Source organism: Vigna umbellata, chromosome 10, assembly GCF_029865625.1.
Source record: "Vigna umbellata cultivar VRB3 chromosome 10, Vumbellata_1.0, whole genome shotgun sequence".
Taxonomy (NCBI): domain Eukaryota; kingdom Viridiplantae; phylum Streptophyta; class Magnoliopsida; order Fabales; family Fabaceae; genus Vigna; species Vigna umbellata.
This window is the reverse complement of record NC_142174.1, coordinates 4,457,333-4,579,228: the sequence shown is the minus strand read 5'-3', so window position 1 is coordinate 4,579,228 and position 121,896 is coordinate 4,457,333. Positions and strand designations below refer to the sequence as shown.

General features: G+C 36.0%; 6 protein-coding genes, 1 long non-coding RNA gene, 1 other non-coding gene and 3 pseudogenes across 9 annotated transcripts; 3 read left to right on the top strand and 8 right to left on the bottom strand.

Moving 5' to 3' along the window:
• Positions 1–292: 292 nt before the first annotated feature.
• Positions 293–1,637, bottom strand: LOC124825297 (putative starch synthase 4, chloroplastic/amyloplastic). Its single transcript, XM_088100103.1, has 4 exons — positions 1,595–1,637; positions 1,321–1,515; positions 1,170–1,241; positions 293–535 (listed from the first exon to the last, which is right to left on the bottom strand). The coding sequence occupies exons 2-4, from the start codon at positions 1,360–1,362 to the stop codon at positions 293–295; spliced, it is 357 nt and encodes a 118-aa protein (XP_087956229.1). The 5' UTR covers positions 1,363–1,515; positions 1,595–1,637.
• Positions 1,638–1,645: 8 nt separating this feature from the next.
• On the bottom strand, positions 1,646–2,138 carry LOC148191711 (uncharacterized). Its single transcript, XR_015782516.1, has 3 exons — positions 2,021–2,138; positions 1,852–1,927; positions 1,646–1,779 (listed from the first exon to the last, which is right to left on the bottom strand). It is a non-coding gene; the product is annotated as an uncharacterized LOC148191711 (long non-coding RNA).
• Positions 2,139–14,092: 11,954 nt separating this feature from the next.
• On the bottom strand, positions 14,093–39,291 carry LOC148191710 (TMV resistance protein N-like; annotated as a pseudogene).
• LOC124846539 (uncharacterized) lies at positions 22,672–27,450 on the bottom strand. 2 transcript variants are annotated; one of them, XM_088100356.1, is made up of 4 exons: positions 24,774–27,450; positions 24,515–24,664; positions 24,320–24,414; positions 22,672–24,184 (listed from the first exon to the last, which is right to left on the bottom strand). In XM_088100356.1, the coding sequence occupies exons 1-4, from the start codon at positions 27,433–27,435 to the stop codon at positions 24,167–24,169; spliced, it is 2,925 nt and encodes a 974-aa protein (XP_087956482.1). In that variant the 5' UTR covers positions 27,436–27,450; the 3' UTR covers positions 22,672–24,166. The 2 variants fall into 2 exon arrangements, with proteins under 2 accessions (XP_087956482.1, XP_087956481.1); XM_088100355.1 differs by having other exon boundaries at positions 24,320–24,664.
• LOC124844900 (uncharacterized) lies at positions 34,808–37,608 on the top strand. Its single transcript, XM_047321919.2, has one exon. It carries the CDS (start codon positions 35,464–35,466, stop codon positions 37,150–37,152), a length of 1,689 nt encoding a protein of 562 aa, XP_047177875.1. The 5' UTR covers positions 34,808–35,463; the 3' UTR covers positions 37,153–37,608.
• A 17,645-nt stretch (positions 39,292–56,936) lies between the features above and the next one.
• On the top strand, positions 56,937–62,295 carry LOC148191708 (uncharacterized; annotated as a pseudogene).
• LOC148191709 (small nucleolar RNA R71) lies at positions 57,511–57,613 on the bottom strand. Its single transcript, XR_015782744.1, has one exon. It is a non-coding gene; the product is annotated as a small nucleolar RNA R71 (small nucleolar RNA).
• A 686-nt stretch (positions 62,296–62,981) lies between the features above and the next one.
• On the top strand, positions 62,982–66,592 carry LOC148191707 (uncharacterized). Its single transcript, XM_088100661.1, has 2 exons — positions 62,982–65,547; positions 66,456–66,592. Exons 1-2 carry the CDS (start codon positions 62,982–62,984, stop codon positions 66,590–66,592), a joined length of 2,703 nt encoding a protein of 900 aa, XP_087956787.1.
• A 20,066-nt stretch (positions 66,593–86,658) lies between these two features.
• LOC148191706 (uncharacterized) lies at positions 86,659–87,897 on the bottom strand. The gene has a single exon (XM_088100227.1). It carries the CDS (start codon positions 87,895–87,897, stop codon positions 86,659–86,661), a length of 1,239 nt encoding a protein of 412 aa, XP_087956353.1.
• A 4,709-nt stretch (positions 87,898–92,606) lies between these two features.
• LOC148191705 (uncharacterized) lies at positions 92,607–94,864 on the bottom strand (annotated as a pseudogene).
• An 839-nt stretch (positions 94,865–95,703) lies between these two features.
• Positions 95,704–102,169, bottom strand: LOC148191704 (uncharacterized). The gene is made up of 4 exons (XM_088100226.1): positions 99,068–102,169; positions 98,052–98,664; positions 97,047–97,276; positions 95,704–96,893 (listed from the first exon to the last, which is right to left on the bottom strand). The coding sequence occupies exons 1-4, from the start codon at positions 102,167–102,169 to the stop codon at positions 96,693–96,695; spliced, it is 4,146 nt and encodes a 1,381-aa protein (XP_087956352.1). The 3' UTR covers positions 95,704–96,692.
• Between the last annotated feature and the right edge of the window lie 19,727 nt (positions 102,170–121,896).

Here is a 121,896-nt window from a genome sequence, read left to right as displayed (position 1 = left end):
CAACAGTGGGCATTTACCGAAGGGCAAAAGCCTTCGGTAAATTGCAGAGCAGGTTTCAGAGAAATGGCATTTCCTGTGCAACCCAGACCTGTATATCAAATTTCAATTACAAGTTCGGAGCTCTAGTACCAACTTGAAAGAAGATTGTTATTCAAATTGATTAATTTTAAACAGTACAGCGGTCTCTATAAATAGAGAACTTAACCCTACAGTAATAATTACAAAGAGATCTCTATAATCTTCTAAAAACCTATAACAACTTCTAGTACCTTCCAGTAAAACATTTAATATTCTACCAACTACCATTTAATATTCTACCAATTACCAATGGCCTCCTAATATCTGCAAATGAAAGACCTAGTTTCCTTCTCAAGGCTTGCTTATTCTCTACTTTCCCGTGTAGATCAGTTGCATTGTACTGGACTGGAAGAAATTCATCAGTGGCAGGATTCCATGCATCAGTATCAATACCATTAAGAATGCCAATGAACTTTCTGGAGTGGGAAGAGAGTGTTGAATGGAGACCATGTCCTCCCTGCATTTTTATTGGAACAACTTTTTTAAGACTGAAAAATTAGGAAGAGCACTAGTTTAAAGTTAAATAACGTTGAGAATGAATTGTATGTCTCTCTATCGTTTTCTTAATATATAGAAAAACAGAAAAATCCTCGTAAAATTAAATGCAAATAATTTCCAAACCATGCCAATTTGCAAATTGGATCAGCTAACTAAGTTCCCTTCTGTTAGACAGGTAATAATAACAAATTCCAAATGATGATACAAAGACATAGGCTAGAATCCTACATTATTATTAGTAGCATAGCCCTTTTTATTCTTGTTGAGAACAAAATTTACAGAAAGCTTAAGTTGTTAGGTGGAGCACACCTGCACTTGAAAGCTACTTGGGCTTGAAAAATGAACAAAATAAATTCTCCCCAAATCAAATTCTAAAGTTGATTTGAGACGCAGAAGTTGCAAAATCAAATTCTAAAGACTCAATATGTCATGGTCAAGAACCAACTCCCTTGAAAAACATTACGTGGAGACATCTATATGTTTGTGCCAACATGTGTTGTTGCCTTATTATTTATATTAATTAATTAAAGACAAAAGATATTTTGGTAGAACTAGAAAATACATACTGCACTAGAACAAGAAATAAACCATACCTCTGCAGTTCTCACTTCTTGGGCATAAGTAGGTGAAACTGTTGTCACAATGTTTGAGAAAACAATCCCACCCTGATCATGAAAGGAAAATCTCTATTACCTATATTTATTGAAGATATATAATATGATCAGTAATATTTTATGACCTTACCTTGACAGAATTAACTCTATCCCGTGCTGAGTTGTCCTGCATTTTATCTGATTGGTTTAGATTCTGGCTAACAAGACCACATGAGTCTAACTCTGAAGCTGCTGCAGTCCCCTGATACTCAAAGTTGTGGCATGTAAAGCATATCCTAGCTGAATTTAATCCTTTATGTACAAATATCTCCCAGTACAGAGGAGCCTAGCAAAGAAACAGATATGCCATACTATTAGTAACTGAAAGAGCAAAAATATGCTAGAAAGAACTATACAGCTCATACAATAAATGCTGTCTGCCAATCATGGCAATGAATGATATTTGGCTTCTTGCGAGCTTGCAGAAGAAACTCAAGAGCAGCACGGCTAAAAAATGAAAATCGTCTGAAATCATCATGCTCGCCATAAAATTTTCCTCTCCAAAAGAACTTAGAAGGATGCTGGGGCTCAATAAAATAAACAGGAAGACCTGCACAGTCAAAGTGAAGTTACTGAACCAGTAAAAGACAATCAATTAAAACGAAAATATCTAATAAAATACCTACAACACTGCCAACCCAGATTTTACTTTTGTATAATTGGTGATCAAAGTATGATTCTATCTCCACGCTCAAAGCCTGAATGAATAATCACATTATTTCAAGTAGTGCAGGATACCAACTACCAAGACTATCAACACGTTCAATTATTTTCTTAATGAAATGGCATACCCGTAAGTTGCAGACACGATCATATTGCTTACAATCATATTTGGGAAGCACAATTTCAACAAGGTGTCCTTTCTTTTGCAGTGCAGGTCTACACAAATCATACATATGACTTACCAACACATGACAGTATATGACAATAGTTCACTTATAAAGCAAATTAACTACATAATATAAAATTAAATAAATAGCAAGTCAGTAGTTTACAGTGAATAAGCAATACACACCATATCAACATCAATGGTCGCTACACTATTCCAGCTAACACTATTCCAGTAACAAAAATGCTTGTTTGCACGGACTGAACAACAAATCCATACATGTTATTCTAATTCTATCAAAAACTAAATTCATTATGTTACACACCAGTTTCAATAGTGTTAACGCACATGCTAATCATAAAATCCAAACTGTTACACACCAGTTACAGTGCCACAAAAACAAAAAATGCTTCAGAATCATGAAACAAATGCTACAATATCAATTAAGAATCAAGTCTCTCAAACAACAAGTGGATCACAAAATTAAAGCATTGATACATCGATTACTATTTTAATTTCAACTGAAGAAGGGATCTTCACTCAATGAAGGAAAGACTAAAAATACGTACTGCTTGAGTATCAAAATAGAGCACGCTCGTTTTGAAGGCCAAACTGCAAGTGGCCAAAGACCTAGCCGACGCGGAGATTCCGACGATGCTGAGAACAAGGCCGCGACAGCGGCGCATCCCACGGCAGAGAGGCTGGACGAAGTCGAGCCAGCCGGAGGCGGAGAGCGCGTGGCGGGAGGAGGTGCGTGCGGCGGAGGAGGCCGAGGAAGAGCCCCATGACGGTGTCTGCGATCTCCTCGGTGCGCGAGGTGTCGACGTGGACGAGGCGAAGGCCGAGGTCAGCGGCAAGGGCGGAGTCGACGGCGCGGTCGGCAGAGTCGACGGTGCGGTCGGCGGAGCCGGACGATGAGGTGGTAGGAACGGAGGCGGCTCTGGGTGGCGCGGGAGGTAGGCGAGGGAGTGCGGGAGAGTTTTAAGGAAGACAAAATTTGGGAGAATGGGAGAGAAAAATCTCAAATTCTAATTTCATAAGTCGAACCTTACACCGACGGCCACATTTTTTCGGTAAAATCACTATACCAATACCGAAGGTTAAAGTCCTTCGGTAAAATCAACTTTATCGAAGGCCAAAAGGCCGTCGGAAATATACCTTCGGTAATTAATCATTTTCTTGTAGTGTTTCTGCACTTGTAATTGTGAATTGAGATTTTGATTTTGAAAATTGCAATTGGGGCTTCGATTTTACACATGATTTTGCACAAACCATAACCATTTTCTTTTACCTAATAACTTCATTTTTTTAACATTTCCATGTACCTTGCCACATGTCGCAACCGGAATCGCGACGAGACGACGATCCAAAAAAAAGGGTTTTAGAAAAAGGGATTTGGAGTCGCCACCATATTTTATTCTAGAAAACTACGAAAAAACCATAAAATGATAAGACACTGTCCACGAAAACTAGATTCTAGGTTCGGGAGTCAGTTACGCGTAGGGAAGGTATCAACACCCTACAACGCCTGTCCGAAGGCAATACCTTTAATTAGATGCACGAAAATGATGTGGTTTACAAAATGTTTAACTATCCCCTAAAATAAAACTCTAAAGAAATAAAATATATTTTTTAGATTTTTGGGGCCCGATAAGGATTGACCTTGCTCCTACGTATTCTCATTCAAAATGAGAAATCAGGGTTACGTAAGAAACTGTGTGAGAAGTTTGTTTAGAAATTGTTTGAAAATTTGTTTTGAAATGATTTTTGGATTTTTGGGAAGTGAACCTGACAAGGACTAGCCTTACTCCTACGTATCTCCACTCTTCATGGAGAATCAAGGATCACGTAGTTCTGGCTAAAAGATTGTTTGTTTGCTTGAAAGTGTTGAGGTTTTTAGCTTTTGAAGATTATATATATATTTTTTATATTTTCGAGAAAAAGAAGGTAATGAGTACTAGGCCGACGCGGACGGTCACATGAGTACTCATACCTTTAGAATGATATTTAAATATTTTTAATTATTTTTTAAAAGAGAAATAACGATATTAAGCACTAGGACGATGCGAACGATCACACGAGTACTCATACCATTATCTACTTATTTAGGAAGACTTGAGAGTATTGAGTGCTAGGCTGATGCGGACGATCGCACGAGCACTCATACCATTATTTAATTTTTTAGATTGAAGATATTAAGTACTAGGCTGATGCGAACGATTACACAAGTACTCATACCTTTAGAAACATATTTTGTTATTTTTATTAAAAGAAAGAGAAAAAGTTTTTAGCACAAGAACGACGCGAGCGGTTAAACGTGTGCTTAACCTTTAAAACATACTTTTGTTATGTTTTTTTATAAGAAAGATAAAAGGTTTCTAGCACAAGGACGACGCGAGCAGTCACACATGTGCTTAACCTTTAAAACGTATTTTTGTAATTTTTATTTAAGAAAGAGAAAAGGTTTCTAGCACAAGGACGACGCGAGCGGCCACACGTGTGTTTAACCTTTAAAACGATATTTAAATATTTTTTGATTATTATTTTTTTTAAAAGAGAAAGAACGATATTAAGCACTAGGACGATGCGAACGATCACACGAGTACTCATACCGTTATTGACTTATTTAGGAAACCTAAGGATATTGAGTGCTAGGCTCATGCGGTTGATCGCACGAGCACTTACCAGTATTTAAATTTTTTTTAATATTGACGGTATTAAGTACTACACATATGCAGAGGATCGCATGAGTACTCGTACCATTATTTAATTTTTAGATCAAGAGTATTAAGTACTAATGTGAACGATCGCACAAGTACTCATACCATTATTTAATTTTTAAATATTTTATTTGATTTTTTTTTATTATTATTTTTTTTATTTTTGCAATTTTATACTATTAAAATAATATTTCCATAACCGTTTAAAATAGAATAAAATTTGCGAAAACAGTAACTATACAATAAGTTTTAATGTAAAATAAAAAGTTATATTTATCTAAGTATTTAAAATAAAACAATAACGTAATAATAATATTCACATAAAGAAAAAATAAAATAGAAAATAAATTAAAACTATATTCAATTTAAAAGATATTAAGAGTTTAGAAAAATCATTAAACTATTTTTTATATTTTTATAATTTATCCCTTTTTTATACTTTTTTCATTTTTTTTCTTTTGTTCGATGAACTTTTATTGAATATTTTTCATTAGAAAAGTTAATGTATATTGAAGTGTCGCAACTAAAATTAAACATACAAACCCACTGAATAAAAATGAACACAAAACGCAAGCAGTAAAAGAAACCTAATAATCAAGCAAATACCAAAACAAAAGCATGAAAATAAATCAAGCACAAAAACAAACCAATAAGAATAGGGGTGCAGGAATATAAACTAGGGGTCCGGAGAAAAAATGAGGCTCTTTTGTTTTGGGCCAAAACCCTCTTCTCCAACTTTGTATCTGTCACGGGTGTAAGGATGAAATTTGGGGTGCGATTCGGTATTTGCTTGTCAGGCCCAAAGCCTCTTTTCGTTCCCACATCAGAAACCACTAGGGTCTCTTTCCCATCCAGAAGCAGAGGAAGCTTGGGGCCCCTTCTTCATCATCTGCGGTAGCCATCTGCCCTCGCCAAAAACAGCCTGCCGCGCGTCCTCGTGGCCAGCCGGGAAAGTTGCCGGCGACGTCGCCCGTGCTGAAAGCACCGCCACCCATCGCGGCGTTCTTCCCTGTGTGCGCGTGCCGTAAACTCCGACACCGCGAAGCATGGACGGCGACACCGCTGCTCGCACCTCCGCCACTCTCCGCTGCCAGGGTCATCGCCGGTCACGCGCCAGGTTCTCCTTCCCTGCTCCTCCTCACGCGGGATAGAGAAGTACTCTCGCCTCTCCGCGCCGTGCCTCTTCCGAATCCGCCGTCGAGAGCCATCCCCACCTCGCATCCTCGCTGCCACGACGCCATCGAAGACGGTCGTCGCGAGTTGTGGCGCGAAGCGCCACCAGCACCACTACTCACCGTCGGATGGGTTGTCAGACGTGACGGCGAGTCCTCTCCTTCCCTTCTTCTCTTTGTGCGTAAGGCTGTTTGAATGATACCGGCCCCCGCTTGAGCGAATCTGATCATTGCAAGCTGCAAATCGCAAGCCAGAGCGTTTTCGCTGCCTCCACGACGTCGTTCCTGCATTCTCCATCGAAGCCGCAAAAGTCCATTTCCACCACTGCTATTGAAAATAAACCTGTTGTTGCTGCTCTTCCGTGGTTGTAGTCTTTATCTGATAAAGATGATGATGATGACGTTCGTGGGTACAACTTTGTTTGTTGTTGGCCTGTTTACCCCCCTTACAGGCCTTAACAGAGGATAGAGGGTTCGGCTAGTGAAAGGTGGAAAGTGGAAGCAAACCATTTGATATTTGGGGTTCCATGCCAGAGTGGATGAGAGACTCTTGGAGCTCCTATGCTATTGCTCGGCGTCTCGAGTGGCTGCTGCAACTGGAGGTGAAGTTGGTGCTGGTAGTGAAGGTCTCCAGGAAAAAATGCGCCTCAGCTCCTGATGATGCCCCTATGAAGCAAGTTTTTTTCTTTCTCATGATCCTCTCGAAAAAAATTTCCCCCGATCTGTGTTTTTTTGTGTGTTCCTCCACTGACCATTCCCTTTGTACTTTTTGTGCAGAAATCCCTGTACCCATTCCGTATGTCCCGAATGCCACCACCCCCGCTCGTAGTCCTTACCTACAGAAAAAACGGTTTTCTGCCCCTTCCCCCTCCAACACACGTACACACTGCATCACCAAACAAAAGCACTTTTTTTCTTTTTAGTTATATTAATTATATTAAAACAAAATAAAATATGAAGAGATAAAACTAAGAAACAAAAATTTAAAAATATAAAGTGAACAAATAAAATAAAATAATATATATATATATATATATAAAAGATATAATAAATCAAAATAATAATAAAAAAAAGGAAATAAAAAAATAAAAATAAAAACGAAAATAAATAAAAAAGTAAATAGTAAAACATAGGAGAAAATACAACGGTAAAGCCAAAAAATTTAATTTGGACGAAATTTGGTATTGACACCATACCATCAATACTGTACACATAATTCAATTTTCATCACGGAGACAATTGTACTGTTATGTTTTTAACGTCCCAAGTGAAAAAGACCATTTTAAACCATTTTTAATAAAATATGAGGTGTTATTGAACTTTTTTAAAAGGTAAAACACAATTAATTTTAACGCAATTAATTTTATTATTATTTCTTTATTCAATTTCAAACCCATCAAAGCCCTAAATAATACTTTTCATCCTAGTTTTACATATTTCTTATTTTCTCTCCTATTTACTTTTTTTTTATATTTAAGATTCTAATTTTGTCTTATATGACAAGAGAAAATGTTTTATGGAATTTGGGAAATTATGTGAGAATGAAGATACAAATAATATCTAAAAAAAAAATTAGGAAAACAAAGCATTTTAAATAGAATATTCCTATCCTTTGTTTGAACTACCCTATTTAATGTATTTATTGTGAAAAGACATATAGTATATAAAACTCCGAATTAATATTTTAGGGGAAAACTTATTAGACTATGACAAGTATTATATGTACTGTTTACCGATCAAAACTAGAATTTCACGTATATGATATATATTGACATTGATTCAAACAGATTTTAAATTTCAAATTTGTTGACCTTCTATCGCCTTAGAGTTTACATTTTTGCATATTAGGGTTTCAAAACTCTTTAAACTTAATTTATGCTCTTCTTATTATTTTAGTATATTCCATTTTGCTGTAGTTGTGTTCAATGATGTCCTCCTTAAAGATGGTTCAACAATGAATTTTCTATTTGCATTGCACAAGTATATATTTTCTTATTCAAATTGATCCAATGATACTTAATTTCAGTCACTCACAATGTTTTAAGATTTTGTAATTGTGTTTATCAATTTATTGTTATTTGTTTTCTTTCAGGAAGCTAGAATCACATACTCACAATGCTGTAAGATTTTTCTAATTGCATTTATATTTTTTTTTTTACTGAAGATGTATATTGAAAGTGTGTTTATATCTTCTTTTAACTTAAAAAGTAAATTTATCTTTGATTTCTTCCAGGAAAGTTAGAATCATAAGCTCTCACGATGCTCTAAGATTTTGTAATTGTGTTTATATCCTTTTTACTGTAATTGTATATTGTAATTATACTTATATATGTTTTTGCTGAAAATGTTTATTGTGCTTTGTTTTCTTCCAAAAAAGTTAAAATAACATTTCTCAATGTTATAAGATTTTGTATATTTTTTTATATTGAAAATGTATATTATAATTGTGTTGATATCTTTCATTTTTTTTAACTGAAAATGTATCTTGTACTCGTATTTTGAGTTTATATTTTTTTTAATGAAAATGTATATTTCCAAGGAATACTCATGCTCAGAATAGCTAGGTTGTTCTCATTTTTTCAGATGTTATCATTGGAGAATTTTAGATTTTATAGTTTCTTTAAAAAATTGTTGAGGTGTGTCTTTCTTGAAGAAGGAGATCACACTAAATGTATATTATGCGCTTTCCTCTTCGAGGAGGTAGAAAGCGATATATGTCTCTCCCATAGGATTCTAGTTGAGTATAATGTTTGTTGTGAGCAGTATCAGAGTTTTTACTTATAAGTCTTTGAGGAACAAGAGGATAGGTCTGATGCTGCATTGGAGGACGACTCGAATCGTCCTAGTTTGGTAAACAAGTTTGATATAGTGGAGCACAGGAGATGACATTTAGTTGTGGAGATTCACTAGTGCAGTAAAGGAAAATGACACCGGTTATTTTCGTCTATACGTAATGGTTCACGAACCAAGGTATATACAGGCAAGGAAAAAAGGACGATTCTGAACCGAGGCAGTATGTGGGTGTCTTTTGCCTCAGTTGGTTTCGAATCGAGGCGGTATATGTTTTTTTTTTTTTCAAAAAATGAGGACCTTTGCCTATTCAAAATCTTTTTTTTTCTTTTTATATCTGGGATAACGGAGGCGGCGACGAAACGACCGAAGGGGGCGACAAACGGCCGAAGGTGGTGACAAATGGTCAAAGGCGGCGACAAATGGCCAAAGGCGGCGACGAACGACGAATAGTCGTTGGCGACCAACAGCTTCACCTATGAGAGAGAATGGTTGTGCAAGGAAGAAAAAGGAACAATAAGATAAAAAAATTTATGATGGCGACCAATGGTATAGGAAGTGGCGGTAGCCAGTGGTAGAGGAAACGATGATGGCCAGTGGTAGAGGAAACGACAGCAACCAGTGATGAAGGCAACGACGACGGAGCAATAAGCTGTTCGCACGAGATGGGAAGCTGCATTTCCCGTTCTCTAGAGGAAGAAGAAGAAGAAAGAGTGAAAATGGGCTTATTGTTTTGCGCTTCTAGAATTTAACTTTCGAAGAGGCTATTATCTCGGTTATAAAAACAACCGATGCGTAAACCTTCCAGAAACAATTCCAAATAAAATTGTAAATGAAAAATTTGAAAATATCTACTAACTATAGGCCTTAATTCACGATTAAACCGAGACATAAAGGGCTTATGACGTCGGTTAAAATGGAACCGAGGCAGTAGAAGTTGAAAAAATGAATTTGAAACGTTCAAAATCAGTTTCTTGCAAGACATACTGCCTCGGTTGGACAGAGAACCGAGGTAGTAGGCATTTCAAAAAATCTGTTAGGGTTTTTGCCTCGGTTGGTAGAGAACTGAGAGAGTAGGCCTATTTCGAAAAAACTGTTAGAGTTTTTTGCCTCGGTTGTTCAGAGAACCAACGTAGTAGGCCTATTTCAAAAAAACTGTTAAGGTTTTTTTGCGTCGATTGATCAGAGAACCGAGGTAGTAGGCCTATTTCGAAGAAACTGTCAAGTGAAAAGTCTGATTTGCATTGGGTCAACATGGTTTTTTTACCTCGGTTGACTTAATGATTGAGATAAATATGATGTACTGATGTTTTGATGTTTATTCTATTAGCTCACTCTTGCTTGTTTGTGTTTGTGCGATGATCGTATAACTCTTATTATTATACGAGAGCATATGATCTTACAGATATTCATGTGGAGGAGTAAATCGACAAGATTTAAAGAGTTGTTTGGGAGATTTTTAGTTATTTTAAATGATTTTTTTCATCTTATGTCAAGTTTAGTTCATTACTTGGAAATTTTAGACTTTTTATGTTTTTATTTCATTGAAGTTTAATAAATTAAGATTTGTATTCCACCAATTTTCGAAATGTTATTCGATTTTAAATTTCCTCAATTAAGAACCGTTTATACCTTACTCATAACATCCTAAAATCAAGGTGTTACATAGACAAAATAAAATTATTACTAAATTATTCAAAGCAAAAGCTTCTAAAAGTTAATGCATTTTTTGAAACGTGAGAGGAATGACCAATGATAATTTTTTAATATGATGAAAAATTTACCTTTTTCCTAGTATATGAAGTTCAAAGTATGGAATGATTTTCGTGAAAGAAATGATGAGTTTTTTTTCTTCATAATAGGTATTTGTTTTGGTTATGTGTGCGATGTAATTTTATCATAGACTTAATGTGGTGTCCCCATTTTTTCTTTTTTTCTTTTTAATAAAATCTTCATATAATGTCAATGATGCCTAAGATGAACTTATGAACTTATTTGGAATAGATAAGCATTACAAGAAAATCATTAAATAACAATCAATTTTAAATACAAAAATAATTAGTCGCTATATTGACTAATTTAGATATCATTTTATAGACTAAAAACTATTGGTATATAAAATGATTTCTTTTATAAATACAAAATTATAATCAATGAATTAGAGTTTACATTGCTCTCTAACATTGGTTACCAAAATTTTAACTACTTTATTAAAATATAATTTTCTTTAAGTGGAAAAAAGATAATATAAAAATATCATAGCTTTACTTAATTCTTTTATACATTTTGTAACATCTCATAAATACAGTAATAAACCATACTAATAGAATATTCACATTAATTAATATATCAATTCAGTCTTACACTAAAGCTAAAGTAAGCACGTTCGTGGCCGAACGACCTTACATAAACTAATACAAATATTTAAGATGTTCAATCTAAGCATACCTGACCGAACGACTTACAAAATATAAATACCGAACGGTCAAATTAAGCAAAAAGGGAAGGGTCGTTCTAAGACAGCACTCTAATATAACTAACTAAACAATTAACCGAACGTACTACTGTTCGGCCTTCACTTCAACATCAACGAGGTTCTCTTCCTCCAAAATCCCTTCCTTAAGCGTCTCTTCCAGCAACGCCTCTCCATCTGCTCACATCCACACGGATGATCATTGCAAAGACAAGGACGGACGTACAAAACAAGACAACACAAGGAAACACGCAGGGTAAGCTTATTGAATTTAATTCAAGTAATAACATGCATTTCATAACACATCAAACATATCAAATATACTCCAACATATAATTCAATCAATTCTTTAATCCAATCAATTCCTGATACTAGACTGACTGTCCGGACCGTATGAATTATGTGTAGCTACGACGTTCGTGCACCCGGGTGGTGTAGTAACTGGCATTTCTCATCAGCTGCCACCCGAGGTTAGTCCCTTCCATCCAAAGTACCTCTAAGGACTAGGACCTCCTGCCATTCCCACACATGAACTACCATCCTCTACGTGAGGACGAGTCCCCACGGAATATCAGGATGAATCGCCAACTAAGCTTTGTCCACATTCATACTTTACAAATCTCAACTTTCATCCAAGAGTCGTTCCTCCCTGGAACGCTCGTTCAAAATCCACAACCATCATTTCATCTTTTATACTGTTCATTCTTTATAACCTTTCAATTTAATATCATTTTCATCTCCCGTTCCAATTACATAAAATGACGAGCGTTCAGCCCTCTTTATAACGAGGACGAACGTTAAAAACGAGACCAAGAGTTCCTCGTTTCAGAACAGAATAAAACCGACACATAATATTTGACGAACGTCATTTACCACTTGAATAAGTTAAATGAACTGACTCTAAGAAGATCCGATCAATACTCAAAGAATAATTTAGGTACAAAGGCTCTAGGTCGAATCCAAATAGATAGAGACACCTCAAGACGATTAAATGACCATACCGAGAACAATTCAATTTTTGAAACCGACTGCCAATCAATGACCGAACGCGATACACGAATTTACTGAAATTTGGACGAACGCTATTTCCACCCATTTGGTAATTAAAGGCAAGAATGAGCGTTCGGTATAAGACCGAGCGCCACTCATAACGAACGCTTTGGGTCGAAACCCATCGCGGATTTGTACTCATAATAGAAATAGAAGTAAAGGTAATACGAGATGGTGAAGATAGGATTTTGAAATGACTAAGAGTCCAAAGGTATGTTTATAAGCTTCTCAACTCCTCACATAATACTCAGGGCATCTACGTTCGGCCGAACGCTCAAACGTAGCACTAATACAAGAGGACGTTCGTCCTCAACTAGAATTCTTTCCGAATGAAAGAATTCACTTTCAGAGAAGTTTACTAACAACACCGAACGATCAAGGACCGTTCAATGACGCACATACGTTATCATAGGGAAGTTCATATTTAAAGATTCATTTACATTTACTCATTTTCAGCATATACATTTCATAATTTCAAATTACTCATATCATAGTACATCTCATAATCATCATACTTCAGTTCATACTTGTGATCAAATATCAAAAATCAACTAACACAGATCATGCTTTATGCGACACACAGCACGTCCATTCAGCACAAATAAAACATGCGAATTAAATTGAATAAGCTTCCCTTACCTGGATCAGTGGTGAACGTCCTAAGAGTATGATTTTGTTTCGTCCCACTACAACTTTCTACCCTCAACGTTTTTCTTAATTCCTCCGACTAAGTCTAACCATAAAAATAAAGAATAATTTAGATTGTACCCCTGCATGCAACCAAAACTGGGTTTTGCATGTAACCCAGAAACGAACGACTAAGGTCGAGAAACTTACCAGTTTCAGAATCTGGATCTGTTCGGTCCAAATCGAAGCTTACGACGCCGGGAATACGTCTACGGTCTCTGAATGATGAACGGAGAAGAGAAAGGGTGAGTTTCAGTAGAGAGAAGGGAGAGTTTTCTAGAGAGAAGGAGGAGAAAATGGATATTCAGAGTTTGGAAGGAAGACGGTGCATGCAGAAGAGTGTGGCAGGTTTTTCAGAAATCATTTTTGTTTGCCCCACGTCCAAACGGTCGTGCGCTCTTCTGCTGACACCTGCACTCCACTTACTGACTTCCGAATGTTCCATTTTGACACTTGGCAATTTGTGCATCAGAGTTTGAGTGTATTTTTAATGCACCTGAGCAAGGGTCGTGGGTTGCATTTAATGAGCCTAACAAGTGGCTTGGATGCATTTAATAGGTTCTGATACATTTCATCAGTTCTTTTATTATATTTAAATTTTTGTTTCATTATTTATTATAAAATAAAGTGGAAATTTTCTTTATCTAATTCGAAGTACGTAATATATTCTAAAATTTTTCTCCACTTGAGATCATCATCGAAGAACTACGAAGTTATAAAAGATTTTCCCATGCAGGTGGACTTGATTTTGTTTTCTAAATAACTTGTATATTTTTCTTTTAGTTGTGTTTATGATAGATTGAGTTTTTCTTTAATTTTATTTGTTATAGCTTATAAATTGATTTTGAATTTTAGGATCTCTTATTGTTAACTTGTTTATGTATTTCCATATTGTTTATACCTTTCCCAAAATGACGTGGATGTTGAAAAATAATTTTGTTGGGAATTGTGTTTGCTATAATTAGAGAACTATAAATTGTTATGTAGGGAGAGAAATCACCGAAACAAGGTAAATATTTTTTATTTTGAAATTAAAATAGTTGTTTCTGACATCATAACCCACCTTAAAAGCAGGTGAATACTACAGAAAGAAGACAAACAAGGACACCAGTATTTATTCCATAACTAAAGAAATAAAAGAGTCACATTACAAGTTTCTCTATAAATCTAATGGGAGAATTTTTCTTTGGCGCAGGCTCTCTTTCCAAGTCTTCTGATTCACCATAGACAAAATAGACTAATGTATTCTTGACCACCAATCCATCACCAAAACTTACAAAAATTTCCACCTTGTTTCCACATCCTAAATTTGGTATTATGCCATGCCAATCTTCTTCATTAAAGGAAATTACTGTACCATGGTTGTGATCTGGAATGTACACTTTGTGTAATTAACAATTAAGACAGTAACAAATTCAGGTTCAATGATTTTAGGGGTTGATAAATAAACAACACACAAAGTCATTCCCTTAATGTCACTATCTTGACGCACAGCGAAAGAAACAGAATGTCCCTCACCCATATGGCATAACCAATAAGGATCATTGTTAGCTGGGAGAGAACATCACAAGACTCCTGTTCCGTAAGATAAAAAACTTAATCATTTCTCAATTGATTATTAAAATAAAAAACTTTTAGATGAGGTTTGTGTGGCAATAGAAGCGAATGGTGGTAAAATTTATTATTGTATAGTTTCAGTCAGACACTTCAATAGGATTCTTTTATGTTATCTTAATTAATAGATAAAATGATAAGGCAAAGAACAAAAGGAAAAGCAAGAGAAGAACCTTATATATCTTATAGTTGTCAGTATTGAGGAATTCATGGTATCTTCCGACATCAATTAAAGAAAGCCTGAAGTGATGCTTAGAAATTCCTGATGGTTCTGTAGTATTTACAAAATATTCAGTCAGAATATTTTTTACTTGAACACATAGTTGAAACTGTGTCACATTGCACTAAAACACTTCGAAGACTTCTAAGGGTGCTAAGAAATGGCGCAATATCATCCCAACTATTATCCTCCATATTCATGCAAAACGAATGAATATAAAATATGAGATTCATTGTTGGCCACATCCAAGACCGAATGATAGAAGGAAAAAAATTACGTGACAATCCCTCAAATCGATGTAGGTTTATATATCCAATGTGTTTTGAGCTTACAATTGAAAAAGACACTTGTTTCACAGTTGTTTTTTCAGCAATTAGAGTTATCAAGGATTCCATCTGCACTATATCGTTTTCCATTAGGTCAATCTTTGAACAACCAGACAGAACGAGAGTTTTTAAAGATTTCAACTCATATATCTCTTTCGGGAGATTGCTTAGACTTGTACAATTCTTCAAATTTAGCAGTAAAAGATTGCAGCAACATCCAATAGATTGGTCTATTTTGTGCAATCTTGGACAACATTTCAGAATGAGTTGTTCAAGACTTGGTAGTCCGGTAAAGTCAGGGGTTGTTGTTAAATACTTGGAGTGACTGAGGTTAAGCACTTTTAGAGACTTCAAAACCTACACCAAGAAAGATTTTTGGACAAACATTGGAGACGAAATATAATTAAATACGACTAATTAGTAATTTACTTTAATTAAGCTTTGTGTTTTAATAAAAAATGGCTCGTAAAAAAACCTGGGGTGCTTTCCAGACGATTCGAAGAAGACTGTGTTTTAAATCAATCGCTATTGCATCATTCAAAAGAAATTTGCTACGAAAGTATTCCAAAGGAAACCCATGCAAACTGATCCATCTCAGCTTCTGTAGAAGGTATTCAGAATTTACAGCTATTTCTACTTGATCCAGTTTCTGAGGCAACCACTTCATGGCTTTTGTCCCCTGTGATGAAAAGAGCAAAGAAAAACAAATGTATTGCACAGGACTAAACAAACACTTTCAAAAGAAGTTTCAAAGCACATATAAAGAATGTTCTTACTGTGTTCTCTATCAATCCATATTCTGCATCGTTATCAAACAACAACTGACTGTTCATTTGGGGTTTCATTCTTGAAATTTCACGAATAATTCTTATTCCCATTTCTTGTACCAAAGGATGCATTCCAAATTTGTTGTTCTTCTTAACTTTTAAGAGGCTATGCTCTGTCAAAACTCTTATTCCAGTATTAGTGTCTATTCTGTTACGAGAAAAGAAAGGATATAAATTGTATTTCTTATTCCAAAATCAGGAGAGAGTACAATTTACATATATATAATTGTTTGAAACAATATATAAACGGAATATAAATATAAAAGTAGAATATAAATATATGAATATAAATGCACAGATGTGAACGGAAAATAAATTAAATCCAATATCCCCTCAAGCTGCAACATATATATCCTTAATGCTCAGCTTGGACAACAAAGATTGAAATTGTGCTGGATGCAAAGCTTTAGTATGAATGTCTGCAAGTTGTGTTGAAGTAGAAATGGACAGGAGCTTAATTACACCAGCTTGAACTTTAGCTCTTATGAGATGACAATCAATTTCAATATGCTTTGTCCTTTCATGCATGGCTGGATTCTGTGCAATTTGTATAGCAGATTGATTGTCACAAAACAGAGGAATTGGTTGTGGTAGAAGCTGTTTCAAATCATGGAGCAAATACAGAAGCCATTGAATTTCACATGTTGTGGAAGCTAAAGCTCTATATTCTGCTTCGGTTGATGATCTAGATATAGTACCTTGCTTTTTGGATTTCCAGCTCATTAATCATGCACCATAGAACACATTAAAACCAGTCACAAACCTTCTAGTGTCAGGGCAAGCAGCCCAATCAGAATCACTAAAAGCCTTGAGAGCATGTTCTGTGTTGGAGGGAAAGAATAATCCTTGTCCTGGATTATTCTTCATATATCACAGGATTCTTATTGTTGTTGTATAGTGATCTTCCAAAGGATTGGAAAGAAATTGACTGAGAGTACTAACAGCGAAATATAAATTTGGTCTTGTGTTGGTTAGATATAGTAACCTGCCAAGAAGTCTTCTATAGGCCTACACATATGAATAGGGTTTCCCTTCTGTCTTGGAAAATTTTATGCCTGACTGTATGGGAGTAGAAATAGGTTGACACCCCAACAATTCTGCATCTTCTAGTAACTCTAGAGCATACTTCCTTTGTGGCAAACTAATGCCCTGTTGAGATCTTGCAATTTCTAAGCCCAGAAAATACTTGAGTTGGCCTAAGTCTTTAATCTTGAACTTTGTATTCAATAGCGCCTTCACAGTTTGAATTTCCTGGATGTCATCACCTGCCAAAACTATATCATCTACATAAACAAGTAAGATGGTAATATGAGCATAATCACTTTTGACAAAAAGTGAATAATCTGATTTTGATTGTATGTAAAGAGGCATTAGTTACATCTAGTTGATGTACATACCAATGTTTGGAAGCTGCTAAAGCCAGAACCAATCTTACTGTTGTGAGTTTGAAAACAAGTGAAAAAGTCTCAAAGTAATCTAAACCTTGTTGTTATGTGTAGCCATTGGCTACTAACCTTGCCTTGTATCGTTCAATACTCCCATCAGCATGCCTCTTTATTTTGTATATACCCATTTACATCTGGTAGGTTGGTTTCCATTAGGTAGATCAGTCAAAACCCAAGTTTTGGTATTTTCTAAAGCTGCAATTTCTTGATCCATGGCATTTCTCCAACAATCATGTTTGATGGCTTGGTTATAGGTTTTAGGTTCACTAACTTGGGAAAGATTAAGGACATATGATTTATGAAGAGATGATAATGCATCATATGATAGATATGAAGAGATAGGATATAAGGTACCTGTGGATGACTGAGCGACGGAAGAAGTAGATAACATGTTGCAATGATAGTCTTGCAGATAAGATGGTGTATGTTTTGGCCTGATTGATTTCCTTTGTGGAGTAGCAGTGACAAGTTCAATAGAAACAGGCTGAGAAAAGAAAATAACAGGGTCGGAAACAATAGAAGGACGAGATGTAAGTGGTAAAGAGGGTTGATCAATAACTTCTGAGAAAAGAGGTGATGGAAGTGAAATAATTTTGGTGAAAAAATCCAAGGAATTTTGTGTATCAATAGGTGAGTGCTTGTCACTAATAAGAAAAGGAAATATATTTTCATAAAATACTACATTCCTTGATAGAAAAATTTTCCTAGAGTTGAAATCTAACAAAAGGTAGCCTTTCACTCCTGTTTTAAAACCCAGTAAAACACATTTTTTTGCACAAGGTTGAAATTTTGTTCTATGAGTTTGAAGAGTTGAAGCATAGCAAAGTGAGCCAAAAACTCGTAAGTAAGTAATGTCAGGTTTAACATTGTGTAACAACTGAGATGGAGAAAAATATGCCAAAACTTTGGAAGGTAAAATATTAATGAGTTGCACAACATAACGAATAACAAAAGACCAGAAAATTATGGGCAAATGAGACCTTTAGCGTGTTAAGTCAACTTATATAACTGATTGGTTGTGGTTTAATAACTTGAAAGAGTGTTGGTCACATTTTTGTTGGACTTTTGTACTAGGTCATTCTCTACGGGTTGGTCATCAATGGACCTTTAGCGTGTTGTATCGGTCATTCTGTTGACTTTAACGTGTAGTATTGGTTATTATCTTGACTTTAAATTTTCTTTTCCCATCTTAATTATTTTCTAGATTTTCCCATTTTTAAATTCATAAAAGACGTGAGAAGTTATAAAACGTTCAACAATTTAATTAATTTCTAATTCACTTATTTATATATAACAACTTTAACCGTAAAAATTACTTACGATAAGACCATAGCGTGAGGTGAAAGCTTTATTCTACATCTGAGATGCATCTTATACACAGCAGTTATTTTTTTCACCTCTATTCTTATTCTTGTTGCGGTTAAATGTTTTTCTCCTAACTTTATCCTCAACTTCTATTCTTATGTTTTCGTCCCTGTACTTCTGAAAATGTTGTTTTTAGACATGTCGAGATGGTCATATAAATATTCTTTCAAGCATTACTCTTTGCTGAAATGTCCTAATGAGTGTCCCTACAAGAAGAAAATTCCACACTACGCGTTGTGCTGGTGAAAATAATAAATGTGCAATTAATTAATTTTATATTTGAGAAATGTTAATCTATAAATTGTTGATGGATTTTTTTATCTTAATGGATCTAATTTAGGTTAATATGATCTATATGTCGTAATAACTTATTAAGATTTGATTTTGTGGTTATCAGTCTAATATTGTTATAACGCAATTAATTTTATTATTATCTCTTCAGTTTATTCAATTTCAAGGCCATCTAAGCCCTAGACAATACACTTTTCATTCCACTTTTATATATTTCTTATTTTTTCTTCTATTTATTTATTTTTATTTAAGGTTCTAATTTTGACTTATATGACCAGAGAAAATGTTTTATGGAATTTGGGAAATTATTTGAGAATGAAGATGCAAATGATATCTAAAAAACATATAAGGACAAGAAAGCATTTTAAATAGAATACTTCTATCCTTTGTTTGAACTACTCTATTTGATGTATTTATTGTGGCAAAAAGACATCTAGTATAGAAGACTCCGAGTTAATATTTTAGGGGAGAACCTATTAGAATATGGCAAGTATTATATTTACCCATCAAAACTAGAATTTCACATATATGATATATAGGACTGGGTAAAAATAACTAATTTATTTTTATTAAAATTTAAATATACTACTTGTCAATACCAAATTTCGTCCGAATTGATCTTTGGCTTTATCGTATTCTATTGTCTTATATTCTATTATTTACTTGTTTTTATTTACATTGTCATTTTCATTTCTTTTCTTTTATTTTATTCTTATTTTCCTTTTAGTATTCTATTTTTATTTTTATTTTTATTTTATTTTACTTTTCCTTTCATAATTTCCATTTTTAAACTTTGTTTTTACTTTTTATTTTTAGTTTTGTTCTAATATAATTAATATGGTTAAATTGAATTAACATAGTTTTAAAAAAAATGAAAAGGAAAAGGTTTGGAACGTTCCATTTTGTCTTTAGTGAATAAATAAATAAATGTTTTGTCGAGGAGTACAACGTGTACGTGTGTTGGAGGGGGAAGGGGCAGAAAACGGTTTTATGCAAGACTACAGAGTAGAGGAGGGAGCACCACGCATACTGACACACGCTCCCGTTTGCTCCTCTCATCCGTAACCACCCCAACCATTTTTTCTTTTTCACTGACCATCCTCCATTACCTCAGGGGGAACATCAATCCTCATCCCTTCAAACCTCCAACACCCATCATCCATATTCACCCACTGCCACAAGCCATATTGACACCCACGACCAGCACCTATCATCTTCATCCCTTTCTTCTTCATTTTCATCTCCAACACCTGAGATCAGTCATACCTCCCTGCCATCACTTCACAGGCATCTTTGTTTATCCACTTAAACCTGCAAGAAGAAAATCACAAAACCAGAAACGACCCCAACCACATTTCCCCTTTGATTCCGAATTCACTGCACATACTAGTATTTTTTCCATCATTCACTCTCACTGAAGAGAGGGCTCTCTTCATTCCCATGCTCTCCCTATTCCTATTCCTCCATTCTCTGTCAATGCCCACGACTCATATCCATCCATCAACCACTAAGAATCCCAATCGAAAACTCATATCCATGAAGATCTGTTCTTTGTCGCCAAAGGATGGCAGATCTGGTTCGCGTGGGCTGCGGATGCGAACGTCAGAGAGAGTGTTGCGGACGCGAACGTCGCAGGATTTGCGATGGGGTTCGAAGGAGGTAGAGAAAGGTTCGATTTTGGAGGCGGAAAAGGACTTTGTCCGGCGTAGCTCCGTGAAGGCGGGTGGGCGGAAGAGGGCTTTAAGGGCAGCGACGGTGGTGGATGGAGGTTTGCGGGCAGTGGCGGGTTTTGTTGTTGTTGTTCAGGTCGAGTAGGGTGAGGCGTTCGTAGAGGCATGAGGGACATAAGCCGGTGAAGGCTTCGTCGAGGTGGTGGGGGAAGGAGGTGGAGGGGCGATGGGCCTGCGACGGTTGGGGTGGCAGGGACACTCTTATTTTCTATTTTTCTACTGCTTTTTCTTCTTGATGGTTGTTTGTCTTTTATGTGTGCTAGAGATCTTGAAGAAGTTGAATTATTGACATCAATTGTTGTGTTATCAAATGTTTGTGAATGATATGATATCAGGTGCTGGTTTTGTGAGAGGCTTGATTAGAAAACCAACAAAGGAAACTAACCAGTTGTTTTATATGGATGTCTTCAATTTGAGTTCCACAGAGAAAAGATATGGCTTGGTGCAATGTTCTAGAGATCTCACAAACGAAGGGTGCAAACAATGTTTGGAGACAATATTAGGTTTAGTGTTACAGGGTCACAAATCTTGTGGCTCGTGAAACATCTTCTGAACTTGAAGCAGAATCTCTGGCTCTTAAAAAACCAATTAAATACTCTTTGATATGGAGTGCTGATTCACTACATGATGGAAGTGCTTATTTTTGGTTGCCAAATCCTTCATTGCAATACAAAGCCATGAGCCTAATGGTTACTAATAAACTAGACGAACCTGAAGTTGAAAAAGTTAGATGCATGCAAGCCAATGTGACAGAAACTTGATAGAAACTTGTGAGACCTCTGACGAAAGGTTGATGAAAAAAAAAACTTCTAGTGCCTCGGTTCAACTCCAAACCGAGGCATAAAACCCAAAAATAATAAAAAAGGAACATCCCTTATTGCCTCGGGTTCATAACCGAGGCAAAAAGTGATAGATTTTTTGCCTCGTCGGTATATACTTCGGTTGTGGAACTACTGCAGATAGTTGAAAATAACCGCTACTGTTTCTCTTTACTGTACTAGTGGATATCTTATCTTTAACTTTTATCTTTAGTTAGTTTACTATTCTTTATTTGTATTTTAGCCTTAGTCCATATTTCTTCTATTGTAAATACAATACCTTATGTGTATATTCAACACAAAGAAGAATAATCTCATACATAGTTTTTACTATATAAAACATTTATTAATATTATAAATTTCGTTTTATATTCTACAAATTCACTTTTTACTATTTTCAACTTGAAAATAAAGTTTTGAAACAAAAAGTAAAAACTAATAAACTAATTATTTTAAAATATACCACTAATGTATTTATATTGTCATTACTTAAATCTATAAATATATATTAGACTTACATTGATTATATGAGTCTAACAACAAACACTAGATAAATATAACAAAATATATTATATAACAATATACACATTGGACGAGATTGTTGATGTATTGATTAAAAAAGAATATCAATACACATTAGACGAGTCATTCATATATTTATTAGACAACTCTAGCACTATATGCATTAGTATGTGCTTTAACACACAAATTAGACGAGTCTATTAATAAACATTAGACAAGTTTGTTCATTTATTGCTTAGATGAATCTTGCAATAGATGAGTTTGTTCATACATTGATTAAATAAGTATAACAAAAAACATTACACAGGTCAAGCAATACACATTAAAAGAGTATGCCCATATACTAATTAGATGAGTCTAGCAAAAAAAGTTAGATGAGTATAACCAAAAAAATTAGATGAGTATAGCAAAAAAAATTAGATGAGTCATTCCATACATTGATTAGATGAGTCTATGAATACACATTAGACTAGTATACTAATGAGAAGAGTCTTGTAACACACATGAAATGAGTTTTTCCATACACTAATTGCATCAATCTAATAATATACATTAGACGAGTTTATTCATACACATCTAAAATGAATTTATTAATACACATTAAACAATTTTACCAATTATATGATTTGACAAGTCTTGCAATATACATTACACAAGTTTGTCCATATAAATAGACGAGTCTAACAATACACATTAGATGAATGTGTCCATATATTGATTACATGAGTCTAACAACACATATTGAACGAGTTTGTCAATCTATTGACTAAATGAGTTTAACAACTCACATTAAATAAGTCTATTCATATACTAATTTATATTCTTAACAAATCAACTCTACATATTTTTTCATATCCTTTATACATTTAAAGAGTATATTGTATTTTTGGACATGTTTATGTTTTTTATTTTTACAAAGTCTACAATTTATATTTTTATACACATTAACTTTTAAATGGGTCAATTATTTTTAAGGTTGATTCTATTCAAAACTTAATTATAAACTTTAAAATATTAATTAATTTTGTCCTCAATCTCTAAATCTCTTTTAATAAACACACAAACCAACATCAGCTGCCCATGCGTAGGCAGAGGTTTCAAACTATAATTATTAAAGAAAAATACATTATTTTCACTTTAAACATTAAAGGTAACCGTGACAAACATTGTAGGTGTTCATATTTTTTCTACACTTAATTAACTTCTAAACTGTTTCTGTGGGGAGTTTTGGGACCGAGAGACTAACCTGTTGACGTGTCTGGGCCGCTCGCTCGCTTCCAAACTCCTGCTATTGGCCGATCGGTGTTGGCGCAAACCGATCGGTCTCCTTCTTGACGTGGGAGGATGTACCTGCAAAAGGTACTCCGACGCTCAAGTTAGGCGTGTGATTTTGAGGAGCCTCGGCTCTTGGTTGAATGTTTAGTGAATGATTTTCACTATTGAGTATTTGAGAGTAGCGTAGAGTGAGTAATGCGTAAGTGGAACGTACCTGGCCTTTGGCCCTGGCTTTATATTTATAATTTACCTCATGGATCATAAGCTGATATAAGCCCAATAAAATATAAACAGAATAAGATATAAACAGATTATCTGAATATCTGGTTGGTTGTTTGTAACCGCTCGGTTAATATTTTATACCTATACATAAACCAAATTTAGTTTTGAAGATGGTTCTTTTACAAGTTTTTCTAAAATTATTCTTAATATATAAACTATTGTAGTTCCTGTGTTTTTTAATGATTTTCAGTATCCGGTAATGAACTTAGTTACTATAGATATTTATCGATTATCAATCAGGACAATAATAATTAGCTACCAAAACAACTTGATATCCATTATATAATAAAAAAGTAACCTATAACAACCTAACATTTAAGACTACATAAACGTATATATAATAAACCTACTATAACAAGGAAACTCACTTGATTTAAACCCACATTTCCCAAGTGACATCGGTACTAAAACATCATTAGCAAGTGATATTCATTGGATAATGTGCTCAATCTTCAATATTATCAACACCTTGACTCAAGAAGAAGATTGAAGGATCATTTCTCAACACAGAGCCTGGACCTAAGAAGTTCAATTTTTGGTCAGAACACATTGATTTTTAATAAAAATCCAAATACATAAGGCAATTTTAAAAAGGAAAACTTGATGTAATTGTGCAATAATTACTAAAGCATTCTAAAAAAAAAAAAAACTAACCAAAAAAGGCATTTTGAATTCGATGAAGCTCCCTGCTGACATCCACCCCATCCATTCTTTCTTTTGGTGATTCCACGGCACAGGCAAGTCCAATCCTAAAAAGTGAAACTAAGCACTTCTCAACATTTGGATTAAGATTGCAATGATTTTCCTCAATCGGAATAAGTAGCGGATCCAAAATTTGAAAAAGTTTACTGGGAAATGAATTTGCAACAAAGTTACAAATATTTTGACCATCTTCAAACATTTCATCAGTAGGTCTTCTCCCAGTAAGCATTTCCAGCAAAAGAATTCCAAAGCTGTACATGTCTCCAGAAGTTGACACTTCAGCACCCACTCCATACTCTAACATTATACAAAGCTATCGTTACACAATACTACGAAATAACAAATTCACAGCACAAAATTGTGATTATTCAAAGTAACTTAACGATTCAAAAACAGAAGAAAATACCTGGCGGAGCATAGCCAACAGTCCCCTTTATTGCAAGTGTACTTGATTCTTTGGAGGTAATACCTTGGATTGTTGAGAGAAGTCTTGCTATGCCAAAATCACTTACATGAGCAATCATGTCATCATCAAGAAGGACATTGCTTGGCTTTAAATCACAATGAATGATCGACTGCTCACATTCATGATGAAGATATTGTAATGCAGAAGCTACGTCAATCATGATACTTAATTTTTGTTTAAGGCTCAATGTTCTTGGATGCTCAACACTTGTTGTGGTAGGATGCAACCATTGCTCCAGGCTTCCATTTCTCATGTACTCAAAGATCAAAGCTTTGAATTCTTGACCTTTATAATCTGTGCTGGAACAACATGTCAAAATCTGAACAAGATTTCGATGCTTGATATTTTTTAGTGCATTACATTCTGCCACGAAGCTCTTGTGAGCTCCTTTTCTTTGCAGGTTTAGAACCTTTACGGCAACAACTCTGTCTTCGAGCTCAAGAGTTCCTTTGTAGACAGAACTGAAATTCCCACTCCCTATCAAGTTTGTCTCTGAGAACCCATCAGTTCCATTGTACAAGCTTTGGTAGGAAACTTTAGCCAATTGGTGAATTGTTGATGAATTGAGGACAGGTTTCTTTCCCTTTTTCCTCGAACAATAGATAGTTAAGGCAGATAATAGTACAATGAGGAAAACAACTACACTTAATATCATTACTATCAATCTGAACTTGCGGTGTTTTGCACGTTTCTTAATTTTAAGAGGGCACGGTGGCAGATGCAATTCAGAAATACCTCCACAAAGCTTACTGTTTCCACTCACCACCAATGCACTTACATTTCGAAAGACACCTTCAGTGGGTACCTCACCTTCCAATATGTTAAAAGATACATTCAAATACTGTAAGAAAGAAAGGTTTTGCAGGAAATTTGGAATTGATCCAGAGAAATGGTTTTGTGACAGGTCCAAAAATATAATGCTTTTAAGTGATGCCAAAGAAGATGGTATGATTCCTTGTAAAGAATTCCCTTGCAAATAGAGGTACTCTAACATTACGCATTTTCCAACACCAAGAGGAATGTGACCGGATATATGATTGTTTGACATATCTAGAAAGTTAATATTGCGTATATTTCCCACTTCATCTGGTATACTACCACTCAATGAGTTACTTGACAAATCCAATATGAATAGAGAGGTAAGATTGAAAAGCTCTAGTGGTATGGTGCCTGTGAGATTGTTCTCTGAAAGATCTAGCAGTTGACAATTTCCCATACTTGGAGGAATACTCCCTTCAAATCGATTTGCTCGAAGATTCAAATAAAACAATTGACTCAAGTTTCCAATGAAGGGTTCTATATTTCCTGACAACTTGTTTCCCTGTAATCCTAACACTCGAAGCATTTTAAACTTTCCAAAAGTTGTTGGGATAATCCCATCAATCTGGTTATCGTACATTGTCAAGAGAGTTAAGCCAATTAAATTTCCTATTGCCTCAGGGATTTCTCCAGATATCTCATTGTATCCGAGATATAGTTGACTTAGTCGGATCGACAAATTTCCCAAAGAATTTGACAATTGACCTCCAAAACTATTGTAAGATAGAGCTAACATTTCCAACTTAGTACAATTTACCAATGATTTTAAAAACTCCAAATCATTAGTTGAATTGAAACCTAAATTGTTTTGAGCCAAACTTAGGTAATAAAGATCGTGTAGTTTTCCAAGACTTGGAATTCTTCCCACAAAATGGTTTCTAGAGAGATCAAGGAATGAAAGGCTGGATGCATTTTCAATGGAAGGTGGGATTGGACCTGAAAATTGGTTGTTAGCAAGAAAAAGTACATGGAGATTCTGGAGGGTGTGGAACATGTTGGGTGGAAGAGAGTTGCGAAATTGATTTTCTTCAACTCCGATTGCAGTAAGAGATGACATATTATAAAGACAGGAGGGAAATGATCCACTCAGTTTGTTAATACCTAAAGCTACAATCATCAAGCTCTTGAGATAGCATATTTCTTGTGGAATATCTCCCTCTAAATTGTTAAAACCAAGTGATAGATATGTTATTGAAGAAAGATTCCCAATGGAAGATGGAATTTCTCCTGTTAACTGGTTTTGACCAAAGTTCAAAAACTGAATGTTCCGGAGCAATCCGATTTGAGTAGGTATTTTTCCTTTCAGATTGTTTCCATACAAATATAAACTTTTGAGCTGAGTACAATGCGTCAAATTCAAAGGAATTTCTCCGACCAATGTGTTATTTTCAACTCTGAATTTCTGCAATTGGGACAATCTCCCCACTTCTAGTGGGATATTGCCATAGAAACTGTTGTTCCCAAGTTCAAATGTTCTCATGTAAGAGAGATTACCTATGTGAGGAGAAATATACCCTTTCAACCTGTGCCCTTGCAAATTCAGCTCAGTAACCCTTCGAAGTGTGGGATTGCATGTGATTCCATACCAATTACAGAAGTGAGTAGAAGTATTCCAAGAAAACAAGATCCCATTTGGGTCACTCAATATTGATTCTTTGATTTTGATAAGGGCCATATGATCGATCTCACTTTCTGAAGCAAAAACATTGTGTTTGGAGTTGCATGTAAAGTAGAAAAGCAGGGGAACATATATAAACGAAAACATCATAGAAAAAGGCTTCATTTCTTTGTGAGCAAATTATGGAGACTCTTCAGTGATGGTAATTCTCTTCTTTGATACATTTACTTATAGAGGATAGTAAAAAAGAAGCTGTTGCTGTTGAAGTCAGCTAATAACTAATAGTAAAATGATAAGTGGGTACTTTGTTATTTTTAAAGCTGTCGGGTAATCCCGTCTGATCCAGCCTGGTCCATTATGGGTGGCTCACAACTCAACCCGGCTCACTTATTAGCGAACTGAAAAGTTTTGAATCCAACTGATCCACTACGGATTGATGAGTTAAACGGGTTAGCTCACTGACTCATTTAATTATAAGTTCTTTTTAAAATAAAAAAGTTATAATTTTTTAATTGAAATTTAAATAAAAGTCACACTAAAATTATGTTAAACTTCATCTATAATTAAAAAAAAATAGCATACAATGCAATCGTAATCTAAAAACATGTACAAAAGGCGAACAAATAAGTTTTTAATATTGATAATTTTTGTATCATTTTTCCATTTATAATATTAGAGTTTTGAATAGATAAATCTATAATATTTTTTTCTCTTGAAACATCTTCTTTATCACCATCTAGAACATAATAAAAAACGTTAACTAATAATATTGAAACACAAAATAATAAATAATTAAATTAAATTAGGTGGATTAGTAAGCCAACCCGGCTCACCACGGATTCAACATGGTGAACCGGATTCTAAGTGAGTTGAATTCAAAACTAGTCCGCATAAAAAAATTACATTATTTTTAAACTCAACTGGCTCAAACCCGTTGTGAGCCATGTTGGCTCGCGGATTACAATCTATTTTGACAGCACTAGTTATTTTGCAACCCCTATTACATACTAAATAATGCTTGGAAAACATTTTAAACGGAGTTAATTTTTTTTTCTAGCATAAAGGGTAATGTGGGAAGTTTATTTATGAAAGTGTATCTCATGTGCTCATTTCCTTGTGTGTATCTCGTGTGTTCATTTTCTGCATTCAAGGTGGTTTATCGCATGTGGTATATCCCAGTGTTGGAATTGATGGTTTTGATGTCCTTCCTCTGGTGGTAGTGTACTGTGGGTTCGTTTAAGCTGATAGTGAGGTTCACCAAAATGAAAACCCGTATATATTTATCAAAACCCAATGAACCCCTCAGATAAAGAGACAGTTACAAGGTTAACCCGCCAATGTTATAACACATTCATTAATCTAACATTAGGGTTAGAAACTAGTTTCTTCTATATTCATTAATTTTATATTAGGGTTACAAATCAATGTATGAAAACCTGGTGAATCATGTTTTGATCCATTTTTTCATAATAACATAGATTATTATGAAACCTAAAGATTAATTTAACCATGATTTGGTTTAGGGTTAACTAAGTATATAAATGACCCTTTAATAGGCTAATGGTTGCCATTTTCTTCAGCTCATAATTTATCCTACACTCCGAATTAAGCGAGAATACTTTTAGATGATTCACTGATCGTTCTCCATCTTTAGCATCTACGAAAAAAGCACTGTGAATCTTTCTTTATATTATTCTTGTAGATTATAAGGAACAAATGCAATGTGTAATAGAATAGATGCAAATCTGATAAAAGAAAACAATATTACTGAGAATGCTAATTGCTGAATTTTATTATGTAAATGCAATTTAATTCAAATTGATTTAGAAATATCAGCCTAAGAGATAGCTTTTCATGATTCTAGTCACTACACTGATAATTCAGCTAAAAAATAGATAAGAGGTAATCCATTAAAGCTAATGAAAATATCAACTAAGTAAATTAGTGTTAACTTTTGAAAAGAAAAACAGAGAAAATATTAAAAAGTGAATAAAAAAAGGAGATAGGATTATAAAAGATTGAAAAGTGATATAAAATATCAAAGGCATAGAGGGACAATGGAAAAGATAAAAAAACAAAAAGAAAAGGAGGGGGGCAGAAAAAAAAAGATAGAAAAAGCATAAAGTGATAGAGGAGAAAGGAAAGATAAACACAGAAAAGGGAAAGAGGAGAGAAACTTAAGTAATAAGGGTGTTAAGATGAAGAAGACAAAATATAACGAAGAAAACGAGAGAAATACATAAAAGAAAAGAAGATAGAAGGGTATTCTCTTTGTTTCCTTTTGCACCTTTTGATATCATTTTGGTGTTGGTGTTCTGTATTTAGCATATGCTGACCACCATTGAAGACAAATCATTTAACTATGAACAATTTATGTGAAAACCAAACTAATACTTAGCATGATATTTACAACATCTTTTTTATTTCTAATAAGTATGCATTCTGAGTGATGTGGTATAGCAGAAAGTACGTCTCGGTTGTGAAAGTCGTAATTTGTTAAAATTTTGTTTTTCACCTGTGTTTGGATTAAAGGATAGATTTTAGAAGTGTGGAAATAAGTGGATTCGAAAGAAAATGATTTCATTTTATTTTTATAATTTATATAAAAATTATTGTTTAGAATAATTCAAGTGGGTCAAAGTTTAAGAACAAATTTAACAAATATAGAAATACTCATTATCTTAAGTTTAGGTTAAAACTGGTATATAATGTTTTAGGTTAATTAGACTAATATCACATATATTATAATCTCTTTCTAATAATTCTTCAAATATATTTATTATATGGCACTATCAAATTTTGTTGATTTTAATATAATAACTTTTAAAATTATTGATTCTTGGATTTATTATGTTATGTTTTGAATTATTTTGGTAATTAATTTTTTTATTCGTGTAATATAATGATAACAAATAATTCCATTCCTATTAAACGTTATAAATTTGGTTTTCATTTTTAGTTTTTTGACTTTCCTGATAAAATTTACGTGTACATAAGAATTTAAAAAGTTCTTAATTTTCATGTTGAATGTTGGTTTTACTTGATAATTAAATTTTTTATTTATATAGTAATTTTAAATTATTTATCATCATGTATAGTCTTAAATTTATTCAATAATTAAAATTCACATCTATATAAAATTTTGAAAATCATTATAAAAAAAATTGATATTCTATGGAAGTCTTTTTTATTTAATTTGCGGGGTATTTTTAACCTTCCAAAATTAGAGTCATCATAAACTATTTGTGGAGGTTTTAAGGTTTATTGTGACTTCTAATATCATATTTATATTTTAGAGATTTTTCTGTGAAAGATTTGAACCTCTTCTATTAATGATTATTTTTGGAGAGTTTGATACCTCCTTTATTTATAATTATCTACTTATATTTATAATTTCTTAATTTCTTAAAATTTTTTTTTTATAGTAAGAAATAAATATAATATATAGAATTATAAAGTACACAAAAATTAATCAAAATATGCGAATATTTTAATAAAAACATCTTAGTTTTTACACTAGCTATAACCAACCAAGAAAGTATGCGAATATATCTTAGTTTTTGTGACAATTCTCATTTTTAATCCATATATTAAATGAACCTTTTATGTAAACAAAACATTTTAAATTACCATAACATATGTCAATTTTACAATCGGTAATAAAGTCTAAAATGTTAATAAGCATGTTATGTTGTCTGCAAAAATTGTACGTTTCTAAGAGATTATATTTCTGAAATATCAAGTGAATATAAATTTATAATAATTAAGTTTAAATATTTTAACAAAATTAAAATACTTCGTTAGATCATGACTATAATTAAAAAGAAATCTAGTTAACAACTAAAAATTGAAAAGTTACTAGCGACAGCTGTAATGAAACTTTAAAATGTAAACTGAAAAAAGTTTATATATTTAAATTATGCATAAAAGAAATAAAATAGATGTAAACAATTGAACAGTGCAGACAAGATAACTAAATAATTGAGTATGTAGACACAAATACCAATAATATTAAAGCTCAGTCGAATAGGAAATTTACATCACTCTCTATTTAAAATCTTAAAATAATATCTTAAAATAATGAGTTATCGAGTCTTTCATCTTTATATAATATTCTATTTTTTTTTATTTCTATCAAATGTGTGACTTAAACTCGTACTTGATTCCTAATAAAGGGTTGAGTTGGAGTTGAAAATTCTGGTGAAAGAACTGAGTTGGAGCTAGATATCCGTTCAAGTTGAAGATGGAGATCCATGGTGGAAGGATGGAGCTAGAGCTATAGATATGTGATAGAAAGGCCAAGTTGTTGCTGGTGGTAGTTGTGCATGTTGTGAAGCTAAGTGTATGTGATGGTTTTGATCATGCGCTCTCACATTTCACTTAGAATGAAATCTCTTTTTTGTAACATTCTCGTATTACCTTTTCAACTCACAAATGCCGCTTGACGTCATTTGAATGTAAATTTACCTAAGCGTGTCAAACTAACATTTCTTATTTAATCGAAAACAGAGATTACCTATCAGTTAGCAAAGCAAAACACACAAGAAAATATCGATCAATAGATGCTTTTATTTCATAATGAAATTAAAAGAATTTCTTTAAGAAACATTATTTGCTTAAAGGAAAAAGAAAGGACAAAAGTAACAGCAAGAAAAACACTCAGGTAAAGCCGAGGAATCACAATCAGTAATGAGAAACGGGTAAAATAAACACGAACTTCTTAAGCATAAGCTATACCGTAAAGGAAAATAGAAAATATGGGAAAAGATAAATAGTAATGAAGGACACTAGGATTAATTCCATAACTAAAGTGATCACAATGTTATCAAACAAGATAAATTACTTTGCATAAGTCACCTTATAATTTTCTTTATGAATCTAACGAGAGAATGTTTCTTTGGCGCAGAGACTCTTTTTCCATGTTTTTTGATTCACCATAGATCAAATAGACAGTTTGTGTTCTTGACCACGAATCCAGGATCGATACTCACAAAAATCTCGACCTTATCTCCACATTTTAAATTTGACATTATGCCATGCCAATCTTCATCTTTAAAGGAAATTACTGTGCCATGGTTGTGTATTTGGAATGTACACTTTGTGTAATTAACAATTAAGACACTTTTAAGACATTCATTTGCCGTGATTTTATAAGGGTTCGATAAATAAAGAATACACAAACAAAGTCATTCCCTTCATGTCACGATCCTGAGGTATAGTGAAAGAAACAGAATGACCCTCACCCGTGAGCCAACCAATAAGGATCATTGTTAGCTACGGGAGACACATCAGAAGACTTTGCCAAAACCTGTACCATGACATAAAAAGCTTAGTCATTTATCTGATTTGGCCATTGAAATTGTCTTTTGCAATCCTTATTTGTTACTGAAAATTACAAAATGAAATATATGAGTAAAACTTACCAGTGGGAATTAATTTACACAGATCTAGTTAATAATTTTGTTTTGTATATATATCACCACCATCATGTCGTTAGGGATTTAGAATGCATTTTTGTTTTCATCTCTTTCAATTTATATTTCTACAACCATTGGGAATAAAATAATCATGAAGCTACTAAACCAAGTAAGTGGAAATCAATTTCGTAGTTCTTAGTATAAGCATAATCACTTAGTGGAATAATAAACTCTAGATAGTTTTGAACGAGGTTGTGTGGCTATAGAAGAGAGTATGGTGCTAAAAGTTTAGAATTGTAGTTTCTATTAGATGCTTCAATAGGTTTATCAATGAATGGCTAAAATTAGGGTGAAGATGATAAACGAAGTAAAAGCTAGAGAAGAACCTCAACTATGTTATCGTTGGCTGCTTTGAAGAATTCATGGTATGCTCCAACACCAATAAAAGAAGAACTGAAGTGCTGGTTTGAAATTCCTGATTCTGTAATATTTGCAAAATGTTCGACCAAAATATTTTTTACTTGCTTAGATAGTTGAAACTCGGTGTCACATTGTACCAAAACACTTCGAAGAATTGAAAGGCTGCTAAGCAATGGCGCAATATCATCCCAACAATTATTGATTTCCATGCACAACGAATGAATATAAGATACGGCATTCATTGTTGGCGACATCCAGGACCGAATGATGGAAAAGAAAATATTATGTGGCAATCTCTCAAGTCCATGTAGGGATATATATCCAATGCTTTTTGAGCTTACAATTGAAAAAGGCACTTCTTTCACAGCTGTGTTTTCAGCAATTAGAGTTATCATGGGATTCCATCTGCACTATATCATTTTGCATTAAGTCAATCTTTGAACAACCAGAGAGAATGAGAGTTCTTAAAGATTTCAACTCATATATTCCTGTGGGGAGATTGCTTAGATTTGTACAGTCCTTCAAATTTAGCAGTAAAAGATAGCGGAGACTTCCGATAGATCGGTTTACTTTGCGCAATCCAGGACAATCTTTGAGAATGAGTTGTTCAAGACTTGGTATCATTGTATGAAATTTTCCTGCTCAATTTATCGTTGTTCGTTCATATGCTCTTTCTTGAATTTAGTATCATTGTATGAAAATATAATGTTATTTGAATGTCTTTGATTACTGAAAAATAACTTTGAACATAAACGTAGATAGAGCACTTAAGTGATTTGGGATCTAGGGATAGACTCAATAACTTGATATTCTTAATATCGGACTTAATGCAAATTGTATATTAAATTGACTAAGGGATTAGGACTAGTATGCCTTGATGTGAATGTTTGAATGAAGTAATGAAATATTTAACAGAGTTTTATATTCATAGGATTCATGAAACCCAATTCCAACGAGGTTTCTTTTAAATATAAATTCTTTGCACACCGATAAAATACTAAAAATAGTTTCTTGTGTTTTGTGCATTTTGATGTCTAATTGAGTTATAAAAGAAAAAATTGTCATGTGTTGCACAAGTCCTTGGGAGACGATACTTTGAATTTCCTCTATATTACTTGGAACAATTTGGTATACTTGCCAAAAAGTTATCATAAATCAATCGCTATTGTATCATGCACAAAAAATTCGCTAGGAAGGTATTGTGACGGAAACCCATGCTCAATGATCCATCTCAGTTCCTGTGAAAGGTATTCAGAATTTGCAGACATTTCTATTTTATTCAGTTCCGGAAGAAACCACTTATTGGCTTTTGTCCCCTGTGATGAAAAGAGCAAAGAAAAATAAATGGAATGAAAGGAGGAGAAAGCAAACACTTTCAAAAGAAGTTTCAAACCACATGTAAAGAATGTTCTTACATATCTTTCATAGTTATCCAACAACATGTATTCAAGGTATTCAGAAACAGACACTTCTACATTCCCTTGCGGAAGAAACCACTTATAGGCTTTTGTCCCCTGTGATGAAAAGAGCAAAGAAGAATAAATGTAATGCAAAGGAGGAGAAAGCAAACACTTCCAAAAGAAGTTTCAAACCACATGTAAAGAATGTTCTTACAAATCTTTCATACTTATCAAACCACAGTCGCGTGTTCTTCCCATGTTCTTTTATTGTATTGTCAAGAATAATTGTTATTCCCACTTTTTGTAGCAAATGATGCATTCCCAATTTGTTGTTCTTGTTAACTTTTATGAGGTTACGCTCCATGAGAAGTCTTATTCCAATATCAGTATCTACCGCACAGCCATTTAGGATCTTCGTAGCATACGCTTGTTGGGTAAACTGAAATGGACCCACCATGAGCAGCCCACGTTTTGCATCATAAAAAAAGAAAGATTAAGAATTGGAAAGTTGAGCTTCATGGGTCTTCCATTCAGTAAATGGTTTCTCCACTAACCCCATCATTTCCACTACCCGTGTATCCTTGTGCCCACCATTCTGCCACTATGTTTTTCTCTTTTTTTGGACTTTTATGTTTTGCTATCTTATAAAATGAGAAGGTGTGAAGGTATGAGAGAACAGAGAATAAGAAAGATAGAGAGGGGTGTGTTGTAGTAGAGTGAATGCACGGAAGTGCAGTAGAGAGAAAATAAAATTGTGTGTAGTGTGAGGTTGTCAGTGAGGAAGTGTTGTAGTGAGAAATTCTTGTATGTGTATCCATATATTTTCAACTTTTAAATAAGGAAGTATGTTTCTAGATTTCTACAAAATGGTATCAGAGCTACTTTCTCTGAGTACCGAGTGATAAACATCGTGAGTGAATTTGAGTGTCTTGAAAAAAAAAAAAAAAAAAAAAGAGATGGCAAAAGTTGTTAATGGAATGACTGTACCACAATTGTCGGAAAATGCCAATTATGATAATTGGTGTGTACAAATGAAGGTGTTGCTAAGATCCCAAGACGTTTGGGATATGGTGAAAATTGGGTACGAAGAACCTGGGGAAAGCGAAAACTTGACAGTAGCACAAATCGCTGCGTTGAAGAAATCACGTATGAAAGATGGATCGGCGTTGTATTTCCTATTCAATGCGGTGGACGAATCGGGATTCGAAAAAATAGTGAACGCAATGACAGCAAAGGAAGCTTGGGAAATTCTGGAGGTTGCATACAAAGGAGATACTCGTGTGAGGCAGGTCCGAGTACAAGCTCTTAGAAGAGAGTTTGAACATCTGGAGATGGAAGAAAATGAAGGAGTTACTCAGTTTATAACTCGAGTGCAAAAGGTGGCCAATCAACTCGGAATGAACGGAGAAGAAATGCCGCCAAACCGAGTTGCAGAAAAAATATTGAGATCTCTAACCGATGATTTTGAGAGTATCGTGGTCACCATCGAAGAAACAAAAGATTTAACAACTCTCACAGTGGATGAGTTGGCTGGGTCATTAAAGGCCCATGAACTGAGAAAGAAGAAGAAGAAGACGCACCCTTCCGATCAAGCACTCCAGATACAATTTGAATCGAATAGAACTCGGAATACTCAGAGTCGAGGTCGTGGATCCAGAGGACGAGGAAGATATGACAGAGGTAATGTTGAGGATGATAGTGAAGAGCAAACCGGTCAGCAAAATTGGCATGACCGAGGACAAGGAAATGATCGAGGAGGTCGATTAAATTATGGAGTAGAGTGTTTTAGGTGTGGCAAGCACGGTCACTATGCAAATGAGTGCAAAACGATCAAGTGCTTCAATTGTGGTAAATCCGGTCACATAGAAAGATATTGTCGGGTTGAGAAGAAAAAGGAGGAGACCAATCTCCTAACTGAAGAAGCTGGAGAAGAGATTGGAATTCTGTTGATGACAAGGAGTGATGACGCAGCGCTACCGAGGAGGAGCCCGGACGTTGCATTGAGGAGTTGGAGATCGGATGCAGAGTTGCATCTAGATTATGAAGAGTCATGGAGACCAGACAGCCCAGAAAGGTATTTGGTCAATTTGTATAGCTCGGAGAAGCATACAGAAGGTGTTTTGGAGAACTCAGTTGAGTTATTTGAGAGCTCGGATGATGAGGTGGAGAGTCCGAAAAGCCCATCAGAGCAGGAGAGAAGCTCGGATTATGTTTCCGTCGAAAAATTTCAAGAGGTTCTTGCAGAACTGGATCGAGAGCGTCAAGCACGTTTTGCAGCAGAAAATTCGATGTCAGAATTGCAGGTGTCGTTGAACCAATTGAAGATGTTGAATCAGGAAGCTATAAAGAAGGATGATGAGTTTGACTGTCTTGGAGATGATATTTTTCATGAGAATGATGAGATGCTGAAGGAACCGGAAGAAATTAAAAAAAAAGACGTATTGCAATTAAAGATTGGGAATTCAAGCCACATGATTGTCACAGGTAAAGAGAAGATTTTGAAGAAAGGTAAACATGAAAATGAAGATGTTGAGATGAACTTGATTACTAAGAAGATGATCCTAAAGAATCAGGAGGACCCGACTATTGATAAAAGCAACAAGTTTTGTGTAGGATACATGAAGCAGAAACGTGATAAAGGATAGAAGGTCATTTAAGTTTACGGGGGAATTTTGTTGGGTAAACTGAAATGGACCCACAATGAGCAGCCCACGTTTTGCATCATAAAAAAAGAAAGATTAAGAATTGGAAAGTTGAGCTTCATGGGTCTTCCATTCAGTAAATGGTTTCTCCACTAACCCCATCATTTCCACTACCCGTGTATCCTTGTGCCCACCATTCTGCCACTATGTTTTTCTCTTTTTTTGGACTTTTATGTTTTGCTATCTTATAAAATGAGAAGGTGTGAAGGTATGAGAGAACAGAGAATAAGAAAGATAGAGAGGGGTGTGTTGTAGTAGAGTGAATGCACGGAAGTGCAGTAGAGAGAAAATAAAATTGTGTGTAGTGTGAGGTTGTCAGTGAGGAAGTGTTGTAGTGAGAAATTCTTGTATGTGTATCCATATATTTTCAACTTTTAAATAAGGAAGTATGTTTCTAGATTTCTACAACGCTTTGTCCTTACCAACAAAGAAACAGCATATATCAAGGAATAAATCTTTTTCGATTTGATTGAATAAACCGTCGAAGCCTATTTTCAGTTTCTGTTCAACATAGTCAGAGGAAATTTTCATTAATTGAAACAGTACACTATGCCATTCTTCTTCCGTCCTTTCAAACAAAGTACTTCCAATGACTTCAAGAACTAGAGGTAATCCTCCACTATACTAACTACTCTTCTTGCAAGGTCTTTGTATTCTTCTTTTGGTTTTGCTTCTCTGAATGCGTGCCAACTAATAAGCTCAAGGGACTCCTCTGCGTTCATTAGCTCTACCCGATAGAAACAATTAACTTTATCTTTCATCAGGCTTTCATATCTTGTTGTAAGGATTATGACAGTTCCTTCATCGAAACTTTTACGGCAACAGGTCTAAGAATATTAAGTAAGTAGCATTGTCAAGTACAATGAGCATCCTTTTTCCAGAAAGTCTTTCCCTAATCATAGTTCTTCCAATATCAACGCTAGGTATCTCCATTTTTGTTTTTAGGATCTCTAAAAAAAGTTGTTTTCGTAAACGAAGATACTCTCTTGTTCCGCCAACTTGTCCTTCAATGAAACTTTTCTCTGTGAATGTGCCATGAATTTGATTGTAAATGGCTTTGGCAAGAGTGCTTTTACCAGATCCTTCTTTTCCGCATATCCCTAATATACAAACTTCTTTGGATTTGCTTTTGATAATTCGAATCACATCTTCCGCGCGGGAATGTAGTCCAACAGGAAATTTAGTAGCAGACAAGACTGGTAAATTAAGAAGACTCTTAACAATTTTGTCCACTAGTTCAGCATCACTCCTTTCTTTTGTAGGAATGGATGAGACCATCAACTGTTAGAAGAAGAGAATGCGCGTGAAGATTAATACAGAACCTTTCTTTTTTCAGTCACGAAGGCGCGTCAAGACCGTTACAAAGCTTTTTTACTTAACCGATTTAAGGATTAAACTAACACCCACTTTCAACTATATAAACAAAATAATACACTAATAATTATAATATTTTATAATAATTAAATTATGTACTCTTAAAATTACGTATTATCTTTACTATTTTTTTTTCTAAAACCATTACATCGTGTCTCTTTTTATAATATATTATCCACATACCCGTTTTTTAAGTTTTAAAACCAGAAGAATTGCTTTCTCTTTTCACATTACATATATCTCTAAAATGTATATTTAGAAAAAGGATCATTGTAATTTTATATGTTGACTTTGAATTCTAGTTTGCTGGTATAGTATGTCAAAACTCATGGAAAACATCAACTTTGTGTTTGTTTATGCTTCAATATTGTTCATTATGTTGTGATTGCAGGGTGTTTATCCTGTACCAGTTAAAAATGGAAAAACAGTTGATATAGTTGTTGGGAGAAAACTTTAAAGGCTAGAAGGAAGTGTTTAAGATTGGGAGAGGTTGGAAGATTTTGAGAGAAGATGAAAGACTTGTATTGAGTGCTTCTAAACTTTTTTTGGCTTGTATTGAAATGATACAATCATCTCCTATTTATACTAATGGCACCTCCTTAACCAATGGTTAGGATCTTGCCACCACAACATTCATCTAAGGGTTATAATTTATTCTCTGGAACTTTCTAAAACATTCCTATAATTCTAAACTTATCTAGAGACATCTTATGGATAAGCATCTCTAGATATTTTTGTGGAACATTCTAGAATCCTTCTAGATAGGATTTTCTAGAATGTTATTTGGGCTTTTACTAATATTGGGCTTTTATCTTTTAGGCCCAACATACAAAATCAATTTATATTCCAACACCCCCTCTTAAACTTGATTTTGTACTCCAAGCAAACTTCTCAACTTCATGAAGACTTCTTTCTTCAGCGGTTTGGTGAAGATATCTGCTACCTGATCATGTGCCTTCACATATTCCATTTGCACATCCTTGTTGCTGATGCATTCTCTAATGTAATGGTAACGGGTGTGGATGTGCTTACTTCGATCATGGAAGACTGGGTTTTTTGCTAATGCTATTGCCGACTTGTTGTCTACGAAAATCTTTGTTGGCTCCACTTGTGGCAAGCTTAACTCCTTCAATAGGTTGCGTAGCATGGCAAACACATGAAGTTGCAGCTACATACTCTGCTTCACATGTAGACAAAGTGACAATAGGCTGCTTCTTGGACATCCAAGTAAAGGCTGTGTCTCCCATGTAGAACACAAATCCACTTGTGCTCTTTCGGTCATCCATATCTCCACTCCAATCGCTATCACTATATCCAACAAGTTTGTAATCGTTAGAAATGGAGTAATATAGGCCATAGCTTGTCGTACCTTGGATATATCGAAGAATCCTCTTCGCAGACTTGAAGTGAGTAGTTGTTGGAGCTTCCATGTACCGACTCACGACTCCAACGGCATAGAGAATGTCTGGTCTTGTACAAGTTAAATAGCGCAAACTTCCAACAAGACTTTTATAGAGGGTTGGATCCACTTTTTCTCCCTCTTCATCCTTACTCAACTTTATGCCGCATTCCATAGGAGTACCAACTGGATTAGCATCATCCATCTTGAACTTCTTGAGGAGGTCTTTGGCATAACTTTCTTGAGTAATAAAAATCCCTTTGTTTCCTTGTTTTACTTCAATTCCAAGATAATATGCCATAAGCCCCATGTCGGTCATTTCAAATTCCATTGTCATATCCTTCTTGAATTCCTCAAACATGCTTGGATTGTTCCCTGTAAAAATCAAGTCATCGACATACAAGCATACAATCAAAATATCTTTACCTTGAGCTTTGATATAGAGTGCATGCTCATATGGACACTTGATGAAATTTGCTGCTTTGAAGTACTTGTCAATCCGAACATTCCAAGCTCTCGGGGCTTGTTTCAACCCATAAAGAGCCTTCTTTAATTTCAAGACTTTATCTTCTTCACCTTTGACTTCATATCCTTGTGGCTGCTCAATGTAGACTTCTTCTTCAAGAACTCCATTTAAGAAGGCGGATTTAACATCCATTTGATGTATCTTCCAATTGTTTTGAGCTGCTAATGATATAATAAGTCTTACAGTTTCTAGTCGAGCAACTGGAGCAAATACCTCGTCATAGTCGATGCCAGCCCTTTGACTGTAGCCCTTCGCCACCAATCTTGCTTTGTATCTCTGAACTTCTCCTTTGGAGTCTTTCTTTGCTTTGTAGACCCACTTGACACCAATTGCTTTGTGCCCTTTTGGAAGCGAGGCTAGCTCCCAAGTATCATTCTTCTTTATTGCCTCGATCTCTTCATCCATTGCTTTTCTCCAACTCTTCTTTTCAATTGCTTCTTGGAAGTTCATGGGCTCACAGTCTGCAAATAGACAGAATAAGGTAACATTGTCTAGATTTTCAGTTACCTCATAAATTTCTTGGAGACTTCGAAAACGTGGCATTCTTTCACTTGAGCTTTCATCATCTTGAATGGTTGTATTTGGTGAAGTGGGTGGAGTAGCAGGTGCCTCTTGCAGTTGTTGTTGTTGTTGTTGTTGTTCCACATCATCTTCTTCAATGCACGGGAAGAAGGTATGATCTTCACAGTTTGTCGACCAATCCCATTCTCCTTTTTCGTCAAACACTACATTCCGGCTGATGATTGTTTTCCTTGAATCAGGATTGTAGAGTTTGTACCCTTTGGAGTTGGCGTCATAACCAATGAAGATGTATTTTTCACTTTTGTCATCAAGCTTACTTCGTTTCTCATCTGGCACATGCACATGAGCTAAGCTTCCAAAGACTCTAAGATGAGAAATACCTGGCTTTCTTCCGCTCCATGCTTCTTGTGGTGTTTTTCCACTAACACTTCTTGTTGGAGAGCGGTTGGTCAGATAGACTGCACATGCAACAGCTTCAGCCCAAAACTCCTTTGGAAGTTTCTTGCTTTTAAGCATGCTCCTTGCCATCTCCAGGATTGTTCTATTCTTCCTTTCAGCCACTCCATTTTGTTGAGGGGATCTTGGCACTGTCAACTGTCGTCTGATTCCATTGTCTTCACAATACTTTTGAAACTCTTTTGATGTGAACTCTCCTCCACGATCGGATCTCAAAGCTTTGATCAGAAGGCCACTTTCCTTCTCAACATGGGCTTTAAACTTCTTGAAGTTCTCAAACACTTCTGATTTTTCTTTTAAGAAATATACCCATGTTTTTCTTGAAAAATCATCAATGAAGAGAAGGAAATAATTGCTCTTACCGAGTGATCTTGGCTTGATTGGTCCGCACACATCTGTGTGTATGAGTTCTAATGGCTTTTGAGCTCTTGAGTCTGACTCATTTGGGAAACTCAACCGAAATTGTTTTCCAAGTAGACATCCTTCACAAACTTGGTTGGGGTGAGTAATATGAGGCAGTCCTCTCACCATTGCTTTCTTGAAGAGCAACTCTAATCCTTTAAAATTAAGATGGCCAAATCGAAGATGCCAAAGCCATGATTGGTCTTTGTAGCACATCTTGAGACATTGTGGGCCATCACTTTGAATGTTGAGCACAAACATTCTATTTCTTGTCATTGGCACCTTTGCAATGAATCTACTTGTATTATCTCTTATCGAAAGGTTATTATTCTTAAGTTGAATATCATAACCTTTCTCTAAGAGTTGTCCTAAGCTCAAGATGTTGCTCTTCATGCTTGGCACATAATATACGTTGGAAATAAATTGATGTTCTCCATTCTTTAGTCGGATGAGGACATTACCTTTTCCTTTCACCGCCACCTTTGATTCATCTCCAAAAGCCACGTTTCCTTTTACTGATTCATCAAGCTCCACGAACATGCTTCTTTTCCCACACATATGGTTACTTGCTCCACTGTCAAGGTACCACTGATTATCCTCGCCTCTATCTTGGCCCTTGTAAGCCAATAGCAAGGTACCATCTTCTTGACACCTTTCTTCAGCATAATTGACTTTCTCTTCGACTTTATTTTTGTTAGGGGCTCTACATTCAGAAGCATAATGTCCAAACTTATCACAATTGTAACACTTGATTCGTGTCTTGTCATACCTTGAATTCAGATTTCCTCTCCCACGACCTCTGTTAGAGCTTTCTCCTCTTTGGTTATTGTTGTTAGGCCTTCGTCCTTGTCCACGTCCATATGCACGCCCTCGTCCTTGTTCTTGACTATAACTTCGCCTTGATTGGTTGTGTGTATTTTCTTCTTTTCTTGAATCAACGTGTGCCTTGAGGACTTGCTCCGTGATCTCTTCCTTCTTCTTTTTCTTTTCTTCATAAGCTTGCAACGAACCAAGAAGTTGCTCTATTGACATGGCATCCAAGTCTTTTGTTTCTTCGGTAATAGTGACAATATGTTCGAACTTTGGATCTAATGATCTAAGAATTTTCTCCATAATTCTTACATCATCTAGCTTCTCACCATTTCTTTTTAGGTTATTAGTAACCGTTAAAACTCTTGAAAAGTAATCAGAGACTAGTTCACCTTCCTTCATATGCAAAGCTTCAAACTCTTCTCTCAAAGTTTGAAGACGTACCTTTTTGACTTGATCTGCTCCCTTGTAAGAGATCTTAAGCTTCTCCCATGCTTCCTTGGCTGACTTGACTCCAGAAATCTTCTCAAAAGTATCTTCATCTAATCCTTGATAGATTAGACAGAGAGCTTTCTTGTCTCTCTTCCTTGAGTCTCTCAAGTTATCCTTTTGAGCTTGAGAAAGACTCTCTAGATTCTCTGGCTCAATGTGGCCCTTCTCGACCACCTCCCAGACATCATGTGCACCAAGGAGAGCTATCATCCTTAAGCTCCAATTGTCATAGTTGCTCTTAGTGAGCATTGGGACTTGAAAGGGAACTCCAGTATTTGCCATTTCTATGAAGATCTTATGGCTCTGATACCACTTTGTTGGGAGAAAACTTTAAAGGCTAGAAGGAAGTGTTTAAGATTGGGAGAGGTTGGAAGATTTTGAGAGAAGATGAAAGACTTGTATTGAGTGCTTCTAAACTTTTTTTGGCTTGTATTGAAATGATACAATCATCTCCTATTTATACTAATGGCACCTCCTTAACCAATGGTTAGGATCTTGCCACCACAACATTCATCTAAGGGTTATAATTTATTCTCTGGAACTTTCTAAAACATTCCTATAATTCTAAACTTATCTAGAGACATCTTATGGATAAGCATCTCTAGATATTTTTGTGGAACATTCTAGAATCCTTCTAGATAGGATTTTCTAGAATGTTATTTGGGCTTTTACTAATATTGGGCTTTTATCTTTTAGGCCCAACATACAAAATCAATTTATATTCCAACAATAGTTTATCCTGTACCAGCTAAAAATTAAGGTGTAGTTTTACCTTGCAAAATTGGAATTGTTTTTTATAAATAATTTTTTTTATTATTAAATTATTATAGTTTGGTTGTATTAGGATTAGACATTCAATACATTTGTGTGCGTGTTATTGGTAGTTTAGTCTTGGCTGCCAAAGGGTTTAAATAAGATTTATTCAGCTATTTTTCCATCTATCCATTCAATATACCCGGAAATCCCAATAAATTCCGCACAACAAACAATTTATGCAAATCATTTTATACATTAAATATATTTAAAACATTTCATTGTACATAAACCTACATACATTAAACTCTCTTACATAAACCTATTATTACAATTACAAAATTCTTATTATACCTAACTACTTAATGACTAGCTTAACCTGCAATTATAAGTGACTAAAACTTCCTACAGCAGGTCATATTTCACGTAAAAGGTCATATTCCACATAAACTACTCCACCTAGTTCAATTTCTTTTCTCTGTTTAGTAAGTACCAAAAGTTGTATTCTTCATCACCTTCTATTGTAGGTTGTTGCAGCTGTTTGGTTTTGACCATTAGAGTTCCTAATTTGCTGTAGCAGGTTATAGCTAATATCCAACCCTTCTCCTCCAATTACAATGTAGCAATGCAATAGCTAGTGCAGTTCAGAATGAGTGCAAACTTATAGCTTCTCTGTCTAGCCTTTTCTAAGTTCAAAAAGTCATTGGTTTCCTGGTTTAGACACCTTCTCATTCACTTGGAGCTGTTGAAGATATAATTTAGATTTAAATTATTGTTGCACTTAATTAGGAATAAGTTTTAAATATTTAAAGTTGTTTTCTGTTTTTATATTGTTTCCTATTTAAGTATAAGCATTTAATATTGCTTAGAAAAATTTACCTCATTTGAGAAGAAACAGAAAAAAAAAATGGAAGTAACGTATTTTATTCCCTGTGAATTGTTTAACATGTATCAGGTGTTTTTAATTCTGGGAATATCTATCTTCATCTCCATACTATTTCCAATCTCTAAATTCCCAATTTCACCATGGTCAATCCTTCTTCCACCTCCTCACCATCTAACACCTCTACCCCATCTTCCAATATTATCATTCATCAAGATAATTCTTCTTTTCCAATCACTGTTATTCTTGATGACTCAAACTACCCCCTTTGGTCCCAGTTAATGGACATGCGTATTGGTGCTCGAAACAAATCGGGGTATCTCACTGGGGCCACTGTGAAACCCTCCATTGATGACCCAACCTATGATAATTGGGTTACTGAGAATAAACGGGTGAAAAGTTGGCTTATTGATTCCATGAGCCTCCCGTTGATGCAGCGGTTTATCCGCCTTGAATCTACCCATCAAATTTGGGATGCAGCTCTCCACACATTCTACGATGGATTCGATGAAACTTGCCTCTTCGAACTGAACCAACAATCTTTCTCCACCAAACAACATGGTCGTCCCCTCTCTACTTATTATAACGAACTACTCTCCATATTTCAAGAAATTGATCATCATATGTCTTCTTCTGAAACCACCGTGAATGACGTAGTCAAGATGCATTCTTCCATGGCTCGTCTGCGCGTTCACATATTTATTAGCGGCTTGGATTTTGATTTTGACCAAGTTCGTGGAGAGATTCTCCGTAAAGACCCAAAATTGGATCTTGAGAGCACATATGCCTATGTCCGTCGTGAACATCAACAACGTATCACTATGGGTCGTCCTGCTCCTACCTCGGATTCCTCAACTCTACTATCTCAAGTTCCTCATTCTTCCCCTGCCAATTATCCTCCTAAACACCGTAATGATAGTTCCTCTACGAAACCCTTGTTATGTTCTCATTGTGGTGATTCTGGTCACTCCAAGAATCGTTGCTACGAAATCATCGGCTATCCAACGTGGTGGGACTCCACCAAACGTCCTCGCAGAAAAATCTCCTCCAATGCCCTCCATTCTTCTTCTGATGGTGACTCCTCTCCCTCTCCTCAAGCTAATGTTGTGTATGAAGGTATTCTAGGTAAAACTCTTGCTTTCTCTGCTCACTCTAGGAATTCTACTTGGATAATTGATACTGGCGCATCAGATCATATGATTCATGATGCTTCTATATTAAAACATTGTTTTCCATGCAGTAAGTCCACCATAACCACTGCTAATGATGGTTCTGCCTCCATTACTGGTCAGGGTACCATTACTCTATCAAAAATTCTCACTCTTCATTCCGTTCTTGTCGTTCTTTCTCTTGATTTCAATCTTTTATCTGTTAGTCAACTTACATCACAACTTAACTGCAGTGTGATTTTTTGGCCCACATTTTGTGTTTTTCAGGACGTCCAGACCAAGGTGATTCTTGGCTATGGTGTTAGACGTGGTAATCTTTACTTCTTATATGTCTCTGAGGGTGGTACTGACTTGCATTGCAGAGCATCTGCTACTAACACTCTAGATTCTTCTTATTCTGCTGCTTGGCTTTGGCATAAAAGACTCGGACACCTTTCTTTTGGTTATCTTCAAAAATTATTTCCCCATTTATTTTCAAATTGTCATTCCTCTCAATTTCAATGTTCTACTTGTGAAATGGCTAAAAGCCATCACATTCCCTTTTACCCCAATATGAATAAAAGTTCTATTCCCTTTCAAGTCATTCATTCTGACATTTGGGGCCCTGCTAAAGTCCCTTCGTTTTCTCATTCTTATTATTATGTCTCCTTTATTGATGAGTGTACTCGAATGATGTGGGTCTCTTTGCTTAAACATAAAAATGACGTCTTCCCTGTTTTTCAGAAATTTCACCGTATGGTTCAAACACAATTTAATACTTCCATACAAATTTTTCAATCTGATAATGGCCTCGAATATAAGAATGGATCCTTTTATGAATTCTTCACCTCTAACGGAATAAAACATCAAACTTCTTGTACATATACACCTCAACAAAATGGACTAGCTGAGAGAAAAAACAAACAATTGTTGGAGGTTGTACGGGCTTCATTATTTGGCATGAATGTCCCTTCCCATTATTGGGGTGAGACTGTCCTTTCTGTGGCCTATCTTATAAATCACACTCCTTCTAGTGTTTTAGGTTTTCTCACCCCTCAAAAGAAGCTTGAAACTTTCTTTTCTATTCCACATGTCATGAATCTTGAACCTCGAGTTTTTGGTTGCACTGCCTATGTTCATGTTCCAAAAAAAATTACGCGGTAAGCTTGATCCTTGTGCTAAAAAATGTATCTTTGTCGGCTATTCTGACGTCCAAAAAGGATATCGTTGCTTTGACCCTTAAACTCAAAAAATGCATGTAACACTTGAAGTATCCTTTAGGGAGTCTGAACCTTTCTATTTAGGGGGAGTCACCTCTTCTTCTTCTCAGGGGGAGATTCATCATATTGGAGAAGAAGAATTATGCTTACCTTTACCTGTGACTCCTACTCCAACATCTCCTCTTATTATGGACAATCCACCAAATCAAAATCCTTCTCCTGAAGTCTCCACCGGTCTTCCAGGTACAGATCTTCTCAATGCAAGTCATTCTTCACAAAATGAGGCACCAAGTCTACCTTACATACCAGAATCACCTGATGTGGACAGTTTTGAAACACATCCCGAACCTACTACTGAGATAACTTCTGTCCCTATTGTAAACTCTTCCATCCCAACTTCTTCTAACACTCACAATATACAAATCAGAAGATCAGAACGACAAAATAAAAAGTCATGGACCCACATTTTTGGACAGCATAAAAATTTATTTCGTACTTTGAAATAATAAGAATGAACAACTTGGCTTAGAGGAACTAAAAAAAAATCATTTCCATACATATCATATTCTGACCTTTCACGTAATGCTAGGCCATCCCAAGTCACAAATGTTCCAAAATTTTAGAAATTTAAACCAAGTGCGGTAGCATTAAGAGCTCACTTTCACATAAAGTCTAAAAAAAAGCCCACCCTAAATTTCTTGGACCAAATGATTGAAATCAGAAGATTAAATGGAATATACTTGTTTGATATCCAAATAAGAGAGAAGGATAGGTCTGAATCAAGGTAGAAAACCATTCATCCGTCTAAGTCTCGTATTGAATAAAAACAAAAAAATAAAATACTATATATAAAGATTAAAGACCCAACCATTGAAAAATTAGTTTTGTAACATAAGTTAAAAAATTAGGACAAAGCTACCTCACTTAATTTAACTTCTTTTATTGTATTCTTTTTTGTGTTTTTTAAAAAACCTTTTATCTTATCTTTTTTATTTTTAGAGTTTTTTTAAACAAATTTTATTTACCAGAAATTGTGTTCACAATTTCTTAATGCAATTTAATATAAATTGATTCAGAAATAACAGTTTAAGAGATAGCTTTTCATAATTCTAGCCACTACACTTCTATCTCAGCTGAAAAATAGAAAATAGGTAATCCACTAAAGTTAATGAAATAAATTTGACTAATTCAAATTGAAACAAATATGAAAGACTACTAAAAATATGCAACATCCAAAGGCACGTTCTCAACATTCCTGCTGACCTTGGTGGTTGCAAATTCATTGCTTCTTCCTTGACCTTAAGAATTCAAACCTACTGACTGTAAACCAAATTTGTGTAGCTATTTTCTTTAACTTCTCTTAAAACAACTCCAGATTAAAAAGCTTGATCTTCCATGAAACAGGATTATGTTCAATTGAAATTGGTGTTTGGTTATCAACAATAACTTATGTGTTTTTAACTTGATGCAAATTCCATTATATTAAAATATTCCTCAACCAAACAAGAACTTGAATTACATTTACAACTGCAATAAACTCAGCTTGTGTAGTTAATTGAACTACAACCTTTTACTTCTTTGAAATACAACTGCAATAAACTCATCATATATGTATAAATAAATAAAGGATGGTATGTTTTACAACATAAAACTTCGTTACGATTTTATCCTTAAAAAAAACACATAAAAAAATAAAAGAAAGAAGTATTTAACTTGGAAACCTCTTGAATAATGTATACTATCGGATTAAGTGTAATAAAAACACAAGTGAACCTTATCAGAACTTATCTATATATGTTTTAATAAGATATTATATTATCTCCTTTGATTTATTGGAATCTTTATTATTTTGCATTTATCTATGACGTTACATTGATATAACAAGACATGACATTACATTGATCTTTTTTCTTACATATCACATAAATATTTTAATCTTAAATGTGCTATTATAATATTACTATAGTTACTCATCATAATTGATATATTATCCATTAAAACTAACCCTTTGTTACTCATCAAAATTGATATATTATCCATTAAAACTAACCCTTTCTTCACTTGAATGAATTTGGAGGAGGGTGATTGAGTGGATTTGAAGATAAATTTTTTTGTTGTTTATTTGAGTGAATTTGGAGGTAAATGAGAGTGAATTTGGAAGCAACGTTTGTGAGAATTAGTGTAAGATTTGATTGATTTGACAGATTAAAAAAATTCACTTTCAAATCCATTTTCACTTACCTCCAAATTCACTCAAATAAACAACAACAAAATTTATTTTTAAATCCTTTCAAATCCACTCAATTACTCTCTCTCAAATCCATTCAAGTAAACAAAGCCTAAGTGACTATTATAATGAGGAAAGGGAAAAAGGTATCCCATAAGTTAAAAATTCTTACATTCCTTAATATCAACACTAAGAATTATTATACACGCTCCTTCCTTAATAGTCTAGTTATCTTTTATAAAGTACCAAAAGGGACATTGCTTGAAGTCTAATAATTAAGCTTTATAATGGTATATTGGAGGATTTAAGTTGGAACATGTGGTATACCTATATGCATCTAAACTTTGGGGTTTAGAGTTTGTGTACATATATGTACATGCCAAATATTCTATTATTATCTTATGAATAGATTATTTTCTTGTATATTTATAAAATCTATTAATTTAACTTACTATATTGTATATATATCTAATATCACCACTCAATTTTCTTTTTGGATAATTAATTTTTTTTTTGAAAAAATACAACTAAGTAAAACAGTATTAATTTAAAAAATATATAGAAAATATTAAAAAACAATTTAAAAGAGATGAGATTAGAAAAGATGGAAAAGAAACAAAGGGAAAAAGATAAAAAGTAGACAGAGGGACAGTGTAAAAGATAAAAAAGAAAAGAAAAGGAGGGTCGGCTATAAAAAGATAGAAAAGGCAGAGATAGCAACTGAAAATGTAAAAGAGGGAGATAAAGAAGGGAAAAAAAGAGGAAGAAATAGGAGGGAAACTAGTTGGGGAACAAAAAAGAAAAGTAAAAACATTTTGCACTTTTTGCTGTCATTTTGTATTTAGCACGGTGACGTCCATTGCAGGGAAATCATTTAACAATGAAAGACTTCTGATAATAGCGTGATATAATATTACAAGTTAGAACATATCTTGTTATTTCAAATTTGAAGGTTTTCATTGTTTTGTGATATGGGTAATAATATTTTTTATTATCATACATATTAAAATATGGCCCAACTTTGAGCACTGTGTGGCCCAATTGTGGCAAAAGTCCATGAGAAGACTTAATGTCTCTCTTGCACGAGCGTGTTGACGAAGAAACATCCTTCGTTCAGACAGCTGAGTGAGAGACAGAGCCTAGGGCTCTTCCGGTCGCTAAGGAGAAAGGTGGAATGGTGTGCTACAGTGCACGGACGTTCGGGAAGAGACGCAACCGGCACAAAGGGCTTCCTCGGAGGTAAGAAAATGCTCTTGTCTTATTCACTGTAATAAATCTGTTTGTGTGTTACATATTACAACTGAAAATAAAATGGAGAACTCTATTTATAGAGTTCTTTGGGGAAAGGGGAAAACAACGGGAAAGTAAAACTGAAATAATCGATTACTGTCTTTAGACAGTAATCTCAATAGCCTCCCCTCAAGCTGGATGGTGTATGCTCACCAATCCAAGCTTGGGAACGATGGATCTGAACCGCACGCGATGGGGAAATTTTGTGAAGACATCTGCCAGCTGTTCATCCGACCGAACGGGGAGAAGACGTAGGAGATTGGCCTGTAGTTTTTCACGAACAACATGACAGTCAAGCTCTATGTGCTTGGTTCTTTCGTGAAAGCTCTGGTTATGAGCTATGTGTCGCGCTGATTTGTTGTCACAGTATAGGGCAGGAGTTCCAGTTTCCCGTACTTGAAGGTCTTGTAGGAGATAGTGAAGCCACTGTATTTCACATACAGTGGCTGCTAGGGCACGATATTCCGCCTCGGTGGAAGATCTGGAAACCGTGCTTTGCTTTTTGGACTTCCACGAAATGAGGGATGATCCAAGGAAAACACAAAACCCTGTAGTGGACCTTCGAGTAGTTGGACACGTTGCCCAATCTGAGTCGCTAAAAGCTTTTATATGAGTTTGAGAATCAGCCCCAAAGAACAAGCCTCCGAGGGCTTAGATTTGATGTACCTGAGAACATGTTGGACAGCTCGATAGTGATGGTTAGTGGGAGATTTCATAAACTGACTCAACAAATTAATGGAAAAACACAAGTCAGGTCTGGTATTGGTGAGATATAGTAACTTCCCTATCAATCGTCGGTAGGGGCCAGGGTCATCTAAGTAGTTGTCTGCTTTATACAGTGTGCTTGTATCACTTAAAAAGGGAGTAGAAGATGGTTTGCATCCCAGCATTCCTGTCTCCTTAAGGATGTCCAACGCATATTTTCTTTGACATAGATGTATACCTTTCTTGGATCTGGCCACCTCCAAGCCTAGGAAGTATTTGAGTTCTCCTAGGTTCTTTATTTGAAACTTGTTGTGCAACAAAGTCTTTATGCTGTTGATTTCAGTCATGGAGTTTCCAGCCAATATGATGTCATCTACATAGACAAGTAAGGCAGTGAAATCTGTAGAAGTGCCTTTGATAAAAAGAGAGTGATCAGATTTTAATTGAGTGTAGTTGACAGAAATGAGAAAGGAGGATAGTTTGTCGAACCATTGCCGACTAGCTTGTTTCAGTCCATATAGGGACTTAGTAAGCCTACAAACCTGACCCTCTTTATGGGTATTAAGACCAGGGGGTGGTTCCATATAAACTTCTTCATTTAAGTCTCCATGAAGGAAAGCATTGTCCACGTCAAGTTGATGGAGAAACCAATTATTTGAGGCTGCAAGGGCTATAAGGAGTCTAACAGTGATGAGTTTAGCAACAGGAGAGAAAGTGTCTAGATAGTCTATCCCTTCTTGTTGTGTGTATCCTTTTGCCACCAGACGTGCCTTGTATCTTTCTACAGTACCATCAGCATTGTACTTGGTTTTGTATACCAATCGACATCCAATGGGTTTCTTGCCTGGAGGCAGCTGTGTTAAGTACCAGGTGTTATTGTCTTGCAAGGCCTTGATTTCCCTTTGCATAGCCTCTTCCCATACGCACATACCTTTGGCTTCACTATATGACCGAGGCTCATCATTGGCAGTAATGGCCATAGTATACTTTAAGTGTTTTGCTGTCAAAGATTCACAAGACAGTAGATTAGACATGGGATAAGGGGTTTTGAAAGTATTTTTCACAGACAAGGATTGATTGACCTGATGCACATAGTCATTGAGATATTCAGGGGTTTTTCTAACCCTATTAGATCTCCTGCAGTTATGATTCTCTTCATCATGAGCAGCATGGTCACTGTTATTGTTTTCAGTGACATTCTGTTGTGTCTCTATTTGCTCAGTGGTATCCAGCTCCGGATATCTAGCATCACCAATAAGGTCATGAGTGCCCAGGAGGTCGTTAAGAGAGGGGACTCCACCTTCTTCTTTGTCAGCAACATCTCAGCTGTTACATTGATCTTTGTAGGGAAAAATGTCTTCATAGAAGACAACATTTCTGCTTATAAAAAGCTCTTTAGTGTTTATATCAAGAACAACATAACCCTTGACCCCACTTTTGTAGCCAAGGAAAACACCTTTTCTAGCTCTTGGGTCAAGCTTATTTCTGCTGTTTTCAAGAGTAGAAGCAAAGCACAAACACCCAAAAACTTTGAGATTCAAATAGGTAGGAGGGACATCATAAAGAAGATCATAGGGAGTTTTGTTATTAAGAATGGGAGAAGACAACCTATTTATCAGGTAAACAGCATGACTAACTGCATAGGACCAATAGGCACTAGGCATATTAGATTGAAAAAGAAGACTACGAGTCACATTAAGAATGTGTTGGTGTTTTCTCTCCACCACAGAGTTCTGTTCAGGGGTCTCAACACAACTCTTTTGGTGATCAATGCCATATAAATTATACAAATTAGCACAGTTAAATTCTGGACCATTGTCTGATCTAACAACTTTGACCATTTTATCAAACTGATTTTTAATCTTGACAATAAAATTCTGTAATAAATCCCTTGTCTGACCTTTATTGTTCATTAAGAAAACCCAAGTATGCCTACTGTAGTCATCTACTACAGTGAGAAAATACTTATGGCCATGGACAGAAGAAGTGGAAAGAGGGCCCCATATGTTACAGTGAATAATCTGGAAACAGTCAGTAGTCAAAGAATTACTTTTAGGAAAAGGTAGTTTATGTTGTTTAGCATAGTGGCAAGAATCACAAACAATATCAGGACCCATTTGTACATAAGGGAAGTTTGCACATATCTGTTTCATAGTATTGTGTCCAGGGTGGCCTAACCTATAGTGCCACAAATTTACTCCAACATGTTCATAAGAGAAAGCAGATTTAAAAATGTAATTCTGATCAGGATTAGGAAAGGCTTGTAGATAGTAGAGTCCTTTGGACGGTTTAGCATACCCAATCATCTTCAATGTAGAATTCTCCCTTATCTGACAATCCTCAAAAGAAAAGGTTAGATTGCAATTTGAGTCTCTGATGAGACTTTGGACAGAAATCAGATTGAAACAAAAATCTGGGATATACAGAACATTAAAAATAACTAAAACTTTAGAAAATTGTACAGTCCCTGCATGTTTGGCAGTAATAACAGTGTTGTTGGGCAATCTGATAGAGATAGGTTTAATTTTGTAAAAAGTAACAAAGTTCTTCTTGTCATGGGTCACATGATCTGTGGCCCCTGTGTCAAGAATCCAAGAAGAAATACCTTGTTTAACCTCTGTGGTGTCTCTCTGCACTTGGTTAACTTTGTGAGTGGGTTCATCAACCTTCTCTATCATTTTGAGGAGCTTCTGCATTTGTTCAGGGGTAAAGGAATTGAGGGCAGCGTTGGTGCTGACCTGGTGTGCAGATTGAACACCCTCTAGGCTAGAACTGTTTTGACAAACGTTGGCAGAGCTCCAATCTCCTTTCCTGTCCGGATTGCTGTCAGGTTTCTTGTACCAAGGGGGGTAACCGTGTTTGGAATAGCACTCATCAACAGTATGATTCATTTTATTGCAATAGGAGCACTGTTTTCCATAGTTAGGGTTCCTTCCTCTTCCCCTTCCTTGACCACGTTGCCCATTACCACGTCCTTGGTTTTTCCAGTTATTGTTTCTTTCAGCAGTGCTGGCCAAAACTTTGATTTCAGCAGTTTGGCTCTGACTGACAGTAGCCAAATCTTGTCTCTCTTACCTTTCTTGTTGCATGATTAAGGAGAAAACTCTATTGATGTTAGGGAGAGGATCCATCAAAAGGATTTGGGTTCTTACAGTATTGTAGGTGTCATTCAGTCCTTTCAAGAAGCATATTACATGTTCTATTTCTCTGTACTTCAGAGAAATCTTTGAAAGTTCACAGCTGTAGGGAATGTCACAGGTACAAGTGGGTATAGGTCTAAGGGACTCTAATTCTTCCCATAGAATTTTTAAATCTGTGAAGAATTGGCTAACACCTCTCTCTCCCTGTTTAATTGAGTGGATGTCTTGGAGAAGATCAGAAATTTTGAAATAGTCACCTTTAGAGAATCTTTCTTTCAACTCTTCCCATAGCTCCTTGGCTTCTTCTACGTATATTACGCTTTCTGCAATTTCTGGAGAGAGAGTCTTTATCATCCAAGAAAGAACCATCATATTACATCTCTCCCAAGCATCAAACAGAACTTCACTTCTTTGAGGTTTCTTGATTGACCCATCTATAAACTTGATTTTATTCTTGGAAAGGAGAGCCCTCCTCATGCTTCTGCTCCAAGAAGAGTAATTGTTGTCATTTAGAACTTGAGAGATGAGAGTGAGTCCTGGATTCTCCCAAGGATGCAAGTAGAAAGGGCTTGTAGGATTAGCAGATTGATCTATGTGCTCCATAGTGATAGGTGAAAAGTTTACTTGTTTTTGTTGCTTATATTGTGGGACTTTTGAGTAAGTTTTAGTGTTAATTCTCATGAAAAGTGTATAATTGTTGATATAAGTATAATTTTGATTGTTTAAATGTTTTTGATGCTTTTGTTGTTTATTTTGATGAAAAATAAGGATTGGATATCATAAAAGACTTGGACCAGGCTTAAAGGACGTTGTTTTGCCGAAAGTTTCGCGCCCGGGCGTGAGAAAAAGGACTCTGGGCGCGATTTTACCGAGAAGGTCGCGCCCGGGCGTGAGAAAAAGGGCGCCTGGGCGCCAATTTACAGAGAGGTTCGCGCCCGGGCGCGAGATAAAAAGGGGCGCCTGGGCGCCACATAGAAGAAAGAGGACGCTCGTCCAGAGTGAGGACGCTCGTCCAACGTTCGTCCAGTGTGCAGAGGACGCTCGTCCAGCATGCAGAGGACGCTCGTCCAAAACGCAGAAGGGGACGCTCGTCCCGCTCGTCCAGAGCGGCAGATGACGCTCGCCCAGCAGAGTGAGGCCGCTCGTACAGGGACGCTCGTCCAGAAGGGGACGCTCGTCGGGGACGCTCGTCCAGAATAGGAGAGGACGCTCGTTCGTCCAGCAGAAGCACTTTGACGCTCGTCCATAAAATGACCAAGAGAGGACGGTCGTCCAGAGGTTGGACGCTCGTCCAGGAAATTGGACGTTCGTCCAGAAGTTGGACTCGTCCAGAAAATTGGACGTTCGTCCAGAATTGGGACGCTCGTCCAGAAATTGGACACGCGTCCCTGGCCCACTCAATTATTGAACTCTTCTATTTTAAAAAGCTGATTCAGAGTTGGAGAGGGGATCTGGACGGGGGGAGAAAAACCTGACGCTGCTGCAGCTGCTCCAAGGGGCTTCCATGGTGGAAAATTTCCAATTTCCACCATCCAATCCATCATTTCTCTATTCTATGATGTATATGTGTAGTTAAAACTCCATTTCACTGGGGTTGAAAGTAAATTTCTGAAACTCTTTGTAATTTCTCTATTAATGCATGATCTTGTATGAATTTTGTGTTCTATCTTTATTTTTCATGCTTTTGATGGAAATCTGAGCTATTTGAACGGTTAAATCATTGGAAAATGTATGAGACCGCGGACCTAGGATAGAACTGCTAAAGGATTTCGAGTCCTAGACATAGGAGGGAATTTTTAGTCATCTGTGGCATTGTGTTTAAGGCAAATCTGATAATTGAATTAGCTAAGGAATTAGCAATTTAGTTTGAATGATTAAGAACTGTCTCTGAGGAATCAGGACTGCATGCGCCTAGGATGTCGATGCTTAATTTTGAGGAATTGTGTTAGTAGAAAATTACCGGAGTGATGAACTTGAATTTCAACCCCAGTGAACTTTAAGTAGACTGTTTTTACCACTTTATTTTCATCTGCATGCTAAAATTCATCTGTGTTACTAAATTACGTTTATTAATCGCTAAATTAGTAAACTTTAACAATTAGTGAAACATAACAAATCTCTTGGGAAACGATATTCGGACTTACTGATTTATTACTTGAACGATCCGGTACGCTTGCCGAGGTCTCAACAAGTTTTTGGCGCCGTTGCCGGGGATTTGTTTTTGTTTTCGTTGGTTGTTTGTTGTTTATCTAGTTTAGTTGATTTTAGTTATCTGTTGTTTAAGTGTGTATTGTGATTATATTTGAATTCTTGTACATAGTTGTTATCATCTGTAGAGATTGTGTATTTTTGGATTGTTTTCTTTTATTTTGTGTTTTGTATGAGAAGCAGAGAACAGGTTGAAAATCTACTTTTCGATCCGGAAATTGAAAGAACTGCTCGAAGGAACAATAGCAGAAGGAGGAGACAAAGTAGAGAATCCAGAGAATCATCTGCTATCTCTGAAGAAATTCTGGACTTTTCATCTGTTCAAGAAAAAGAAGAAATGGAAGATAATCGCACTGGAGAAGGTTCTGGGCAAGGAAGACGTACCCTTGCAGATTATAATACTTTCTCAGGACCTTTGCACTTCAATAGTATTGCAAGACCAGTGGTGAATGCTGCTAACATGGAGATGAAGCCAGCTCTTATTCATCTGGTGCAGAATAATCAGTTTCATGGATTATCTCACGAGAATCCATACACTCACTTGGCTACTTTCATGGAGATCTGTAATACAGTGAGGATTCACCAGGTTCCAGATGAAGCAATCCGACTCAGCTTATTTCCATTCTCATTGGCTGGTAATGCAAAAATGTGGCTGAATTCTTTTCCAGAGAATAGTCTGACAGTCTGGGATGATGTGGTTGCCAAATTCCTGAACAAGTTCTTCCCTTAGTCCAAAGTCAATAAGGGAAAGCAGGAGATCTCTTCTTTCCAACAGGATGCTGATGAAACTCTAGGTCAAGCATGGGATAGATTCAAAGGCCTACTGAGAAAAACCCCTACTCATGGATTTGAAGAGCCTACAATGTTAAATCTGTTTCTTGGAGGGCTGAAATCCCAAACAAAGTTAATGTTAGATGCATCAGCTGGAGGTAGTATCAGATGGAAGACGCCTGAAGAAGCACATGAACTGATTGAAAACATGGCTGCAAATGATAATGAAGTTCAGAGTGAGAGAGCTCAATTTCAACAAAAAGGTGTTCTTCAACTTCAAACTCAAGATGCTTTACTAGCTCAGAATAAGATTATGACTCAGCAACTTGAGACATTAATGAAGAAGTTATCTCAGCTACCTAAAGAACTGCAAAATGTTTCTCAATTTCAACATCAGATGGTTCAGAGTTGTCAATTGTGCGGAGGAGATCATAATAATGGTCAATGTGTAGTGCAAAGCATGTCTCATGAAGAAGTACACTATATGGGAAATCAAGGTCTTCAGCCAAACTATGATCAACGTCAAAGTTTTAATCAAGGATGGAGACCTCATCCTAGTATGGGACAAGCTGTTCCTTTCAATAGACCACCTCCACAGAACTTTCAGCAACAACCTTCTCTGACAGAAAGAACTTCAAAACTGGAAGAAACTCTTCAGCAGTTTATGCAGGTATCAATTTCCAACCATAAAAGCACAGAAGCCTCACTTAGGAATTTGCAGATTCAGGTGGGTCAATTAGCTAAAAAGTTGGAAGAAAAACCAGAGAAAGACTTTGGGGCAAACACTGAAGTAAATCCAAAGGAAGAATGCAATCTTATTACTACAAGGTCAGGAAGAATTCTGAAAGAAAGAGAGTTTAAAAAAAATGAGTGAAGAAAAAGATGAGATGAGTAAACAGGGAGATAAAGAAGAAGAGAAAGAGGATAGAAAAAGTGAAAAAGTGAGAGAGGGAGAGAAAAAGAAAGAACAGATGTATGAGAAGCCTCTTCCATATCCAAAGGTTCTATCTAGAAACGAGAAGGAAAAACAGTTCAGGAGTTTCATTGATATTTTCAAGAAGTTGGAAATCAAGATGCCCTTCTCAGAAGCACTGAAACAAATACCTGCTTATTCGAAATTCATGAAAGATGTGCTCACGAAGAAGAAAAAGTATATCGAGGAAGAAACTATAGAAGTACAAGGCCAGTGCAGTGCTATCATTCAGAAGTTGCTTCCACCAAAGTTTAAAGATCCAGGTAGTTTTACAATTCCATGTACCATTGGTAAACTGGCGGTTGGAAAGGCTCTAATTGATCTGGGAGCCAGCATAAATCTGATGCCCCTTTCTATGTTTGAGAAAATTGGGGATCTGGAGATGAAATCTACACGCATGACTCTACAATTGGCAGATCGATCAATCAAGTATCCTTATGGAGTGGTAGAGGATGTGCTCATAAAGGTAGACAAATTGATATTCCCTGCAGATTTTGTCATCATGGAAATGGAGGAAGACAAAGAAGTACCTCTCATTCTGGGACGACCATTCATGAAGACAGCAAAAGTTGTCATTAATATGGATGATGGAACGCTGAAACTGAAAGACAAAGATGAGGAGGTAATTTTTAATGCATTTGATGATGTGCAGCAGTGTAATGAAGAAAAGGCAATTCCTGAAGCTGCAAATGAAATCATGTGTGTAAGTGATAAATCAGATGACCACCAGTTGTTGATGCAAAGCAAGGAACCCAGATTAGGAGAGCCAATTATACTGAAAGATAAGTTGTGGGTTTTCAAAAGCAAAACCAAAGACGGAAGATTTGAAGTTGAAGCTCCTTACTCCAGGGTAACCAGAAAGATATCTAGAAAATAGTGGAAGGGTTGTTGGTGGAACAGAGGAAAGAAGCTCACCAAAATCAAAAATCCACCATGAGCTTAACAGGTGTCGAGCTAAAGACGTTAAACAAGCGCTTACTGGGAGGCAACCCAGCTTTCTAACTCTATCTATTTATGTTTTCAGTTCTTTTGGTTGTGTGGATTGAATCTGAATATGTCTGGTTGTGTGGATTGATTTATGTTTCTGATTTGATTTGATTGCGAATTATGTGTTTGAAGTTTGAATTTGAATTTGGAATTCTGTCCATGATAACTGGCATGATTGTGAGATTGTTATTGCAGAATCTGAGTTTTAGAACTTGTGTTATGATTATATATGATTTGTTCTTGAATCTGATTGATTGTGACCCAGAAGTTGAATATCTGAGTGTACTGAGAAAGCTTTGAGAGCAAGTGAGAAGTTGTTATTGCTATGAATTTGGTTTTTGCATAATTCTTATTAACACAGATGCATTCTGGTTTAGAAATAAGAAAGGCAGTTGTTGTTGAAATTAGCTACTTGGCCAGATGACTACCCATATGTGAATATTCATCCATTGTTATCCTGTTTGAACCTTATATATTTGTTGTGAACCCTGAGCTTCTTACAGAACAATCTACCTTATCCAACACTCTAGGAGAAGAGAACAAGAAACATATTTGTCAAGATGATAGGTAGAAATTAAGTTTGGGGGAAATCATAATCAGTTGAGTCTTAAACTGATGAAAAACAATTGAAAAAAAAAAGTATCAAAGTTAGAGAAAAATTCAAAAAAAAAAAAAAATGTGTTATGTGATGAATGAAGAGGTAGTTGATGAATAAAGTTTCAATGTTGTTATGTTCTTGTTCTCTTCTTCATTAGTGTTGTTTTGTTTCCCTGTAAAACCATGTTTCTTCTAGCCAAGCCAAGTTATAACCTGAGAAAGTCCTTTTGATTTAAATCAGAATGTTTGAAGTGTATATGAGATGACTTGCAAAAGTTGATGAAGTAGTTGATGACAATCTGAGTATGAATTGGAGTTGTAAACACTTGCAGGTTGAGATAATCACAGATTGAGCATTATGGTTTTATTTTTTTTTTTGGTTGTCTTATCATTTTGGATTCAAGAACTTGTCAATATAGAAGTTATAACATTTGATCTGAATATTTGGAGGTGTAGGTACAATCTTTACTCTTGTGACAGAGGTTATGCGATGGAATACTAACTGCTTTGTTGGGTTTGCTTGTGTTGTTATTGTCTATTTTCATGAGGACACGAAAATATATAAGTTTGGGGGAGTTTGATAGGTGAAAAGTTTACTTGTTTTTGTTGCTTATATTGTGGGACTTTTGAGTAAGTTTTAGTGTTAATTCTCATGAAAAGTGTATAATTGTTGATATAAGTATAATTTTGATTGTTTAAATGTTTTTGATGCTTTTGTTGTTTATTTTGATGAAAAATAAGGATTGGATATCATAAAAGACTTGGACCAGGCTTAAAGGACGTTGTTTTGCCGAAAGTTTCGCGCCCGGGCGTGAGAAAAAGGGCGCCTGGGCGCCAATTTACAGAGAGGTTCGCGCCCGGGCGCGAGATAAAAAGGGGCGCCTGGGCGCCACATAGAAGAAAGAGGACGCTCGTCCAGAGTGAGGACGCTCGTCCAACGTTCGTCCAGTGTGCAGAGGACGCTCGTCCAGCATGCAGAGGACGCTCGTCCAAAACGCAGAAGGGGACGCTCGTCCCGCTCGTCCAGAGCGGCAGATGACGCTCGCCCAGTGATAATGCTAAATTTTACCATTATTTAAGCATCATTTTAGTAGCAAAATCAACTCCTTTCCAACTTGTAACTTGTTTAATCCTCTTCTTTTGTCATGTTTTATAAATAATTGTGTTTTTGGCTACTTTGATGTACTTTCATCAATAATCCCTTATTTTGTAGCTAAAAACGAGCTTGGAAGAGTCTCCAACCATATATAGAGATGAACCAAAGTGAGCACATGCAGAAACGGCCGTCCAGCGAACGAACGCTCGCTCAGAGAGCAGAAACGAACGTTCGTCCTGCGAAGGAGAACGAACGCTCGTCCAAGCCAGGCGCTGTGGACGCTCGTCCAAGCCAGGACGCTCGTCCAGCCATGCAAGGCCGCTCGTCCTAGGACGCTCGTCCCAGAAGCGGGCGCTCGTCCAAGAGAGGAGGACGTTTGTCCAAGAGAGGAGGACGTTCGTCCAGAGAAGAGGACGCTCGTCCAGAAGAGAGGACGTTCGTCCCAGGCAGAAGTGGACGCTCGTCCAAGAAACGAGAGGACGCTCGTCCACACAGAAGAGGACGCTCGTCCATGCAGAAGAGGACGTTCGTCCAGCGAGCAGAAGAGGACGCTCGGCAGCGAGAAGTGGACGTTCGTCCACTTTCAGCTTTCAGAGAGTTTCACGCCCGGGCGTGAGAAAAGGGGCGCCCGGGCGCGACTTTTCGCGAGTTTTGAAGATTTTCCAGAGAGTTTCACGCCCGGGCGTGAGAAAAGGGGCGCCCGGGCGTGACTTTTCAGTGAGTCTCGCGCCCGGGCGCGATTTTCGCTGATGTGTCAAAATGCCTATTTATTCATGGGGTCTGGATGCATTTGGGGATCTTTGGCTGCCCAAACACGATTTCTCTCAATTGGAGCTCTTGGAGGCGAGCTAGGAGCTGTGGAAACAGTCCTTCTTCAACCTTGGGTCTTCCTCTTTCTTCCATTTCCACCATTGTTGTAAGCTTGAGCTCTCCATTCATGGAGAGCTAGTTTCATTATTGTTGGGGGATTGATGTAGCCACTGAAATCTTATGTAAACCACTATGTTTTGAATGAATTTATGCCTCTTTCATTGATTGTTAGTGTTTAATTCCTTTTCTTAATGCTTGTTGTGAAATTGCTACCCATTACATGATTTTAGGGTTTGCTTGATATTGGAAAATGTTGGGTAAATCTGGACTTGGATTAAACACCTAAAGGAAATAGTATCTAGGAATAGAGCTAGGACCTTTGGTTGTCTTAAGATCTCAATTCTTAATGCAGATATAATTGTTAGGTTTTCCAAGGGATTGGAGCCTAATAAGGAAGTCTAGGCTCTCTCTACCAAGGAATTGGGTTTGAGTAATTTAGTAGATTGACATTGGCATATTAATGAAGATGAAGTGATTTTCTATGCATAAGAGTGAAGTAGGTGAAATCATACCCCCAACAATACCATTCCATATCATTTCTAATCTTTCCATTTCCAAGTGTTTGAGTATCTAAGATCACTTTTATCAATTATGTTTCATGTTTACTTTAATTGCACAAAAACACAAATTATGAAGCATTCTTTAGTCTAAGTTAGTTGGAAATTATACGATTGTTTGGTGACACGAGTCTCTTGGGAAACGATACCCGGTCTTACCGGTTTTATTACTTAGAACGATTTGGTACACTTGCCAAAGAGTTAACAAGTTTTTGGCGCCGTTGCCGGGGACTCGGTGTTAATACTATACTTTTGTGTGTTTCTAACCAACTTAGGCTTTATTCTTATATTCCTTTTACTGTGAATAATTTTTGTTTTCTTTTATTTTTGGATAACTTGGTGCTCTAGTACTGTTGTCTCTAGTGTATGCAGGGCATAATCCGTACTAGGAGCACAGCTTCATCTGAACCTCTCCTTTTAGACCCCGAAGTTGAGAAAACTGCCCGTAGAAACAATAGTAGAAGGAGAAGACAAAACAGGGCTGCTAGAGAAACTTCTCTCATTCAAGAGATTCCTGAGCAACCATTCATACCTGTTTTTGATCAGGAAGGAGAAGATATGGCCGCCAATCCAAATGGTCATGGTGATGGCCAAGCTAGACGCACCTTGGAGGACTATTCTACATTCTCAGGGCCTCTTCACTTCAACAGCATTGCTAGGCCAAGAGTTAATGCTACCAACATGGAGATGAAGCCTGCTCTCATCCATTTGGTGCAGAATAATCAGTTCCATGGCCTTTCTCATGAGAATCCGTACAATCATTTGGCCACCTTCCTAGAGATATGTAATACTGTGAAGATTCAGGATGTTCCTGATGAAGCTATAAGGCTGAGCCTGTTTCCATTCTCGTTGGGAGGAAACGCCAAGGTGTGGTTGAATTCTTTTCCTGAGAATAGCTTCACGGCATGGGAGGACGTGGTTGCCAAGTTCCTCAACAAATACTTCCCACAGTCAAAAGTAAATAAAGGAAAGCAGGAAATCTCATCTTTTCAGCAAGATGGTAGTGAAACTTTGAGTCAAGCATGGGATAGGTTCAAGGGCTTACTACGAAAGACGCCCACTCATGGGTTTGATGAGCCTACCGTCCTGAATATGTTTTTGGGGGGCCTTAAATCCCAAACCAAATTAATGTTGGATGCCTCAGCTGGAGGAAACATCAGATGGAAGACACCTGAAGAAGCACATGAGCTGATAGAGAATATGGCTTCTAATGACAATGAAGTACAAAATGAAAGGGCTCAACTCCAACAAAAAGGTGTTTTTCAACTACAATCTCAGGACGCCTTGTTAGCTCAAAACAAAATAATGACCCAACAACTCGAAGCTCTCATGAACAAGCTCTCTCAACTTCCTAAAGAGCTCCAGAATGTTTCGCAAGCTCAACATCAAGGTTGTGAGCTATGTGGTGGAGATCATATAAATGGTCAGTGTGCCATGCAAGCCAATTTCCAAGAGGTGAATTATATGGGTAATCAAGACCGCCAAGGTAACTATAACCAAGGATGGAGACCTCACCCAAGCATGGGCCAAGGACAAGTTGGGCCATCAAACATACCACCTCAACAACAATATCAACCACATCCCTCCATATCTGACAGGACCTCAAAGTTAGAGGACACTCTTCAACAGTTTATGCAAGTGTCCATCTCCAACCACAAGAGCACTGAAGCTTCCATTAGAAATCTGGAGATACAAGTGGGTCAACTTGCTAAGAGGCTCGAGGAAAAACCTGAAAAGAATTTTGTGGCCAACAATGAAGTTAACCCTAAGGAGGAATGTAATGTCATTACAACAAGAAGTGGAAAAGAGGTTGGGGTTGATTACAAGAAACAACTGCCAAATAAAGAAAACAGAAGAAATGAAGATGAGATTCAAGCACACAAGGAAATAGATCAAGAGATTGTTGGGAGAAAAGAAGAAAATAAAGGAAAAGAAAAAGAGAAAAAGCAAAAAGAGAAAGAAATAGTGAAACACCTCCCTTACCCAAAAATCCCATTTACTAAAGGGAAGGAGAAACAGTTGGCTCGGTTCAAGCAAATATTTGATCAACTTGAGATCACCATGCCATTGATCGAAGCACTGCAACAAATTCCTGCTTATGCGAAGTACATGAAGCAAATCCTCAGCAAGAAGAAATATTTAGATGAGGAAACAATTGAAGTACAGGGAAATTGCAGTGCCATCATGCAGAAGACTCTTCCTCCAAAATTTAAAGATCCGGGGAGTTTCACCATCCCGTGCACCATTGGAAACCATGATATAGGGAAGGCTCTCGTTGACTTGGGGGCTAGTATCAATCTGATGCCCCTATCTATGCTTAAGAAGATTGGTGGTCTTGAAGTCAAGCCTACAAAAATGATGCTGCAGCTGGCGGACAGATCCATCAAGTATCCGTATGGTGTCGTGGAAGATGTGGTGGTCAAAATAGATAAACTCCAATTCCCGGTGGATTTTGTAGTTATGGACATGGAAGAAGATGCAGAGATACAGCTCATACTTGGAAGACCTTTCATGAAGACAGCAAAGGTTGTCATTCATGTGGAAGAAGGAACAGTGAAATTAAAGGACCAAGATGAGGAAGTAACTTTCAACGTCTTTGGAGTTGAGCAGCAAAATCATGAAAAAGAGACTAGTATTGAAGCCACTGATGAAATTTTATCAATTACTAATCTAACAGAGCAAGCTGCCAAGTTGGTCAAGAAGAGCCTCAGCTGTTTATCCCCAAGAGTAAAGGGAGAGGAAGAAGAAAAGGAAGAAGAACTAGTTCACCAAAACTCTGTGAAAGCAAGCGATGAGCCCAAACATGGCAAACCAGTGAAATTCAAGAATAGGTTATGGGTCATCAAGAACATCAAGATAAATGGAGTACTTGAGATCGAGGCTCCATATTCTAGGAGAGTCAAGTTGGTGACTAGGAAATTACTGAGAGGATGTTGGTGTCATGACAAGAAGAGGCACTGCAACATCAAGAATCAAACTTGAGCTTAATGATGTCAAGCTAATGACGTTAAACAAGCGCTTTTGGGAGGCAACCCAATTTTCTTTTCCTTTTTACTTTGTTTGTGTGGTTTTTATGTTGTGTGCATTAGTAGCTTATGTTTTGTATGTTTGTGTAGTTTTGCATTGTTGTGATTTTTGAGTTTTGTTGTTGTTTTTGTGGTTTGTATAAGTGTATTAGGTTAGTTTTAGCTTGTTTGGTGTGTGAGTGCATTGAATGAAGGTCTAGAACCAAAAATCACATGGTGAGTGGCCAATTTCGCAGAAATCTGCATTATGCAGAAAACTGATATGGCGCCCAAGCGCCCCCTGTTGAGGGGCGCCCGGGCGCGAGCTGCACGAGGGCCTCCTGCATCAAACTGACCGAGTGGCGCCCAAGAGCCCCCTGCTGAGGGGCGCCCGAGCGCGAGCTGCACCAGGGGCGCCCAACACCAAAAATTCTGGTTCTGCACTTTTTGTTTTTTTCTTGATTTATGATGAGTTTCCCATTCTTTTGCACTCTTTCACACACTTCTTTTGATGTGTTGTTACCCCTTTTTGTGTAATTGTACCTTTGGGAAGCTTAATTCTAAGACTTCCCTCTTTGTTCTTGTACTTTTGTCTTTGTTTGTTTTGGATTTCTTTGTCTTGTTTCTTTGCTTTCTTGTGCATCTTTCTTTTAGTTTGTTTTATGGATTCTTCTCTTCAGTTGTTGACTATGGGATACTAATTTTGCTTTGAGCTTTCTTGTTACAGGATAAAATCTTCCTTAGGAATTAAAGAGTTTAAAACCACAAGTGGCCAACCTTTGAGGCATGCGTGAGTTGAGCACCATATGAAATGAAGATTTTGCTGCTTGTGTAGCATGGCCTGGGGGCCAGGCCCCTACTGATGGGGGAGGTGGAGCAGTTGCGGAGTATAAGCTACTGTGGAGGAAGATGTTGCAGATGAAAGTGAAGCTAGTGTCCTACACTGCTGGAGCTGCAAAGAGTCCATTTTAATTCGGTTTTTCAGTTTTAATTTCCAGTTCTTATTTGCTTTCAGTTTTTGAATTTGGATTTCTTTTTGACTTGCCTAGTGGATAGTTCTTGTGCAATTGGTTTGGTGATTTGAGTGAATCATTTGTTATGCTTGAATTGAATACAAATCTGTTGTGCTGGCTCTTTATCCATGAGAATTGTTTTGAAAATCTGATTGAGATTATGTGGTTGAGCTTGTTGAACAGAGATTGTGGTTGCTTGTATCTGTTTAGATAGATGCTTGGTTTTAATTGTGATCAATATTCTTGGCATGATGTTTATCAAATTTTGGAACCTTGAGTAAACCTGTGAGATGTTGTGCCTCAGAGTTTATTGATGAATGTTATTACTTTGGAAGCACAGTTGATTTTGCCTAAGTTTCTCTATTTGAACTATTTGCTTGCTTGTTACAAATGATCAAGGCCATCTTGTTCTTCCACCTCTTCTACATTTTGAGCCTAAAAGCCAATGTATAACCTTTGAACCTTAAAGAAACTTTCTCACTCCTAAAACCTTAAACCTATTGAAAAATCCTTAACCTCCTTACCTTGAGTTGAGATGAACATATATGTTAGAATGAGGAGAATGGTCTAAGTTTGGGGGAGTTCTTGTCAAAAGGAGAGCATTGAGAAAAACAATAAGTTGAGTAAAAAGAAAGAAAAAGAAAGGAGAAGAAGAAAAACAAGAAAAATGAATTCAATGAAAAAAAGAGTTGGGAAATAAGTTGAGAGTGGTTTATTCAATTTTGGAGCAAAAGAGAGACTATGATACATCTTGAATCAAATTGTTTGATCTCTTGGCTCAAGGTACTTTGTTGTCCAGAAAAACCAATTTTTCTTCTTAGCCCAGCCACAATACGAGCTTCAAAAAGTCCTTGTGATGTAACTTGCTTGTTAATGTGTTTGATATTGTTGAAACAAACGGCAAAGTTGATTTGTGTAACATTGTGATATTTTAGAGTAAGACACACATCCTTATACACCATTGTGCTTGAGTGAAACACTTTCCTTGGTGAGGATAGGTTCCATGCACTCATTGAAAACATCTTGCCATGTTTGTTGATCTATTATTTGCATCTATCTTGTGATTTTTAATTTGTGAGCACCATGATTGAAGTTTAGCTTGCTAAGACTATATTGTCTCTTGAATGTGATTTATAAGTTGAGCAAGCATGATTGATTGTGTTTATTTGATTGAAACTATGCTTGAGTTGCTAGACCATTGTGATTGAATTGTTTGCTAGGTGAAGTACTTTTGCTTGAGGACAAGCAAAGTTGTAAGTTTGGGGGTATTTTGATAATGCTAAATTTTACCATTATTTAAGCATCATTTTAGTAGCAAAATCAACTCCTTTCCAACTTGTAACTTGTTTAATCCTCTTCTTTTGTCATGTTTTATAAATAATTGTGTTTTTGGCTACTTTGATGTACTTTCATCAATAATCCCTTATTTTGTAGCTAAAAACGAGCTTGGAAGAGTCTCCAACCATATATAGAGATGAACCAAAGTGAGCACATGCAGAAACGGCCGTCCAGCGAACGAACGCTCGCTCAGAGAGCAGAAACGAACGTTCGTCCTGCGAAGGAGAACGAACGCTCGTCCAAGCCAGGCGCTGTGGACGCTCGTCCAAGCCAGGACGCTCGTCCAGCCATGCAAGGCCGCTCGTCCTAGGACGCTCGTCCCAGAAGCGGGCGCTCGTCCAAGAGAGGAGGACGTTTGTCCAAGAGAGGAGGACGTTCGTCCAGAGAAGAGGACGCTCGTCCAGAAGAGAGGACGTTCGTCCCAGGCAGAAGTGGACGCTCGTCCAAGAAACGAGAGGACGCTCGTCCACACAGAAGAGGACGCTCGTCCATGCAGAAGAGGACGTTCGTCCAGCGAGCAGAAGAGGACGCTCGGCAGCGAGAAGTGGACGTTCGTCCACTTTCAGCTTTCAGAGAGTTTCACGCCCGGGCGTGAGAAAAGGGGCGCCCGGGCGCGACTTTTCGCGAGTTTTGAAGATTTTCCAGAGAGTTTCACGCCCGGGCGTGAGAAAAGGGGCGCCCGGGCGTGACTTTTCAGTGAGTCTCGCGCCCGGGCGCGAAACAGAGGGGCGCCGGGCGCGACTTTCGCTGATGTGTCAAAATGCCTATTTATTCATGGGGTCTGGATGCATTTGGGGATCTTTGGCTGCCCAAACACGATTTCTCTCAATTGGAGCTCTTGGAGGCGAGCTAGGAGCTGTGGAAACAGTCCTTCTTCAACCTTGGGTCTTCCTCTTTCTTCCATTTCCACCATTGTTGTAAGCTTGAGCTCTCCATTCATGGAGAGCTAGTTTCATTATTGTTGGGGGATTGATGTAGCCACTGAAATCTTATGTAAACCACTATGTTTTGAATGAATTTATGCCTCTTTCATTGATTGTTAGTGTTTAATTCCTTTTCTTAATGCTTGTTGTGAAATTGCTACCCATTACATGATTTTAGGGTTTGCTTGATATTGGAAAATGTTGGGTAAATCTGGACTTGGATTAAACACCTAAAGGAAATAGTATCTAGGAATAGAGCTAGGACCTTTGGTTGTCTTAAGATCTCAATTCTTAATGCAGATATAATTGTTAGGTTTTCCAAGGGATTGGAGCCTAATAAGGAAGTCTAGGCTCTCTCTACCAAGGAATTGGGTTTGAGTAATTTAGTAGATTGACATTGGCATATTAATGAAGATGAAGTGATTTTCTATGCATAAGAGTGAAGTAGGTGAAATCATACCCCCAACAATACCATTCCATATCATTTCTAATCTTTCCATTTCCAAGTGTTTGAGTATCTAAGATCACTTTTATCAATTATGTTTCATGTTTACTTTAATTGCACAAAAACACAAATTATGAAGCATTCTTTAGTCTAAGTTAGTTGGAAATTATACGATTGTTTGGTGACACGAGTCTCTTGGGAAACGATACCCGGTCTTACCGGTTTTATTACTTAGAACGATTTGGTACACTTGCCAAAGAGTTAACACCCAGCAGAGTGAGGCCGCTCGTACAGGGACGCTCGTCCAGAAGGGGACGCTCGTCGGGGACGCTCGTCCAGAATAGGAGAGGACGCTCGTTCGTCCAGCAGAAGCACTTTGACGCTCGTCCATAAAATGACCAAGAGAGGACGGTCGTCCAGAGGTTGGACGCTCGTCCAGGAAATTGGACGTTCGTCCAGAAGTTGGACTCGTCCAGAAAATTGGACGTTCGTCCAGAATTGGGACGCTCGTCCAGAAATTGGACACGCGTCCCTGGCCCACTCAATTATTGAACTCTTCTATTTTAAAAAGCTGATTCAGAGTTGGAGAGGGGATCTGGACGGGGGGAGAAAAACCTGACGCTGCTGCAGCTGCTCCAACGGGCTTCCATGGTGGAAAATTTCCAATTTCCACCATCCAATCCATCATTTCTCTATTCTATGATGTATATGTGTAGTTAAAACTCCATTTCACTGGGGTTGAAAGTAAATTTCTGAAACTCTTTGTAATTTCTCTATTAATGCATGATCTTGTATGAATTTTGTGTTCTATCTTTATTTTTCATGCTTTTGATGGAAATCTGAGCTATTTGAACGGTTAAATCATTGGAAAATGTATGAGACCGCGGACCTAGGATAGAACTGCTAAAGGATTTCGAGTCCTAGACATAGGAGGGAATTTTTAGTCATCTGTGGCATTGTGTTTAAGGCAAATCTGATAATTGAATTAGCTAAGGAATTAGCAATTTAGTTTGAATGATTAAGAACTGTCTCTGAGGAATCAGGACTGCATGCGCCTAGGATGTCGATGCTTAATTTTGAGGAATTGTGTTAGTAGAAAATTACCGGAGTGATGAACTTGAATTTCAACCCTAGTGAACTTTAAGTAGACTGTTTTTACCACTTTATTTTCATCTGCATGCTAAAATTCATCTGTGTTACTAAATTACGTTTATTAATCGCTAAATTAGTAAACTTTAACAATTAGTGAAACATAACAAATCTCTTGGGAAACTATATTCGGACTTACTGATTTATTACTTGAACGATCCGGTACGCTTGCCGAGGTCTCAACACATAGCAGTAGAAAAAGATTAAAGGGAACAAGAATCAGTCCAAGAAATGATGCAAGACTTGGAAACAGGGGCAGCGGAAGCAGAGCAGATTTAAAATCTGCTCTGATACCATATTAAAATATGGCCCAACATAACTTTGAGCACTGTGTGGCCCAATTGTGGCAAAAGCCCATGAGAAGACTTAATGTCTCTCTTGCACGAGCGTGTTGACGAAGAAACATCCTTCGTTCAGACAGCTGAGTGAGAGACAGAGCCTAGGGCTCTTCCGGTCGCTAAGGAGAAAGGTGGAATGGTGTGCTACAGTGCACGGACGTTCGGGAAGAGACGGAACCGGCACAAAGGGCTTCCTCGGAGGTAAGAAAATGCTCTTGTCTTATTCACTGTAATAAATCTGTTTGTGTGTTACATATTACAACTGAAAATAAAATGGAGAACTCTATTTATAGAGTTCTTTGGGGAAAGGGGAAAACAACGGGAAAGTAAAACTGAAATAATCGATTACTGTCTTTAGACAGTAATCTCAATAATACAACATGATAGTTGAAGTTTTGATGATCCAATTTCATGTTTCATTTTCCTAAAACATGAATGACAAGTTTTTTTTAGTTTATAGCCCAAAAATGTATAAGAAATGCATATTCAGACAGATGTTGTAGCACAAAGTATGTGAGGTTATGGAAGTGGCCATTTGTTACAATAATTTTTTAATAAACTTGTCATATATGGTTTTTTTTCTTATAAAAAGAAAATATCTTTATATATAATCTTGAAAATTATTAATTATTATGTTGAATTTCAAATTCAGTTTACAATTAATTTTTTTTATTTATATAATAATTTTAAAAATATCAATGACTATCATATATTCATTTGATAATTAAAGTTTATATATATAATTTTGAAAATTATTTTATTGTTATGTTAAATTTCAATTTTTTTTAATAATTAAAATTTCATTTATGTAATATTTTGATAACTAAATTCCATTCACATAAATTTGAGCAATTTTATTATCATTTTATGTTTTGAACTTTTTTATAACAATTTTGTCTATATAATAATCTTGAAAGTTTTACCATGTTAAATCTTGATCTCACTTGGTAATTAAAATTATCATTTATTAAATAATTTTAAATTTATTGATTATCATATTTAGTTTTAAACTTATTTATAATTGAAAATTTTATCTACACCAAATATTGAAAATTATGAAATTTATCTGATGAGATAACTTTCATCTAAGTAATAATTTTGAAAGTTATAACTTGTTATATTAAGTCTCAGTATTACTGATAATAATTAAAGTTTTTATAATAATTTAAAAATTAATTAATTAACATATCGAACTTACTTCATAGTTAAAATTTTCAATATTAAAATACTCATGAAAACTAATAAAAAAATATCAACCAACAAAATCATTTTACAAAAAGAACTATGAAACTTTCATCTTTTTATTGTCAATTAAAATATATGTAGACAACGTCCATCCAAGTCGGACCTAAATTAATAATTTCATTAATTCTTTCTTCGTGATACAACAAATTTCAAATTTAATTAAAGATAAATATGTAAGAGAAACATCGAGTGCTATAATATCTGTATGTAATTGACTTGTGAATTGTAACATCCCAAAATACAGTAATCACTATAATTCAGAATTACTTACAATTAATAATATAAACAGTGCAGTCTTTGCATTAAAACAGGATTAAAAGCCTAACGGCATCAGTACAGAGAACGCGTATGAACGCATACAATGAAACCAAGAGTGAACGCTCTTAAATAAATAAACTAACGTACGCCAAAATACAAGCAGAGATGATTAAGACGAACGACCTTACAAAATAGGTGGCCGAACGTTATAACTATACTAACATGTACAGCCTAAAACAAAAGAGCACTCTAAGGCTCTGCCTTTACTTCAACTTCAACCAGATTGGAGTCATCCAAATTTTCTTCTTCCAGCATTGCTTCAAGGGATGCACCACCATCTGCTCACATCCACAACGGATGATCATTGCAATTGACAAGACGGACGTACATATACAAGAGACAACACAATGGAAATGCAAGGGTAAGCTTATAATATTTAATTTATACAATCGACACATATAATTCCATTTCAAAACACACATACAGCATGTGATTCATCAAACAATAAACATAGAAAGACATATAATAAGACAGACCGTCCGGACTGTATGAACCATGTAGTTACAAGCGTCCTTGCACCCGAGTGGTGTAGTAACTGATTAACTCTCCCAGCTGCCACTCGAGGTTAACCCTATCTGTCCGAAGTACTCAATGGACTAGGGCCTCCTGCCATTCCCACGCATGAATACCCCCTTCTACTTGAAGAGGCGTATCACGGAATATCAGGATGGACCGCGAGGCTTAACTTATCCAGGTTCATACTTTACCATTCAATATTTCACATTCAGCACATCTGAGACGTTCCTCCTTGGAACGCTCGTTAAAATCCATTTCCAATAATTCTTTCAAAGTATCATTCGCCCATAATAACAAGTTCTCTTTATTCACATTCTCATTCTCTGTTCCATTCTCATATATTAACAACAGGCATCCTTTAATCAAATAAGAACGAACTTATTACAGTGTATTTGACTTCACGTTTCTGAACAAAAGAAACGAACTATAGTCCACTTACGGACGTTAAGAATACTTAAATGGTTTAAATGGGATTGAGTTTAGAAAATCAGAGTAATACTTAGAAAATATTGAGTACAAAGACTTTAGGTTGAATCAAGAGAATAAATATCTTACAGAATAACTTAGATAAATAACCAGAGAATTTAAAGTACAGAAAACAACTCTTACTGTAATGAACGAACGTTCAGAAATTTACTTTGGACGAACGTCAATTACGTTCGCTCAGAATTCAATAATAAGGACGAGCGTTCAGTTTGAAACCGAACCCTGCTTTGGACGAACGCTAGGTCAATGACCGAGCACAAATCAGAACGAACGCTGGATATAAACCGAGCGCTATTTAGGACGAACGCTTCGGTATAAGACCGAACGCCAATTTGGACGAACGTTTAGTATAAAGACGAACGCTCTGTAGAACGAACGTTCGACATAAGGCCGAACTACATTAAGGACGAACGCTCGACATGAGGCCGAACGACATTGAGGACGAACGTTCGACTTAAGGCCGAACGTCACGTATTTATAAAGTTTCAAATATTTATCTAAACTGAGCTAAACCGAACGCTCATTCACTAAATTGGGGACGCTCGTTCTCGAGCAGAATTCATTCCAAATGAATGAATTCCAAACTAAGTTATTTTAATGAAAACCGAACGGTCTATGACCATACAGTGACGAGCGTCATTTATCAAAGGGGAAGGTTAAAATTCCAGATTTCTCAAGCTTAACAGAATTTTCCAGATTTCATTTTTCAAACTTTATAACTTTCATTCCAGATTTAATTCACCTTCAACATCGTTATCATACAGTTTTCAATATCCAAATCATTCCAAATATATCATAAACATACTCCATTCATGCATCATCAAATCAACATGCATTTAAATCACAATCAACAACATATATAATACATATGACAGTGTTCGTTCATAGCAGATAAATCAAACCAGGAATCATATCAGAAAATCTCCATAGCAGCTCAAACTTCATGCAGTTCATACATGCACAATAACAGTGATCAACCCTATAGCTCAAACATCATATTTTTAATACATGCAAATCCAGATTTCACAACAATACAAGTATAAATTAAATATATAAGCTTCCCTTACCCGGATTGGAATTCAAACTTGTCCTAGATACACAATGGCTTGTCCAACTACGCTTTTTCTTGCGTTCTTGACTTCTTCCAAAATTACAATCTAACCACAGGTTACAGAATACTCAGAATACAAGCTTGCATGCAACTAAAACCCTATTGTTCCAGAAACCTAAGGACGAACTACGAAAGGGACTTACCAGTTTCAGTCCTTGAAGCTGTTCGGTCCAGTGGATAGCTCTTAGTGCAGTGGACGTTCCTATGGTGCTGAAAACGTGATTGGAGAAGAAACGTAAGGATTACAGTAGAGAGAAGTTTAGGGTTTTTAGAGAGAAGTTGGAGAAGATGAAAGGGTGAGTTTCAGAGGTTGAAGATGAGTTCGTGCAAGTGAGAGAGAGAGTTTTCGAAAAGTCTGGTTTTGTTAAACCAACGTTCAATTGAAAGAACGTGTCACAGGTTGCCACATGCACACCAAACTCTGATTTGGAAGATTCCAACGTGACAAGTGGCGTGTGTGCATGCAGAGTTTAGTGCGTTTTAATGTTTCAGAGAAATGATGGGCGTGGTTCTTCGTGCACGTCAGAGGGGAATGGGATCAGTTTGGGAGTGGGTTTTAATGGCTGGAAAATGAGGTGGCAAGCATTAAGGGTAAGGTGTCAGGATTAATTTGGGCTAATTATTAAGGGTTTCACATGAATCTAAGTTTGGCTTTTAAAATTAAATCTTTTATTTTAAGTTTTTTTTTCTTAATAATATATGATGACAAATCTCCAATTTCTTTAATAAAGTTTGACATGGTAACATCAATTATATATATATATATATATATATATATATATATATATATATATATATATCAAGAAATTAAAATAAGAAAATTAAAACAACAAATGTCATAACAAAACAATATATAATATTACACAACCTATTCCATTTACAACACGGGGACATTCTCATTTACCTTTTTGTGCATTCAAGATTGCAAATAGGAAATCATAACAATGCTACAAAAGTGTTTCGTTTTCTTTGTTCATCGCAGATAATATTTCCCATATGTCACCCTTTGTGTATTAGAATGTAAGAGTGTGGTATGCAATCGTCACTTAATTATTGAGAATTTCATTTCGATTCTCAATGGCAACCACTTGACACTGAGCCATGCTAGATATTTTCTCAAAATGAACATTACTGGATCCCATTATGTCTATGAAGACATCGAGCCTAGTCGTCAACTTATGAAATTGTGAGTCCATATGTGCCTTCCGCTTTGAACCACGTGAAGATGGCATACTTGTGGATGGGACAAAAGGCACAAACTAAGTTTCCCTTGGACTATACTCGTCCATAGGTGGAGGAGATGATGGAGTTAGGTTAATAAACCCTTGAAACACGGGTTTTTGTTAACACTTTGACAAACATACCAAATCATTCAAGTAATAAATCGGTGCGACCACATATCGTTTTTCAAGAAACTCGTATAATACCAAACAATCGTATAATTGTTAACTAATATGGACTAAAGAATGATTCCATGAATTGAGTTTTGAGTGCAATTAAAGTAAATATGATGCATAAATGGTAAAAGTGAACTTTAGTAGCTAGAAACAATTCGAAGTGAAAAGACTAGAAATGATGTGAATTGGTATTGTTGGGGTAAAATATCACCTACTTCACTCTTATGCATGTAAAATTACATCTTATTCATTATATGCTAATGTCAATAATTTACTCAAACTCAATCCCTTGGTAGAGAGAGCCTATACTTTCTTATTGGATTTCAATCCCTTGATAACCCTAACAAGTATTTCCGCTTTAAGAATTGAGATATAAGACAACCAAATGTCTAAGTTTTATCTCTAGATACAATTTCCTTTAGACAATTTGTTCCAGATCTAGATTCACACATATTTCCCAATATCAAGAAAACCAATAATCAAGCTATGAGTAGCTAATTCATAACAAGCATTAAGAGAATGAACAAAATAATAGCGATCAAAGAAAGAAGCATCAATATATTAAGAACAATTGCAAATTACAAAAAAGTTCAATGGTTACATCAATCCCCCAACAAGAATGAAACTAGCTCTCAATTATCAAGGAGAGCACAAGCTTACAAATGGTGGAAGTGGAAGAAGAGGAAGACCCAAGGAACAAGGAAAAGTGTTCGCATAACTCCTAACCAGCCTTCAGGTGCTTTAGAAGAGAGATCTTGTGTCCAGCTACCCAAAGATCTAGATCTCTTTGCATTTTTGGGTTAAATAAACCAAATTTACCACATCAACAAGGGTGGCGCTCAACAGTGGGGTTCTGGCGCTCAGTGCCCTACTCCTTGGAATGCATCGCTCAGTACTGGCCTCTCTAGATTCAACATTAGGGGGTGGCACTCAATGTTGGAGTTCTAACGCTTAACACGAGCTTCTCCAGAATGCACCGGTTAGCACTGGCCTCTCTAGTCTTCATCAAATTCCCTAAGTTATGCAGATTTGCTTGTATCTTTGAATCCAGAGTTCTTCAATATTGCTGACGATCTTTAGAGCATCCATATAACTATCAAAAGAGGGAAATTTTATCATATTTTTCACAAGTGTAACCAACAATATGAATAATAACAAAAACAATATAAAGAGAGGATTTTAAGTAAGAACTAAGCTAAGGGAGAGCTGAATTTTCCACTAAAAATGTACTTAAATAATGGTAAGAATTAGTATCATCAAACTCTCCCAAACTTATAACTTTCCTTGTTCTCAAGCAAAAGGTAACTTGGTCTAGACAAGATAGCTCAACTATAATGGTTTAACAACTCAAGAACACAACTTCACTCAAGAGTATTAAATCGATCATGTTTACTCATTAGCAAAACCCACTCAAGAGATAATGTGGCTTTCACAAATCAAGCTTCTATTATGGTGCTTATGCATTATAGATCACACGATAGATGAAAAAGGTTTAATAAGGGATCAACAAAAATGGCAAAATGCTTTCATGAAATACATGGAACCATTCCTCACTAAAGAAGTGTTTCACTCAAGACTTTACTGTGTAAGGATGTGTTTCGTTCGCTCTACTACAAAAGACTTTGCCTTTCGTTTTAGCTAAAATAAACACATTCATAAGCAAACATTTTTTTTAGTAGTGCCTTTAACATTGAGGTATACACATCTTGTGAATGACTCTGATACCATATTAAAAAGTAAATTTTAAACCTATCTCAACTCTACAAAATCGACTTGTAAGGTAAGGTTTAAACCCACACACACACACACATATATGTATATATATTCTAAATTGGCCTTAACTCTTGATGGCAAATACCCTAGTCATGGCACTTTCAAGAAAGTGGAAGCCATCCATGAAGATAACATCAACTCTACCTTGTGGGCCACCCTTGGAGCCATCATGGAGCATGGATTGAAGAGTAGTGTAGGATATCTAGGCCATTGTATTCGGCAATGTAGTGTAGGTTTGTTTAAGGCCTGTATTAAGACTTAAGTAGCATAGGATTTTCCTTAAGTTAGACATCCAAACCAAGTGGAAAGTGTGTGCCATGTGTCATGCTTCTATTGGAGAGAATTTGATTTTTAGAAGTGGCCACATGACACCTAGGGGTGGAGAGGATTTCTTTTTGGTAGTGGAAACAAGTACCTCCACCATTGGAGATAATTTTCTTTTAGTAGTGGCCACATGACACTCTAGGAATGAAGATGATTTTTTGTGAGTGGCCACATGTCCACCCATCATTGGAGAGGATTTGTGGACACTTGTCCACTCCTTAGAAGACCTTTTTTTGGCCAATTAGAGCAAAGGTGGGTGATCATGCTTTTAGGGTTAGAAGCAGACACTCATGACCTATAAATAAAGGTGTCTCCACCCTTTTATATTATCTTGGACTAATGTAATGTTATGCTGCCAAACTATGGCCATACACTTCCTAGATCAAGACTAGAGCAAGCCTAGAGGCCTCTAGTCACTGATAGGTGAAAAGTTTACTTGTTTTTGTTGCTTATATTGTGGGGCTTTTGAGTAAGTTTTAGTGTTAATTCTCATGAAAAGTGTATAATTGTTGATATAAGTATAATTTTGATTGTTTAAATGTTTTTTATGTTTTTGTTGTTTATTTTGATGTAAAATAAGGATTGGATATCATAAAAGACTTGGACGAGGCTCAATCGAGCTGTTCTGCCGAGTGTTTCACGCCCAGGCACGAGAAAAAGGAGCCCAAGCACGAATTTACAGAGAGCTTCACGCCCGGGCGCGAGAAAAGGGCGCCCGGGCGCGCATTTCCAGAAAGTTTCGCGCCCGGGCGCGGAAAAACAGGGCGCCCGGGCGCCAATTTACAGAGAGGTTCGCGCCCGGGCGCGAGATAAAAAGGGGCGCCTGGGCGCCACATAGAATAGGAGAGGACGCTCGTCCGTCCAGGGTCGTTCGTCCTGGGCCGCTCGTCCAGAAGTTGGGACGCTCGTTCAGATAGTGGACGCTCGTCCAGTCGTCCAAGACGTTCGCCAAAGTGCACGCTCGCCCAATGTACACGCTCGTCCAAGTTGACGCTCGTTCAACTCGCGGCCGCTCGTCCAGAAAATTGGACGTTCGTCCAGCGCACCCAACGCTCGTCCAGGGTCGTTCGTCCTGGGCCGCTCGTCCAGAATTTGGACGTTCGTCCAGAATTGGGACGCTCGTCCAGAAATTGGACACGCGTCCCTGGCCCACTCAATTATTGAACTCTTCTATTTTAAAAAGCTGATTCAGAGTTGGAGATGGAGATCTGGACGGGGGGAGAAAAACCTGACGCTGCTGCAGCTGCTCCAAGGGGCGTCCATGGTGGAAAATTTCCAATTTCCACCATCCAATCCATCATTTCTCTATTCTATGATGTATATGTGTAGTTAAAACTCCATTTCACTGGGGTTGAAAGTAAATTTCTGAAACTCTTTGTAATTTCTCTATTAATGCATGATCTTGTATGAATTTTGTGTTCTATCTTTATTTTTCATGCTTTTGATGGAAATCTGAGCTATTTGAACGGTTAAATCATTGGAAAATGTATGAGACCGCGGACCTAGGATAGAACTGCTAAAGGATTTCGAGTCCTAGACATAGGAGGGAATTTTTAGTCATCTGTGGCATTGTGTTTAAGGCAAATTTGATAATTGAATTAGCTAAGGAATTAGCAATTTAGTTTGAATGATTAAGAACTGTCTCTGAGGAATCAGGACTGCATGCGCCTAGGATGTCGATGCTTAATTTTGAGGAATTGTGTTAGTAGAAAATTACCGGAGTGATGAACTTGAATTTCAACCCCAGTGAACTTTAAGTAGACTGTTTTTACCACTGTATTTTCATCTGCATGCTAAAATTCATCTGTGTTACTAAATTACGTTTATTAATCACTAAATTAGTAAACTTTAACAATTAGTGAAACATAACAAATCTCTTGGGAAACGATATTCGGACTTACTGATTTATTACTTGAACGATCCGGTACGCTTGCCGAGGTCTCAACAGTCACCTTCCTCCTTGAAAATAAAATGCCATTATAGAAGTCATTTAGAGGGTCCCTAACGTCAAATAAGGTATAAACGTCGGCTCCCCTAGGATCAAACGTCAAATGACCTGCATACAGAACTAAAAAGTCATTGTTTTATTTCCTTTAAACGTCGACTACAGGCCACCGACGTCTAACTCAAATTAGATGTCGACTCCCCCTTCCACGGACATAGGAGGAGCCGACGTCTAATGCACATTAGACGTCAGATCTCCTTCTCCGAACGTCAATAAGCTACGAAAATACCTCAAAAGTAGCGCCAAAATGGAGTTTTTAGCAATTAGACGTCGGTGGTGGGAGGGGGCCGACGCAAATGCCCTTTTAAACCCCAAAAAATCAGAACGCGAGCCTCACTTTCTTTCACATTTTCGTTTGGGTTTTCGTTTTGTTTGTGTTCGTCATTGCTCCTGCTATGTTTGATTGATTTCCTTCCAATTAATTTATTTTACAACTTTGGTTTGCACCGATTAAATTTCATTTGCACCAATTAAAGTTTGCACCGATTAATTTTGACTTATGATGCAGTTTTGTGCAGGAGTTGATGGATCTCGACGGCGACATTGAGTGCCCAATTCCCATTTCTTGAAACTCATAGTAAATACAATTTTGTAATGTGCTGGAATCGTTTTCTGTATTTTAAGTGTGGCAATATTTTAAAAACAAATTATTTATTTATTTTTTTAAAAAAATGGACGTCGGTTTAGGAGGGGTCCGACGTCAAAATTGACGTCCGGGAAAGGGATTCGACGTTAAAATTGTTCTTCCAATAAGATGTCGGATTTGGATTGAACGTTGAATGTCGAAAATAATAGACGTTAAAAGTCTTTTTTGCAGTAGTGATCCATCCAAAGAAACACTCCTTTATTCACATTTCCTAGTTTTGGTCCAACCTAAGGAGTTTGCTATCAACTCAATCAGTGTGAAACTTTCAACGTACATAAAACAAAGCAAAGGATGAGAATAGAAAAATATCTTTATTTTATTTTCCAATTTTTTGTACGACTCTCATGCGTGACTAAATTTCTTCTTGGATTAAATGTAATTTATTCAAACTCAAAATGTATTAAGATGATATTTATACATACATAGTAATCTCATTTATATGGGTATCGATATTTTTGTTCGATTCTTTAAGCTTCATTCTATTCGATCAATTACTTTATAACACATCTAATATAATATTGGATAATCTTGTAATGACCTTTTTTGCTTCCAATCATTTGGACATATAGAATGTATAATTATGCAACATGGTAACTTTGTTCATAGTTATGACTATATTATTGGACTTTATTAAGTGAAAACTCAAGTCTAGTAATGATTTAGATGATGATGTTTGAAGATGTTTTGAAACTTTGTAACTTTCAGTGTATGTTGGTGAGTATTTCACGTAATGTATTCACAAGGTTTCTAATATTATTCTGCATAAAAACATATACTAAAATTAACTAAAAGAAAATTGTTTTATAAGATTAAAAAGATTAAAAAAAAACGTTTTATGACTTTGGTAATTATATGTAATGGATTAAATTATTTACAGAAATTTTACCAAATCGATTATCAACTTAGTTAATCAATTAAATTAAAATTATATTTAAATATTTTCAACATTCTTAGATAATATCTAACTAAAATTTTGTATAATCTATTAACTTTTTTTTATAATAAATAAAAATAATATTCAATCAATTAAAACATGTCATAATCTATTAAAAATAATATCGTAACTAATTTATAATTTGAGTGAGAATAATCTCCGTATTCTTATTGGATAGTTTGACCAATGAAACCTCTATCTTAAAAATAACCCTAACTACATACAATTTTGGTCTATTTTATTTTTAGTTGATATTGAAATTTTGATTTCTTTATATTCAATGGTAATGATATGCCTTTCCATATCTTAAAAATTATAAAAAACAACAAAATGATAATAATTAATCATAGACAACAATAGAAGAAATGAAAATTAATCTATTAATTTTGATATCACAAATGCATTAAAAATATAAAATAAACAGTAATGATGGTTTATTTGGTTTTACTTGAGAGAACATAAATAGCTTAGGAAAATATGGAGAGACCAAAATTTCAACACAACCAACATTTATCAATATCTCGAATGTTCAAGATTTTCCGCCACTTAATGTTTAAGATCCTCCAAACGCGAAATCAAAATATTTTTTTGAGTTTTTCAACATCATCCAACCAATCCTTATTGAATCCACAATTACGCAGTTCTTTTAACAATTCAACAAATTCAGATAGCTTCGGTGATCTCAGCAAGTTTCTCTGAAAAGGAAGGAAAAGGTAACCACCATGCGTGTCATTTAAAAGAAAAACAATAAAAACACATTCAAGTGATAACATTCATGTCACTCTCTTAGAACAATATGAAGATAATTAACAAAACGTACAAGAGATCTTCTAATAACCTGGAGAAGCTTCTTGAATGTCTCCAACACCAACATCTTCAAGTTCTATATTCACTACTGAAAATGGTACAGGTACTTGAGCTTCACCATGTTCCTACATAGAATCAATTCAATTCGTTACAACATCAGCTTCAAGGCCTACGCTATCTCTTTATATTTTATGAATAGAAAACATGCAACACTAGTTTTTAGCATGAGGAAGTTATATATATATATATATATATATATATATATATATATATATATATATATATATATTTCACTACATCCAAAAGTAACTGATAAGTGAAGTAATGAACTAACTGATTCTGAATCAGTTGACAACGCTATTGTCTCTGCATGTGGTGATATGTTTCCTTCTTCACATGTTCTCTTTATTCCCTACATAAAATAAACACGATATTAAAATACTTGTTCACATGATGTTTTCTTTGTAAGTGGAAAGAGTTTCGGTTAAGCATTTTGTTTGACATAGAATCCTCTTGATCATTTTTGTGTAGTATTTTTTTTATTACATGTGTAATAATGTGAGATTAATTATTTTAAGGAGGGTTGATAGAAGGACTTTTGTTTTATCCTCGTGGTTGTTGACCGTTCAACAAAGAAAAGTAATCATTAACTCCAACATTAATTAAGGGCAAACTAAGAAAACCTACACTAACATAATGGTTATTTGTAAATTTCAATTTAAATTCAATATTTGATTCCATGTCATTTGCATTTAGATATGTTAATGGAGATAGATTGATTTCTGTTGACCTTTGATGCAGTCAACTCACTCCCTGATGCTACTTCAGTTTTAGAATCTTCATCTAGATTATCCGGCATCTCCAGTAATATGTTCTTTACATGGTGATATGTCAGTTCTGACCCTGTAATAAAGATTTGCATAAAATAAAGAAATTAGAATGAAATGAAAATAAAGAAAACATAGAAAAATTAAAAAAATATGAGGGTAGTATATATTTTCTTTATCATTTTTTTAACTATCACTAAAAGAAATTTTTTAAATATCAATCAATTTTAAAAACAAGAAATAATTGGTCACAATGACTAATTTAGATATTAATTTATAAATTAAAAATTATTAATTTCTAAAATAATTATTATTATGATTAAAAAATTATAATTAATAATCAATTAGATTATAAATTAGTCATTAACATTAAATTTTAAGATTTTGCTAATTTTTTATATTACAATTTGCTCAAATGGTATGGTAGGTAAAGAAAATAAATAGAAAAACGAGAGTCACACAATGTTAACTCTTTGGCAAGTGTACCAAATCGTTCAAAGTAATAAAACCGGTAAGACCGGATATCGTTTCCCAAGAGACTCGTGTAATACCTTAAAACCGTATAATAAGTTAACTAACTTAGACTAAGAATACAACATTTTGGTATGATTCAAGTGTAATAAAATTCCAATTCAAATATATGTGATAAAATGAACGTCTTAGAGGCTAAAAGATTGAAAATGGATAATGGATAATGAAACAATATGGATGAGATGTTGGAGAATGATTGTAATTACTACACTATCATGCAAATGCACATCACTACTTCATCAATTAATTGCGTTTGTCAACCTTTCAAATATACTTAGACCCAATTCCTTGGTAGAAAAAGCCTAGACTCACTTCTTTCAATCCCAATTCCTTGGTAACCTAGAAAGTTCATCTGCATTATGATTAAAGGTTTAAGACAACTAAAGCATCAAGCTCCATTCCTAGATACAATCTCCTTTAGGTGTTAATTCCAGTTCAAGACCCACACAATACTTTCCAATATCAAGCAAATCTTAGAATCATGTTATGGTTGATCAAGTCACAACAAGCTTTAAGAGAAGGAAATTAAACACTCACAATCAATTGAAAGAAGCTTAAATTCATTAAACTCAAGTGCATTTACATGAAAGTTTCGTAACTACATCATTCCCCAACAAAATGAAATTAGTTCTCCATAGTCATGGAGAACTTGAGCTTACAATGGAGAAAAGTGAAAGAATGGGGATCCAAGGAGGAAGGATGGAGAGTTTCCACTGCCCAAAACCAGCTCCCTTAGGTCCGAAAATGGTGTTCCAAGCTTCAGCCGCCAAGGAGATCCCCAACTTCAGGTTCAGAATGCTTTAAATAGAACTAGGGTTCCAGGTCAGCAGAGGTCGCGCTCGGGCGCCCCATTTCTCGCGCCCGGGCGTGAAACTCTCTGGAAAGTGATTCAAAGCTTACGAAAGGTCGCGCCCGGGCGCCCCATTTCTCGCGCCCGGGCGTGAAACTCTCTGGAAAGTGATTCAAAGCTTACGAAAGGTCGCGCCCGGGCGCCCCATTTCTCGCGCCCGGGCGTGAAACTCTCTGGAAATTGATTCAATGCTTGTGAAAAGTCGCGCCCGGGCGCCCCATTTCTCACGCCCGGGCGTGAAACTCTCTGGACTTGGACGAAGCGTCCCATGCGCGTCCTCTTCGGGACGAGCGTTCACTTCTCCTGGGCGAGCGTCTTCTTTTCTCCCTCTGGACGAGCGTCCTCTTGTATGTCCACAGGACGAGCGTCCTCTCTGCTAACTGGGACGAGCGTCCTCTTGTATGTCTGCAGGACGAGCGTCCGCTCGTCCGTCCACTCTTGGACAAGCGTCCACTTATTCTGGCGAGCGTTCTGTGCGTGTGGGCGAGCGTCCTCTGAGAGTCTGGACGAGCGTCCTCAGTGCTGTCAACTCGCGCCTGGGCGCCCCTCTGTCGCGCTCGGGCGCGTTATGCCTTCTTTACTTCTTTAGTCTCCTGCTTTTGAATCTTTTCCTTGGTTCCCAAGTATTTCTCCAATACACACAATTTGCCTACAAATTTGAGGAATTAATGATGAAAACTTAAATGTAAAGCTTAAGCTAGACATATTCACAAACTTAGATAAAAAGAGAGGATTAAACATGTTTCAAGCTTCAAAAGGGTAGATTTGGTACGAAAATTGGTTCAAAGATAATGGTAAAATTTACCATTATCACAACCCCAAACTTGAAATCTTGCTTGTCCTCAAGCAGAAAAAAGAATGAAATGGCTTGAACAAACAACTCAAATTTAATGTTTCAACACTCCAGAAGAATAAAATTCAATCTTGCTTGCTCATCATGTTGACTTGATTTTTGTCACAAGAAGTGAAGCTTTCACTGATGGTACTCACAAAATTACATAAGAAAACTGCTATGTTCTATGAGGGACCAACACACATGGCAATAGTATTTTCTTAACTAACATGGAACCCTTCCTCTGAAAAGAAACTGTTTCACTCACTTTCACAGGTGTATGGGAATGTGTGTCTCTCACTCAAACATCACAATATCACACAATTGAACTTTGCCTTTCATTTCCCTTACAATGAACACACTTACCTATAAATTTGAAGTACAAGAACATTCAAGGCTTTACAAGGGTTAGGTTAAGAAGGAGCTTTGGTTTTTCTAGGCAAAACTAATACTAAGAGAGCATTCATTTTAGCACAAGATAACAAAGTCTTGCATACTTCCACCAATTGTAAGCAAATCTTACTTCTTTTTCCCTTTTTGTAGTACTTTAAATATTTTTTTTTTTTTTTTTTTTTTTTTTTTTTACGTCATTTTTCTCATGTCACCTCAGATACCCCAAACTTGAATGCTTTTCCTGTATCCCACTTGAATGCTCATCTTAGCTTAAGGTAGAGGGATTACAAATTTTTCGGATTGCTTTTTAAGGTTCATGGATGGGCTACATAAGGTTACAAAAGGCTTTGGGTTCAAGAACTTAAGACAACAAAGGGAGAACAAGACAACCTTGATCATGTGTATTGAACAAGTAAATGATCCACTTCAGAGAAAATCAGGCAAAACTCAATTGTGCTTCTAAAGTGATATCATTCAACAATAATTCTGGAGCACAATATCTCACTAGGTTACTCAGGGTTCCAAATTTGTTTTCAAACACAATGCCACGCATATTAATCACAAGAAAAACAGAGCATGAAATTCAATCAATCGAGAGTAACCACACTATGTAACTTCACAACTCAATCCAGATTTCTCAAAGTCTAACAGAGTAAGAGCAAACATAAACGATTTCTAGTAAAGTAGTTCAAAACATTTTCATCAACTCATTCATTCAGCCAAGTTCAAAAACCAAAAGTTCAAAAGGTACGAGTACTGAAAAAAAAATTAACTACGGAAGTTAAAGCATGAAAGAAATGAAAGAAATGATTGTTGCCCCTTCTTTGTCTCATCTCCTCAAGAATCACTCTCTGTTTCCTCTTCAGTGGCTTCCTCCTCCTCATCTTCTTCTCCTTCAGATTGATCTTCTTCCATAGCTTGAGCTCCAGAGGATGTTCCACCCCCTCCGCTGTGTTGGGTCTGGTCCCCAGGCCAAGCTACTCTGGCAGCATACTCCTCTGAAGTCATGAAACCTGGGTGAGAGGAGGCGTAGACATGACGCATCATGTCTGCGTGAGCAAGGCCCATCCTGTAGATTGCTTCAAGCTTTTCTTTGATCTCAGCCATCTGGAAGGGATCTTGTGAGCGAACTTGTTCAGGCTGTGCAGTTGGGTCTGGACGATTTCTCCTATGTGGTCTTTGTGGGTGGGGTGGAGGGATATGTTGACCCTCTTCATCAATCGAACAGTATTGTAGGAAATATGAGCGGTCGATTGTTTTCCGAGGTCTTTCAAATGGAGGATTTGATGTGTCAACCCCAGCAAGCGCACATAAGTGTGTGATCAGAGATGGGTGCCCAAGTGGAGTATTGTTCAGTGGAGTATTGGCACAATCATTGATCTCAGTTGCTATGACTTGACCCACATTAACTGGTTGGCCCTGCAAAATGAAGAAAAGGAGGACAGCCCTACACAAATTAAGGTCAGACATGTGAGAGCAGGGAGATATATTGGCATGGATAAATGCCACCCAGTATTTGCAGAGAGGTGTGAGAAAGGAACGCTTGATATGCAGTGGCTGTCCTTGTCTATTCCTATGGAAATGACCCCTTGGTAAGCATAAAGTCCTCTCAACCTCTCTGAAGTCAACTCCCTCAAAGTCATTGTTGGAGGCTTCAGAATATTGACATTGAGTGTTGCCCCCTGTCCACTGAATGTTCAGGAAGGAGTTGATTGCATCTGCATTGAATGGTACTTGCTTCCCTCTCACATAGCTCATGAACGGTTCAGCTTCATCTGAATAGATCCGGGCATTTGCATAGAACTCCCGGACAAGTGCAATATTAGCTGGGGCAGGGAAGGTGGTGAGGATGCTCCAGTGCCGACGCTCCACCTCTGCCCCAAATTGTGGTGCCTCCGGATGTATTTCTTCAACAACTCGTTCCATAAGCAGCCTTTTGTTCTGTGATGCCTCAAAATTTTGCTGATGTTCTTCGGAGAGGAATGTAGGTTGAGACATCTTGTTCTTCCCTGCCCGCCCCTTTTTGGTAGAAGCAGCTGTGGTTTTGATTCTTTTAGATCCTGAGGCAGATGCCATTTCTGCACAAACATGCAAGTGTTGTGATTTTAACTATGAGCAACACATAATCAAAGTGAACTGTATTGTTTGTGCAAAAGAATGTTCATTCCAGATGTAAAATCATACTCAAACAGTTAGGGTAAGCAATCACAACCAATCACAAAGAAATCGAAAGACTAGAATTGAAAAACATAAGAAAAACTGAACCCAGGCCAATTTCTGGCCGAACCAGTCGCGCCCGGGCGCGACCCTGGGGGCGCCCGGGCGTGACTTCTGCAGAATAATTCTGCAGAATTTTCCTTCTTGGTGCCCTATTTTTGTGGTTTTTAAGGTTTCAGACATCAATCCAGCACACAAACCATTGAATTGAACAACAAAGACAAAGTCAAAACAGTCAAAAACACGGATGAAACAGAGAAAATGGAAAAACATTTGAATATCAAAGCATGGGCCACATTCTTGGCCGAGCCACTCGCGCCCGGGCGTGACCTGCTAGGGGCGCCTGGGCGCGAGTTTCTGCAGAGTGCAGAACTCAATGGCATTGGGTTTTTCCAGTTTTTCAATCATCAATCAAGCATTCAAGCGGTTCAATTGTACAATCCTAGTTTACTTCAAACAACAATCAACAAATTAAAGCAAAGGATTTTCAAAACAAGCAAAAGAAAGCAAAACCTACTTGATTTGGAGAATTGAATTTGAATTTGAATTTGAATTTGGGGACCTTGAGAGAGTTGAGACCTTGACCGTGATTACCCAAAGAAAACAGATTTTTGGTGATGAGAATGAGTGGGTGTGATGCGTAAGTGATAGAGTTGAGTGGGTGGGTTGAGTTTGGAATAGGTGTACCAAGTGAGAGAGTTCACAATGGTGAATGGGATGCTTGTTGAGTGATGTAGTTTGTGTGGCTTAGATGGAAGGGTATGGTGGTTGTGGAGGTTTTGAGAGAGTATGCACGAGAGAGAAAGGGAGAGAAGGCTGGAAATTAGGGTTTGAAAGTGGGAGAAGGGAAGAAAAGAAAAGAAAATCTGACCAATTTTAACTTAAAAGGCAGGTGGGTTGGGCCTGCGAAACGCGCGCCTGGGCGCCCCTCGTGTGGAGGGCGCCCGAGCGCGCCCAGCACACTGCTGTCTCGCGCCTGGGCGCGTCTGGTCAGGGGGCTTGGGCGTGAATTCTGCAGAATTTCAGCAGCTGCAGAATGGCTCAACTCACAGTACCATTTTCTGATTTTTGCATTCTCTAGCTCTCAAAGCACCCCAGAACACCTTATTTTTATCAAACACGTTTGCTTAAATCTCCAATAGGGAAAAATCACTTGAAGAATCAATTTGAAGGTGTTCAATTTCACAAATTTTCAACATTCTCCAAAACAAGCTAAAACAATTCCATACACAACAGAATCACACAATAAACATCTCAAGCTACACAACACACTAACAAGTTCTAAAACACAAACAAACAATCAACATCACACACAAATAACAAAATAACACTGAAAGAAGGTTAGAAAGCTGGGTTGCCTCCCAGTAAGCGCTTGTTTAACGTCGTTAGCTTGACACACTGATGCTCATGGATCTGAGAGGTGAATGATTGTTGTGAGACGCTGAATCTCACCGCCTAGGTACTGTTTCAGCCTCTGTCCATTTACCACCCAACTTTTGTTTGGATCATCTGCTGCAGGGTTAACCAACTCAATAGCCCCATGGGGCTTTACCTCCTTTATGATGAACGGTCCAGACCACTTTGATTTCAGTTTGCCTTGAAGAATCTTGAATCTGGAATTAAAGAGTAAAACTTGTTGGCCAGGTTGAAACTCTCTCTTTAAGAGCTTTTTGTCATGATACAACTTAACCTTCTCTTTGTAATTCTTGGAGTTATCATAAGCTGTCAATCTCATTTCCTCCAACTCCTGTAATTGTAACTTCCTCTTCTCTGCAGACAAGGTAGAATCAAAGTTCAAGAATTTCAGGGCCCAATAAGCTTTGTGCTCCATCTCCACCGGTAAATGACAAGATTTGCCATAGACTAGTTGAAAGGGAGTCATCCCAACAGGTGTTTTCATTGCAGTCCTGTAGGCCCACAGAGCATCATCCAGTTTTAATGACCAATCCTTCCTGGAAGAAGAAACAGTTTTCTCTAGAATCCTTTTGATTTCTCTGTTTGATACTTCCGCTTGCCCATTGGTTTGAGGATGATATGGGGAAGCAACTTTATGCTTCACCTCATAGTTTTTTAGTACCTTTTCAAGCTGATAATTGCAGAAATGTGATCCTCCGTCGCTGATAAGAATTCTTGGCACCCCAAATCTTGAAAATATGTTTTTCCTCAAGAATTTAATCACAGTGGTTGCATCATTCTTTTGACATGCTACTGCTTCCACCCATTTGCTAACATAGTCTACTGCAACCAGAATATACTCATTAGTATAAGATGAAGGTAGGGGACCGACAAAATCAATACCCCAGCAATCAAAAACCTCAACTTCCAGGATGCTTTGTAGTGGCATTTCATGCCTCCTTGAGATAGTGCCCACTCTTTGACATTTATCACAACGCTTGGCTTGGGCATAAGCATCCTTGAATATAGTAGGCCAGTAAAATCCAGATTGGAGGACTTTGGCAGCTGTTCTTTCACCATTGAAGTGTCCTCCATAGGGTGAATTATGGCAATGCCACAAGATTCCTGCTGATTCTTCTTCAGTAACACACCGCCTCAAGAGATTGTCAGCTCCTAGTTTGAATAAATAGGGGTCATCCCAAACAAACTGCTTAGCATCATTTAAGAATTTCTTCTTTTGTTGCCATGAAAGATCATCTGGAAGGATTCCCGCAGCTTTGAAATTAGCTATGTCAGCAAACCAGGGCCTTTGTTGGACCATCATCAAGTTCTCATCATAAAACTCTTCACGGATTTCTCTTTCTTTAGTTGTAACTTCATTATTGACAAGTCTTGAGAGATGATCAGCAATGACATTTTCACTTCCTTTCTTATCTCTGATCTCCAAATCAAATTCTTGCAACATAAGAACCCATCTTATCAATCTTGGTTTGGAATCAGGCTTGGTAAGCAAATACTTGATAGCAGCATGATCAGTGTAAATAATCACCTTTGAACCTATGAGATAGGGTCTGAATTTCTCTAATGCATACACTATGGCAAGAAATTCCTTTTCCGTGGTTGCATACTTTAGTTGAGCTCCATTCAAGACCTTGCTTGCATAGTAGATTGTGTGGAACACTTTCTCTCTTCTCTGTCCAAGCACTGCACCAATAGCATAGTCACTAGCATCACACATCAATTCAAAGTCTTTGTTCCAATCAGGAGATATGATCACCGGAGCAGAAGTTAGCTTGGATTTCAATGCTTCAAATGCCTTCAAGCATTCCTCATTCAGTTCAAATGGTGTATCTTTTACAAGGAGATTGCTTAAGGGCTTAGCAATCTTGGAGAAATCTTGAATGAATCTTCTATAAAAGCCAGCATGCCCAAGAAAGCTTCGAATTCCTTTCACATTAGTTGGTGGTGGAAGCTTTTCAATGACTTCCACTTTAGCTATGTCCACTTCAATTCCTTTGGAAGAAATTTTACGCCCCAGAACAATCCCTTCTGTTACCATGAAGTGACATTTCTCCCAGTTAAGAATGAGGTTGGTTTGGATGCATCTCTTCAATACCGTTTCTAAATTTGCCAGACATAAGTCAAATGAGCTTCCAAACACTGAGAAGTCGTCCATGAAGACTTCTATACATTTCTCCACAAGATCGGAGAATATAGCTTGCATGCATCTTTGAAAGGTGGCAGGGGCATTGCAAAGCCCAAAAGGCATCTTTCTATAAGCGAATATACCGAAGGGGCACGTGAATGCGGTCTTTTCTTGATCTTTTGGATCTACAGCTATTTGATTATATCCAGAATAACCGTCCAAAAAGCAGTAGAAAGCTTGCCCTGCTAATCTCTCCAGCATTTGATCCATAAAGGGGAGTGGAAAATGGTCTTTTCTTGTGGCCTTATTCAACTTCCGGTAGTCAATGCACATTCTCCAACCAGTGACAGTTCGTGTAGGTATAAGCTCATTTTTCTCATTACATATAACTGTCATGCCTCCCTTCTTCGGGACCACTTGCACAGGACTTACCCATGTGCTATCAGAGATAGGATAAATGATCCCTGCCTCAAGAAGCTTGAGAACCTCTTTTCTCACCTCCTCTTTCATGACTGGATTTAGCCTTCTTTGAGGTTGAGTTGCTGGTTTAAAATCATCTTCCATAAAAATACGGTGCATGCAATAGGTTGGACTTATTCCCTTTAAATCAGAGATAGACCATCCTACAGCTCCTTTGTTTCTTTTCAACACTTCGATCAACTTTTTCTCTTCAGCAGATGATAAGGAGCTGCTGATAATAACAGGCTTGTTGTTACCCTCATCTAGAAAAACATACTTTAAGTGAGAGGGTAAAATTTTTAGTTCAAGCTTCTTCTCTTCCATCATGACATCAGTCTTTATATCTTCGATCTGTACTTCATTAGATGGGATCTCCTTCAGCACATCCAAATCTGTCAAACGTTCTTCAATCATTTTCTCTTCTTCTTCATTGAGAGATTCACGTGCATTTATGAGTGTTTTTATCAGCGGGGACGACACATGTATCTCCCTTTCTACCGTTACACAGGCTTCGTCAAGCACATCAACTTGAAAGCAAGCTCCCTCATCAGTGGGATGAGACATTGCTTCAAAAACATTGAAATTCACCTCTTCATCTTCCACCCTCACCTTGAGCTTACCATCATCAACATCGATGAGAACTCTTGCTGTCTTCATGAATGGCCTTCCAAGGATGAGTGGTACCTCCACATCCGCCTCCATTTCCATGATAACGAAATCCACTGGAAACACAAATTTATCTACTCGTACAAGAACATCCTCCACTACACCAAGTGGATACTTGATGGATCTGTCTGCCAATTGTAGGCTCATCCGAGTAGGTTTGAGTTCAAGCTCTCCAATTTTCTCAAATAAAGAGAAAGGCATCAAATTGATGCTTGCACCCAAATCGATTAATGCTTTTCCAATAGCTAGCTTACCTATAGTGCAGGGAATGGTGAAGCTACCAGGATCCTTGAATTTAGGAGGGAGGAGCTTCTGGATAATGGCACTACAGTTACCTTGAACTTCAATGGTCTCTTCCTCAATGTATTTCCTCTTTTTAGTGAGGAGTTCCTTCATGAATTTTGCATAGGCCGGCATTTGTTGTAGTGCTTCTGAGAATGGTATTTTTATCTCCAATTGCTTGAAGATCTCCATGAACCGTCCAAACTGCTTTTCTTTATCCTTTCTTGTGTATATTTGTGGGTAGGGAAGGGGCCTCTCAACTTCTTTTTCTTTTCTTTTTCTTCTCTCCTCCTCTTCTTCTTTTTCTTTCTCTCCACTAACACTATTCTCATTTTCTTTTCTCTCATTCTCTTCTTCTTTTCTATTCTCACTCTTCGTCTCATTTTCATCTTTTCTTTCATCACTCTCTTCTGAGTTCTTTTTCTCTCCACTCACTAATAACTTACCACTTCTTGTAGTGATTGCCTTGCACTCCTCCTTTGGGTTGGTTTCAGTATTAGCTCCAAAACTCTTATCAGGTTTTTCTTCTAGCTTCTTGGCCAGTTGGCCAACTTGTATCTCCAAATTCCTTATGGATGCTTCCGTGCTTTTGTGGTTGGAGATGGATACTTGCATGAATTGTTGAAGAGTGTCCTCCAATTTAGAGGTCCTGTCTGATAAAGAGGGGTGTGGTTGGTATTGTTGTTGAGGTGGTCTGTTTGAAGGTCCAGCTTGTCCTTGGCCCATGCTTGGGTGCGGTCTCCATCCTTGATTAAAGTGATTGTTACGGTTTTGATTACCCATATAGTTCACGTCTTCTTGGGTATTGACCTGCATAGCACAATGACCATTAGCATGTTCTCCACCACACAATTCACACCCTTGATGTTGGGCTTGTGAAACATTCTGGAGTTCTTTTGGCAATTGAGAGAGTTTGTTCATGAGCGCTTCAAGCTGTTGGGTCATTATCTTGTTTTGGGCTAGTAGAGCATCCTGAGATTGTAGTTGAAACACGCCTTTTTGCTGAGCCCTTTCATTCTGCAATTCACTGTCATTTGCAGCCATGTTTTCTATTAGCTCATGGGCTTCTTCCGGTGTCTTCCAACGGATATTTCCTCCAGCTGAGGCATCTAACATCAATTTGGTTTGGGATCTCAATCCTCCCAAAAACATGTTGAGAACGGTAGGCTCATCAAACCCATGAGTGGGTGTCTTTCTCAGTAGCCCTTTGAATCTGTCCCAGGCTTGACTCAGAGTCTCATTGACATCCTGCTGAAAAGATGAAATCTCCTGTTTCCCTTTGTTAACCTTGGACTGTGGAAAGAATTTGTTGAGGAATTTTGCCACAACATCCTCCCAAGTAGTGAAACTATTTTCAGGGAAAGAGTTTAGCCACATCTTCGCATTGCCTCCCAAGGAGAATGGAAATAAGCTGAGCCTTATTGCCTCATCTGGCACTTGATGGATCTTTACAGTGTTGCAAATTTCCAAGAAAGTTGCCAAATGATTATAAGGATTCTCGTGTGATAGACCATTGAATTGATTACTCTGCACCAGATGGATGAGAGCAGGCTTCATTTCCATGTTCACAGCATTTACCCGTGGCCGAGCAATACTATTAAAGTGGAGCGGTCCTGCAAAAGTAGAGTAGTCTTCCAAGGTGCGCCTTGCTTGTCTATCACCATTGCCATTCATATCGTCACCCATATCCCCCATTTCCTGATGAGCTGTGGAAGAGTTTGGTTGCTCAGAGATTACAGGTGCGGGAGAAATGTTTCTCGAAGTTCTGTTTTCTCTCCTTCTTTGGCTATTGTTTCTTCTTGCTGTCTTTTCAACTTCAGGATCCAATAGAAGAGGTTCAAGTGATGGTGTGCTTCTAGTACGAATTTTTCTCTGCATTCACTAGAAACAACAACACTAGAGCACAAGATTAACTTTAAGATCACTAAACAAATTTATTCACAGTATAAAGAATAAAAAGAATAAAGCCTAAGTTGGTTAAGAATTACACAACAGTAAAGTACTAACACCGAGTCCCCGGCAGCGGCGCCAAAAACTTGTTAACTCTTTGGCAAGTGTACCAAATCGTTCAAAGTAATAAAACCGGTAAGACCGGATATCGTTTCCCAAGAGACTCGTGTAATACCTTAAAACCGTATAATAAGTTAACTAACTTAGACTAAGAATACAACATCTTGGTATGATTCAAGTGTAATAAAATTCCAATTCAAATATATGTGATAAAATGAACGTCTTAGAGGCTAAAAGATTGAAAATGGATAATGGATAATGAAACAATATGGATGAGATGTTGGAGAATGATTGTAATTACTACACTATCATGCAAATGCACATCACTACTTCATCAATTAATTGCGTTTGTCAACCTTTCAAATATACTTAGACCCAATTCCTTGGTAGAAAAAGCCTAGACTCACTTCTTTCAATCCCAATTCCTTGGTAACCTAGAAAGTTCATCTGCATTATGATTAAAGGTTTAAGACAACTAAAGCATCAAGCTCCATTCCTAGATACAATCTCCTTTAGGTGTTAATTCCAGTTCAAGACCCACACAATACTTTCCAATATCAAGCAAATCTTAGAATCATGTTATGGTTGATCAAGTCACAACAAGCTTTAAGAGAAGGAAATTAAACACTCACAATCAATTGAAAGAAGCTTAAATTCATTAAACTCAAGTGCATTTACATGAAAGTTTCGTAACTACATCATTCCCCAACAAAATGAAATTAGTTCTCCATAGTCATGGAGAACTTGAGCTTACAATGGAGAAAAGTGAAAGAATGGGGATCCAAGGAGGAAGGATGGAGAGTTTCCACTGCCCAAAACCAGCTCCCTTAGGTCCGAAAATGGTGTTCCAAGCTTCAGCCGCCAAGGAGATCCCCAACTTCAGGTTCAGAATGCTTTAAATAGAACTAGGGTTCCAGGTCAGCAGAGGTCGCGCTCGGGCGCCCCATTTCTCGCGCCCGGGCGTGAAACTCTCTGGAAAGTGATTCAAAGCTTACGAAAGGTCGCGCTCGGGCGCCCCATTTCTCGCGCCCGGGCGTGAAACTCTCTGGAAAGTGATTCAAAGCTTACGAAAGGTCGCGCCCGGGCGCCCCATTTCTCGCGCCCGGGCGTGAAACTCTCTGGAAAGTGATTCAAAGCTTACGAAAAGTCGCGCCCGGGCGCCCCATTTCTCACGCCCGGGCGTGAAACTCTCTGGACTTGGACGAAGCGTCCCATGCGCGTCCTCTTCGGGACGAGCGTTCACTTCTCCTGGGCGAGCGTCTTCTTTTCTCCCTCTGGACGAGCGTCCTCTTGTATGTCCACAGGACGAGCGTCCTCTCTGCTAACTGGGACGAGCGTCCTCTTGTATGTCTGCAGGACGAGCGTCCGCTCGTCCGTCCACTCTTGGACAAGCGTCCACTTATTCTGGCGAGCGTTCTGTGCGTGTGGGCGAGCGTCCTCTGAGAGTCTGGACGAGCGTCCTCAGTGCTGTCAACTCGCGCCTGGGCGCCCCTCTGTCGCGCTCGGGCGCGTTATGCCTTCTTTACTTCTTTAGTCTCCTGCTTTTGAATCTTTTCCTTGGTTCCCAAGTATTTCTCCAATACACACAATTTGCCTACAAATTTGAGGAATTAATGATGAAAACTTAAATGTAAAGCTTAAGCTAGACATATTCACAAACTTAGATAAAAAGAGAGGATTAAACATGTTTCAAGCTTCAAAAGGGTAGATTTGGTACGAAAATTGGTTCAAAGATAATGGTAAAATTTACCATTATCACACAACCTGTAGTATTAATATTTTGAGAAACCACTGAGTTAGATGTCCTCTGAAAGTCTCCATCATAAACATCTTTGGTTGTAGCAAGCTCCATGTTAATATTTGAAGAAGGTATCGTCATTTGTTCTTCTTCATTTTCCTGCATAGATTCAGTGAAACTATCATCTTGTAGGTCGTTAATGCTCATAAAGTCAAATTAGCAATATCCCATTACTACTATGTGTTTTATTGGCCCTGTTACTATAATAAAACAAAAAATTGAAGTCATCAAATACAAAAAAGAAAAACTTACTGGTGAATGTGTTTTGTACGTAGGAGTTTCTATTGGTGATATTATGGATGGTATCCGAAAACCAAGAGTTTTTCCAAGAACTTTGTCTTCATCTTCTGATGTTTCTTTGCTTTGGTTCTCTACTTCCTCCAACTCACTTGATCCAACGTCATTTTGACGTTGGTTGTCTTCGTCAATCTTAGTCAGGAATAATTCAAGATTTTGAGAGATAAAAACAAACTTAAAAATAAGTTTTTTTTTATTTACTGATAAAATAATTTGTTAAAATATATCATAATTTTATTTAAAATTTAATTATTGAGTTTTTTAAGACCTTTATTTTTATTCTGTTAAGGTCTAAATTAATTAATAATAAAAAACACGTTATACGTTTTTTTCTGGAAGCTTAAAGCAATTAATAGTAAAAAGGGTTTTTTGAGGTCTTATTATTTTGAGGTTTAAACAAGGACTTTACCTGTTTAAGTATTGGGCTGTCTCTAATCTTAGCATAATTCCATTTGCTTGTTATCGATGTTACTTCAACTTGAGTTGCAACTTCATAGCCTACTGACATTCGTTTGCCAATCTCTCCAAAAAGGTAAAGATCACAAAGAATATCACTTAATCTTTTTTCCCGATCTTCTTTAAAATATCCTACAGGAAAGGTTAACACCCTCTTCAAACAAGTAACAAACAAGAATACAAAAGTGTGTATTCTAATGAATCATAACATAAAGTTAAAACTTTAAACATATATGTTTTTTAAAAAAATAATGATTAAAATTCTTCAATGTTATATTTCTAAAGTATATAGTTTGTTATAATGAATAGACTAACAACGTTTACACTCTTAATAACATAGTTTTTAAATATTCTAAATGGAGCATCTGTGTATGTACGTTTCGTTTTTCACATTCTCAGTTCAATAGACCAATCTAGTTTTAAAAGTGTTGAATTGATTTTTTTTTAATATTCCAAGCTTGTGATATTATTATGCAAAACGAACGCGTAATGTGTAAAAAATATAGTATTTAGTACCTTTGGCAGAAGCAAGAATATCTCCCATACTTGGAAGGGATGAAGAGAAGGAAAATTTTGGACCATTCTTCACCCAACTATGCTTTACAGTGAGAAATTCAATCTTCTGGCGAAGGCTTGGAAGTTCAGCAAATACTGCAGTTTTCAGATTTGGAATCTCAACCTTTTCATCACTGTTCCCTTCGAATACTTCCTCTAGCATACTTGCTTTTACGATTACCAGAACTTCTAACTTTGTTAGCGTTTTGGAAATTGAAATGGGAAAGACACTTTTCAATTTGTTGCATTCTTCTATGACAAGTGCTTTCAGCCTAGGAAAAAATGGCTTTCTGTGATTCTTTGTATCCTCCCCAATTACCTGTTTTAATTCATTGCATCCAAATATGGTAATTGCATGCAGATATGGTAAACATTCCAACATAGAAGCACAAAATAGTACTTCAACTTTTTCACATTTATCAATTATTAACTCTGTAACGTTTTGTAGAGTCAGAAAAATGTTGGAGCCCACAGACATCTGAGGTGTATTATTGAATGCAACTTTTGTCAAAATGACAGTCATTTCTTGCGCAATCACATCATTTCCATTGGAGTCATTTAACTGCAAGTCATTCACCATATATATTCACAAAATATGTCATGCTTCCCCTTAATCTATATATACAGTAAATAAATAGAAAAATGAAATATTAACATTAATTTTTTAACGAAGTTTCAGAGAGTCATGAGAATTAATTGTAATTTTATAAAAAATATTTAACATATTATGGGTCTTAATGAAATATTTAATTGTAATTGTAATTTTAACATATTAATCTTTGGAAAATATCAAATTAATTGTAATTTACTTTTAAAAAAATGTTTTCAATTTTAAACACAAATGAAATATTAATAGAGTGTCAACCCAAAATAAAATTGTTATATGGTTATAATTACTATATAAAATGATAAACCTATGCATAAAAATGAAGGAAATATGTATGCTTAAATAGGTGAGAAGTTACCATTGAGTTAGAAGAGTCTTGCAATTGATCTGTGGAATCCAAAGAAATTTTGGTAGTTTTCCGTTTGTTTCTATATTTATGGATCCAATGTAAAATCTCACATTTCATTGGATTTGATTCTTTTTGTTCTTTTGACTCACCTTTGGAAGATGACCTCTTTACTGATGGACACATGAAAATGTCTAAAAAATTAGGCAAGTATTCAAGAACAAGTCGTTTCAAAGTAGTGAATAGGAGATCCTTTAATTCTTGATGTGATTCTTCCTCTTCATGCTTATCTTGGAATGGGCAAAATATGTATTTTAGTCCTTCACAATACACTACATAAATAGATTCAAGTTTTGGAACATTTCGAGGATCAAACACAGGAAGTATAGAATGTAACAGGGGACACTGTCCAACATGAAGAGTGGTTAAATTTGGAAATATTGAAACAATACTCTTGTTATCATTATGAGCATCAATTATGTCTTCTCTTGAATCTTTCCATTTGCTTTCATCTTTCACTATACTTTTCAGTTGTCGACATCTGGTTATCAATAAGTTCTCCAACAACACTAGGGTTTGTGTGGTCGACAACTCAAACAAAGATGTCAACATGGGACAGTCCGATATAGACAAGTGATTAAGATTGTAGAGGGATATGTTGCTCTTAAACAATGTGCCTTCAAAATGTATGCAATCAGATAGGATGATTTTTTCTAAATTTTTCAGAAATTCAAAGGGAAGGGGTCCACTGCATATTTCTTTCAAATTTTCCATACTTTTAAGTTTAAGTACAACCAACTTGGATAAGGCATTTTGCACACGAGAGTCATTATTGTCAATTAGGCATGCGAGTTGTGAAATATCTTTCAAAGCAATCTCAACTAGATTATTCATACCTTCTTCATCATCCGGAAAAATAATGTCAGGTATCAGGCTTTTCCATACTCCTTCAAGTCCATTTAAACATAGAACTTCTGCTTTTTGGACTAGATTCTTGAATGTCTCTTTAGAAAAAACTTCATCAGCCATGAACATATTCAAGGAATTTCTTACAAAAAATTCCTTCGACATGAAGAAGCAAGAAAAGTCTAATATACAAAACCTTTGATAGTTAGGAAGTTGTACTTTATGAGAAGTTTTTGAAATGCCATTATGAATGAAATACAACTCTTCTAATAAAATGCAACTTTCAATCACTTCAAATGAATTGTTCCGTTTGAACATACAATCATTCAATTTCAACAATTGAAGTTTTCCCAATTTTGCAATCTCTCTCGGCAATTCAAGGAACCAACATTTCACTAACTCGAGAGTCTCAAGGCCTTGTAGTTTTCCAAGAATAGAGATGTCACCTAAGATGAAATTTTCAAGGAGTAAAGATCGAAGATTGGTTAGCAATTGAATTGATTGTGGTAATGACATCGTTGATTCTTCATAAGTATCTTTTGATAAATACAAAACTCGAATTCTTGATACATTTTCAAAGAATGGATCTGGGACTTTGACATAATAATCTTCCATTTCATTCAGATAGATAATTAGAATATCAAGTTTTGATCCATCAAACTTCAAGGAAAATAGATCTTTGCTCATACCTTCGCACAACAAATATTTAATATTCTTCCCCTTTTCAACCATTGTCATTGCATTCTTGTTAGATGTATTCACTGCCACAATCTCCTTGTTAGCTATCGATAAAGCCATTTCACGAACCAAATCATGCATTTTTACACTTTCAAATTCTTCACTCAGTAATAAACATGAATCTATGAGTTTGTATTTTGCTACAATAACTTCATTACGATATGCATCGTAATTGTAATCAACATCAATTTGCTCGACGAGACCTGCTCCTATGGTAAGCCTGACTAAAAGTTCTTCAGGTATTTCTTCATCTTCTCGAAACAAGGAACATAGAAGGAACAAATTCTTAGCTGTTTTATTCTTCATATTATCATAGCTATACTTTAGACATGTATAAACTACACTCCAATTTTCATCATCACCAGGTATGTGCATGGACTTTTGTAAGGATTTTAAGGCTAAATCCCATTCTTTTTTACGTGTTTGGCCCTTTAAACTACGAGCAATAACAACAATTGCAATTGGCAATCCTTTACATTCTTTGGAAATTTTGCGACCTATATCAAGAATACTTTTAGAGGATTTATCAATTAAAGCAGCATGCTTTTGGAACAATATCCATCCCTCTTCCTCTGGTAAGATATCAAGTTGAATTATCTTCTCACATTCCATTTTGTTGCATATTCTTATGTCGCGAGTGGTCACGAGAATTCTACAATTGTTGTGGTTGTCCTTAAATGGAATACCTATTTCTTCAAAACTGATATCTCCCCACACATCATCTAGGATTACAAGAATTTTGTCACCATTGGTTAATCTATCCTTCAACTTTCTAGGCCTCTCTGATTCGGTACAATCCTTCAATGACAGTCCTAATGGTCCTGCAATATCATCTTGAATCTTTTTTATATCAGGGGTATTAGATATTGTAGTATCAATTACTTGATTAAAACATTTTGACTTCTTAAGCTCCTTACCCACCTCTTTTGCTAATGTTGTTTTACCTGTTCCCCCCATCCCTTGCAATCCAATCATATAGTTGTCAGCATTCAAGGCATTAAAAAGTTCTTCAAATTTCAACTTTCTACTTTTGAAAGAAATGTAATTTTGAGAAGAGTGATATTCAATGTCAGGAACATCACGAATGATTCCAACATTTTCAAAGTTGCATTCCATCAGTTTTTTAATCTTCTCTGTCTTGCTTTCCAATTCCTTCCCCCTACTATATTGCCATATACAGTTAGGACACCATCCGAAAAAACACTTCACTTTCATTTTGGTGTCTTCTTCAATAAGTTCTTTAGCTTGCTTTTGCCAATGTGTGACATCTTTTCGTATGTTATCACCTCTTCTAGTTGCCACTCTAGCATACTCTTCCCATGTTTCCTTTTTTGCTATCAAATTTTCCCTTTCCTTTTCAAAGTCATCAGTAATGCATGTGAAGCAACAAATATAACGTGACTGTTCTATTGTTGCATTAATCAATTTCTCCAGAGTTGACTTTGCCAAATCAGATACAATGCTGACCATCTAAATCAAAATGAATACATGAATGTTAATTTATAATAAAATGTTAAAAATTTTCAATGCATTGAAGAAAGAGTATAATCATTTGTGTTATCCATGAACATGGAATACTTATAGTCCCAAGACAAAGAATGTAACATATATCTCGATTGAATGGATACGTGTAATGTAGTTAGTTAATGCATATTAGAATTAATTTTTAAGATGTCACACCAATTACTATGCGATAATATAACACACTTAAAAAGAATTAATAACACAGATAAAATGACATTGTATACATCCAAATACAATAGAAATTAAAAAAATTGCATGGAATGGTATTTATCTACTACTGTAATTAGACTAAGTTTAATATGTAATTTAGAGAGTGAGATGCTCACTATCCTCATTACAAATCTTTTACAATATAGAAACAATATCAATTCACAAATATTAAAGTCATAAAATCACAACAAATTCATAAATAAGTGAGTGTTTTTATATCAATGTAGCATACTTTTTTCATTGATTCTTTAAGTACCCATTTGAATCAAACAAATTGTAACATTCCAAATACATATATACTGTCTTTCTTTTTATTATGATTAAATGATTTGAAAAAAATTTATGTTTCACGAATTGCAATGAAAGATCGATTCATATGAAATATTGCATCTAATTCAAAGATTAATAATTAAAGGTTTCGTCTAAACTATATGTATGACAAAACCAAATATTGTACTTTTGTCTAGTGAAGTTGGAGAATAGATAACACTTTGTCTAATCTCTTATTTCATGAAATACTACATAAGTAGACAAACCTTATGATCTCGTCTAACACATTTTGAAGAGACATTAGAAGTGTGTAACACAATTATGACAAGGACTAAACAATTCACAAACTTGCATTAAAAGCTTGTAAGGAATAATCATCTTAACCAAGGACGTTGTTTCGACTAAGTATTAAAACATGGTATAAGACTAGTCATAATTAATAATTTGATAAGGATATAATATCATAGGTGAATAGTAAAATGATGGCAAATTCCTAGTGAAGGACCAATTACAAAAGCAAAAAGATCTAAGAGGCTTGGGCTTTATCTGGCCTGAGTAGACTCAATGTTCATCTAGTTAAGGAAGATATAAAGACTTAGTCTAAGATTCTTTTGTAAAGATTAGAATAGGTTATTTTGGTTCTTTGTATAATGAACCAAGTAATATAGGATTTATTATTTGAACCATAGGGCTTGACCCAAAAGTCTAGTTTAGATCTGAAGGGAGAGATAGACTTAATTTTTGGGCTTTATATGAGATGCATGAAACTAGGGTTTCTTAAACCTAGAAGGCGCAAACTTGGAGTGCACTACTCCTTGAGCACACCATGACAAGGAAAATGTGACTTGATTAGGTGGCAAGTCACACTATATGCATGCTATCTTTTGCATCCAAAATTCAAATTTCTAGAATTGTTTTTGGTTTTACTTTATGAAGATCATTTTTACTGTTTCTTGTAAATAAAGGTCTCTACCTCTTGTAAATAAGCTTGGTTTTATTAAAGAAATGTTGTCCAAATTGAGTTCGATTTAGATGCTTGAGCTCTCCTTAGATTAGTTCTATTTTTCATACTGCTTTAGGCTTCCTTCCTTAGGAGTTGGCCTCACCTTTCCCTATAAAGCTCACTCTAGCTGAACCAGATGCCACCAAATCTTCATCTCTTTCATGCTTTTGCAACCTCATTCTTCCATGGAGTCACCCATACTCACAGTTGCGTTGAAGAAGCAAATAACACAATTATCATTTGGTATCTTGAGTCTTGTTTGCTCACGGCCTAAAAGAGATAAGTTTTCTTCTCCAATTTTTTTCTAATTCTGACATCTTTTATGTGATGTCTAGAGTTGTTTGTACCAATTTGTTTATGTTCATATGTCTTTTGTTTGTTTCAAATATTCCACTTCTTCTGGAACTTTCACTTGGCTTCTAAGTGTTCTTTGAATTTATACATTACTGCTTTTACATTTTCTTGAGTATTTTGTTAGGTGCATTTGCTTTATTTTATTTTGTCATTTTGATTTTAAAATTCATGTTATTTTATTAGGTACATTTTATTGAGTATTTTGTTATTTTGTTATTGTTCTTTGTGTTTAGCTTCCATTTATTTTGTGTTTTTCTTGCTTTACTTTCCTCAACCTCTTATTTTTGGATATCAGTTGGTGTTGTTTCCTACTTAGAGGTATGGGAACTCATCTTTGGAAGTAAAAACAAGTGGAACTACAAGAGAAATACACAATCGAGTGCAAAAACAAAACAAAAGACGCAAGAGCGAAGGAGTAGAGTGAAACACTTAAAGACTTTTAAGTTTTGAAATTCCTTTCTTTATATTTCTGAGTTATATTTGTTTTAAATTCTTAATTGTGTAACTTGGCCTAATTAAGTCTATTGAGGGAGCCTCAGGTGTTCTTTCAACTCTTAACTAGAACTTTAATCATATATTAAAATGTTTTTACAAGGTGAGTATGTAATGTACCAATAAGCCTCACCTTAGAGCTGCTTAGTGTAGAACTTTATTCCTTGTTTTGCTTGCTTTGTTTTATTTTATAGCTTAATGTGTGACATCTTTGTCTTTGACTTAATTTCATTTAAGAAGTTTTGTGTAAGAATATATAGTTCCCTTGGCTAGGAAAGATTGCTAATTAAGTAATCCAAGTGATTCATCTCTCTTTCTTAACTCAACAAGCTTGCTATCTACTTTATTCATAAGTATGGAGTATGTAAGTTTGAGTTTATGAAGAAAATTCATGAGAGTGTGAAACACCAAATACAACAACAAACACAGATATATATGAAACAAAATAACAATGGAAGAGGGAAGTTATATTTTAGGAAGGGGATTGAGTTTGCCTCCATTTGTACAAAGAAAGATTTCCAAAATAAAGGAAGTCCAAACTCAACTCCCATAGCGATAGTCCCTTTCAATTGATTAAAAGAGTTAATAACAATGCATATATTTGACCAATGATTATAAAGTAAATGTTTCTTTTAATTTAGTGATCTTATTCCATTATGTAGCACGAATGATAAGCCAGACTCTCTAGATATGAGGTCAAATCATTATCAAGAGGGAGGGGATGATGGCAAACCCCTAGCCAAGAGACCAATCACAAGAGTTATGACAAGAATGATCCAAGAGAATTAGACTTCATTTGAGCTAAGCATACTTAAAGTTAATGTTTATATAGGCTAAGAAAGATGTAAAAACCGAGTCTAGGATTCTTTGATAAATATTGGAATAAGATATTTTGAGTCTTGTATAATTGACCGAGTAATATAGGATTTATTATTTGGACCATAGTTTGGGTTTAAGCGTAATAATCTAGTTTGGACCTAAAGGAAGCTATGCCTAGTTTTTGGGATTGACGTGAAACGCATGAAGCTAGGGTTTCTTAAATCTACAAGGTACAAACTTGGAGTGCAAGACTCCACCTCGAGCGTGCCATGACAAGGAAAATGGTACTTGCTTAGGTGGAAAGTCACACTAGATGCATGCTCTCTTTTGACTATAAAATTCAAATTTCAAGACTAGTTTGAAATTATTTTTGACTCTACCTTTTGGAGACCATTTTTAGGTTTTTTTGGCCCATAAAGAAAGGTCTCTACATCTAGTAAAAGCAGCTTTGAGTTTAGTAAAGAAATGTTGCCTAAATTGAGGGTCATTACTGTTGGAAATCCAAGTGTGAGTTTAAGTCCCACATTGGAGAGAAATGAGAAAGTAGAGTGGTTTATAAGTGGGAAGACACATTAACTCATTGCCTTAAGGTTTTGGGTGAAGAGTGGTGTCAACTACTTATAAGGTTGGACTCACATCTCATTGCTCATTGACTTCCCGGTCAAAAACCTCCCCCTTGATACTCCTAACAGTGGTATCAGTGACTCACCCTTGAGGGGGAGATTGTTGGAAATCCAAGTGTGAGTTTAAGTCCCACATTGGAGAGAAATGAGAAAGTAGAGTGGTTTATAAGTGGGAAGACACATTAACTCATTGCCTTAAGGTTTTGGGTGAAGAGTGGTGTCAACTACTTATAAGGTTGGACTCACATCTCATTGCTCATTGACTTCCCGGTCAAAAACCTCCCCCTTGATACTCCTAACAATTACTTGCTTGAGCTCTCCTTATATTAGTTCTCTTTTCTAGACTATTTTAGTCTTCTTTCCTTAGGATTTGACCTCACCTCTCCCTGTTAAACTCATTCTACCTCAACCAAAACCCACCAAATCTTCATCTCTTCCAAACTTTTACAACCTCATTCTTCCACGAAATTACTCATCCTCACGGTTTTTTTAGAAGAAACAAAGAAAAAGACTAAAATAGAATGATAACATGTAATGACAAGATTATAAGGACATTTCTTATCAAGATAAGAATAAGCTATTCTTAATTAGTTTTCATCACATGATGAATTTAACACAAGAAACAAGAATACATCTTCTATTCTGTTAAAAACCTTGTAATTATAATTTACAGAATTATGTTTTTACAATTTAGCTATGGGATTGATCTCTCACAAACTAAACAATGAAATTCTAATTCAATTGAAACAAAAATTCAAAAATACAATTAAAATTGAGAGATAATTATAAACACACCATTACCATAAATATGACAATTAAAATTTCAACACATTATTGAAAAAAAAAACTGATTCAGAACATCAATGAATCAACATACCAATCTTCGAAAATATTGTAGCAAGAGAAATGAGAAAACTATTTTGTATATATGTGTGTGTCTTCTTATGTCAACGAAGGTGTCCTTATAAGCTCATTAATTTGTTTGCTAAGATATAGTATAGGTTAATATTGCGTACACTTCATTATTTAGCATTTTATCCCATCTATATCTTTTCAAGAGAAATGTCCTTAACCACATTATTATTCTGATTGGTATGGTTGAATTTGAGTAAAGTGTCCTTTTGGATTCACTTTATGTTTGACTTTATTTTGAAGTGTAAATTAAATTATATATACGTAATTGGAGGTTTACCTTAAGGATTTAAATCTTAAGAATTTCAATAAGTAGTATTTCATTCACATTGATTTATTATTTACATTGAAATTCATTTATTCGGACTCCATTGTACCTGTGTAGATTCAACTACAAAGACGAAGTTCTAATACTCCTCTATATTATAAAGCATACCAAGTTTTTGCACTTTTCTTTGTGAACTTTTCCTATATTATTTTAGAGCCTAACTAGAGAGAAAAACATTGACTTAGTTATGGGTAGAAGTTATGTTAACTATTCATATTCGTCTGTCTAAAGATGTTGGAAATGGTAAAATATTTTATTTCTTCTTGAAGTTTATTAAAAGTCTTCAAAAATCATTAACATAGAGGGAGACCAAGTACATCGGTGGAAGTTATCAAGAGGAACTTCATGAATGATATATATATCCTTTGTATATTTAGTCCAAATGATTTACAACCAATCCTAGGGTAATATTGTATAATTTATATAACTAGCTAATTTAAAATATGATTATATTCATAAATGAAGAGGCATTTAACATAATATAACATAATATAAGCTTATTTGGTAACCATTATCCCATGTTTAAGTATTATCATTACAAACAAATTATTAAATAGCAACCAAATTCAAAGAGAGAAATATTACATATTATAGTAACTAAATTATACATCATTTTATAAATTAAAAATTATTGATATCTAAAATAGTTATTATTATTAATAAAAATTATAATTCGTTTATGAATGAAAGTCTAATTAATTAGTCTCTAATTTAGAATAAATAATAATAATAATAAGTAGCTTAATTTTTGATAGCTAAGTTAGAGACTAATTTAAAACTAATTATAATTTTTTCTAAAGATTATATTTTAGATACAAAAAAATTTTAGTTTATAAAATGTTGTATAATTTAGTCATTATTTTTTTTCTTTACATTTGGTTGATATTTAGTAAATTTCTTGTAATACATGATAAACTTATTATCTTTAAAATAAATACTTGTTTGAAACATGCATATTCTAGTTATTACACAATTATAGTAAAACAAATGTTAAGAATTTGGAAAAACAAAGCAAACAAGTATTTACCTTAATCCTTTGTGAAGTTTATGTTATTTTTTTTCTTACGTCTTGGCTTTAACTGTGAACCCTTAATCCTCTCCAATTTGGACAAACAAAAGCTTTGTTTATGTTTTTCTTTGGACCTAAAAATAAACAAATGAATTGCACATGAGAAGAAAAGCAGTCCAAAACAATTACATCAATAATATAATGCGTCTTCTTTTAACAAAGACATACCAAATAATCAGAAACCTTGTAATTAACTTTATCCTAATTGGAATTAGTATTTTTACTTATGACTTAACTAATTTTTTAAGTGTGCATTTGTCTAGCATAGAAGGAATTCAAAATGTAGGAGCTCTTCTAAACCCATTTGAAGCATTAAAGCAATGGAGTTAATAATTGCACTTGAGAAAAGATTGTGCTTCCCCTTCAACTACAAGTATAGGAACCATTGAAGGCCACAATATACATCAATGCTAATTTTTTCAAAATACAGCAAGAACGTCATGGTTGTTAAAATTTCTTTCATTTTGAATAGAAGGAGACTTAATGAATCCTATATACACTTGTTTGTAAATGGCACCTTATTATCATAGATCCTGATATGTTAACTTTTTTTTTAATAATTTTTTGATAATAAGAAATGTATTTTTTAAAAAAAATATTTGAAACAGATCAATGACAAGCCATTACGTATGCATTGTAAAACAATTGTTAATAAGACTTTTTCCTATTATTATTATAGTGATCTTCATTGTAAAATCATACAATTATGACGGAATTAAATTCTACGTCTACTAAAAGAGAAAAACGGAAACTTTAGGACTAAAATAATACAATTATGACATTTAGAAATCGAAGTGCAATCAAACATTGGGAATATTTACGTATAAAAGTGATTTTGGATTATTTTAGGGAAAATCAATAGATTACTTCAAGGCTATGATTTTTTTTATTAATATTTCTATTGAAGTAATTATTTTAGTAGCCGTTGGTAAGACTAAATGAGGCAAAAGAAAAAGATGATGTATTAGTGCAACAATTAAAAGGATTGAATGAGTTGAATTGAATACATATGGATCAACTAGTATAATGTTCAGGCTGCATCCATCATCTTCTAGGTTGGTGGTCTTCATAAAAGGCAAGAGAGCCAAGACAAAGATTAAGGATAATCAAAAGGACATTTACAAAGTACTACATAAACTTAATACACTGAAGGAGAGCTTGTCTAAGATTGGGGAATAAGAACATAAGGTGGAGTTGTTTGATGATGATTAATCATATACCAATTTAGGCTTTCTAATATATCAAATTGAGTGAAAATTTTGAAACTATCTGCTTAACTTTAATTTTAAATAATAAATAGGAAAATTATAACAAATTAACATGTCTAACATTTTGAAATTTTGAAATTAACATTTGTAATATCGCAAATGAAGACAAGGAAGGAAAAGTTGAAAATAGGAAAGAAAAGATGAAGAGAGGGATGAATGTTACCTGAAGATATGTGTGCTCTGCAATTTCCACAAACCTTCAAAGACTCAGGTAATGCTCTCTGCAATTAGGGCTGAAATGAAGTATACCTCTCATACTTAACTTTAATCTCTTCTTTGCTCTTTTGAGTGTAAAACCTTTGAACACTCTAGAATCTCATACTAATCCATTTCAACACGCATTCCTCCCATCAAAGAAAAGCATATCTTCCTTTTGTTTACAATTTTTGAATCATTTCTTCAATTTTATTTTCATGTTGTTGGCTCACATCTCAGCCCGCATTGCTCCATTTAAAGAAAAAGCATATCTGCATTCTCTTCTCAACTTTTGCATTAACTATTATTCTTTTAGTTTTCCCTAAATTTAGTACAAAGATGAATACGATGCATCCTGATTCTAATAATATCGTTCTAATTATTATTACTATTATTATTAGTATACTTTTTTTTATTAAAAATGAGATCATTCTGATTGACATATTATTAACATTCATTATAATTTTATCTTTTATTTTTTCACCTTTAGAATTTCACTTTATTTTTAAATACCTACACCTTCGCTAATTTGTTATCATTTATTTTGGTTGCCATGTAAACATACTTTCTGATTTAATTTGTGACATTACTTGTCTGTTTGCCATATTTTAGATTGATCTGTATATAGAATATTATATAATACTTATCATGCATTTGTAATTTTGTTTTTCAGTTATAATTTTATTTTAAGTGTTTTAACATTATGACGTCTCACTACAAGAAAAATTACTATAGATATAATCTAAAATTTCCATATTTTAGATTGATCTATAATCACATAAATTCTTTTTAATCCAAAAAATGACGTATATATATCGTTGAAAAAGAGTGAAAGAGAATGGTATAGACACTTCATCACACTCATCTCAACAACTAAAATATTCCAACATCCATTGTAGAAAAAGAAAGAGTATCATCATCATTCTGATACAACAACAATGAGTCCTCCATATTCTCCACCACCATGTTCACCCTATTATCCATACTATTCTCCTCCTCCTCCTCCTCGTTCTCCTCCTCCACCACAACCACCACCACCACCACCGCCACATTGCAACAAGACAAACTACACAAAACCCTTTCCACCACCTCCACCACCACCGTCATCTCCACCTTCAAACTGTAACACGACCAAACTTCCACCTCCCATTTCCCATAACTGTTCATGCCTTCCCAATACTCCTATCGTTCCTCCTCCTCCTCCAATCACACCCTACTCTACTTCTCCTCCTCCTCCTTATATTGTAGTGAAACACGACTACAAAGCTGTATTAGCAGTTTCAGCTTCTCTAGGTGGCATCTTGGTGGCTTTTCTTCTCCTTGGTGGTGTCGTCTTACTTTCAGGACTAATAAAGAAGCCACCAACAATTTCACCTCCACATCAATATGCCCCAGAATATAACCAACCACCACCACCTACAACAACTTCACCTCCACATCAATATGCCCCAGAAAATAACCAATCACCACCACCACCCGCCATCGCTTCCTATCAATCCATTCAGATCGATGAACCTGGATACGGTGCTGCTGATGCTGGCGGTGACCCACCTTCTGAACCTGACTCAGTCTCAGTCTCTCATGATCATGGCCATCACAACTATGGCTAATAATTAATTAGTTCAGAATTGCCGTGGTTTCACCTAATTGTTTTGACACATAATGTGTCTCGTACAACCTTAAACATATGTGTCGTGAAGATTAGTCGGAACTGTGATAAAGTGACAGCACGCGATTGTCTGATACGTTCATTTTAAAGTTGTTGTTTTTGTTTGTTTGATTGTTTCAAGCTTTCCCATTTATTTCGGAGATACGTATATATGTATACGATTTAGCATGTGCATAGTTTTGTATTTCATCGTTAGGTTTTGAAATAAAACATAGTAGGAAACCTCATCACTTTGTACATAGATGCTGGTTTGGTGGTCGAGGTTTCTCACTCACTGTGTCTGAAGACTGCATGTCATGACAGTAAATAAATATTATTCAGTTTCTCGTGTAGTTTTTCTCTTCATTTTTCATCATTAGTTAAGTTTGTTTTATACGTTACATTATAAACAATCTGTGATGTTAACATAGTATGCAGTTGAGTTTACTTTTGCAATTAATCTCGTTTAGAAATTAAATTTCTAAAACAGTAAGTTATAATCTAAAATATGTGATTATAACAGTAAAACTTATTTAGAGAACAATTTAGTAGCCACTCAAAAATAAGTGTTCTTTTACATTATCTACTATTGAGGTGGTAGCGTTTATGATTTAAGTTTTTCTCTTCTAAGATATCAAGCATTGAATAAAAACTTCCGCCTTGATCGAAGTGAGGGATTTAGCTCATTGTATCATCTAATTTGTTATAAACTTTTTTTGTGATATTGTCTTTTTCAAGGAAGATCATTTAGCAAGTTTCGACTTCTATATGTTTTTGGATCTTTATTTAGAGCTTTTAAAGGGTTTAGCCAAAGACATTGTCTCGACACCTTTTCATTTCTTGAGAATTCAACTGATTACCATTGGGTACGATATAATTGACGCATTTGGCATAACTCCCATAGACCCTTTGACTTGAAAGACATTTAGCGTTGTGTCTTAATATTTTAACTTAGTTGTTTTATGTTTCATATATCTCTAAGTGTTTTTTTAAGGTTTTCCTATGTTGCTAGATGATTGGAGATTTTGAGCCTAACACTTATGTTTCTTACCCTATTCTTCAAAACATGAGAACGTTTAGACATATAAGTTTTATAGACCATTTTGTCTTAACAACCTAAAGCTATTGAAGAAGGTCCAAGGTCAACTTGAGTTAGAGGCTATCCAGTTGTTGCCACTACAAGTGACACCTAGTGCAAGGAATGGTGTGTAGCGAGAGCAACACACCTAAAAAGCACAACACGTTATTTTGTGTGTCTTTGATTAATGATTATAATTAGAAGTTAATCCATGTTTAATTTGAACTAATTTTAAGGTAGTTTACCTCAAGATATAAATAAGGGGTTATCTTATTTGTAAAGACAAATTTTAGTTAATAAAAAAGTAAGGTTTTTTCTCAAGTCTTTAGGTTCTTCTTTTAAACTTCAACCCTTGTATTTGAATTGTTTGAAGAACTTAGGAAAATAAGATGAACAACAATGTAAATTTGATATACTCTTCTAGGTATGAATACACACTTTCTTAAAAGCAATATTTCGTCCTTTATAAGAGTGGACCGGATCACGAAATCCACTTTTGAGATACAAAGAAGAAATACAACGACAATACTCACTCTTAGTATTAACGTCAACCAAGAATAAAATCCTCACGAATTGATTTGTGTGTTAAGTAAATGACAAAATGTAAAGAAAAGTCTCTAATCATTAACAAAGCACATGATCCCTTTATATAGATTTTGATAAGGCATCTTTCAAATCCAAAAGATACCAGATTCTGATTAATTACATTTCTTCATAAATTATTGTAACTTTTCATGAATGGTTGTAACTATACATGAATAATTGTAACTCTTCATTGGTTGTAACTCTTCATGAATAATTGTAACTCTTCATGAATATGAAAATTGTCTCTAATACTATTAAATTCCAACAATCCTTCACCATTTGAGAGTATTGTATAATTACTTAACACAAACATCAATTTAATAATTGCAACCTTACACATAAATGAAAGTGTACATAGACTTGAACTTTCACTTAGTAGAGTACACGTTTTAGGAATTTGTATTTTATTGGTGTCAAAACGATTGAACCAACATAATACATAATTAAGTCTTGAAGATACTCTACATATAAGATCACTAGTAAAAAAAGCCCTTTTTAACACGTTATATATACCCCGGTTTTACTAAAACCGAAGCATATTAAAACACGGTGGTATTTTTGTAAATATTGTGTAGTTATATGCCTCGGTTGTATATTAACCGATGCCTATAAACTTTACTGTCTCGAGTAAAAGGCGAACCGAGGTAATTTCCTGTGACTGAAAGGCTTTAGGCACCGGTTAAAATTTGACCGAGGTAATACTCTGATATTAGGCACCGGTTTAAATTTAACCGAGGCAATACCCTAGGTTAAAAAACCAATTTCTCTTTGGCACTCTGCACTCTCGCGCGCCCTCTGCCTCTCACCCTCTCGCCCTCTTCCCTCTTCCCTCTCGCCCTCTCCCCTCTCCCCTCTCGGCCTCTCGCCTCTCGCCCCTCGCCACTCGCCCTCTCGCCCTCTCGCCCTCTCGCCCTCTCGCCCTCTCGCCCTCTCCCCTCTCGCCCTCTCGCCCTCTCGCCCTCTCGCCTCTCGCCTCTCGCCTCTCGCCCATCGCCCTCTCGTCCTCTCGCCCATTCCCCTCTCGCCCTCTCGCCCTTTCCCCTCTCGCCTCTCGCTCTCTAGCCTCCAGTTTCTCTTCTCCACCAAACCCCAACCTCAGGGCACGCCGCAAGCCGTCGTTCAACCCTTGCCGCAAGCCGCATTCATCCCTTGCCGCAAGTCGCCGTTCATCGTCACGGTAAGCCTTCTGCCCTCAAACATTCATAGATCTAAACCCTCTATTAGGGTTTCTTCTCCTTTTCACCATTTCCCTTCGATTCCACCGATTAAAACCTTGTTTTCACCGTTAGAAACATTTTCCACCGATTAAACTTGGATTTAGACCGATCAATGGGTCCAAAATAAGTTTCCTTTTTCTTCTAGGGTTTCTAGGGCGGAAGAGGGCTTTAAGGGCGGCGACGGCGGCAGTGGATGGAGGCTGTTGTTGTTGGGGTCGAGGAGGCTTCGTCGGGGTGGCGGGGCAGAGGCGTTTGCAGAGAAACTTGGCTTTCTGTTTCACCATGTGCGAAGAGGAAAAATTTTGGCTTCTCTGACTTTCTGTTTCATCCATCTCTGAGTTTTTTCTGAGTTTTTCTGAGTTTTTTCTGTTGCTGTAATATTGCATCTGAGAATGGAATTCTACTGCATCTGTAGAGACAATTTTCACATTATGTTGTAATATTGTTTCTTGTTTGATTCTGTTATGAAATTCTTGATTGTTTTGTTTTAGATTTTTGAATGAACGAATGAATCAAGTTTGGCGTGACAGAGTGAATGAATTTTCTTATCTAACTTCTTTCATTTTTAACGTTTTTAACATTTTCAACCTGGGATTCTGGGTTCTGGGTTTGAAAAAATTAAAAAAAAAATCCTACTACCTCGGTTTAGGTTCTAACCGAGGCCGTAGAGACCGAAAAAATAACCCGGTTTTGAACCGAGGTAAAAAGGTTATCACTTTTTACCTCGCCTGAATATGCCTCGGTTCAAAAACCGGTGTCTATCAATGAAATTAACTGGTGCCGTATCGTTTACCTGTACTAGTGGATAAATTACATATTCTTGTTATACTTGACACAATAGGGTCATGCGTCCATATCTATTCATAACTGCAACAAAGTCATTCCCCCTTGACCTCTTAAAGCGGCCAAACTCCGCACTTACATAGGTTGATTACTTAGGTAAACATGTTTCTGTGACAAAACATAAATTCAAGAAATCAATTAAGAATTAGTCAACCTCCTAAGCATCACAAATCAAAGCACTCTTGAAATAATTATTTATGCTTTCAATCATCAAATAAGATATTTAATCTTATTGAACTTAAGACTCAATGTCATATTAGGCGTTAAGTTAAGATTCTCTTACTTGTAATTAATCGTGGGCTCCATTCCTATTCCAATTGTCATTCTGGAAATTGAATCTTTAGCCAATGCCTTAGTAAATCCATTAGCCAAATTAAACTTTGTTCGTACGAAATCTACTGTAATAATTTCATCTTTGATGAGACCTTGGACATAACTATGTCTCACACCAATATGTCTTGATTTGTCATTGTATACTTGACTATAAGACTTTGCCAATGTTGCAGCATTGTCACAATGTATTGCTATTGATGATATTGGTTTTGGTAACAATAGTATTTCAAACATGAGATTCCTCAACCATTCGGCTTCCTTTCCTGCCGAGGCTAGAGCTATAAACTTTGAAGCCATAGTGGAATCTGTAATGCAAGTTTGTTTCTTGGATGACCAAGAAATTGCACCTCCCCAAAGGAGGAAAATCCAACCATTAGTTGAAGAGTGATCTTCTGCATTCCAACTTGCATCAAAATATCCTTCAAAAACTGAAGGATAACCACTATATGTTAATCCATAATTAATAGTTTTCTTTAAATACTTAAGTACTCGACGTATTGCTTGCTAATGTGATAGACTAGGGTTACTAGTATATCTACTCAATTTGCTTACCGCAAAAGCAATATCTGGTCTTGTACTTGTCATTGAATACATTAAACATTATATTACCCTTGCATATTCCAGTTGTGAAATTGCTTTACCATCATTAGGTAATATCTTGCAACTAGGGTCCATAGGGGTTGAAACAAGAGAGCATGCATAATTGTTGAATTTCTAACAGCTTTCCAATTTAGTGGTAATTTGTCAATTATAGAAGAAACATGGAATGTATCCATTGCAATATTATTTTGCTTGAAAGTTCCTATGATTCTTTGGATTTCATGAAATGTTCCATTATTGGTCTAGCATCAATCATTTTGCAATTATTAAAATTACGAGGAATTTCTCGCTTCATGCATATTCAGAAATGTATTTGCAGAATCTGCATATTGATATATGTCAAATAAAGGATCAAACATATCGTTCAGAATGTGACCACGACATACATAATCATCATTCTCCCATTTGTTCCTTTTTTGTTGTTCCTCCAATGTCTCGTTTTCGCTTTTTTTGGGTTGAAGAAAACTTATAACATATGCCACGTTCAGAGCCGAGAGAAGGAAATGCATCTTCTTTTGCCATTGTCGGAAATGAACGCCTTCAAACTTGTCTAGTTTGTGAAAGTTTGCAGACATCTCAAAAATTGTTGTCATCTTAGAGAAGATATTGCTTTTAGACTGTTGGAACAATTTTTCAAGAACTTAGAGAAACAAGATGAAAAACAATGTAAACTTGATATAATCTTCTAGGCGTGAATACACACTTTCTTAAAAGCAATATTTCGTCCCTTATAAGAGTGAAGGGGATCGCAAAATTCGCTTTTGAGATACAAAGAAGAAATAAAACGATAATACTCACTCTTAATATTAACGTCAAACAAGAATAAAATTCTTACGAATTGATTTGTGTGTTAAGTGAATGACAGAATATAGATAAAAGTCTCTCACCATCAATAAATCACAAGATCCGTTTATATAGATGTTGATCAGGCATCTTTCAAATCCAAAAGATATCAGATTCTGGTTAGTTACCTTTCTTTATAAATGATTGAACTTTTCATGAATGATTGTAACTCTTCATGAACAATTGTAATTGGTTGTAACTTTTCATGAATAATATTGTAACTCTTCATCAGTTGTAACTCTTCATGAATAATTTTAACTCTTCATGAATCTGAAAATTGTCTCTAATACTCTTAAATTCCAACATGAATTCCACCACTCAAAAGGACGGATCTTTATCACTTATCTTGGAGGAGACTCCTCTAAATATCTTCCATTTCTGCATTTCCATCAATTTGACATTCTTCATCTTTTTCAGTTATTTTCAATTTCGCTACTAGTTCAAACAATTTGCTACGAACAAGCCTTAGCGTCCCAAATATGAAATGAGGAGTTCATCAATTAATAACGGGTCTATCCAGAAAAGTTTCATTAGCTCTGACATGTATGGAAGAAGCAGTCACCAAGAAAAGGCTATGGAGGTTTTCGAGGAGATGCCTAGAACAACTGTTGTTGTTTGGAATTCCTTGATTAGTGGATATGGTTTGAGAGGTGACAACATATCATGCAATCACCATTTAAAAAGATGTACAACGAAGGAGTCAAGCCAACTTTGACTACTTTATGTAGTTTAATAATGGTTTGTTCACGATTTGCTCGACTACTGGAAGGAAAGTTTGTACATGGATATATAATACAAAACAGAATACAACCTGTTGTTTTCATTAGTAGTTCACCGATGGATCTATACTTCAAATGTGGAAGGGTAGGTCAGCTAAAAACATCTTTAAATCGATACCAAAGTCTAAGGTAGTTGATGGGAATGTCATGATTTTTGGATATGTTGCTAAAGGGAAACTTTTGGAAGCCCCTTTCCCTGTTCAGAGAAATGAGAAAATCTTATGTTAAGCTAAATGCTATTATTTGTACCAGTGTTTTAGCAGGTTGTTCTTAACTAGCAGCACTAGAACAAGGTAAAGAAATTCATAATGTGATCGGATCCCGATATTTTATCAACTTTTTTTAACAATTTTTTACAATGAATTACATATTAATTTTTTTCGTATATTTGAAACTGATCAAAGTATCACGTAAGCTGTAATAAAAAAAATTGTTAAAAGAACATTTTTCTTTTACTAAATGCTGCAATCCGATGTAAAACCTGATAGGGTTACTTTTCTTTCTATAAATGGGATGAGGTAACTGACCTTTACATGTCTCTAACAAAAATCTAGAAAAGAACCAAAAGTAGAACAAAAAGAAATTTGCCTTTGTTTTGCTGGATTGCTGATTTCATCTAGGATTGCTAGATGAATTAAAGAATCTACCATATACATGGAAGAAAATGTATTTTCTTCAAATGCTTACAAAAACTGAGAGCTTCTCTCTTTTAGAGGTCAAGTAACTAACAAAAGTCAAGCTTTAAAGCTGATAGATTCGGTAGTTAGCACAATAGCATCGTATTCTTACGTAGGGCAATTAAATTTGATGCATATCTAACTATTCTTACTGTTTGCTTTATCTGTACCAATTTGTTTATAGTAATAATAAATCTCTCCTGTAACTATCATGTCTCAACCTTTCCTGCCTATCTGATGGTGTTTTCTTTATGTTATGTAAAAGATGGGTAATAATTTAAATGTGTACCTTGTTTTTAAATTTTCTTCCAAATTGTCATACGAACTTTGGTATTGTTTCTTCATTACACTAGAAAAATATTTTTACATCGATTAAAAATGACTTCTTGTATCTGTATGCACAGATATAAAAACAAGAGATATAGAAGAAATTCAATTTTTATATCAGATCCAAAACTGATATAAAATTTAAAAATCTTATACCGGTTCAGTAACAGGTATTAAAAGATTATTTTTATTGACAAAGTTGGAATTACTTTTTCTTTATTAAATCACAATTAATTTTTATTGACAAAGGTTTTATGGTATAGTCTTTATTCATAAATCATTATGTTTTATTTTTTGTTCTATATATGCATCCCAATGATGCTTTGTTTCAGAAACGTAAATGACTATCTGTAAATAAGCTCTCTTTCTCGGTTGTCTTGAATAAAGCAACCTGAAATTCATCCTTACCAATTTCTCCATAACTAATTTCTGCACTATTTATATTCTTTTATTTCAAACGTGTTTCAATTTGACTTATATTAAACAATGTGATATTCATTCGTATTGTATGAATATTAAATCTCTCACTCTCTTGTTAATCATTTAAATTAACAAGTGAAATTTAAATAATTTATGAATAGATTCGCTCTTTTAGATGTAATATATCTTACCAAATGTCTTTTGCTAAGGAAAATTTATGCAAAACAAATGTTTTGAGAATATCTACTAATCAATGGGATATTCTCAGCTAAAATGGAGCTGCAAATCCAAAATTACTTTGTAATTGCAAATGAAAACAGGGAAGAAAAAGTTGAAAGAAAAAAGGAAAGTGATGAAAAGAGGAGGATGTGTTTTTGTTGGGAGAAAACTTTAAAGGCTAGAAGGAAGTGTTTAAGATTGGGAGAGGTTGGAAGATTTTGAGAGAAGAGGAAAGACTTGTATTGAGTGCTTCTAAACTTTTCTGGCTTGTTTTCAAATGATACAATCATCCCCTATTTATACTAATGGCACCTCCTTAACCAATGGTTAGGATCTTGCCACCACAACATTCATCTAAGGGTTATAATTTATTCTCTAGAATTTTCTAAAACATTCCTATAATTCTAAACTTATCTAGAGACATCTTATGGATAAGTATCTCTAGATATTTTTGTGGAACATTCTAGAATCCTTCTAGATAGGATTTTCTAGAATGTTATTTGGGCCTTTACTAATATTGGGCTTTTATCTTTTAGGCCCAACATACAAAATCAGTTTATATTCCAACACCCCCTCTTAAACTTGATTTTGTACTCCAAGCAAACTTCTCAACTTCATGAAAACTTCTTTCTTCAGCGGTTTGGTGAAGATATCTGCTACCTGATCATGTGTCTTCACATATTCCATTTGCACATCCTTGTTGCTGATGCATTCTCTGATGTAATGGTAACGGGTGTGGATGTGCTTACTTCGATCATGGAAGACTGGGTTTTTTGCTAATGCTATTGCCGACTTGTTGTCTACGAAAATCTTTGTTGGCTCCACTTGTGGCAAGCTTAACTCCTTCAATAGGTTGCGTAGCCAAACAGCATGGCAAACACATGAAGTTGCAGCTACATACTCTGCTTCACATGTAGACAAAGTGACAATAGGCTGCTTCTTGGACATCCAAGTAAAGGCTGTGTCTCCCATGTAGAACACAAATCCACTTGTGCTCTTTCGGTCATCCATATCTCCACTCCAATCGCTATCACTATATCCAACAAGTTTGTAATCGTTAGAAATGGAGTAATATAGGCCATAGCTTGTCGTACCTTGGATATATCGAAGAATCCTCTTCGCAGACTTGAAGTGAGTAGTTGTTGGAGCTTCCATGTACCGACTCACGACTCCAACGGCATAGAGAATGTCTGGTCTTGTACAAGTTAAATAGCGCAAACTTCCAACAAGACTTTTATAGAGGGTTGGATCCACTTTTTCTCCCTCTTCATCCTTACTCAACTTTATGCCGCATTCCATAGGAGTACCAACTGGATTAGCATCATCCATCTTGAACTTCTTGAGGAGGTCTTTGGCATAACTTTCTTGAGTAATAAAAATTCCTTTGTTTCCTTGTTTTACTTCAATTCCAAGATAATATGCCATAAGCCCCATGTCGGTCATTTCAAATTCCATTGTCATATCCTTCTTGAATTCCTCAAACATGCTTGGATTGTTCCCTGTAAAAATCAAGTCATCGACATACAAGCATACAATCAAAATATCTTTACCTTGAGCTTTGATATAGAGTGCATGCTCATATGGACACTTGATGAAATTTGCTGCTTTGAAGTACTTGTCAATCCGAACATTCCAAGCTCTCGGGGCTTGTTTCAACCCATAAAGAGCCTTCTTTAATTTCAAGACTTTATCTTCTTCACCTTTGACTTCATATCCTTGTGGCTGCTCAATGTAGACTTCTTCTTCAAGAACTCCATTTAAGAAGGCGGATTTGACATCCATTTGATGTATCTTCCAATTATTTTGACCTGCTAATGATATAATAAGTCTTACAGTTTCTAGTCGAGCAACTGGAGCAAATACCTCGTCATAGTCGATGCCAGCCCTTTGACTGTAGCCCTTCGCCACCAATCTTGCTTTGTATCTCTGAACTTCTCCTTTGGAGTCTTTCTTTGCTTTGTAGACCCACTTTACACCAATTGCTTTGTGCCCTTTTGGAAGCGAGGCTAGCTCCCAAGTATCATTCTTCTTTATTGCCTCGATCTCTTCATCCATTGCTTTTCTCCAACTCTTCTTTTCAATTGCTTCTTGGAAGTTCATGGGCTCATAGTCTGCAAATAGACAGAATAAGGTAACATTGTCTAGATTTTCAGTTACCTCATAAATTTCTTGGAGACTTCGAAAACGTGGCATTCTTTCACTTGAGCTTTCATCATCTTGAATGGTTGTATTTGGTGAAGTGGGTGGAGTAGCAGGTGCCTCTTGCGGTTGTTGTTGTTGTTCCACATCATCTTCTTCAATGCACGGGAAGAAGGTATGATCTTCACAGTTTGTCGACCAATCCCATTCTCCTTCTTCGTCAAACACTACATTCCGGCTGATGATTGTTTTCCTTGAATCAGGATTGTAGAGTTTGTACCCTTTAGAGTTGGCGTCATAACCAATGAAGATGTATTTTTCACTTTTGTCATCAAGCTTACTTCGTTTCTCATCTGGCACATGCACATGAGCTATGCTTCCAAAGACTCTAAGATGAGAAATACCTGGCTTTCTTCCGCTCC

Coding starts and splice junctions, on each gene's coding strand:
- LOC124825297 (XM_088100103.1), bottom strand. CDS start 1,362: ATGCAGGACAACTCAGCACGGGATAGAGTTAATTCTGTCAAG. Junction 1,242..1,320: donor ATAGAGTTAATTCTGTCAAG/GTAAGGTCATAA, acceptor TTTCATGATCAG/GGTGGGATTGTTTTCTCAAA. Junction 536..1,169: donor AAGAAGTGAGAACTGCAGAG/GTATGGTTTATT, acceptor ATAAAAATGCAG/GGAGGACATGGTCTCCATTC.
- LOC124846539 (XM_088100355.1), bottom strand. CDS start 27,435: ATGAAGCCTTTTTCTATGATGTTTTCGTTTATATATGTTCCCCTGCTT. Junction 24,665..24,773: donor TGTTGGCTATGCTCCGCCAG/GTATTTTCTTCT, acceptor GTATAATGTTAG/AGTATGGAGTGGGTGCTGAA. Junction 24,185..24,319: donor AATTCAAAATGCCTTTTTTG/GTTAGTTTTTTT, acceptor TGAACTTCTTAG/GTCCAGGCTCTGTGTTGAGA.
- LOC124844900 (XM_047321919.2), top strand. CDS start 35,464: ATGGCAAAAGTTGTTAATGGAATGACTGTACCACAATTGTCGGAAAAT.
- LOC148191707 (XM_088100661.1), top strand. CDS start 62,982: ATGCAGGGCATAATCCGTACTAGGAGCACAGCTTCATCTGAACCTCTC. Junction 65,548..66,455: donor TAGGAAATTACTGAGAGGAT/GTTGGTGTCATG, acceptor CTGCTTGTGTAG/CATGGCCTGGGGGCCAGGCC.
- LOC148191706 (XM_088100227.1), bottom strand. CDS start 87,897: ATGGCATCTGCCTCAGGATCTAAAAGAATCAAAACCACAGCTGCTTCT.
- LOC148191704 (XM_088100226.1), bottom strand. CDS start 102,169: ATGGTCAGCATTGTATCTGATTTGGCAAAGTCAACTCTGGAGAAATTG. Junction 98,665..99,067: donor AAGACTCTTCTAACTCAATG/GTAACTTCTCAC, acceptor AATGACTTGCAG/TTAAATGACTCCAATGGAAA. Junction 97,277..98,051: donor TGCCAAAGGTACTAAATACT/ATATTTTTTACA, acceptor ATAAAAAAAAAC/TTATTTTTAAGTTTGTTTTT.